Source organism: Meleagris gallopavo, chromosome Z (assembly GCF_905368555.1).
Source record: "Meleagris gallopavo chromosome Z, MGAL_WU_HG_1.1, whole genome shotgun sequence".
In the NCBI taxonomy this organism is placed as follows: domain Eukaryota; kingdom Metazoa; phylum Chordata; class Aves; order Galliformes; family Phasianidae; genus Meleagris; species Meleagris gallopavo.
In genome coordinates, this window is record NC_139435.1 from 47,638,178 (window position 1) to 47,781,144 (window position 142,967).

At 41.5% G+C, this 142,967-nt stretch overlaps 6 protein-coding genes across 7 annotated transcripts; 4 read left to right on the top strand and 2 right to left on the bottom strand.

Moving 5' to 3' along the window:
* Positions 1-3,232: 3,232 nt before the first annotated feature.
* Positions 3,233-4,318, bottom strand: LOC146542263 (uncharacterized). The gene has a single exon (XM_085213208.1). The coding sequence runs from the start codon at positions 4,235-4,237 to the stop codon at positions 3,248-3,250; it is 990 nt and encodes a 329-aa protein (XP_085069334.1). The 5' UTR covers positions 4,238-4,318; the 3' UTR covers positions 3,233-3,247.
* Positions 4,319-24,250: 19,932 nt separating this feature from the next.
* RASA1 (RAS p21 protein activator 1) lies at positions 24,251-83,751 on the top strand. Its single transcript, XM_085212506.1, has 25 exons — positions 24,251-24,942; positions 39,799-39,948; positions 43,627-43,762; positions 44,521-44,591; positions 46,962-47,079; positions 48,066-48,097; positions 49,773-49,825; positions 50,491-50,641; positions 54,012-54,090; positions 56,705-56,825; positions 59,533-59,689; positions 62,032-62,119; positions 64,630-64,707; positions 66,518-66,675; positions 66,956-67,032; positions 70,669-70,841; positions 71,040-71,199; positions 71,387-71,529; positions 72,311-72,426; positions 73,516-73,602; positions 76,319-76,386; positions 78,887-78,975; positions 79,841-79,918; positions 81,094-81,228; positions 82,886-83,751. The coding sequence occupies exons 1-25, from the start codon at positions 24,563-24,565 to the stop codon at positions 82,967-82,969; spliced, it is 2,982 nt and encodes a 993-aa protein (XP_085068632.1). The 5' UTR covers positions 24,251-24,562; the 3' UTR covers positions 82,970-83,751.
* Positions 83,752-85,688: 1,937 nt separating this feature from the next.
* On the bottom strand, positions 85,689-94,851 carry CCNH (cyclin H). 2 transcript variants are annotated; one of them, XM_085212507.1, is made up of 9 exons: positions 94,594-94,851; positions 94,375-94,497; positions 93,362-93,435; positions 92,883-93,093; positions 92,450-92,613; positions 90,540-90,610; positions 88,684-88,795; positions 87,769-87,829; positions 85,689-86,502 (listed from the first exon to the last, which is right to left on the bottom strand). In XM_085212507.1, exons 1-9 carry the CDS (start codon positions 94,708-94,710, stop codon positions 86,467-86,469), a joined length of 969 nt encoding a protein of 322 aa, XP_085068633.1. In that variant the 5' UTR covers positions 94,711-94,851; the 3' UTR covers positions 85,689-86,466. The 2 variants fall into 2 exon arrangements, with proteins under 2 accessions (XP_085068633.1, XP_085068634.1); XM_085212508.1 differs by having other exon boundaries at positions 94,274-94,497; positions 94,594-94,757.
* Positions 94,852-109,004: 14,153 nt separating this feature from the next.
* LOC109364942 (E3 ubiquitin-protein ligase PHF7-like) lies at positions 109,005-112,303 on the top strand. The gene is made up of 10 exons (XM_085213192.1): positions 109,005-109,056; positions 109,328-109,419; positions 109,507-109,608; positions 109,869-109,993; positions 110,186-110,348; positions 110,443-110,549; positions 110,771-110,884; positions 111,037-111,155; positions 111,321-111,381; positions 111,655-112,303. The coding sequence occupies exons 1-10, from the start codon at positions 109,005-109,007 to the stop codon at positions 112,073-112,075; spliced, it is 1,356 nt and encodes a 451-aa protein (XP_085069318.1). The 3' UTR covers positions 112,076-112,303.
* Positions 112,304-118,310: 6,007 nt separating this feature from the next.
* LOC146542264 (E3 ubiquitin-protein ligase PHF7-like) lies at positions 118,311-121,381 on the top strand. Its single transcript, XM_085213228.1, has 9 exons — positions 118,311-118,362; positions 118,634-118,725; positions 118,813-118,914; positions 119,175-119,299; positions 119,492-119,654; positions 119,749-119,855; positions 120,077-120,190; positions 120,343-120,461; positions 120,627-121,381. The coding sequence occupies exons 1-9, from the start codon at positions 118,311-118,313 to the stop codon at positions 121,379-121,381; spliced, it is 1,629 nt and encodes a 542-aa protein (XP_085069354.1).
* A 6,235-nt stretch (positions 121,382-127,616) lies between these two features.
* On the top strand, positions 127,617-130,686 carry LOC146542265 (E3 ubiquitin-protein ligase PHF7-like). The gene is made up of 9 exons (XM_085213227.1): positions 127,617-127,668; positions 127,940-128,031; positions 128,119-128,220; positions 128,481-128,605; positions 128,798-128,960; positions 129,055-129,161; positions 129,383-129,496; positions 129,649-129,767; positions 129,932-130,686. Exons 1-9 carry the CDS (start codon positions 127,617-127,619, stop codon positions 130,684-130,686), a joined length of 1,629 nt encoding a protein of 542 aa, XP_085069353.1.
* Positions 130,687-142,967: the final 12,281 nt, after the last annotated feature.

The following is a 142,967-nucleotide window of genomic DNA, read 5'->3' on the forward strand; positions in this document are numbered from 1 at the left end:
TCTAAATAAGAGAAACTGAGATTTGAAGCTGTGGAATGCATCTTCATTTATTAATGGCGCTTTACCTTGAATGGTGATCTGATACACTGTTTGTTTCACAATAAAAGGGAATTATCATTTCAGTGTTAATAGTGTGCCTAAGGGTCCATTGCCTTCTGCAGTCTTCAAAAAGTTACTTCAGAAACTGAATTCCTTTCTCCTTCTTTGAATTTAATTATCAAAGAGCAGGTGCACAGTTAGGTAAAATGTTAATTACTATCTGCCAGAAAAAGCTTTTCAATATGTAAAAAAAAAGTTTACAGTACAACTGTTCTTAAGAAAGAGCAACATACTTCCAAGCCCCAGAAATCTGGAAGATTTTTTTCACATCTAAAGAACTTGATCTTATCTCAAGCTTCTAGGCTTAGTTGCAGAATCCCTGTCCCAAAGATGTAAATTGAGTGAAGGCTCATGGGACATTACTCACTAATAGCTGAGGCTCAACTCATACTTCTTTTCCTTGTAGGGTTATAACATTTAAAATAGTAACTAACTGCCCTTTCATGCTTTCAAAAATTTCCTCATGTAAAGTTGTCTTGCACAGAAACTACATTAGTCTATCCACACAAAATTTGAAAAGAATGTAATGACAAAGGGAAAGCCTTTAACTTTTCTTTACTGAAATATCTGCACAGGTTTTAAGTAAAAGAGAAGATAAGAATCAAATGTTAAGCAGTTGATATAGGTAAGAAAACTTGAAACACTTTCCTAGAAGAGGAAATTATGCAGCTGATTGGAAGGCTGGATGACAAATTATACAAAGAAAGGACTCAAAATCTGAATTAGTTGTCTGTTGAACTACATTGGAGGTTTTACATATACAAAGACAGCTCAGACAATGAAAACACAACAAGAGAAGGAACACCAGAGGACATGCAAAGTCAGATACAACTATCTTTCTTATCACTATTAGTTCCTTTCAGTGTCAGTAATACTGTAGCAATAGTTAAACCTGAAATTGCCCTACTTGATTTACCCAACAGATTTATATTGCATTATTGCTAAAGGCAACTGTCTGCCTTTGTCAAACCAGTGAGCAGAAAGTGACACTGATTATGTAACTTTAATAAGCCTGATAACAGTACTGAAAAGCAATGAACAAAATTCTAAAATAACTTACAGAACATCACATTTTGCTTCAAAATTTTATTTTTTCATTTTCTCCAGAGATGGCAATGGAATGTGAAATGAGAGAAATGTGAAACAAACAAAAAGACTGATGCAGATAGTTCACATGGTAAGCAAGCCACAAAAAGAGCAACGTGATGGAAATCATATTCTGAGACAGACTCTTAATAACTCAGATACTCTGAATTACTTTTCAAAAGGAAGTGGTTTTTTCTGTGGCGGGGAGAAGGGGGGGGTTGGAATAGGATGTCAACTGTCACATGACATTTCACTATATTTGCATTTAGAGCCTTATAGAAATCACTTATTATTGTCAAAATAGTATTAAATATACTTTATCCATTCCTCAAAACTGCCATAATGGGATTGAGAGAACACAAACTTACATTTGTGTCCTGCTAACACAATCTGTTTTTCAGTATTTCCTGTCAACAGTGGGACTAGTACAGTATTGAAGAACTAAATAGAGGACTGTTCTGGAATCAGAATGGAAGTGAGATGCAGTGCACAGATAGACATGAACTGTTATGCAAGATCATTCAAGATGCACTGGTAATCATCTTGCTTGTCCAGACTTCTGTGTCTTTGCTAACATCAACCAGAAATATGATAACTGGGGGTGTGGACTTTTCCTTCATCCATCCATTTGCCTTTCTCATTCCTTCCCAAATCCTCCTCACTTAAATCCTAACTGTAATCCTCTTTCAGCATATTCCCTTCCTTATCTACAATTAGCACTGAAAATAAAATGATAAAGTTCTGACTTTAAAGTGGAAGTGCCAAATTCCTGTGATGAGACCTGATTCTTCTCTCTGAGAATTGATTTATTTAAATAGAAGCAGGATAAACAGAAATGGCAATGAGACAGAATTTACTTTTTTTTTAGTGGAACTTCTAACGTAGCAGCTTTCAAAGCTTAGAGATCATAATGCAAAGCTTTCAGGGGAGGCTTGCTGAAGTCTATTGCATATAGATTGATGACACCAAGCTGGGTTGTGGGCGAGGCTGAGGGACAGCTAGAAGGAAGGGATGCCATACAGAGGGACCTGGGCAGGCTTGAGATGTGAGCTGCTGCCAACTTCATGAAGGCCAATAAAGCTGAACATGAGGTCTTGCACTGGATCAGGGCAATCCCAAGCACAGATACAGGCTGGGTGGAGAATGACTTGTGAACAGCCCTGAGGAGAAGGATTTGAGAGTGTTGGTTGATGAAAAACTCAATGTGAGCCAGCAGTGTGAGCTTGCAGTCCAGAAGGCCAACCATATCCTAGGTTGCATCAAGAGAAGTGTGACCAACAGGTTGAGGGAGGTGATTCTGTTCCTCTGCTCTCATGAGATTCCATCTGGAGTACTGTGTCCAGTTCTGGGCCCCCCAACATAAGAAGGACATCAAGCTGTTAAAGTGGGTCCAGAAGAGGGCCACAAAGATTATCAGAGGGCAGGAGAACCTCTTCTGTGAGGAAAGACTGAGAGAGCTGGGGCTTTTCAGCCTGGAGAAGACTCCAGGAAACCTAACAGTGGCTTTCCAGTACCTGAAGGGGGCCTACAGGAAAGCTAGGGGGAAAATTTTATAACATAATGCAGTGACAAGATAGAATCATAGAATCATAGAACAGCTTGGATTGCAGAAGGACTTAAAGACTATTCAGTCCAGCCACAACCTAACCATACTACCCTAACTCTAACAACCCTCCACTAAATCACGTCCCTGGGCACCACATCCACATGGATTTTAAACACATCCAGGGATGGTGACTCAACCCCCTCCCTGGAGAACCTATTCCAGTGCTTAAAAACCCTTTCTGTGAAGAAGCTTTTCCTGATAACCAAATTAACCCTCCACCAGCACAACGTGAGGACATCTCCTCTCATCCTGTCACCTGTAACCAGTGAAAAGAGACCAATCCTGCTTTTGTTGCAATCATTTTTCAGGTATTTGAAGAGAGCAATAAAAGTGCTGAAAGCAGTGGCCCCCGTGGTGGGCGTGGACGTGAAGGGCGAACGGTCTAGAAAGACGGACACTGGGAACAACACGTGCTGCTACGTTTTAAGCTTTTATTGGAAATGCAGGTAAGCCCCGCTAGAAGCGCCGGGGGCGCCGCCTCTTGCAGGGCGGAGGAGCGCGCTGGGCGCTGCCGGCCCTCCTCTTCGTGGGGCGCCGGGGCCCCCCAGCCGAGCGCTTCCCGCCCCGGCCGCGAGCGGAGGGGCCGCGGCTGCGGCGCTGCTCGGAGGGACCGGCTGCCTCGGGATCCGGCTCCTCGGCAGGACCTGTGCCGAGGGCCCCGCTGGACGTGCCGGGGAGCTCCTCCGCGTCGGGATCCGCGGAGCTGCCGGAGGGCACGGCGCTGGGAGCGACGGTGTCTTGCGGGGAGGCGGCGGGAGCGGACGGGGCCGCGGGGCCGTCCTGCTGCTCCTGGGCAGCGCTGGGATCTTCGATGCCCAGCAGCCTCCGGGCCTCCTGGCCGCACCGGCTCTCGACGGTTGCGATGAGGCCGTCGATGAGCGGTGCGGAGACGGGTCCCAGGGCGTGCTCTGTGCACGCCACCAGGACGTCCCTGTCCGGCCCCACCTGGCACAGGAATGCCACGATCATGCTCTTGAGCCAGCTGATCTTCCACCAGCGCAGCTCCCCGTTGCGGCGCAACTCCTGCTCCAGCCAGGGCAGCACCGGGTCGAGGATGTCCCGTCGCCCCCTGAAAAGTGCCGCCCACTCCTCCAGCAGGAGGCCGCCCACTCTCTCCGGCTCCGCGTCCGTGGGCTCGGGGGACAGTGGTGGAAGGGGTGCGAGAAGGTCCTCGTCGGTGTCAGGGACCGTGGCAGTGGTGGTGCCGAAGCCGACGGGCACCGGCACTGCGGGCGGGGAGACGATGCAGTCCACGTACTGATTGTCTCCCCGCACAGAGACCCGGATGGTCTGCATGGCCGTCCTGCACAGCGGGCAGCTGTCCCTCAGCCTCGCCCACCGCTGGATGCAGCCAAGGCAGAAGGTGTGATTGCAGGGAATCACACAGGCCGTGTCCTGCCGCACATCGCGGCAGACAGGACACGACCACGCCTCCTCTGCAGCCATGGTCTTCTCGCTGCAGGGGCCGGGAGAACCGAGGATGACGAGTTGTTCTCCTTCAAGGCAGCTGCAGAGGTGGTGTCTCGCCCTGCAAGAGGAAGGGAGGTCACGGTCACTGGCTGTCCCAGGGTGTGGAAGTCCTCCGCAGCCCCCTCTGCAGCAGAAAGCCCTCCCAAGCCCATGAGTGGGCCGTCTCGTGCTCCCCGCTGGCACAGGGCCAGGCTCCCCACGGCTGCCCTGAGGGACCCAGGTGTCCCCGCACCACTCACCTCCGCTGCTGCGGGTGCGCTCAGTGGGGTCCCGGCTGCCTGCACTGGGCAGGGCCGGGGAAACGGAGCGATACTGCGGGGTCAGGCACTGAGATGCTGCGAGCAGCCCCAGGCACGACCCGGCACAGCACAGCCAAAACCTTGCTCGACCTCCAAGCCTCGCAGAACTGCTCAGCACGGTCCAGGAACGAGCCAGACTGAGCCAGGCTCTGCCGGCACCCCACTATGAGCAGTGAGGGCAAAGCTGTCACAATCCGTCACCCGGTGATGTCACAGCCTGTTGCTCGGGGACATCATAGACTCATCTGAGTTGGAAAAGACCATAGGCTCCCAACTGTAATCTAGCAGTTCCAAGTAAACTACTAGACTATGTCCCCAAGGAGCACATCTACATGTGCTTTAAATTCCTTCAGGGATGGGGACTCAGCTACTTCCCCATGCAGCCTGTTTCCATGCTTCACAAGCTTCTTAGTAAATAAATTTTTCGTAACATCCAACCCAAACCTTTCTGGTGTATCTTGATGATCTGTTGCTCGGGGGCATCACCATGGGCTGTCCGCCCCCACAGCACCCACCCTGTTTCAGATATTTCCTCCTTTTCCTGTTCCTGATTTGCTGTGCCTTCCCCTTCATTCCTGTCCACCTCTCCTGCTCGACATTTGACATTAATGCACAGGCCTTTCTTTTCCTCTGATTAAACCAACTCTAATTGTTCATGTATTTCCTAGGTAAGCAGCCCCAATTCCTTCATTCTGTCCTTGTAGGGCATATTAAAGATGGTGAAGGGCCTGGAGCATCTCCCCTGTGAAGAAAAGCTAAGTGAACTGGGTCTGTTTAGCCTTGAGAAAAGACGACTGAGAGGGGACCTGATCCAGGTTTATAAATATCTGAGGTGTGGCGGCTATAGTGGTGAGACCAGTCTCTTTTCAGTGGTACGTGGAGACAGGACGAGGGGAAACAGACATAAGCTGCAGCATAGGAAGTTTTGCACGAATGTGCGTAAGAACTTCTTCACGGTGAGGGTGACGGAGCACTGGAACAGGCTGCCCAGGGAGGTTGTGGAGTCTCCTTCTCTGGAGATATTCAAGTCTCGCCTGGACGCCTACCTGTGTGACCTGGTGTAGGGAACCTGCTTTGGCAGGGGGGTTGGTCTCGATGATCTCTGAAGGTCCCTTCCAACCCCTACAATTCTGTGATTCTGTGATTTTCCAAGTCCCTCACAAGTCTTCTTGCCCTTCCTTTGACCTGCTGCAGCATCTCAATATCCTTTCTGTACCAAGGTGCCCAAAACTGAATGCAGTACTTGAGGTGAGGCCTCACCAGTGCCAAGTACAGGGGCAGGATGACTTTCCTAGTCCTGCTCACCACACCATTCCTGATACAAGCCAGGATGCCACTGGCCTTCTTGGCCACCAGGGCACACTGCTGGCTCATATTCAGATGACTGTCCATCTGTGCACAAAGGTCCCTTTCCATCAAGCAGCTTTCCAGCCACTCCTCCCCAAGCTTGTAGGGTTGTGTGGGATTGCTGAGATCAAAATATAGGACCTGAATTTTGGCCTGGAAATGGCTTTAAACTCGAATAAGGTAGATTTAGATTAGGTATTAGTCAGAAATTCTTTACTGTGAGGGTGGTGAGACAATGGAACAGGTTTCCCAGAGAGATTGTAGATGTCCCCTCACTGGAAGCATTCAAGGCCAGGCAGGATGGGGCTTTGAGCAACCTGCTCTAGTGGGAGGTGTTCCTGCCTACAGCAGGGGGGTTGGAACCAGGTGATCTTAAAGGTTGCTTGCAACGCAAATCATTCCGTGATTCTATGATTTGGAGAAGGTAGGTCATGCATTCATTCCTTGTTTTTCAGACATGCAGTCAATTTTGTCTGAAGAATGATCACAGTACACTGACATTATTGAATAATTTTGTATGTTATAAAAGAATGCCTTAACCTCAAACTCAGATGCCAAAACAGACACTTATTATTGGTATTTTGAAACTAGATTTTTATAAGAACAGAGTTAATTCCATGCTTTTCCATGCTGAAGTGACATGAATGGAATTACGTTCTTCATTAATGATCAGAATGATGGGCAGCGTACCCTCATGAAGTTTGTAGATGACATAAAATGGGGAGGAGAGGTGGCTATACCAATGGATTGCATTGCCATTGAGGGGGACTTCAACATGCTGGAGAAATAGGCTGACCGAAACCTCATGGAGTTCAGCAAGCAGAAGGGCAGAGTCCCACACCTAGGAAGGAACAACTGGCATCAACACATGCTGAGGGCACCCCACTGGAAAGGAGCTCTGCAGAAAAATATTTGAGGGTTCTGGTAAACATCAAGTTAAGCACAAGTTGACAGTATGCCCTTGAGACAAAGTAGATCAATGACTTCCTAGGCCATGTTAGACAAAGTGTTCCTAGCAGTTGAGGGTGGCAATCTTGTCCCTCTACTTAGTAATAGTGAGGGCACATCTGGAGTACTGAGTCCTTCCATCCCAGAAGAGAGACATGGACATGCTGGAGTGAGTCTAGCAAAAGGTCACAAGATGATTAAGAGCCTGGAGTACCTCTCCAACGAGGAGCAGCTCAGATCTGGGACTCTTCACCCTGGAAAGGAGAATACCCAAAGAAGATCTTTTACCTATCTAAAATACTTTGTGCCAGGACCAGAGGTAGTGGGGTCTCCTCCTTGGAGATCTCCAAAAGCCGCCTGGATTTTTGGGCCTGAGCACACTGCTCTGTGTGTCTTTGCTGGAGCAGAAGCTGGGATGGATGGATGCAGAGGTTCCTTCCCACATCAAACTTTCTGTGATGATGTACCACATTTGCCCACCAAAAATAAACAGCTGCCAACCATATCTTTATCTCACATATGAAACTCCCTTCCTGCCTTCCTCCTTTCCTCCCATCCTCCCTTCCTTCCATCCTTCCGTCTCTCTCTTTCTGTCTTTTCCCCCTTCTCCTTTCAGGTCTCTCTATATAAAAATTACATTATTTTGCTTCCTCTTTTAAAATCTGCTGGTCTACTTGAAAGAAGGAAATATTTTAAATGAATAATTATGAATATATATTTAGGAATACAAGAAATTGCAGAATTGTTCTTGCAAGCAGAAGAGATATGTGCTTCTTAAATGCACTGCTTCATTTATTTTCATGCTAATTTTTACCTTTCAGCTTCAACTTCCAAAATAGCAAGAGAATGCTAAATTTTCTTTGTTTTCCACTAAAGTATATTGTCAATAAAAATTCCACATTTCACTCTCCAAATGTGAGAAAACTGTGGTTTTCTGTGGGAAAGCTCATACTTCAGTTGCATATTGTAAAGTAAAACTCAGGGTTAGAATGTATAGTTGAGAAAAAATGAATGCTATCCAAATCATAAAGAACTGAAAGGGGGAAAACAGAACACTTTTCCCTTCCTTTCTGAATTTCTTTAAAGAGCAAAAAGACAAGTCAAACCAAGCCCATTAAACACAAGGAGTGGAAAGAAAAAGCACTATCTTGTTTGATTAATAATCAAATGGTTATTTTAAGAGAGTTATGTCTAAGCAAACGTCACTCGTTTCCAGACCACAAGATCTTACTGGAGTAATGAACCAGCAGATAATGTCAACAATCCAGCATTGTAGTAAATGTGAAATGTAAACAAATATAAGTGTAAAAGTTACAGTCATTAGGTAAAATTGTTACCTCTAACATGAATAACATCACAACTGAACATACAAAACAGGAAATCTGTCGTGAATACAAAGAACACTGAGTAACTCAGGACACAGTTCTAACTGTTCATCAAATGATAAACATAAACTGCTAGGACTTTCAACGAATCATAATGATTTTGTTTATTGTAAAAATAGTTGATAAATGAAAGCTATGTATAGCATCTTCGAGATACTGAGTTTTACTGAGAATTACCAAAGAAACAAACTAGCACTAACATAGTAGCTTCAGTGATGGCTTCCTCTAAAACTGTCGATGAGTATTGTGAGATAATGTTTTGTCAAGACATGCCAGAAGATCAGCAGAAAGTATCTTAAAGCAAATACCTTTATACAAACTTCTGACAGTCATGCTGTCTTCCAAACAAGAAAGAATCATGTGCCTCATCCATTCTGTGAGGTTGTACTTAATGGGGCATGCGAAAGATTGTGCTGAGTAACCAACAGAGTTTGAGTTTGTGGTTTTGGACGGGGCCAAGCAGTACCACACAAGCAGAAACAGGTTGTTCAGAGCTTACTCAGGTATTTCTCTTTGGCATCTCTGTTTTGCATGGGAGATAGTTTCCTCAGCAGAGTTTCACCATTGTAAAAATTCAAAAACTCTTCAACCAAGAAAGAAGGGAGCTTTTCTGAAACCAATTATTAGTAGCCATGATCTATAGATCCTCTTCCTTTGGTGAAGCCTGACAGAGCATGCCTAAAAATATCTTTCAGGTATCTGTCAATCTATTAAATAATTTCAGCAAACTTATTCATTTAAATTTCACACTGAATAAACAAGAAAATATGTTTATTTTGTAAAACAAGGCTTATGTGTTAACTGCCAGAGTGAGAAAAGACTATTTGTATTAATCAAGCAACATACTATAAAATCACTTTTGTGTGTGTGTGTGAGTGTGTTTGTTAGGAGTGTATGATTTAAAGCAGTTTATCTGATCTCCTTTTCATCAGTTACCTCACTTTTATGTACTTTTCCACTCCCTGTGCTCAAACAGGGCTCAAAATGCCTTTATTGTTAATTCTCTTCAAATATTCCTTTGCTAATCTGCAAACCCAGATTTAAAATTCCTAGCATCATTATAAAAATACATGATGAATAGATGCTTAACTCATTTCTTCCGAAGTGGATAGTAAGATTAATAGGATTTGAATATTCTTCAAATTATTTTCTCCAAAATTTCAGGACATTAGGACTTCTTTCCTTTCCAGATATGTCTAAAATTATTATTACTCAAGTCTTCTCACACCTCGATTTTTGCAAATCTAACCTGTCTTTAGATGCATATTTGGACAGACATTACCGTTGTGTTTCAGCGCAGAAAATTTGTGTTTTCACACAAACTGTGATATTGGTTGGCTTTGCTGTTGTTGTTGTTGTTTGTATGTTCATTTGTAGTTTAGATGCACCTTTACCCAGAAAATGAAATATATCCAGATTTGTGCTGGGGGGAATGCAGAAGCACAGTAGGAGAGCAACTGTGTTCCACTGGTTTATTCTACTTCTTTCAAGTAGAGGATAACAAGTCTTCTGCGTTTTAATAGAGTCTCCATTGGTGGCACACAGAAGAGGTCTGACTGTTTGGAGAAACAGCCATTAGATGCAGCAACTCCCAGCAATGTTTGATTAAAACTCAGACAGTTCTTCCTCAGATCAGATTAATTAGTTCAGGTAAGGAGTTCTGACAGTCAAATAAAGAAAACGTGAAATATATAGTAAGGCATCCCCTAATTCCTCAGTTTATCCCACTCACTCTGAAATGTATAAATCACAATGGATGTATGGATATACTAACATCTTAACTATAAAGACTACACATATATAGATTTTGCAGCCAAAAAAGAAGAAACTGAAGGAAAAATTGTGATTGTTTGTGTTTTGTGGTTTTTTGTTTTTTTTTTTTTTTTTTAAGACAAAATTTGGGGCAATTTGAATCCCTGTGCTCACAACCTTCTCTTCTTTTATTTCTATGTAGATGTAAAACAATTTGATGTGTGCAAAACATTAATAGCACAATAGCTAGTAATTTGTATGTTCAAAAAATCAGCTATGTAATTGTACATTCAGAGGATATTAACAATAGTATATCATACATTAACTGTGACTGCAAGCCAAATTATATGCAGCTTTCACTATAACAAGTGGAAAAAACAAGAAGTAGATGAAACATCATTTGAAGAGACAATTTTGAGAAATGTTATGTAAGGCTGACACTATAATGCAATTTTTATTATTACTGAATAGAAAGGTTGGACATGTCTCCTAAAATACACAGAGGTTCTCACATGTTGCTTAACTCTGAATCAGAATGACAGTCTTGCTCTTTCAAATTCTCTACAAAGGAAACTTCAATAAGAACAAGTTTGGGACTGGTCAAAATCTTTTGTTCTGATAACATAGTGTATTTTCTGTGCAATAAAGAAATAAAAGGCAAATCAAATTACTTCAAATCAATGTGTACTTTTTTTTTTTTTTTTTCCAAAGGGACCAGGATCTTCAATAATCAAATCCAGAATGAGACAGTAACTAACCTCAGTTAGAGAGCACAAATACATGAAAATGCTCTTGAAAGCTTTTTAAATGGTTCCATACTGACCATTTTGTTTAATTCTGATATTCCACTGAAATAAATCTTTTAAAATGAGATGTATGTAGAGGAACAATTATAGCAGACTTTGCAGCTTTTCCTATTTAAATAGGTGGTAAGGGTCAACCTCTCATCTCACCTGCATTTCTTAATCAGTTTCAGAGAATCATAGAATCCTTGAATGTTTGGGTTGCAAAAAACCTTAAAGCCCACTCAGTTTCAACCTCCTGTTGTGGGCAGATTGCCCCCTACCAGATGAGGCTGCCCAGGGCCCCATCCAATCTGATCTTGAATGCTTCCAACTATTGGGGTATCCTCAGCTTCTCTGGGCAGCTCCCTCTGAGTAAATGATTTCTTCCTAGTGCACAATCTAAATCTCCCTTCTTTTAGTTTAAAATCATTTTGTTTTATCCTATCACTATTAGACTGCGTAAAAAGCCAGACTTCCTCCTGCTTATAAGCTCCCTTTAAACACTGAAAGTACTCATCTTCAATTTCTTTCTTCAATTTCTTTCTATTTCTTTCAATTTCTAGAAAGAGATTCTAAGAAAAATTTGCTAAGAAAATTACACCTTAAAAATACTGAGATGGTTTAGAAATCTGTTTAAATGGAAACATCTGTGGGTTTCCCACATTGAGAATATGAATTGAGATGTTTTCTCACTTCTGATTTGATGTTATCCCATATGAGTTTCTTCTATTGTTAGCACAATCTTTATCTTGTTTCTTTAACACTGACTGAATGGTGAATATGCAAACTGTGATGACATTCAAAACTCACATAAATAGGTAAGATAAACTGTACACTCTGTTTTGTCTAGGTTTATATAAGGTAATATTTGTATTAGCCAAAATAAAATAAAATAAACAGTATTTGAAAAAAAAACAACTTGGGAACTGGGCTTGTTCAGGCTGGAGAAAGGAGGGCTCAGGAAACACCTCATTTCAGCCTTCCAGTTCTCAAAGAGAGCTCATAAACAGGAGGGAAATCAACTTTTTACACAACCAGATTATGACAGGACAAGGATTAAACTAAATGAGGGAAGATTTAGATTAGATGTCAGGGAAATTTTTCACAGAGAGTGTGGTGAGGCCCCAGCACAGACCACCCAGAGAAGCTGTGGATACCCCCCCCCCCGACGGTGCTCGAGGCCAGACTGGATAGGCCCCTGGGCAGCCTCACCTGGAGCCTCATCTGGTGGCTGGTAACCCTGCCCACATCTGGGGGACTGGAACGAGATGATCTCTAGGGATTGTCCCAACACAAGCCATTCTATGATTCTACAGCATATTTTGTATTAACATCTTGGAAATATTATATATAGTATCATATGAATTATTTTTCTATCATTATGTCGTTTACACAACAAATTCTAAATTACAGAGACCAAATTATCTTAACTTTATGAATCGCAAAATATTTTTTTGACAATGAATTTACATCCTGTCCCTGTGAGAGTCTTGTGGAATTACATGTAGACTGAGAAGTGAACACTGCTTTTTGCATGTCTTCTGTATTTAGAAGAACTTGTAGAAAACATATGAACAGGCAGCCTTTGTGCATTATTTGAATCAGCTCCTTTGCACACCTAATGAGCTATACTAAACGCATTGTGCATGAACCTTAAGCATAGCAATTGTGTCAATTTTGTCTACAGACTCAGCACTATACCAGATACTTCAGGCCAAATAAAATCTATTCAATTTTATTACAGGCTGCATGAAATTACTCTAATTGTCTATTTTTCCATCTCACAATGAAAGAGACTGCAGATGTCAGATATATCATTATAGTCAATTATGCTATTAATTGAAGCAAAATCTTACAGCATTACCATGCTGTAAAATCTTCAATCTTTTTTTCTTTATTTTCCTCTCCTTTTGTTTTTTTCAACTGATGGTCTTGATGTAGCTGGGGAAGTATTTAAAAATATAAGAATTCATGAAAGCTTTAAATCCTAGCTGGAGCAGTTCAAGCAAACAGCTGTTATTTGCTGAGAGTCACTGATTCCACATGCAAGAAATTTCCTCTAAAGTATACATAAATATCATGTATCTCACAATGACTGCTTCTACCACATGCTGGGAAATATATGACTGAATCTTATCAGTGATCTATTTGTTCTGTAATTGCAAATTAAATTCTAAAAACATTATAAAAAGCATCTTACTGATGACCTTCATAAATTTTAATGCAGGTAACATGAGATGACAAGCAACCATGATTCATTTATTGATTCAAAATAATTATTGCGTGCTAGCCTTCAGTCCCTAACCATTGCTGCTATGAAGCTCTAAGCAATCTGACAAGGACATATCTACTTCTGTTTCTTTTGGAGTAGAGTTGTATGTAGCTATTATAGACGTAGTTTTCTGTTGTGAGGTTTTTAACAACTTCTAATTGTCCTCCAGATATGTTCATGCAATTAACAGAACCCACGGCCAGTTTATAATCCTCAAAGTCCATCTGTACTAAGGTGTACATCTTCAATGCATTCTGATCACTATTATGTTTCATTTGCGTTATTTCAGATTAGTCAACAAAAAAAAAAAAAAGAAATTTCCAAGCATTTCATCTATTTGTTGTAATTGAAGAAGTATTGTTACAGAGTTTTGCTTTGAACATGAATGTTGATGGCATGTTGAAATTCCAGGAGGGCGTATTCTCCCTAGTGAATAATACAGGCAGGCTGGTAACAATGGACAAGGAAAAGGCTAAGATATTCAACAACTTTTTTTGCCTCAGTATTCACTAGCAATTGCTCTACACACAGAACTCTAGCAGATGGTTTGGAAGATGGAATTGTGGGAATGATGCCCCTCACAATGTAAGTCAAGATCAGGCTCATGACTGCCTGAGGAATCAGAGCATCCGTAAGTCTACAGATCCTGATGAAATGCACCCAAGAGTCCTGAGGGAATTGGCTGATATAGTAGCTAAGCCACTCTTGATGATATTTGGGAAGTCATGGAGGTCAGGTGAAGTCCTTGGTGACTGGAAAAAAAGGCAAATTGGACCCATTTTTAAGAAAAATGGAAAGTATGACCAAGGGGATTCCTGACCTATCAGCCTCACATTTGTGCTGGGGAGGTTAATGGGGAAGATCCTCTTGGAAGCAATGCTAAGGTACATGGAAGAGAGGGAGGTGATATAGGATAATCACACTGACTTCACCGGGAACAGATCCTGCCTGACCAACCTTGTCATGATGTAACTGCATGAGTGAACAAGGGAAGAGCCTCTGATGTCATCTGTCTGGACTTCAGAAGGATACTTGACATGGTATCCTGCAGCATCCTTCTCTCCAAATTGGAAAGATATGAATTTGATGGGTGGACTATTTGATGCAAGAGGAACTGGTTGTGAGATTGTACCTAGAGAGTGTTGATCAATGGCTCAGTGTCCAGATGGAGATGGATGACAAGTGGTGTCCCTCAGGGATCTGTACTGGAATTGGTGCTCTTTAACATCTCCATCAACGACATCAACAGTGGAATCAACCCTCAGTGAGTTTTTAGATTACACCAAGCAGTGTGGTGCAATCAACATGCCTGATGGATTGGATGGCATTTAGAGACCTAGACAGGCTGAAGAGTGGGCCTAGGAGAACCACATGAGATTAATTCAATCCAAGTACAAGGTCATGCACTTGGTTTTCATGGCAATCCCCACTAACAGCACAAGTTGGGGTCTGAAAAAAGCACAGCCCTGCCAAAAATGATCTTGGGATACTGGTAGATGGCAAGATGGATATAAGCCAGTAATACCTGCCTTGAATTATAAGTGCATGCTTAGACCGTCATAGTTTCTGGAAAGCAATGGAAAAAATTTTGCAGAGCTGAAAAGATGCTCAAGAATATGTCTGGGTGCCTAGTTTGAAAAAGGAGCATAACATTTCATATGTTTTCCCAGGGATATATGCTGCTGGGCATTTATTTTCAAGAAAGTTTTCTTAGAGTTAGCATGTCTACATAAGTGAGCACAACAGATCACAGTGACTGTAGCAGAATCTCACTGAGGAAAATGGACAGTGACCAGGAGGACCACAAGTTCTCTCCCATTTCCTTTATACCAAGAAAGTTATCTAGTTCAGCTCTTTCCTCGATCTGCCCCTATTCTGCACTTGGCTTACAACCAAATAGCCTACATGTAGTTCAGAACTACAGGAATAATTCTTATTCTGTATTTTCCCCAGGGAGTATTTAGGGAAGGAAAGAAAAGAAGAGATGGTCATGATGGGGGAAGACATAAGAGGAACAGGAACACACAACAACGCTTAGTTGCTGTTAACCTTCTTGTCAGCACCTTATTTTCATGAGGGCATTATAACACAATTCATCTGAGACCTTGCTTCTCTACTGCCATTGTACCAACCCCAAATATGTAACATTTTCTGTACCTGATATCTAGGATTTGGTTTCAGTATTTTCCTAGTACAATCCATAATCTTAGCTCAGCCGAAGTCTAGCTAAAATAGTATATCTGCTAGCTATGCTGATATTAAAAGTATAAAACTTAAAAGTAGAATACTGCTAAGCTCTGGCATACAGAAAGAGATGTCACAGTGGACATTTCTGTTGTTCAGGTGCTCTATTCCTTGGGCAGTAGTGTTGATACCAATAGGTGGATGGGCTGGTTAGGACACTGAAGTGGTTGGAAGGGTGAGAAAGCAGAACAGGAAAGCAACTGCAGAATTACTAGAAAGTTTGGCGCAGATGCAACTAAACAAATTTATTTCAATGCAAATTACTTTTCATTCCCACAAGAATAAAGCTTATGGAGTAAAATCTAGTTACAGAAATGTGAGTTATACTTAAGTTGAAACACAGTATCGTGTGCACTGCTGTGAATCTCTCATATATGCAAGCCCATGATTTTTAAATTAGCATATAACTCGAGGCATGAAATTGCCAGACGCTGAAAGACAGTTATGGGTAGGAGGTAGAAGTAGGAGGTGGTTGGTATACACAATGCCTCTACTCATACACAAAACTAACAAGCACAGATGTTAAGAAGCACCCTTTGTTAGTGAGAGAGGACAACTTTGTTTTCTTGTGGAGGCAAAATATGACCTAATCTGTCACTAGAAAGAGGTTTCTTTCTACAGGGAAAAACAGATTTAAATGAAGGAGCGATAGGTTCAAAATCCTACAGACATGCACCATTAAAGATACACTCCCACCGTCATCTCTAACTCCAGTATGAAGTTAACTTCAATCTTAGAAGATCTGCCAATCTAACTTTTTTCTTTTTGGAGCTGCTGACTGTTGTTGTGTATGAATACAGCCACAAGATCTTTGTTCCCCAGAGAGAAAACAGCTTCTGTTCTACTGCAGCTGTTTCAAATAGGCTGCAGCTTTTTTCACAAGACCCATATCAGAGACACAGTGAGTGTCCACTGCAAGCTTTCTTGCCCATCTGACCATCAAAAGCAGAGCTACTTTTAGCTCATAGCATTCTTTCAGTTTCAAGCTCCTCTTCTCAGAAAGCCTCTCAAAATCTAACCTTAACTGTATCTAGATCATTTGCTTCCTCTTTTTTTTTTGAAGAATATTAAACTGTTTTCTGTCTTAGTTTTATAGAATATGGGGCATTTTGTCATATACATTGTGTTCATTTTATGCATCATCTGAATGTGCTTATTCCTTGTGTCAAGGGGGTTCTTGGTATTAAAACTCCTCCTAACACTGCAAATGCTCCTTAGTTTAAAGAGAAGAATTCTAACATATAGCCTCCCCTAATTTTCCATTTATGGTTCTAGTCCCCGCTCTTGTTGTAAATTCAATGCATATATTGCATTTTATAGTGGTAAAGTTTTCAGAATAGAGACAGATCTTTCTATCTTCCTGTTCTATCCTCTGACATATTTCTCTAAGCATTTGCACATTTCACATTTCTACATACACACAGATAGAGAAACCTGTGTATAATTTTTAATTACAAGGATATGAATATAACTCAACTGTACTACATCAGTGAAAGTTGCAAAGATACTCATGGGAATATCAGAAGCAGTAAATGAATTACACAACAGCACATTCTAGCAAAATGTTAGGAAAAATATGATCAGTGTACAAAGTTACTACTAAATGTCAAATGTAATTAATATTGTTTATAATGAACTGCTGCTAAAATAATTACTATTAGGTAGCAGTTGCCATACCTCAGATATATATTGAGCATTACATCTTCCTAATCATCAAGAATATCATGATGAAGCATATATATTAGACTTCTACTCTTCTCAAAGTGATAAGTTTCACAGTGATTTCAGTATTGCCATTGTCAGGTACCTGACTTAAAATCAAACAGAACAATGGGATTACAGCTATTAATATATTTTTCAATACTTACAGCATTTGGTCAAAAATTTATTGAAATCCATTAGAGTAACTAATGTGTAATTATATTTATGCTACTCTGGAACAAATTCTAGCATTATATATACTCTGCAGTTAGTTTAGGCTATATATATTCTGGAATGAACACAGACCATATATTCTCTAGAATAGAAATGCACACTAAATTCATAGACTAGAGTTTCTGACTGTGAAATTTATTTGAAAGTCATTAATAGAAATGAAAACGGCTTAAATCGCTTTTCTGCAAACAAATATTATCATAAGCAATATATGGAATAGCAACAGAAGGAGAAATAAATGGGTTATTTAAAAAGTACACAATTGAATTAATGTGTTATAAAGCTGGGAAGATTAAGAGGCTGGGGAATTACCTAACACAGACTTAGCAGCATTTCACTTAGCAACTTCTGCTATTAATATGCCATGTCTTAGTTAAGTGTAACTACCTTCATGTATCCTACAACAAAAATAGCTAAGGATTGGTTTTGGCACAGTGGATTTTAACATCTCTTCTGTCTACTTCAGAAAGATTTCACAAATGAGAAGCATAGTGTAGGACGGGAGACATACGGGAACTAATCTGTAGGCAGATGAATAGGACACCTGAACTATCCCAGTGTAATACTTGAAGGAACTTGTTTCACAGCAATATATACATACCCATAAGGAAACAGGAATCTCCATGCACAGAATAGATACTTTAGATGTGTAAATGTGACCTGAGACCTCTTACCAATTTTGCAAATATATTTTTCATGGCTCACATGCAAATTTTGGTTTTTGTACAGTCAGTAGACATACACATAAATTCTGTTGGCATCATGAGAGCAGCCATTTTATTAATGATTCCTGGTTTCATGCAGACCTGATGTACATGAAATTAGATTTAGCCGTACAATGGCCATTCGTATATGCTACGTATATTATTGTTTGTGAAGACCTTCTTTTAAAAATATCAGGCCAACGGTGCTGATTTCAATGTTTTTTTTTGTAACTGGAAATTGAACTGAAAATTTGGAATTGAAAGATAAATTATTTTCAATGTTATTATTTTATATGCTTTTCTATATAAACAGTTTGAAAATACCAATATATGGCTACTTATTAGCTATATTAAAGCTACATCTAGAAATAGATATCATTTTCTACAGTTGATGCAGATTATAAGGCTGATGAGTAATATATATATATTTTAAAATTATTTTTACAGATGTATATAATCCAATTTCCATAAAAACCTATTAGCTGTGTTTGACAGAAATGTCCTTTAATTAAATACAGGATATAGGTAGGTGACTTACATTAAGCTGTTGCAATTAACAGTCATAAACTGAGAAATTGGGCTACTGAAATTAATATAAAAGATATATTTCTCTATACTGCCATGTTTCTTTCACAGTTTCAAAGTGAAAGAAGGAAAAATTACCCCAGCCTGAAATGAAAGGCTGTCCCCCATGCAATGGCTGGGATTATCCTGCATTGGTTACATAACAGTTCTGAGAGAGGAAGTTCTGTAGGCATTATGAGTGCAATCACATTTTCCTGTTTGTTCATTCTTATCAGACTTTTTTCCTTTCTCCCGCTCCTGTAAAAGCACCTACACAAACATCCAAGAGACACCTAAACAGCTGCAAAAATACAAAGATGTTTCTCAACATGTAAATTTTTGTTCTATCAACAGTCAGAGATACTCTGCATAAGCCCACAGTCATTCATTACTGAGAGCTTTTATAGATACCATAATTAATGGAGTAGAGAAAATCATGAAATGCAAAATATTTTCATATTCAAAATGGGAAAAAAATTGTTCGTCCTTTGTAACTCTCTTATAGGAAAAGTCACTATTTAATAAATCAGCTTCTGAAAACAAGGACACTTTCATGCTTAATTAAAAATTAACTGGTGGGTAAGTTTATAAATTGAATTGTTAAATACCTCAGGAGAGAAATGCCTCTGTGTGAAGGCATAAATACAAATACAGGCAAATAGAAATGCACAGATCTTTCCCATTTAAAAATATGCAGCACTGTGGAGTTAAAGAACTGTGATGTAAGGGTCACAGACCATTGAAACAGCACTCATTCTCGTACTACTCGAGTTAAGGTGATATTTTGCCATAGTCTTTCAGGGACATAAAATGTAGTGCTCTGGAAAGAGAATAATGCTACTTCTGCTTAAGTAACTTGTACCTAAAAGAAGAGAGCCAATCTATCAGACAGGATCTTGATTAGAAAACAAGGTATATATGAAAAATCACATCTGGAAAATCACAAGCAAATCTTTGAAGCTAATAAAATGCATTCTTTAGTTTTTGTTGTTTTCTAGTTTGTTACTAACTCTTGCAACAAAATCTCCATTGGAAAAACAGACTATTTTCATAACTGGTCTATTTTATGGGCCCCACATTAGTTTACACTTGCAGTTGCTGCTCTAATTTTCAGGTAGAACATGGATGGGGACAGTTACAACTTCTATGCTTCTACCTCAAAAGAAAACTTCTTATTGATTCCTATGTATTAAGATGGCACGCCACTACTTCTCTGACTGCAACTTAACTCTTTATCAATATTTTACCTAAAGCACACTCCAAGTTTATAGACGGCAACTTTCTAACAATAGCCTATCATGTGAATGCCAAATACATGTGCAGTTACTGATCAGCCTCATCAGATGTCAATAAATTAAAACACTTCCAAGTTTGTACTGACCCAAGGCTGTGTAAGACACAATACAGTGCTTTGAGAACAAGCCAGCAGGGTTGCAATTTGGCTGCGCTCCATCTGGATTGAACAGTCTGAGCTGTCAACCCTTTTGCTTTCATCAAAATATTTTGATACATGCAAGCAGTCACTGAAAGGTAACAATTGCAACCAGAACACCTAAACAAAAGAACCAGCAAAACGTTCATTATATGTGCTTATTTTTAGTATGTTTACTGCAGGAAGTGCATGTGGAGTGAATCAATTTCAACTTAGCAGGTACAGTAAATCTGAAATCATAGAATCATTGAATCACAGAATGCTTTCTGTTGGAATGGAACTTAAGAGCCCACCCAGTTCCAACCCTCTGCCATGGATGCAGTTGCCACCCCTCGGATGAGGCTGCCCGGTGCCCCATCCAACCTGGGTTTGAACACCTCCAGGGATGGGGCACCCATCTCCACTGGGCAGCTGTGCCAGGGCCTCACCAGTCTCTGAGTAAAGAATTTCCTCCTAACATGTAGCCAAAATCTCCCCTCTGTTAGTTTAAACCCATTCCCCCTTGTCCTATCACTATCTGCCCACGTAAAAAAGTTTGTTTACTTCCTGTTTATACTCTTTCCTCCAAGTACTGGAAGGCCGCAGTAAGATCTCCCCAGAGCCTTCTCTCCAGGCTGAAAAAGGTCAAATCCTTCAACCGTTCTTCATAAGAGAGGTGCTCTAGCCCTCTGATCATCTTCGTGGCCGTCTTCTGGACCCGCTCCAACAACTCTACATCTTTCTTGCACTGGGGGCCCCAGGCCTGGATGCAGTACTCCAGATGGGGCCTCAGAAGGGCAGAGAAGAGGCATACAAAGCCCACCAATTTACCACAAAATGACAAGTGGTCTAAGGCTAGAAATCTTATAAACAGAAAAATACAGTCTGGGCATTTTGAGAATTCATTGTTAATGTGGGAATTAACAATGTAGGATAAAGACATATACTGGTATCAGTGTGTTACACACAAAACAAATGGATTTAAAGAAATTAACAATGAAACAACTGCTCCCTGGTTAAATTATGAAATTCTGCATAACATTTAAAATGTATGACACAGAAATTTTACATTTTCCAAAGCTAATTCTCAAAAAAATTGCAACAGATTCTGAGAAAATTCTGTCAATTAAAAACAGTAGAGAAAATATTTCCATCTATGTTCATGAGCAGGTTGACTGGGTAGAAATATGCTACACTCAGATTAGCAAGGACAAGATTTGCCTGAAGACTTCAAGCCTCACTGTTCTAACATAAGGTTTAAGATTCAGAATCATGTCATGCTGATGCTGATTATCAATTTGTGATATCAATTTCTTCCTGAAAACAAAAAGATTTGCTGTGTGCAAAGGACTCATAAAAAAAGGGACTTGAAATACCACACTACTTACAACATCAAAAACATGAAATACGCGAAGTTAGGGAAAAAGAAGAAGCAAACTTATTTCTCAGATGCAGCCTGAAGTAGAGTGAGAGAAGCAAAAAACTTATATATATAATGTTGCTGTTCTAAAATTGAGGAGAGAAAGTGAAAAATTACAGACAAGCACACAAAACCTTTTAAAGTTGTTTTGGAACATAGGCAAAATTAAAAAAAAAAAAAAAATCCCTACAAAGAAAGATGCTGATTCTTAAGATAGGACAACTTAAACTTTTTTCAGGGGATTATAGTTCTGAGTTATGCTTAATTCATCTGAACTACTTAAACACTTACATGCTTAAACACTATACATGCAAATTATATGAGAACAAAGTTAGCAGGGACAAAAGACTGGAAGACTTTGCAGTTTGAGGGAGATCATTTCCCAAGTGACAAAAATGGTGTTCCAAATCAATAATAATCTGGAAGTCATGAAACAAAAATAGCATATGAAAACAAAGGGAAATAATTTTAAAATAGGTTTATTGTTGAAATCTACTCAGAGATTTGATACAAACGAAATATTCATGCATAAGAATACAGAAGTTTCTAATTTGAACCATGAAAATGGAAGAGTTGATGGACTCAAACATATAGATAGTGATGATTACCTTTTAGTTTTGTTTTAGAATAACACCTTTAGAAAGGTGGAAATAACCTATAGCAGAAGACAGAAGTAGGTTTTGCGCCAAACTGAGGAGTAAAAGAGAAAGTTATGCAGAACTTACATCAGTGATTCAAGTAACATCTACTCCATAAGTAGCAGCTCAGTGAAATACTGGATCATTCACTTTATGCTGCCTTTCAACCCAATAAGCATTAATGCTTAACAGTTTTCAATTTCTTTTTTTTTTTTTAAAGCTAGTTAATTCTTTGTCACCTGTCTGTAAAATAACAACTTTACTGATGAAGAAAGTGTAACCTTGTAGAAATTATTTACCCAAGGCTATGCAACAAATAGGGAATGAAAACTTCTGAGTTTTTAATCATATATTCAGCTGACTGGAACATGCCACCATTGTCACCATCTCTATGGTGCATACTATCATATAAGTCCCAATTGCGTGTGCTTTTCAAAGGAGGTTTGGTAGTACTGTCAGGGGGATACCACCAATAAGGAATGGCAGCATTATCATATGCAACAGTGTGTAAGAGTCAGTTTTGGCTTTCCTTCCGACTGCTCTTTAAATTAGAACAGAAAATCCCTATTATTGAAATTCTAATATTTCAATAGTAGACCGAGATTCAGAGACATTATACCCGAAAGCCATCAAAGAACAAAACTGCCTGTATTCTCAGATTTGCCATCCTGCAAACCTGCACTGGGCCATATGCAAACATACTCCTCAGAAAACCTAGCCCAGCATCACACACAGTGGGGATGAAGAAGGAACTACACTACAATATTTTATCTAAGCTTTTGTAAAAGCAGAACCATAAATGCACAAGTATTAAGGAAAGTGTTGTTACACTTGTTCTTCACTCAAACATACTCCTTTAAATAAAGCCCCATCAAAGCCTGGAATTCATCTTGAAAGCCTTTAAAAAAGAGGAAACACAAGGGGTGTGTGTTACCTGGGACAGACGACTTTGCTGGCAAAGTGGAAAGAAGCAGTGTCCCAGGGGCAGGGATGCAACAACTTGGCCGACCTCACAAGAAATTCCCTTTCTGTGGAATCCTTGCCACATTTAGAACTGCTCTCCCCAGATGAAATCTCTTGAAGGAGTGCTGCAGTTACATTACTCCAGTCCTGCAGGAAATTCCTAGCACAGATGCCTTGGTCTCCATTCTCATATACACATGCTGTCGCCTTTTAAGGCACCTAGAAAAGCTTGCTTCCTCAAGGCAATCTTATAAATATTTACATTGCAGCTCTATGTTTAGGAACATCACTTTTACAACAAGACCGTGCTAAAATCGTTTAATTTAAAAACCTGTAAGGAAAAGCAAACAGCAGTAAACAGAAGCCCACGGAGCCAGTGGGTGCAAGACAACTTGGAGTTACATATACGATCGAAACATGGCAATGCAGAAATCAAGACTGTAAGAGATGACTGCTGAGACTGTAATTTCCTTAACAGAACAGCAGGGTATGAATGTGCTGCGATTCTGTGAGCTGAGGGACACAGCCTGTGTCTGCTCTGACGCCAGGCACCAGCCCAGCACAGTCCCACGGGTATTCGCAGTGCTGCAGGTTCTGGAAGCAGATTCTGCCTTCGGAAGGCAAGATACGAAGGTTCATTTCGATAGATAAAAGGAGGCTAGCTGCAGGGCGGTGGAAGCGGGAGTAGGAGTTTGTTTTAGTGGCCTCGGGAGAAATTCACTTAATTCTTTTGGTAACACAAGGCTTTGAAAACCTGAATGTTTAGATGCCTTCTGAGAACTTTTGAGAGGCCTGCAAGTGTCAACGTGCTGTTATTTGCCAGCTCTTTTACCACTGAGAAAAAAGAAAAAAAAAAAGAAGATAACAAGAAACAAAAGTATCTCCACGGTATATTGCCCGGTAAGCCTGTTGACCACGAGGTGCTTTCCTACTCGCTCAGCCTGACGCTCACGCAGCAGAGCCACGCGCGGTGCTGCGAGAGCCTCGCTAACGGTGAAACACGCAGCACGAGCTCAGCACGCTCCGAGCGCGTCCCCTCGGCCCCCTGCGTGCCCCGCGCCACCTGCCACTTTTCCTCGCTTTTATCTCCTAAAGCTTTTTCGACTTTTTTCCTTCAAAAGGAAGGTCGGCCGCCGGTCGCTCGAACCGCCGCCCCATCGCACCGCATCAGCGCGGGGCGGGCCGCAGGGCCGCTCCTAAACCGCATTTTCCTCTCCCACGCGGCGCCGACGTTCCCCCTGCTTCACACACCCCGCTCCGCGCACGCGCCCGTAAGGAGGAGGCGGGGCGGAGGGGCGCATGCGCGACCCGTCCCACACTGTCCCCTTCTAATTCCCCTCCCCCCCCACTCGCGGGCACACGGGGGCGGGGAGAGCGCGCGGGGCGGCGGAGCCGCTCCCCTGGCGGCCGGCGGGGCCGAGGCAGCCGCGCTGGGGCCCTGCGGAGCCGCCGTGAGCGCGCAGCCCCCGCCCAGCCGGGTATTGTTCGCGCTCGTCTGCGCCGGGAGAGTTTTGCCCTCGTCCCGGCTCCGCTCCCCGCCGGGGCGGGGCGGGCCGGGGCCCCTTTGTCGCCACCTCCCCGGCGTGCGGCGGCGGGCGGGCGAGCGGCGGAGGGGAGGGGGGCCGAGGCTCAACATGATGGCGGCCGAGGCCGGGGCCGAGGACGGCGGTTCGGTCTCCTCGGCCGGGACGGCGGCCGCCACCGAGCCGGGGCACTGCCGCGGCAAAGCGCCGGGGCCGCAGGGCCCCTTCCCGCCCGGCTCCGGATCCGGCGGGGACAGCCCGGGCGCTGGCCCGGCTCTGTGCTCGGCTCTGGGGCTGCTGGCGCTCGGCTCGGCCGGAGCCCCGCCGCCTCCCTGCGAGCCGGGCACCGCCGCCTTCCCCCCGCTGCCGCCTCCGCCGCCCCTGCCTCCGGCCGGCGGGCTGGCGGCCGTGGATGAGGGCGACTCGCTGGACGGGCCGGAGTACGAGGAGGAGGAGGTGGCCATCCCGCTGAACGCGCCCCCCACCAACCAGTAAGTACCGCGCCCCTCCGCCGCACCGCGCGGCCCCCCCCCCCCGGTTCCGCTGCCGGAGCGCAGGAAGAGCGCGGCTCCGCGCAGCGCCGCGTGTCCGTGCGGCGGGGGGAGGCCGGGGGAGCCTCCCGGAGCGCCTCGGGACCGCGTCGGTAACTTTGTAACAGGCGGAGACCTCGCCGTGGTGCGAAGCGCTGCTTTCCTCGTGTCATCCTTCTGCATTCCGTTGTTTATAACTTAAAAAAAAAAAAAATAAAGCCAACAACAAAGCTTTTCTTATATCGTACAGGAACATCACGGAGGTTGCACACACGTGTTTGCCTTCGTGGAGCAGGGAGTATGAGGTTTGCTCACTCTGGAACGCGGGTTTAGAATGAGTAGAATTCTTCTTCTGCTTTAAAATAGTGGGCGGGCTGTTGTTATAGAATAGTCCTGACTTTGCTGCTCAGCCTGTTTAATACAAGGCTGTTTTTAGTTTGTCCATACGTAGACAGGAGGCACAAGTTGAAGAAGAAAATCCTGCAAACCTCCTGTTGGATTTCATTCTCTTATCTCTCTGATAAGCTGAATGGAAGTCCTGCGGTGCTGGTAACAGAACTTTGCAATCCAAACAGAGCAGTTCTCAATTTATATTGTGTAAAAAATATAGGATGAGATAATGCTGTGTGGAGTCTGTGTAATTAATGACTACTCCATGCACAGCCTTTGGATTGAAGTGTAGGAAGCCTGCAGTTTTGTGTGAAGGACAGCAAGCCCTGTATTAGTACAGAAAACAGTTCTGTGAGGGGGTGCCTTGTTATTTAAAAAATGAAGTTGCTTCAAAAGCTCCATTGGGTGCACCAAATTGTGTCTGGAAATGTGTTGTTCCTGGAGTTTCACAAGAGTAGTAGATAACGTTAGGATTCAAGGTACTGAAACAGTTGGACTGGATGATCGTAGTGGGCTTTTCCTACCTAATTGAGCCTGTGATTCTGTGAAACCACGAGGCTGAGCAGATATTTTCAAGGCATGGATCAGAAGGACAACCTGAAAGCCCGTCTGAATTTGGATTCTTTGTTGCATTCTTTCCTAATTCCACTGTCAAAGACTTCTACACTATTCATATATTTCCGTGGTTTAAGAAGCCATTGAAGTGATCAGGAGGACATAAAAGTGTACTATTATGGATCCTTTCTCTCACTTTGATAGTCTTCTGAGTAATCTCCTGATTCCTTGACTTTCTGTGGAAGTTTGCTAACTTAAGACCTTGTTTTGTGCAGAAAGCGTTTGAACAGTCTTTGACTGGCATCACTAATGAGCTGGAAATACGATCAGGCAGTTCTGAAAAGGATCAGGAGGGAAACAGAGGCACACAAATGTGAAACTGCTTCTTCAGAATTGTCTTGTCAAATCACTGGAATGGACAATTCTCTGCTTTGGGTTTTCTCTCTGGAAGATCAGGCTACTTTTTTTTTTCCCATTAGACCCAGTTATTTTAGAGAAAAAGCGCAGTCTTTTTTTGGAAGTGTCTTTAGGAAATGGGGTGATGGATTATAAATGACCACCTGTTTGGTCCTAAATACCTTAGGACATCCACAGATAGGAGTGGAATTTGCTGTCAGAGCATTGTCCTGTGACTCAAGTGCTGGAGCAATGTCTGTCTTCAAGAGTTTTGACAAGTGTGTGCTGAAGGGAAGGCTGCGCAGGCCCCAGATTGCTCTGGTTAACAGTACCTTACTCAGACAAAAGGGAGACGGAAATCTTTGCGAAACCAGAGCGTAACTCTGACTTGAGCTTTCTTTTCTTGAAGAATCCTTCATTAAAAAAAATCCAAGAAATGAAGAATTTCGGAAAATTTATACATACCTCCTATCTCCATGTTCTTAACAGCTTTTTCTTTGTCACATAACCCTTGGTGTGTGACTTTTCAATAAAAAATTGATTGAATAGAACCGCGTTCTCATTCATCTCATCTACGGTGTCAGTTTTCATCGTTTGTATTTAAGTCATTCAAATTGGCCATATGCTGATAGTAAATCGCATCCTCTCAATCCTGCTGTTTTATTTTGGAAGGGTCCTTTCTTTCTAGACGTACCATCTGCTTCTATGGAATTAAACTCCTGATTTATTACCAAAACAAAGATCAATATTATCTATAATCTTATACAGGAAAAGGTCCACTATAAGTCTTTAGGAACAATGATTTAATTTATAGTTAAGATTAAATTTGTCCAGTTGGATATGATTACAAAACTGCTGTTCCATTTGTTTAAATGTGACTGCCAGCTCCACCCTTTCCCACTTCCTCCTAATTCATTCAGTTTTTATGGGAGGCATACATGATCGGCTTGATGGATAATTCTGTGACTTTGTTTTGTTTCTTTGTCTTATTTGCTTATAAATAATGTATGCACCTCAGAAAACTGAAAGTGCTCTTCTCTCTTGGCTTTGCTTTATTTGACATTATCTCTTGTACAAGAATGAAAAGAGTTTTTATTTCACAACAGTAAAACTCACTGGGCTTCTTTGCCTTCCCTTGGCATGCATCACATTTCAGGATTTACTGAATTGCTGGTTAGTGACTCTATACAAAATAATCTAGTAAAAGCTGCTGCTGGTAATTCCTAGTTTGTACTGCAGTCTGAAGTTGGACTTTTATGCATGAAACAAAGCTTTCTGTAAAAACTTAAGCACAACTTTATAACCTTTTCATTTGCTGATTTGCATTGCAAATTAAAAAAAGTAAATCTGAGTGAATTCTCAGATTACAAGTTTGTGACCATAGAGGTGTTATAAATGACACGCTTTTTTGTATGAGTAAGTTTCTAAGCACCATGTACATGACATGCAGATTTTCACAGTAGCAAACTATGAAGAGATGAGAAGTAAAACAAATGCAAATTCTGCACTTCCCATCAGGATACTGTAAATACAGTTTGCTTGGAGCAGTCAGGATACGTTCATCTTTGATAGCGAGCACCTAATAAATACGCTTAATTTCTTCTTTTCTTTTCCATGTGCTAAGGAAAAGGGGAACGTGTCTTCTCTTAATATGTTTTCCTGGATTTTCTAGCATTAGAAGGACATTGTCAGCATGTAACAGGTTCTCTGTCACCAAAAATTCAAAATTTCCAGGTAGTGTTGATACTCATCTTCTCTGATACTCAGCAAAGTTGACTCAGGACTTGTCTGTTCAGCATGCATGTGTAGTTTTCCATTACTCTGGAGTGTAGCAAAGGCATATTTATGTTGTAGTATAATACTGGGTGGGAAGCACAGGATGCTAAGGAATTCTGTGTTGTTTTGTTCTTGGTTTTTCTCATCTGCCAAGTGTAACTGACAGGTTGATGGAGGTCTGAAGTGTTGTAAGGGATTGATCTTCAAAATTAGTGAATGCTACCTAATTTAGTAACTAACCAGCGATATATTAAATAGGTTAGATGTTTGGATATTAGACTAAAAATGTTACTTGGCAGGATTATTTGGGATGTCTTTGTTCTATTAAGGCAGCAGAAGCAGTTACTAGGTATTTCATTAAAATTTGCAGTTTCATATGGTGTTTTTTAAACAATGATTAGCAGTTTTAAATGGAAATCAGTTGAAATTGAAAGCTAACAACGTTACAAAATGAAACAGGCTGTCAAAATGCTATCTGGTTTAAAAAAAAAAAAAAAAAAGCTTACCCAAAGCGGATATATTTTTAGTCACTGTTCAAGCAATATAATAGTGAGATAAAGCTGAAAATAGGGAGATGCATAGGGAAACAGTATACGAGCAAACATTGCGGGAAATAATATTTTTATGTCCAAATGTAGAGTGAATTCCAGGTTCTTCAGGTAAGTCCATCAAAGGTGGCAAGTCCGGAGTTGTACAATGTCTGTTTATTTGGGTAACTAATACGAAAAGAACGTGGTTTTGGATTTTTTTTTTTCCAGAATACTGGTTGAGGATCATTTTCCATGCCAATGGATAAATTTGTTGCTGTGAAAACTAAGGGGAAATAATGTTGGCATATTTAGTTAGATTCTGTAAAAATATTAAAAATTAGATGGGATATAACTTGATTTTAGTGTATTAGGTTCCATTGCTGTTTAATGTTAATGTAGTTAGCAGCTGGATTTCCTTCTTTCAAAAAAAAAAAAAAATGTTTTTACCTTCTATGGGGAGCAGGAATTGATAATTATCTGAAGTGGCCAATTAGTGTACTGAATTGGTCAATTACAAAATTGGCTTGAAGAAGTCTAGTTTTAGTTATGGATAAATATGTGGTATAAGAAATGCTGTCTTAATCATGGTTAAGAGCAGCAGAGCAAAACTGCATGTAGCCATACGAAAGAAACAAAGCAGTAAGTAAACTGATGTGATAGATATGTATACAAAAGGAAGCTTTAGATGAGGAGAAACAACAATAGAACAGCATTTGATGCTGGTTTGATGAGGAATTTTCAGTATTTCTAGCTAATATGAGATGGCGTTGCTTCATCTGCACATCAAATGTTGTCTTTATTTTGTTTGAATTTTGTCATATATCAATTTCCAGAATATTAGTGTGAGACTGACTTTGTCTCTGGCCTGTCCTATTGAGATATACAACGCTATACCATATTCCTTCACCTTTTCTTGTTTTAATGTTTTGTAGAGGGGCAGTGGGGAGAAGCACAAATTTACCAGCATGGGTTCGGGTCTCTTCAAATGTGGATTCTGTCCATTGTTTCCATACTCCTGCATTAGTTTTTCACTTCATCCTGTATCTTTCTTCTTCCTTTAATGAAACTAAACCAAGAAATCTTGGAATTTATCTCACTAGTAAATTTCATAGGAGCCATCATGTTTTAATGTGGTCCCCATGCTTCATAGCAGTGTCCCAGTGGAATAATTCTGTCTTCCTCTGCCTTTCTTCAAATTATGCTCAGCACAATGAAATGTTAGTGTCATTCAAATGCTTGTCAGGTTCCCTCTCACGTTTTATATGTGTGCAGACAGCCTTTACTATGCTTTACCTTTATATAAAAAGTCTGCTCTTTCCATCTAGAATGGAAGAAAAGTTTGTTTTCACTTGATTCTTTCTTTTTGTTGTGTTTTCTGTTGAAGGCGATGGATAGTGGTCAGCATGGATTTCTGAGGGGAATATTGAACTTAACCAACCAGATTGCTTTCTACAGTGAGATCCTTGGCTTCGTGCGTGCTGGAGAGTTAGTGAATATTGTTGACCTCATCTTTAGTACAGCTTTTATCACTGTCTCTTGTAGTATATAGCAAATAAGTTAACAGCACACAGGTTAGGAAAGTGGAAGTGTGGTGGGTTGAAAAGCCAACTTAAAAGTTGGGCTGCAGGGGCTTGGTGGTCAGTGACATGAAATGAAGTTGGAGGCAGGTGTTCCCCAGATTGTACCCTTGAGCCCATACTGCTAACATGGTTATTGACTGCAGTGATGGGACAGAGTGCACCCTCGGAAAGTTCACAAACAATGACAAAACCAAAAGGTTGAAGTAGCTGGTGGCTGAGGTAAAGTGGTGTGGAATCAACTGAAGTTCAGCAGAGGAAATGCAGAACTGTCCTTTACAAGGGGTAGCACCAGTACGTGCAGGGGAGTGACTGGGTGGAAAGCAGCTCTTCACAGCTGCATCAGGATCAAGTAGTTCTGACAGACAAGCAAAAAAGAGTGGCAAAAAAAGGGTTATCAGTGATGTCTCAGGTGACATTACAAGGACCACTGTCCGTGGATCTGGGGAGGTAGTCTTCCCCTCTGTTCAGTGTTGCTGAGGCACATCTCAGGTGTTGTGCTGGACTCCCCGTAGAAGGGAGAGACAGACTTGTAGGAATAAGTTCAGTGTGGGACCATCAAAATAAGGGCTTGGACTGTTTTGCTTGGAGAATAGACTCAAGAGGATCTTATCCATTTTACACATGATGGGAAGGAGCAAAGATAAGACAGCCAAGCTCTCGTCCTTGCTCCCTACTGATAGGACAGGAGGATGTAGGAAAAAATTTAAAAACTTGAAATTACACTTGAATACAGAAAAAAACCCCAACATTTATTTGTTTAACTTTGTGGTAGTCAGAATGCTCAACAGGCTGCCATTAGGGATTATGAAGTCTCTATTCTTGAAAATGCTTGTAACCAAGTCCAGCATAGGATCACCAAGGTAATGGTTTGGATTGTTTTGCCTGGAGAAGAGGCTAAAGGGGATCTTGCTCATCTTGTAAGTGATGGGAGGGAGCTAAGATAAGAGAGCAAAGCTCTTCTGCTTGCTACCTAGTGACAAGAAAGGAGGTAGGAAAAAAAAATTAAGAACTTGAAATTACACTTGAATACAGAAAGCAAGTTTGTTTTGTTTGTTTAACTTTGGTGTTAATCAAAATACTGCCACAGGCTGCCTTAGAGATCATTAAGTCTGTCCTTGAAGATGCGTGTAACCTGACTTTGGCTCTGAGCAGCCTGCTATATCTGCTTGAAGAACTGGGTGGAAGGACAGTCAGGCAATCCCCAGTAGTCATTTCATAACGATGGTCTGAATGATTCTATGATTCTATGTAAATGTGCTGATTATATAGTTGAAGATGACTGCTATAAGACCTCTTTGCTCAAAGTACTCTGGAATCACCTCAGTGACATTAGCTAATAGCAAAGGCTTTAAAGTACAAGAAATCCTTAGGAAAATAAATAGAGCATTTCAATATTTTTTATGTTGACAAATCTAATTTCTACTGTAAAAGCTCAGGAATTTGCTTTTTAAATAAATTCTAGGATAGTTAATAGTGCTGTTTAATTATGTAATCTGCTTGTCATACATAACTTTTCCTTTTAAGTCATCTTTTTATTACTTTAATAGGTGTACTTTAAAAGTTGTATAGGAACCACTGTTGGTAAATGAACATGAAAGCTCTAGGCACATTTTACAGGAGGAAGAGGACAAGGGCAGAGTGACCATAGGGGACAGGCAGAGATGAAGCACTGTAGGTGACTGCAGCCCCCATTGCCTGTTTTCATCTGCTGTTCAGTGAGAGGAGGTAGAAGTGGTTGCGTAGGAGGAAGGTCTGTTTAGCTTGCTCTTAGTTCTCATTGCCCCAGTCTGTTAGCAGTAGGCAATAAATTGTATTAATCTTCCTATGTTGAGGCTGTTTTACATGTGATGGTAATTAGGTGAGTGATCTCTCTGTTCGTGTCTCAACCCATGAGCATCTTTTTCATTTCATTTGCTCCAGCTGTGGAGTACAAGAGCAGCATTGTGATGAGGAGCTGCCTCACCACCATTAATGGAACCACCAGTAGTAATCAAGTGCCCCTTCCTCCCCGCCCTTCCCCCAAAAAAGTGATTCCTCATCTTCAAGTTTCAATTTGTTTGTTTTTTTTTCTTCAGGGTTTTCATTTTTGTTGAATTGAAACAGTAGCACTCGACCATCTTCAAGTGATAGCTGTTTTTATTTGTTTCTAAGTATAAACTTTCCTTGCATTGGAATATACATGCTAATGTAGAGGTATTCTAGTTGCATGTATTTGAAGAAGATGATTTTGCAACTACATGGGGGTATTTGCAATGCCATGATTTTCTGTTAAAGATTACTGCCATTGCCCCAGCAGGGGTGTTTATATTATTTCTCTCATCCTTAGCTACTTGGAGATACTTGCACAGGGATTCCTTTTGTGAACTTCCCCTTTAGAGTACACTGCTTTCTTTCCTGAAGTAGTTTCAAGAAGCCATGGGGGTTTAGTCAGTCTTTGATAATCAGCTCAAGAATCATATAATTTTGTGAGGCTTTAAGGTTTTTTTTTTCTTTTCCTATTCTGGTCTATTATTTTGTATTTGGTCTATTATTGTTTTAAGTCCACCTGTTTCCTGTAAAATTAAGCATATATATAAATGCTGACCCACATGTAGTACACACACAAAAGGATATTCTGTCTGTGGCTTGCTGGGTTTTGTATGCTTATTTTATATATGAACTGCATCAGCCCTTTTGTGTATGAAATTTAAGAACAAAAGTAAATCAGTTCATTTTCTACATCTCCCTCTGTTAATGAATAACAGCGGAGGCCTTACAGGATTCATATTTGGATGTTTTGTTAATCTGGAACACTGTGATTTACAAACATTAACTTGTTCAAACCACAGCTATTTCTCAGTACCTTTTCCCTAGACCCTTTCTTTGAGAGATTTTTTTGTTGCTATTTTTACTGTTTCAAAGATATACATGGGAAATACCTTAATTCTTCCAAAACATCACAAAGTCTCTGCAGTAATTGTTCTGTAATTCAATTTTAGAAGCAGGTTCTGTTTTGTCTTAGCCCTACACACAGTTTTATTGATGTTATACTGTTAGGGTCAGTGTTTAAATGAATTGTATGCAATTGAGTATATTCTCTTGTTATTTCTATTGTGTGCGGGAAGCATTGGACATCTTTTACTTTATGCATTGTTCCTAGCTTGAAAGTCTAAAGCTGTCAGGATTTTCTCCTTAGAGCAACAATTCTCTATGGGCAAGAAGCAAGGAAACATTCTAGCATGCAAGACAAGAATGAAGCACAGAACAAAAAGCTCTGCTTGGTTCCTATGGGCGCTAACCCAGAGTTGTACCACTGACTGAAAGGTGAAAGCCAAGGTTTGGCACTAAAAAGCAGAAATTTCTGTTTCAGTTAGTGATGATTGAGCAAAGCTGGCATAGCTGGCAGAAAATAAAAAGACAAGGAGAATGTCCAGGATGGGATGCAGGAGAGGGTAAGGTGCAGGGAGTAGGAAAGTTAAGGAGCTAATGATGCATTTCATGGAGTTATCAGAAGAAAAGATTGTTATTATCCCAGAAATTAATCAGTTGTTGTCAAAGAGTATCTTTTGATTTGCATACCAATATTGACATTGTCTTGTGGTAGCACTGCTCTTAGTTTAAATAGAAAAAGGCCTTTCTTTGACCAGAAGGCATTAGTGGAAGTGTGTGAAGATGAGTAACTTTTAAAAATGAGAAACTACTTGCTAAAAACTGTATTGAGTTCCTGAATTCACATCTGAACTGACATTTTACTAAGAAAACACGAGTTGTTTTTCACTGTCTTTAGCTGTATTTCATTAGTTTATAGGTTGCTTTTGCAAAAAGGAAATAGCAGTCAGTGTTCTTCTTAGTGAATAGGTACTAGGTAGAGTTGGAAATACTCCTTTGCTTGCATTGTGTACTGTTATGCTGCTGTCACATCTCTGTTCTAATAATAGTATGCTGTTCATAAGCTGTTTATCCCTAAAGTACTCAAACTTATAGAACCTCACTTGTCTTAATGAAGTTGTTTAAATTATTGCCTTTTGAATGTAAGCTTACCTCATTTTTTTCAGCCTTGATTGGTCTTTGTACTAAGATGTACTGAGATTTTTGCTGGGGTTGTTTTTTCCCAAGTCCATAGTTGGTATATCTTCTGCTGGAAGTGTTTTAGTGGTTTTTGGGGGTATGTGCAAGTCCTAGCATGGGGCTGATGTCTGTTGCTTGGTTCCTAGTCTTCAATTGCAGCATGGCTCTGGTTTCTATCAAGTGTTTCTAAGGAGGTTTGGAACAGTAAAAGGATATAAGCAGTTTTATTCTTCATCAGGTTTTCTTGCATTCTGCCTCTGTGTACAGAAATGTATGAGTATGTGAAAGGGATTAACAACCCTTACTTAACCTACAGTAGTACTGAACATTCCAATTTCATCCATACTGAACAAAGAACACCTGTGTAGCTTCAGATTAGTTTCTTCTCCTTCCAGTATTTTGCAGATACAACCAGTGTAGCAAATGATCCATGTTTGTAGAGCTTTCTCAGTCAGGAAGTTTTTTTGTATTGCTGAGAACTGCGAAGACCCTGTCAAAAAACTGCTGACTATGGAGTGATAGACTTAGCAAGACAGAATTAGTCATTTATAAAGATCCAAGTGAAACTGCTTAATCTTTGCAAATAGAATACATAAAGAAAGTAGTGCAGCTTTACATAGAATGCAGCTTTATGAATCTGACAGATGGAGGATAAGGTGTTAAGAGGTAGCATCGGGATGAAAATGGTAGCACTATGAATGTGCTTCAAACTGAGAACTGGCAAATCTGAAAGGAGACAAACAGTGGATTTGAGTGTCAGGTCTGCCATTGTTTATTACCAAGAATGGAAAGTTTGAGAGGGAATGGCTGGTCTTAATAGAATGATAAGAAACAGGAGCACAGGATATCTTGTTGGTTTTGATTTTGTGTGTCCATGAGACTACTCAAGACTGCTGTGGCATTTGAAGCTTTTTTTTTGAAGGATTTTCCTAGTCTAAGGTAATCATACCTTTGCTCTCTTTTGCTTTATGAAGAGAGCATAGCTCATGTGGTCTCTGGAGTTGATAAAGAAAGTTTGTAGTGTGTTTAAAAAAAAAAAAAAAAAAGTACTAAACCATTGACTTTGTGCTGTTAAGGGAGCTCTGACCACATCTCTTAGAAATTCTGTTTCTTTTGGATTTTATTGTAGCAGCAAGGTGTGCGGCTACGATGAGCTTTGAGTGAAGTGGATACAGCATTTGATGATGGATTTTTCCTCTGTACTGTAATATGTTTCTAAGTAGTAGAAGGGAGATCTCCAGCTATTATCTGTATCCTCATTTCTACTAAGTTGCGAAAATTTTTTGCACTTTTGCACTCCTTTAGTGCTTTTTCCTGCTTTGCCCTCTTCCTGGTCTTCATTGTCTCCAAGTTAAAACTGCTGCATGCTGCAACAGCAAGATGCTTGAATAGAACAACAAATCCGCATTTGCTTTTCTTGCACTTAAAAAGGAAACATGCAAATAAAAGTACTCGTTTGAACAATGTCACATGCTTCCACACACAGTAGCAGCTGCCTCCTTCCAGATGGCAACTCCACCATCTGCTTTGCAGCCTGTCTCTTGTATAGAGTTAGTAGCATGTCTGTGGGGCCAGAAGTCCTGTAACTGTACCACGAGCTTCTTTAGAGATATTATGTGATCACATTTCTGCTTTGGCTAGGTTTGATGGGACAGATATGGCTGGGTGTCTGCTGCCCTGCTTCTTCTGTGCTATGTGGAGAACCACTGGGCTCCTCTTCTGCAGACCAGAGTACCAGTGCTGGCTCCTCTGCTGTGGCTGCACTGCCAGCAGCATTCTCCCGGGTCGCTGCATGGTGCTTGTGTCTTCATAGAAGCTGCTTGTGATGATGCAGTGTTTTCTTTGTTTGCTTGCAGTAACTAAGATTATGGTACTTAGGGTTAAAGTTTTGAATATTCTGCTTCTGATTTAAACTAACAGATGGAAGCATTTTCTTGCACAGCATCAGATTAGTTTCTGAAACCAGGAAGTCTGTAATTGATACTCTCTTAAAATTAAAAGGTCATGGTGTGAGTAATAAGTTTGCTACAGCAGTGCCTAAAGAGCTGGTCATGGAAACAACAACTGAGATTATGATCCAAAGCTGGTAAGATATTCTGTAGTTGAATTGTTCCATAACCTTCTGTGGCAAGGCTACCTAAGTTTTTTCATACCTTACAACATCTGAAGTATTGTCAAATCACTGCTGTTCGATACAGTGTTGTTTAATAATGTTAACTAAAACACCAAGAAAAGCATATTATTAACATTTAAATATCTAGAAAGCTAATGTTAAAAATAAGTGTTCCTGGGTAAGATTAGACAAGAAAACAGAAGTGACTGGCAATGATAGGAGTCTTGCCTTTGGCAATGATAAAGGATATGCATCCAAATAGCAGTGAGTTACTGTTCTGAGTGCACAAGCAGTAAGAGTCTCAACCAGTGGAGCAGCTCTGCACAGTTGTTTGCATTTGACACCCTCCTATCCAAACCTTAGTTTCTTTAATGAATCTTGTAGTGCACTGTAGGTAGAACTCAGTTTTACTCCTGTGAACAGGCTGTGTTTCTTCTAGTTACATGTACATTACGCTAGGTTGAACATGTTGAAGTTGTGACAGATAGATTTGCTAGTTCTGCAGAGTCTCCAAAGAGGCAAGGGTATGTTTCAGTAGTGCATTTTGGAGAAACTGAACTCAAGCTTCCTGGAGATACTTGATGAGGAAGAAAGTCAGAGGGCCTGGCCTGGCCTGTCTGTACTCTTTATTCTCTGATGAAACTGCAATGAGTAGGACAGGTTCCACAGTTTGAGTTGTTTGTTGTATTTTTTTTTTTTTTTTTTTCAGATAGCATTGTGTGTTGGGTGGATGTTCCTTTATAACACAGTAAATTATGATATTTTTCACTACTATGAATTTGTACTCGGCACACTAGTTAGTGTTGTAAGAAAAATTGATCTGTGGATGTATTTCAAAGCAAAAAAAAAAAAAAACAAAAAAAACCCAAGCCCACAACAAAACCAACCTATGGCTTAGCAAGCGTTTTTTAAGAAAGATAATACCACTAGATATATACAAAAGCACTTGATATCCTTAAATCAGAACAAGTATGACAATATTGTTAAACGTTTTTTTACTCATGTTTATTATTAAACGATGTGAAGGCAATGATGAAAGTTTGCAGAGTACCTCTTCATTGAGATCAAGTGATAGCTTAATTAAGTTAAAGATGCGCTTTTAAAAACATAATCTATCAGCACTCTACCATGCTATCTTGCTTGAATAAAGTGTTTTGTTAGTGATGAAACTTCAGTCTCTGAAAAAATGCAGTTGCTTCCCAGCAAGCATTTTGCTTACTGTCATGGTATCATAGAAGCTTGTACTTCAGTCTGTATCCTGTTTTCTGAAGATGTGTGCTATCTGTAGAGGCTTCCTGAGGATATCACTTGAGCTGTTTTCTGTTATCACTGCTGTGTATAGACTGCTCTACTGCCGCTTGTGCATTCATTACCTTCAGTTGTAAGTTAAATGCAGGGCAATAGCTGCGAAAGTGTCCTCTTTGTTCTGAGCTTCTGGTCTTAATGTGTTAGCATCCAGGTTAGTATTGACCATTATTGTGAGAAATCTCAAAAGGTGAGCACTTAATTGGCGAGTAATCACGCTTTTTTTATCTAGTATATTTGTTGTGTTCTTCCTATTTGCACTGTTGTATTATTAACATTATCCGGATTATGAAAATGTGCCTTTAAGTTTGGCATCAAAGGTAATGCGTCTCTCAATGAAGCTACGATTATTTTTCTTAAGTGGGTGATAAGTGGGAACAAATAAAAGCTGAGTGAGCTCATTGTTAGTTTAAAATAGACTTCATGGAATGTTGGATTCAAATAATTTCTTGATGAGGAAAGTTTCTTGGGTCTCCTGGAAGCTCATTCCTTTCAGAAAGCCAGTCTGTCCAGAAAAGCGAAGCCAGGTTGTGGAATGCTTGTAATTAACAGGATTTAAGCCACACTGTGCCCACTGACAAGCAGAATATTTTGTCCTAGGTAGTTTGAAACAGACGATCCTGATTTAGTTCAGTTCCACAGAGGGCTCTCAGAGGAAGCAGTGCCATCCACTTGTGTGCAGGCTGTTTGTAAGCCGGCAGTTCCTGCCAGCAAGGCCGTGCAGTTCTGGAATGCGGTGAGCAAGGCACCAGCTTTACAGCCTGGTTGGCCTGCTGGAGCCTCAGCTGCTGCGCGGGCGTGCAGACAATGTGGCGTTTTTTCTGGTTTAGCTTGTTTTCCTCAGGATGAGGAAGAGAAGCAATGGAGACCTATACCAGCAAAAATACAGCTTTGCCAGGGCAAACAGTATCTGCACAGGTGCTGCTGCTCCTGCAGTATGTGATGCTTATCTGCAGAATCCGACTGATCTTCTTTCTGATAAAAGCTGCCCCAAGGAAAATTTCTGCTTTTGCTTCCATTTCGTAAAATAAATGTTTCTGGCTAGATTTCATCAGGAATCCAACTGTTCAATTTTTTTTTCTTTATAGGTACTTTCCACATCTGTTCCAAAATTCATTTTTTATAACTCTTACCTGGTCGTCTGGCAGAATCAAGTGGCTGGTCTGAAGTACTAAATGATTTAGTTACTGTGTAACTGTGGCAATATGGAAACTGGTGTTTCCCTGAGTGTAGAAATCAAAGTCTGAATCTAAGCATCATTAGTTGATGGATGCAGACCTAATGAATTACTACATTATATAGCTCTAGAACATACTGCAACCTTCAAATGGGCTTAAATATATTTCCTTGATTAGCACATGAGAACACTACTTTTTTTTATTCTAATTGCTCTCTCCTTTTCTTTTTATTTTCCCGTGTGTGTGTGTATATATGTAAACCCAATATTGGATCATTTAGGATAGAGAGTTCTGGTGGGAGCTATATAAATCAAAGAACTGAAGTACAGCTGATTAATACTTCACTGTTAGCTGTCTTATCTTATCCCTATAAACTGAAATGGTCTTTTGTCATATTTTATGGTCCGAATTTGCTGTGCATCTGCACTAGTTTGTGACTGTTGCGGCATGAATCGTGATTTAGGAAAAACTATTCTGGGACTGGACAGTGGTTTGGTTACTACTGTCACTCCTATCTGATGCAGGCTTTGCTGGATTATTGGTGTGTGTGGGATGAGAACAGGTACTTTGCATCTGCAGCCTGAAATGAAGCCTAGGCTTCATTTTTATATTAAAATGCATGTGATTCTGTGATTCTGTGTGATCTCTGATTCTGTTCAAAACAAGCAAATCAGGGAGGAGGAAAAAAATGACATATATAGCCTCTGCCTCTTGAGTTCATTCAGAATGCGAGTTATCTGGCAAAACAGGTTATCTAAAATCTGTGCTGTCTTGGAAGCACTTGGAGTAAATTAAGAGGTCACACACATAAGTATGTAATATTTTTTTTAAATGAGATTGCAGTTACATCAGTTCTGAGAGCTTTCTTTGCCTTTGCAAGTCTATTTTACAAGAATAAACAGAAACTTTAAGTTCTAAGGACGCATATTGTTGTGCTTTTCTTACAGGTGGTATCATGGAAAGCTTGACAGAACAATTGCAGAAGAACGTCTTCGACAGGCAGGAAAACCTGGAAGTTACCTTATTCGAGAAAGTGATCGGAGACCAGGTTCATTCGTGCTTTCCTTTCTTAGTAAAACAAATGTCAATCACTTCAGGTGAGAACAAAATGTTTTCTTTTAAATTACTGTAATCTGTTTATTCTTGTCATATGGTTCTCTTATGCCAACAGATAAGCACTGCATTATAGTAGAATATTTTTGACTTTTTATTTTATGGTATACTTTTTAACTTGTGCTCAGTTATTCTTAAGTATACTACTTAGGAATCCTTTTGCAAGAAGCCCAGCATCAGAAGAGAGACACTTGTTTTAAGCTGGTGTGGATAGACTTAAAGTAACATGCAGATCATGTTAGCCACGAAGATGGTTTTGGATCTGGTCTTCAGTTGTCATTTTAGTTCACAGGGCATTCTTAAGTGCTAAAGTACTAACAAATCTGATTGTCTCCTTAAATTGTAGGAATAAAATAAGTGAAGAGATTATGTATTTAATAAGGGTTTGCTAGAAACAATTTGCAGGCTGTGTTAGAATTAATTGTTCCAAAAACAAATAGGCCTTTATCTGAACTCTAACTAGGATTATTTCAGCATTAGCAAGCTGTGTATGTATGTTAATGAACATACGTTCATTTATTCTTCAGTGTAAGTGAGTTGTGTGCTTAGAAAAGCTTGAATGTTAGTTAACAAATCAAGTGTTGGATTGCAGTGTTCATTTTCACCAAACAGGACAGCAAATAAGAAAAATGTAGGCCAAATAGCAAGTTTCTTTGAAAACAGAAGAAACCTTTGACAGGAGAACAATTAATAGAAGCAACAAATGCAAGCTAAATTCTTTTACTCATAATTATGATACCATCATAAAAACTACTATGTGTGTGACTTACAAATGTAGGGAGTTTTTGAATGCATCTGCTGTGTGATGAAATGTAGTTCATAGGTCCTTATGTAGCACTGACACAAGCTCATAACTCTCTTAAATGCAGATAGTGTACCACACGTATAGTATGTCAAGTTTGCATCTTGTCATCTGAACTAGCGATTTTTGGCTTCTCAGGCTATACAGATAACAATTTAGGAGCAGGCTCTTGCCTAACAATAGGAGAAAATTGTAGTATACTAATGGTGTCTTCCTACTATTGTTCTAGAGTCCTGCACTATTAACTTATTATTGAAGCCAACCTCATCCACTTGAATATTGGCATTGCAGGTTGAAAATTGTCTTTAACAATTTCCAATTCCATAAAGAAAGTTCCATTAAGAACTTAAATAATCTTTCATTCCAAGATCCCTAAAACACACACAAAAAAAATGACTATCTGAAGCAAATTAATTTGTTTGTTGATACTGTGCTTCAGAGATTGGTTATATTATTTAAGATTTTATTTATTTGCTGAATGTGTGTTTTCCTTTGTTATGAGAAAGACAAGTACTGCACTCAGAAATATTGTCAAACTGAAGACAAGTACTGTACCCAAAATATTGTCTTTAAGTATTTTCAAGCAAATATGGGGTTGAATCTCCTGCGTCTCACAGAACAGAAGTGCTCTTTCCATCAGGGTTTGACGTTCGCCAATTATAGTCTACTAGTAATGGATAAACCTTCATTGCTAAATAGTCTTCCTCTGTTTTTTTCCTATTGATTTCCGCGGTAAAAGTAAAATGTCAGCATCAGGTGAAAATGCTTTTTGCACCATACAATTAATGGATAGCATATCAATCTGTTGAAATCATTTTTTCACAGAAGTGTTGGTGAGTTACTGAGTGATACCGCATATTATGGGAGGAAATATTTATGTTTCAGTCTTTCCTATTGGATTTTGTGTGATTACAGAAGGCTTCCTATAGTGTTTGGCTCTGTGTTTTGAAGACAGATATAATTATGCTTGAATTGGTAATCTGAAACACAACATTTTGATTAGAACCTAATCTGTTTAATAACTTCACAAGGAATCTGGCAGAAAATACGCTAAAATATCTAGCCTAAATCATTAGTTATATTCTTATAGCACTGAAAGTAGAGTCAAATATGCTTAAAAAACAACTTGATTTCTGAAGATTCATCTGTATTTATGCTTTATGCTGATGTGTGGAAGAAATCATTTAGTTCAAAGAGCTGACTAAGTAGAAAGATTTGTAGTGTGTGAAAATAGTGACCTGTTTAAAAAAAAAAAAAAAAAAAAAAAGGAAATAAAAATTTCCAAAAGCAATTGCAGATGAGCAGTGTACTCGTTTTGGATGAGGGATAAGTTTTTTGGCAGTGGAATTGATTTTTGTTTTTGAATTGCTTCCAAAGCTAGAAAAGAGAATAAAAAGTTAAGTAGAGCACTTCTATTGTAACTTACTATGAAATATACTAAAGATAATTTGTTTCCATTATGAAAGCTGCAAGGAGAATTAGTGTTAGCTCTTAGATTTTATTTTTCTTACCAAGCAAAATATGCTCAGTTTGGTAATAATTTGTTTCTCAATTTCTTGACTTTATTACTCATATTTTTATCAAATGATCAATAGTAGTATGTATTCTTAGACTTAAATTTGTAGGAGTGTACATAAGATTTTAAAAACAACTGACACTCTGCAACCAGAATTCAAGAGAAAAGTAGGAATATTTTTTTTCTACTTATGATGCAGTTCATTTGAAAGCTCAGCTGCAGATTTAATTTAAACAAAACAAAAACCAGACAATGACGTTTTATAGTTGTACCAGAAATAATGGTGTTTGTATCAATGAGTATTTATTTATTCTCACTGTGTAACTTAACGAGCTGCTCGGTCTCTGTGCCACTGTCTTCTCCCATCTCCCAGTTACTTTCCAGGTAACAGTGTAAGGATGAGTGGGCTATTCTCTAGACTGCTGTCTGGTCTCTGCACTGCTGGAAAAATTCAGGTCTACCTGATGCCATTGATTTAAATACTTGAGATTTTTTTTCTTCTGATAGTCTGGTCCAAACTGCTGTTTGTTTCATGTTAAGTCCTTTCTTAGTTTTACATATGAGTCTTGAGCATAACAGGAATGCTTTTAATGCTGTTAACCTTTTTACCTATATCAGTTAGTTCTGACTCCTTTTAGGATTTGTATTGAATAGCAGTGAGAATACAGATTATGATTTCCATTTTTGATATGACAGTGTTTTCAGGAATGTCCATCTTAACAAAAACAGACCCCTTAAAGATAAGCAAACAGTTCTGTAAGAATTTTGTTGTGTTAAACAACTGCAGAGGTTTTCTTTGCTCTTTCCTGAAGTTGTTTAGTACCTATGCTAAAAGTTAAGAAATCGCTTTGAAATGAAGAATAAGTAGATATTTCAATTTTTCCAAGATTTACTATTTGACAGGAAAGTGACTAATTTTTGAAGTTTGTTCAACTTTCAGCATTCTGTAATCAAGTAGATTCATTTGTTGTTAATATAATTCAATACTTTGTGTGTCCTGCACGATGCACGTAGTAATGTTGTTGCGTATACTAAAGCACTATGTCAGTTTTCCAGGACATTGTTAAATACATTTATTTTCTGTTTCTTTAGTTTCAGTAAGTTGTATTTTTATGCTTCCTTTGCAGTCTTGAAGAATTTGTTTTCTCTGATACTTACCAGTAATTTTTGACAAATACCCGTTAATTGTTTTGCGTATCTGTTTGTAGAGATCTTGTAATATTATATTTTACTAATATAGTAGTCACTCTGCTTCAAAGCCTTTTCTTAAAAGAAAAAAAGTAGGAAAAAACCATTTGTAGACAAGAAGTTTTCTATGTCAAACTTCCTTCTTTTAATTAACAGAATTATCGCCATGTGTGGAGACTATTACATTGGTGGACGTCGCTTTGCTTCACTCTCAGACCTAATTGGTTATTACAGTCATGTGTCCTGTTTATTGAAGGGGGAAAAGTTATTATTTCCAGTAGCACCTCCAGAGGTAAGTTGTAACATTTTCATAGTGATATTTTTAAGAGCCATTGGTTTAAATGCCATTAGTCAGTACTCCTGCATTTCTTTGAAAAGCTCTCCCTAATTCCACATATACTTGGCTGTATGATAAGTATAAGGAATATATAAGTGCATTCATACTGATGCAAAACAATGATTAAAAAGGTGTCTTTATTGAAAATCTGCAGTGAGAAAACTCATTATTACATATTGCTGGTATCTCTGAAAGTAGCATTGACGTCAGTAAACAAGTATGCAGTAGTCATCTACTAACGTAGGTAACTTCTTGGTTTGTGATATCTTGTGTATCTAACAGATTTCTAAATAATCATCTTGTAGATAACAAAGGATTCTGAAAGTGAGGCTTCTTTCAAGTGCTCAATTTTTTAGCAGTTATTAAAACCATGCAAACTATGTCTCTAAACAAAGATGTTTCTGATAGATAAACTTCTGTAAGTTTCTGTAAGTGAAGAAAGTCTAGAACTACACTTTACATAGAAATTACCCTATCGTAATGTATTTTGAAGATTCCAGTGTCACCTGTCGTGCTTCAAAGACAAATGAAATGAGAGCTTTAGTAGCCAGCTGTATTAATTGTGGTTTTTGTAGTGGTTTTGAGCTTTGAAAATTTTACATTGCTTGGAGGGATGTAAGTGACTGTTACAGGTTCTTTTCTTAAGACACTCTGAAGTGCTAGGGAGAGAAATACTGAAAAAGTTTTATCTTTGTTTTCATTTTAAATTGTAGCCTGTGGAGGACAGGAGGAGAGTTAGAGCAATTCTGCCTTACACCAAAGTGCCAGAAACAGATGAAATAAGGTATGTTTTAATAATAAGAAGTTGTGAATCTCTCAGAGTATTTATAAATACTAGTGATTTAAGATGTATATTCACGTGCAAGATGAATAAGACTTTTTTTCCAGACACGTCTTAGATTTAACACATGGTTAGATTAAAGAACGTGTTTTTTTGTTGTTGGGATAAGTATTTGAGGACAAATCAGTCCTGATTGCTGGGGACAGAATGTGAATATTGACTACTCATAAATTTAAGAATAGCATATTTAGTGCCTTTTTTGAAATAAGAAGATGGAGCAGTGTTAAAAACAAGCGAACAAAAACCCTTGTTCTTTAATGTTACAGAATATACTTTGTAGAAACTGTTAGTTGCTAAGGTCTAAATCATTGTCTGTCTTTAGCATGGTGGAAGAATTATTCCCGCTTCCCATCTAATTTCTCTTCCCCCTTCAAAAATTCTGTATTGAATGAATGATATTTAAATGTATAATTTCTGGTGATCTTAATGTTGTACTTATTTGTTACACTGTTACTCATTTCCTTTCTAGCAGCAGTAGTATCTCTGTTATTTCTTCGGGGTTGCCTGTATGCTGTGATTCTTTTGCATTTTTATGTGCTACATAAGAAGGAAACAGAACCAACAGTTCACATCCAAGAGCATATGCTAGTTACTTGGAATTAATACTTTTTTTCTTGATATTTCATATATATATATAAATATATATATATTATATATATTTTATTGGAAAAGCAGGAGGGTTTGAAAGAGTTTTCTAATCTCATGTTGGTTTGACAAGTTGATTTAATATTCCACTTAAATTGAGAATTGGCTTGGTTTTGGGAATATTGACCTAAGGTAGTGTTGGTCTTGATGATCTTTGCAGATCCCTTCAAATTGGACTACGCTAATTTCTAAAAATACAGAAAAAAGTATATCCTTTATTTCCTTGATATCCTCATTAAGATCAAATTGTATCCCAAAGCCTTGCAGTGCAATCCAGTCTCTTTAAAGAATTTTGAGAATTTTCTTCATTGAGGTGATTATTTCCTAAAAGGAGGAGGAGAAGTTGATAGGAATTGTGATTGCTTATTGTAAGTGAGACTTCCTACTACCTGCAAAAATAAAAATATCAGTGGAGTCCAAGAAGTACCTTACTGCATGTACCAACTCACAGGAGAAAAGCATTTCATTACTTTGCTATAATAGTACAAATCTTAGAAAATCATACATTTTCTCCCTCTTGTAAGATACAAAAGAAATGCAGAGTTCTGTGCTAGGCTTTTGAGACATGCTTGGTTAAAATAGTTCTGTTCCTGGCACACTGCAACCAAATTTCTCAGTTTATTCTAGATCAAATTAACACACACTTGAAGGTACTACTTGACTGAATCATAATTCAAAATTTTGTAAATATTAACCGTGGTACTAGAGTTCTAAGTATTGCAGGGTTGTTTTCATCCTGTCCTCCATGCATTAACTTACTGAGTAGTTCTTTGCAATAGAGCTGATGCAATCAATGTACTGGAAATCACTCATTTTTAAAATTTGGGTCCATTACAATCTGAATTAATTCCCTGTTTTGTTAGGATTTTTTTTTGCTTGTTTTCTTTGTGCTGTTCAAAGACACTTCTGTTAGCTTATCACAAATGAGATACATTTTCTATGAAATTTGCTGTATAAATTTGGGCTGGGTTTGTAGTTAATGAATGAGCTTCAGTGTCTCATTGATACTTCCTGTACCTCTGATTCAACATCTAACTTAACTAGGAAGTCCTGTTGTGCTGCTGTGAAATGGTCTCCTATGACCTTAATTTGTAGTAACACTGAACTTAGCCCATCCTTCCAGTAAAAAGCTTCCTTGAGCATCTCAATGCTATTTATTTATGTTTTTCTTATAGCTAATTGCATGGATGTTCCAGTAACTATTCTGTACTCTCGTTTTTGTATATGAAAACATAAATAACTGGTACGCCACAGACTTTCATTATATGAGATTAGATCTATTAAACAGTATGAGGGAGTAAGGATGTTATTTTCATATAGGCTATTAATGGCATATTTGATTGTTTTCACGTTCTTTGTTTGATAAAAGAAAAATGTTTCTATCTTCTAATACTGTTGTGGTATTACTTCTGTTCTGTGCATGCTTAACACACTTCCAAGCTGATAGAATTCAAGTATGCATTGGATTTTGAATGTAAATCAAAGTATAAGTATTCATATATGATAGCTGTGAGAGAAATACATGTATGCATGCTTGGGATATCAATTGATATATTTTCACATGCCGCTTATCTCAAATGTTTTGCTGAAATAATGCTCAATAATTCTTTGTCTTGAAGTTTTTATTATGAGTCGGTTTTTAACTTTATTCTTACTGTAACTCTTCAGTTTCCTTAAAGGAGACATGTTTATTGTCCATAATGAATTAGAAGATGGCTGGATGTGGGTTACAAACCTTCGGACAGATGAACAAGGTCTTATTGTGGAAGATTTGGTAGAGGAAGTGGTAAGTAATTTTATATTCAAGTCTCTTAAAAAAAATTATATTTGTACACATATATGGTGAATGTAAATTGGTAAAACACTGGAATGGATCTAAACCAGTGACAGTGCTTCATTTCTAGTTATGTGCTTTTCTAAGCCTAGTAATTGAATCTGACTGTTTTAAAATAGTGTAACAGACCTGTAAGCCTGATTCAGTATTAAAAAAGCTCTTATTCACGTATTGCCCAAAGAAATTTAAATGAATGGTACTGCAGATTTACTAAGCAGTTTCCTAAACTTATCTGTCTTGATAAACAATCTGAGAGTTATTTATCTACATTTGGGTTTTGTTTCCTATTCACAGTCTAAACAGAATGTAATTTTGCATTGTAGTAGGTGGGTAATTTTTAAGGATAATACACAAAATACCAGTGTATTAATTATACCTAGACAGGTAGAGCTCTAGAAGTTAACCAGATGACATGCAGATAATTGAGTTACTGCAAGGGAAAAGAGGGTTTAAAGGATGTTTTAAATAATAAAAAATAAGAGCTTTTTTTTTTTTAACCTCAGCACTGCTTTGGAGTCCTGATAAAGTTTTCTTGTGTAGTCTAAGTATTTTTGCTAATAGCATAATTACTTGCAGTTGCTTTTCAGAGATCCATGTTATAATGTGGCAGCAGTACTAGAATATTAAACTGCAGTCTTCTGTATTCTTGATTAAGTTAACCTGAGGAAAGCTGAGTTTTAAAATTTGTCACCCTTAAAGAAGGAGACTTGAAACATTACAGAAAAGATTATCTCAAAAAACATATTTTGGCTGAATTTCCATTCAGAGAATGAAGAGAAAAACTCATTTTCCTAGAACTGCAGTTAGCCGTTTTAGTTCAGAAGTATCCTAGAGTCCTTATTATTTTTTTTTTTTCAGAAGGTCTTAACTTACCAAGTTTATTTTCTGAACTAACCTGTAGTGTTTTCATGCACTTAATATGTCAATTTTCTCATTAGGGAAGAGAAGAAGATCCACATGAAGGCAAAATGTAAGGATTTTTTGTTTTGTTTTATTAAAATATAAAGTATAAACTTCAGCTATGAGATTTCCTGGCTTTTGTAAGGGTGAACAGAAGATGCTTATTTTTTGCCTTAGAATTTTTTTCTGTTTCCATGCTGAAGATGCATGGAAAATGGACATTAAAGTCTTGTAATAGTGATGTCTATTGGTAATGGGTTAGAATCTTCAATGTATGATGATGTTCAGCCAAAATACGCACAGTGGAGCAAAGGCAGCGTTTGCCTTAGAGAGAGCCTTATTCAGAACTGCTCAGCTGCAGATGCTGGAGGCAGAACAAAGTACCAGTAGAAGAATGATAGTGTAATAATTGCATCTTACCTTTATTATCTCCATGTAGTAATTCTTAAAGGTGAAAACTGAAGGCTGTGTGATAATTGTGCCCTTCAGTATTTGAAAATTTTTTTGGAGTGGATGCATTGCAGGCTTAATTCTGTAGTGATACAGCAAACTGCTGATAGTTACACTGTTTCTGTTTTCAGTAGTACAGACAAAAGCAAATTTCAGAAAATCTCTAGGCTTGGCTGTGTTGTCTGTCCTGCATTTGCTTGTGGTAACTGCAACTGCTGCTTCCTGTCTCTCTTGCCCTCTTTGCAGCCTCCAACAGGGTGATGGCTGAATAAGGCATTTCTTGTTATCTTAATTGGCAAAAGAACATCACGGATACTTATTTTGCTTACTCTTTCCTAATGTTCTGCTAGTCAGTTTGGCAGCAGGAGCATTCAAAAATACAGGAACATATATTTATTTATTAAGAAATCTGTAATAAATGCTTGGAGGTTGACTCTGTCTACAAATATCTGCAGTACTCAGAGGAATTCTGGGGAGACAGCATTGCTTCAAATATTCCAGTAGCAAGAAAACATCCTCTAAATCTTTTACAGAAAAAAAGATTTAGAAATAGAGCTCATTTTTAATGCATAAGAGAGCCTTCTGCTCTATACCTTGCCCAATGTAAATGCAATGAACTGTAGCCATATTTTTAGATTTCCTTTACAGGGTAGAATGAGATCTTAAGTTGTAGCATGTAGCATGCGATGTGCTGAACCTAAACTGTAATGTCAGTTTGTTGATTGCTGGTATCAGGCTGAGACTAGACAGGCTCCTGAAATTTCTTGGGACATTGCTCTGACACAGCGCTCTGCAGAACATAAAAGATTCTACATTAAAGCAGTTTTTATTCAGAAAAACCTAGTTTTTATTTCCATAGCTTCTGGGCAAAATCAGTTTGTTTTTTTTTTTTTTGGTTTTTTTTTTTTAACTGTTTATCCTCCTTATTTTTGCCCTGGATTTCATGATTTGGGAAATTCCTGTATAGGATTAACTTTGCATAGTGCTTATCAAGTTAGCTACCCTTTCAGTGTTGTTTGTTTGTTTTTTATTTTTAAATCTCTAAATGTGGTCAGATTTGAACATCAACTCCATGTGTTGGACATTTTTTTCTTGAAAATAACTTAGATGCCTGTTGATCTTACCTTTTTCATGCTGTTGGTGTAATAGTAGCATTGAGTAGCATAATCTTATCTCATCTGTTATGCATTAGGTCTTTTAAAATAAAGATCAATTCATAGGTGCCAGAGCCTTGGATGTCACCACAACGAAAAAAGAGATCTTGCTTTCTAATTTTTCTCTTCATCTTTGTTAAGATGGTTCCATGGGAAGATCTCCAAACAAGAGGCTTACAATTTGCTGATGACAGGTACTTGTATTTCTGACGTAGTGGTAGTTAAGTAGCACGAAGTCATTGTATGTGTTGTGTGACAAAATCTGTGGGTTTTCATGTGTGAGTATACGATTGTCTTTGATCAAACTCTGCGACTGTTACTGCAGTACAATACTACACTGGAAGAAAACTGTTAAGGCTGACTATTAAATATATTTAAATTCTTAAGTACAGTTAATTTAATAATCTGCATTGAAATAATGAAATACTTTTTGATTAATACATGAATTAAAAAAATATCAGGTTTTCTCAGGAGAAAATATTGTTTTAGACCAAAAGAAAATATAATAATAAAGGGTTTTCATATCTTTTCAAAGAGGAAATACTGAAATGAGAACATAAAGATTTCTGACCATTCCGGTAAAATAGTATACTTCAAACATAAGAAGAAAAATGAATTTTTGAGAACAAATTATGAAACTTTTTAATGGTATTATGTAAGTAGGTTGCCACCTACAGCTAAACAGTTTTGCATTAACATCTGATTTGGGATCACTCTTGGAACTTAGCTCATCAACTTTGTATCTCTTTTAAGTGGACAATTCTTTCTGGTTTGTACTGAAGTCCATGAGATTTATAAGTAATACTTATTTAAAAAAAAAAAAAAAAAAGCGTTAAATAACACTGTCAAATCTTTTCAGTTGGCCAGGTGTGCAGTTTTCTTGTGAGGCCTTCAGATAATACACCCGGTGATTATTCACTTTATTTTCGGACCAGTGAAAATATTCAACGATTTAAAATATGTCCAACAGCAAACAATCAGTTTATGATGGGAGGCAGATATTATAACAGGTAGGTTATTGTGGTAAGAAGAATTGTGTCTATTCTGTGTTCGTGTAAGATGTCTATATCTTATTCCTGATAGTTGTTAACTGGTATAAGACTTTATTTTTCTTAACAGCATTCTAAATATTTTGCCTAGCTATCCTAATAGTTAAAACCAATAAAGTTTTTGAGGACTGTGCATGGATTTTGTTTTTTTATTTATTTTGAAGTGCTCTTCTGCAAACTAGTTTCTTCGGTCTATAAATTGTAGATCATATGGGTCATGGAGGTGTAATAGAGAGAATGCTGTGTTGTCTTGGAAGCTGCTGTTTGTAATAGGAGTTCTTCATTTGAAAGAGGAATATAAAGATTTTAGTTTTGTCTGAGATATTCCACAGGAATTTCAAAGTGTGAGTAAGAGAAATGGATATTTACAGGGAAGGGAAAAAATATTTTCATTGTTGGAAAAAAGTTACTAAATTGCAGTGTAATAAGTAAGTGATACTTTGGTAGGAATTGCAAATGAGACTGTTTAGAATGAGGAAACTTGGAGTGCATTTATTTTGCCAATGATATAATAATACAATAATTTATAAAAAAAAGAAACAATGAGATATATATCTCATTTTCTTTGAAGAAGCTGTCAATCCATCACTGATAATCATACTTGAAGAGTTTTTGTAGATGCAAGACTTCTCAGTGATAAAAGCTCACTGCAGAATAACCAGTTGGTTTTTTAGCTATGTGCTTGAAGGTCCCAGTACATAGTATTATATATGGTGTACACAGTGGGAGAAGATCACAAATTGCTCATTTAATTGCCTCGGTACATTTTCTAGGAGCAACTGACAAGATCAGTTCTTAGTGGCTGTATTGAGTTTGGCTAGTTATATTCTTACCACCAGCCATATGGGGGATTTTTAATGAAATGTTGATATACTCCATTGTTTAGGCTGGTACTGAGTGGTGCTTGTACAGTGTTGTTTTCCAGAGACCTACACTGACCAAACAGATACGCTAAGGAGTAGAAATAGGAAGGGGTGTTTGGTCTTCCAAGGTAGTTGGTCAGAGTTTGGCCATCATTCTGCTTGTAATGAATGATTTGCCTTTGCATCACTGAACCTTCCTCTCCATTTGCATCTTCTCTCCCTGCTTCACTCTTCACTTACTGAACTGTCTTTATCTTGATTCATGAGTTTTCTCGCATTCTGTCCTGTTTTTCTGAGGGTAGAAAGTGAGATGGCACTCTTAGGTGTCCAACTGTGAGCTGGATTCTACCCTCTGCCGTCCTTTTAACATCTCTCTCTTCATTCTCCTCTTTATCTTTTATTGCTGAACATGACATCATTTGGTATGGAATATCCCTTTAGTCAGGTTGGCTCAGCTGTCCTGGCTGTGCCCTCTCCCAGCATCTTGCCCATTTCTTGCCCATTTGGTAGAGGGGTGGGTAGAGTTGGAAACAAGAGGTAGAGCTTGAATGCTGAAACTATTGTTCAGTAATAGCAAAAACAAATACTGCATTACTAGCACAGCGTTGTAGTCACAAATCCAAAACAAAATACTGTTAAGGCTGCATTGAAGAAAAGTAACTGTATCCAAGCCTGACCTAGCACTGTGGTGATTTTGCTGTGTTGGTGATGTTGCTGTGTGTCAAGAACTCTCATTTGTAAAATTAGCAGTTACCAGCATGGAGCAACACTATCTTAGATGTGTCTGATTTGATCTTCTCTCTGAAACTGAGCAAGGTAAGGTTGGTTAGTTGTTGGTGTGCCATGTCGGGGTGCTGTAGGCTTCTACAAAATTGCAAACTCTGAGTCTCTGCTTGTATGTTCCAGAGAGCTAAGTTTGCTCTATCCTTGAGAAGGCCTAGGGGGATTTTACTTGAGTGCATCAGTACCTGATCAGGGGGAGCTGAGAAGACAGATCCAGGCTCTTACTGATGCTTTATAGCAGCAGGACAAGGGGCAGTGAGCACAAAATGACATACAGGAAACTCCATTTAAATGTAAGGCAAGCTTCTTTCACTGATAGAGTGACTGAACACTGAAGCACATTGCCCAGAATGTTGGACAAACTGCTGACCAGGGTCTGAAGCAATCTGCCTTAGTTGACCTTGCTTTAAACTAGGTGGGCTGGACCAGGTAATCTCCAGAAGTGCCTTCCACATTCAGCAGGCCTGTGGAAAACTTTCATAAATGTTCAGTTTTTGTGGTTTTGTTTATTTTAAATGATGTCAGTGTTTGTTTAATTTTAGAAAATGTGGTAGGAGATAAGTATCAGGCCATTCCTTCTGTCCTTTCCACCTATCTTCTTTACTAAATTCAACCTGCATGGCAGAACCTTTTTTTTATTAAAAAAAAAAAAAAAAAGCTGTTGAAATTAAGGGTTTTTGTTACTTGTGATTCTGTTGCAAAGAAGATCAGAAATGCTGACTCGACATTTTTAGAGTGAATTTGAGATTTAATTTCAGCAATGAGATAATCTGAAAATTGATTAGTTAATTGGAAATTATTTTTGTTTCCAGTTGATGAGTTAGTCTGTATTGTCAAAGACCAAATGTTATGAATCAAATATGTTTCATTCTTTTTCTTTACACTTTAACAATGTGTAGAGTGTTGTTGCTTATTCCTGCTTTCTGGATTCTTCATGATTTGAAATGTCAGCAATTGAGATAACTCAATTTCCCCTTAAGCATTAAAAAATAAAAAGATACTGCTCATGATGATGAGATACTGTTAAAATTGTCCAAGAAGCTAAGACCTGAGGAACAAGCTCTCGTGCAAAGCATTTTAAAATGTCTACTGTAATGCAATATTAAAATCTATCTTTACAATTGAATATCAAACCAAGTTTAATAATGATGTTGCTTATTTATATTCCCCTTATTTCTACTTACTTAATTCTTGTTTTTTCCAGGTTGCTGTTTTATATTTGAGTGTTTCATCTGTATTCGTGTGATACACAAATACAGCGTAAATTTCACTAACTGCAAAAATAAGTTAAAGCCACTCTTACCTTGGATTTCAGTTTGTATTTGTCATTATTTCCCTCCTAAGCCTTCCAACTTGTCTAAATCTGATAATGAAAGTACAATTTTCAGCCTGTTTGCAGAGCTGGTGATGCGCATGCACTATTTGAATATGGAAGAAACATTGGCATGTTAAGGAACAAAATAAAGTATTCTTCAGAGTTTCAGTGTAGTATTGGTATTCATAACATATTAATATGATTTATTGTATTAGTAAATTCTCGTTGCTACAAATGAGACTTTTAATATTTAATACCAATTTTAAAAACTGTAAGAATTTTTTTTTGTTATTTGAATGGAAAAGCAAATTCTTTCATAGGAAAAGCTAACAAGTTTAATGTTAAAATCCTTTTTTTCTTGTTGAAACAGTATTGCTGACATCATTGACCACTATAGAAAAGAACAAATTGTTGAAGGATATTACCTTAAAGATCCTGTTCCAATGCAGGTAAGATTTCATTTCTCAGCATTTGCTGAAGATCTGATCATCATCAAATCTATTTATAATATAAGAATGTGTGTTTCTTTTGTTTTATCTTTATATGCATTCACTTACCTAAAGTTGTCTTGTAGTCAACAGAAAATATGATATGATGTGCTTGTACCCTGAAGTGTTCATCCTCTGTTCTGTGACCCCAGCTTTGGTCCATGGCTGAACAATGCTGTGCCTTAATTTTGTGGGGAAACCATAATACTCTCCAATCTATAGTGTCTGGCGTTCTTCTCCCAGAGGAAACATTACAATTGCAGGACTTATTCAGGAGTACTCTTGCCCTTTCACAGAAGGTCATTCTATCCCACAGTTCTCCCTAAGTCAGCTCACTAAGTTAAGCATGTTAAAACCATTTATTTCTCCTCATACCATTCCTTCTTATCACTACTCTATTGTGACTTATTCCAGTGCAAGCTCACCTGTCCTGAATATCATGGACCAGAACAGCCAATACATTAGTATAAATGGTATCATGATATGATATAAAATACTTTTTTACTTAAATAGTTAAATAAAATAATTAACAGAAATGTCCTTGATATTCTATGATTCTGTAAATGGGTGGTAAGGCCCTGGCACAGCTGCCCAAAGAAGCTGTTAGAGCCCCATCCCTGGAGGCATTCAGGATCAGGTTGGATGGGGCCCTGGGCAGCCCATCTACTGGGGAGCAACCCTATCCATGGCAGGGAGCTGGAATTGGGTGGGCTTTAAGGTCCCTTCCACCGTAAGCCATTGTATGTTGATTCTGTGATAACGTGCCATTTTTTGTGGTAGGGTGGCTCTAGTGAGCAGCCAAGCACCTGCAGAGCTGCCTGTTTATTCCCTTATCCCATGTAATGGGAGAGAGACTAGGAAGAGCACAACTTAAGAAAGAAAAACTCCTGGGTTGAGAGAAGTTTTTAGTAAAGAACAGAAAAAAAATACATAGTTCCTGTAAGGCAATCACTCACCACTTCCTTCAAGCAGACTGTTGCCCAGCTGGTATCTGAGCAACAGTTGGTCCAGAACACAAACAACAACTCCAGTTTTAATATTATTGAGGTGTTAGATGGCATTCAGTGCCCCTTCAGTTTGTTCAGGCCTGTTGTTTTAGCTGTGTCCATGCCCAGCTTCTTTTCCTTTCCCAGGCATCTCACTTTGAGATGAGTGACAGAGACTCCTTTGGTTCTGTGCAAACACTGCTTAGCAGTAGACAAAACCCTGGTGTGTTATCAACACTGTTTTGGGAAAATAATCTTCTGTTTACTAGTGATAAATAGCAGCACATACAACTTCCATGCATACCAATCTTTCCTGTATTGTTGATTGTCTTGTGGCACTGATGCTCCCCAACTGTTTGCTTGCTTTGGACTGTGGCATAAATTGTTAATAATCTTAGCTTTTCATATACATTTACAGTTCCTTTACTGATTTTTTTTTTCCTGTTAATTTTTTTTACTATAATTTTCCATGAGACTTATGAGACATATACTTTATATGCTTTTAAATTATTCATGTTTGTGACTTTACTTTGTTTAAAAAGTGACCAGTTATGATTTTTTAGGTTTTGCTCTGTGTGGCCTTTGTTTCCCTAATATATTAGTCTATGTTCTATAAAAAAAAAAAAGTTTAGAAGTCATGCTTACAGTTAGTGTGGGTGTGATGGACTTCCTATGTTAATGGGAAGGTTGCTATTCTTGCATAGTTACAGAGATCTTAAGGTCATAAACATCTTGACGTTGTTTCCATTGTGGGTCCTGCAATTCCTGTTAGTATTACCAAAGTATTTTTCACCTTGCCTTTATTGCTTTGTTCAAAATTACAATTCTTACATAGCTAGGAGGAAAAGTAAAATATTTAATGTCTAGCCAGTTCTCATATAATTTTTCATCTCAGCACTGTTCTCACTGCTTGACAGTCCAGTTTTTCTTTTATCTTACTGCTAAAGACCTTTTACTGATCAGATTACTAGGTAAGGTTAAATTTGGCTTGGCTAACTGAAGGGGCACTGAATGTCTTTGGGCCATTTCCATTTGCTACTTGACTTTACAAGTCTTACAGCTTTGTGTGATTTATCCTTTTTCTGTTTCATCTTCTGCTGTCTTCTGTTACAGTTCTACCCAGTTAGAACATATGAATTTCAATGATATTAAAAAGGAAGTATGCAACACTGTGAGCATGTTAATTTTAATTGTGATCTGCCCCACTCCTGTAGCTTCAGAGTAAATTTCTCTTATTACTCTGTCTGAAAACCTTCGGTAGAAATAGGTGTAATTTTCAAGACTTTCACAGCTTTTACAGAAGTTGCTGCGACAGATGCTGCTTTCTATTTAATATTAAAAAGGCATAGGTGGCGCTTTGTAAATGTTGGTCTGTATTGAAGACTTCTTTGATAATTCCGTAGAAAATAGTTAATGCATTTCTAGCCAGGGTATTGTATTAAAATTTGATGTATTTTAATAAAGCAATGTAATACACAATACTAAAGAGTTTGTTAGTAAGATAATCTTGGTTGCAGCACTCATAGCATGTGATTTTTTTTTTTTGGTAGCAATTTCTGAACTTCAAAATATGTTTTCTTCTTTTCTAGCACCAAGAGCAAGTGTTTAATGATACACTGGATGGAAAAGAAATCTACAATACAATTCGTCGCAAAACTAAGGATGCTTTTTATAAAAATATTGTCAAAAAAGGCTATCTTTTGAAAAAAAGTGAGTTTTACTTACAATTTTTTTGTGGAACAAACATGGATGCGTGTTTAATAACTTCTTATATAAAACTGGTACTCGAAAGGACAAAATAGAAGCGAGCAGGATGGAGAAAATGTGTAAAGAGTATGAAAAAGTCTATTTCCTAAGTAGTATTTGAAAAGCACAATAACCAAAACTACATGCAGCATAAAGGTGATTGGCAGGTTTTTCAGGAAAAAATATGGAGTACATTACAACTGTCAGGAATGTTTGTCATGAATAGATTTCAAGCACATTAAATGTGCATTTTGAGAAAAAAAAAATGCATTTTATTTGAAGCTCATATTTTTGCAGACAGATTAGATTGAAGCTAGAAGGTTATAAATCCGAGCATTGAAGATGAGAGCTGTTTTATTGTTCCAGACTAGATTGCCTATTTTAAATTAAAAAAATATTTTTTTTATCTTTAAGATACATAGGGACTGTTTTTAGAGCCGTAACCATGGTAGCATTAACCATAATGTATAATGAGTACATTAAAAGTTAATGGCTTGACTCACATTATTATATCTCTGAAGAATTCAACAAAAATTGCACTTTGATCAGAACAGTGCCACACAGCACACAAGCTTGGGACAGTGAGGCTGGAGAGCCACTGAGGGAGTCTTTAAAGTTCGAGACAACTAATCCCTTTAAAAGTTTTTCAATTATACTTTATTTTCATTACTGTTGATTTTAAAAAAAGAAAAACTGTTAACAGTGTGTTTTTAAGACGTAAGGAAGTCCATAGCTAAAAGGATAAATTCAGATAGTAATGTAGATAGCAAGCAAAAAAAAAAATGAGAAGAAAGGTATGATTTTAAATATAGCCAAATATAAAAGAGAAAAAAGAAATCCACAAAGCCACAGAATTTCTGGACAGAAGGAAAGTATTTCTTCTATTAAGAAAACTAATTCTCAGAGCTGTACAGGGGTGGGCTGGAGTGAAGAATCAGAGGAGAATTAAGTGAAAACCTTTTAGCTGAGAGAGAATGAAATACTTGAAAATGCGAACAGGAGTTCTGTGTAGATGTAGAGACATGCCCTTAGCCACATATGGAACAAATATAATCTCTTTGCCACCTAGTGGACAGTGTAATAACTGGATGGTAGGGTCATGTTTTCAAAACCATACTGCTACTGTGCTGGATTTATCATATTCAAACCATAAAGATAAGTCTGCATTTTTTTTCTAAAGCATACTGTGACTTACATATGAATTAGTTCCAGAAAGATCTTATCAATTGGAGGTCAGAAATTAATTTCTTTGGAACAAGTGAAAATAGCCATATTAGTGGATATAAGTGTATGATTCTGATTCAGATATATAATGTACTCCCATTTCTGCTCTTCAATCATACTTTTTTTAAGTTGCTTTGATGCTCCTGCTGCAAATTGTTCAGAGTTCAGGAGTAGCTCTCTCTTTCTAGAGTCTATTTCCTAATTAAAAGTTATTGTAATAAATAGGATCAGAGAATCAGGACATAAACTGATAACTATACAGATACGGAGTCTTTCTAATCATACGAACACAGTGTCCCAGTAGCTCATATGCACTTGCTTTAATCTTGCTGAAATTAAGATGTTTAAAGAACTTACTGCAACTGTATGTAAATCTGTGATGATGGTCTGGATTGAGCTATGTGTTGCATAAAATTGAGTATGCGTGCTGATATTCTGCCTTGTGTGATTGTCATGTTCTGCTCGTAAGGGGAAGGATCTGATGACCAAATTCACGAATGCCCCTGGTTAGATTAAGGTAAAATGATGCATAGAGGTCTGCATGCAATTATCAGTTTTCATGATAACCTACATGCTACAATTGTCCCCAAAATACTGGCGAACAACTTCCCAATATACTGACAGTCCAATACTTAGAATCTATCTTAAATTGTCCTGCTAAACTACATGATATTAAGGAACCAAAATAATCTTAGTACTTAACAACTTTGACTTAACAACTATATGAGATACAGCTTTTAAGAAACAGAAATAGATCTAATGATTACTTCATAATTTTATGAGAGAAAAAGAATGAAAAGAAAAAACTGAGGAAAACAGAGAAGGAATGAGAGTCAGGAAAAATTGACAAGAACAAGATGGGTCACCGGACTACTTAAAAGGTCTGTTTCAAAGAGTTCTGGTGTCAGCCTGCTGTGCTGGAGAAGGGATGGGGGGATATTGTGTGCACTTGTCCAGAGATTGTAGTCTTGAACCAGCAAACAGTAATGATGACCACCAACAATACGAAGATGATGACCCTTTGGGGTCCCTCTCAGATGTCTTTTGATGCCTGCTAGGTTTGCAGGTGCTTTGTCCCAAGATTGTAAACAAGCAAGTTTGCCAAAATAAAACTGTAAAAAACAAGTTTATAGCTAAAATTTATTGTGGGAAGGAGGCCAGTTTGTCAGAGAAGGACTTATCCCACCAGAGGACAGTATATCATACTTGCTGATATCAGCTTTTGACTGGGTGCCATTGCAACGTGAATCGAGTACATCCCATAAGGTCAGAAGGTGTTTTTTGTTGGTCTTTCACAGTGATTAGCTATGTCATTGTAATAGTGGTTAGCTAAATGTCCTTCTATTTGACACCTGACAAAAACAAACTGCTCTGTTTTGTTATTTGACTTTACAAAATTGATATTTTCTTTAAAACAATCATAACTTCTGGCTTTACTTTTCTACAGGTAAAGGAAAAAGATGGAAAAACTTGTACTTTATATTAGAGGGAAATGATGCCCAGCTTATTTATTTTGAAAGTGAAAAGCGAGCCACAAAACCCAAAGGACTAATAGACCTTAGTGTGTGTTCTGTCTATGGAGTACATGACAGCTTGTTTGGCAGGTAGGATGCTGGTTCATAATTCTCATATGTGCAGCATACGAGACTTGACTGTTAGTTTGAGACATGTACAATGCAAATCCAGTTTGCTGCCAGTGAGCTGGCTTGTACTGATTGCAACTGTTCATTCATACTCAGTTGGTAGTAACTGTTCCTAAACAAATTGTAATCAACGATTTTAGTATTTTAAGTTAAAGCTTTTTTTATGAAATAAGGTGTGGCAATGATTCAAACTTTTGCGTTATTGTTTTTGGATATTGAGCATAATAATTGTTCCATGTTTTGTGATTGATACATGAAAAATGATGAACTAATGCTGAGGGTTTAACCAGTTAGAACCAAGAATTGATAAGATCAAGGATTTTATCAATTCCGAAATATTTGTCTACCTTTGATAGATATTTGAAAGCTAATTTGGTTAGGCAGAGTTTATAAGTAGTTTTCTATTTAAGATGAGTATTTTTATTAGAGCTATATATTCAGAGACCATTTTTGCATTAAGTCTTATTTTATTGTAATATTTTTCATCAAACTGTACCAATTACAAGGCATGTGATTGCTAACAAAGAAATTGAGAATACTCTTTCTGATATTACTTGTTGTTAGCAGGAAAGAAGTTACATTTTTGTTTATTGATAGTTTATAATTCCACCAATTTGTACTTAATGCCATATAAGAGCAGTGTGAATACCTTCTACTGGAAGTTTCAGATAGAAAAACACATAAGTAGAAATTCTGGTTATCCCATATCTAATTCAAGTGATTTGTAGCTAACAATACTATTAAAAAAAACCAACAACAATAAAAAAACTGTCATATTAGATGTGTAAAACTACTGGTGTTTCTTAAACCACAAATATTTGGTTGTCTTATTCCAATAATTTTTTGGATCTTCTCAAAAATTCTGAAAATCCATGGAACTAACCATAATAAATAAACACTATTGAAATTTTCTGTATGTAAGTTAACAATTTTGAAGGAAGCTTTGGTGTACGTTTGTACACTGTAAAGAAGGAACAGTTTGTTTAATGACTACCTCTTAAGAAGTCCCGTGCTGTGAAATTGGGCAGTAAGTAGTTCTGAATGTGGGTAGGAAAAAATGCATGGTTGCATCAACTGTAGGAAGCTAATAGTGAGGAACTATATAAAGTTCCTCCTGTACTTTAAGTAGCTGCTACTTGAAGAAGGAAAAAAATAAAACAAGAAAAACAATCCCAAACTGTTTTTGCCCTTTTCTCAGAAGTATAGTGAAGCTTGTAGTTTTGCTTGTTTCTTTGAGGGTAGTGATGTAAATAGCCCTAGTTCTGTGTTACTTCCTGCTCTCCCTCATCCTGTGGCTGGACACATTCGCCAGGCAGTGAAATGGATGGAGAACAGAAGGCTGAAATTCTGCTGGAAAGGAAATGAGATTGTGTAATGCAGTGATTGGGACAGCTAAGTTTTCTTCAACATAAACTGGAAGGTTGTGAATGAAGCTTGTAATTTAACACTTGGTAGTGTTTTTGACAAATGGATGGTGGTATACAAAATGGCCAAGATACCATAATTCCATGTAAAGGTTTAGAGATATGTATCAGATGATTGGTGTGTGACCCAATAAACGTTTTACTGGTCATGAGACCTGTAGGGGATTTCTTATGATAGTATTTCCTAAAATCCTGAAAGAACAAATCCTTAATGTGTCTTTAATTGCTTGGGATCTAATGCTGAACCTTTGCTTGTTTTTAAGTTTGTGGGAATAGATCTTAGTGGCAAGTCTTTCATGTTCCAAGGTGATTACTTATTGCCTCGACTGTAAGTCCGTATGCTCTTATATATATAACTTATATATATAAAATATAAAAATATATTCTAACATTCTAGAAGTCTCTTACTGCTCAGAAACAAAATAGCTGTGCTATAATTTTCTTAAAAGTAACATGTTCAAGCAAAAATGCAATCTTGAAATATATGAGAATATTTTTTGATAGTCTTTCCTGTCTATTTTGTGTTCAATATTCCCTTCACAAAATCAACAGAAAACTCTTAGTTTAGTGTAAATTTTGGCACACTGGGACTAGAATTGTTTAGTTGAAAGGAACCGTCAGAGATCCTGGAGACTGACCACCTCAGGTCTAACCAGAAGTTAAAGCACATTACTGAGGGCATTGTCCAAATGCTTCTTAAACACTGACAGGCATGGGGCATCCACCAGCTCTGTAGGACGCCTGTGCCTGAGAGTGTCTGACCACTCTCACGGTATAAGGAAATTATTCCTAATGTCCAGTCTGAGATTAATAAGTGAAGGTATTTGTAAATATTACGAAGATTAATAAAACTTTTTTGTTGTTCTGTTTATCTTTAAGGCCAAACTGTTTTCAGATAGTAGTTCAGCACTTTAGTGAAGAGCATTACATCTTTTACTTTGCAGGCGAAACTCCAGAACAAGCACAGGTGAGAGCTTTTGTTGGTAAATATAATTTTTAAAGTGATTTATTATTTTTTGTTGGCATTGTAGTGTTCAGCAATACTATCCTTCTTCAGTAGGAAGCAAATGTACCATAAATGAGATAGTGGTTAAGCTTATACCAGCAAGTGTTATGATACAGTAGTAGGAGATCTAGGAGGGAAAAACTATTGTTGGGAATCCAGTGCCTATATTACTTGTACTTGGGGATTTTTACTTTGGACAAGTTCCGGTTCTGTGGAATGAACTCAGGTTATATTCTTTTGTACATTTTGTAGAACGCAACTTCTGGCATAATTCAGTACAGAAAAATAATTCGCTCTCCAACACTTCTCCTTCAAGAGTATTTTCCTGATGTGAAATAAAACAGTAGCACATCTATGTGTGCCCAATGACCAAATTAGAAGGAATGACTATCTTCCACAGTTTTTCCTGTTCCTGAATCAGTAATTTTTCATAGTTTTGGGCCCTCATTGTGCACGAGGAGTGATGTGATTGTAAAGAGCTTAGTGCTCTAAAATCCTCTTTACCAGCAGGAGAGTGCAAGTTGAGGCAATGCTTTCATTTATTAAGGTTACAATTCTGAAATATACATGTTGCATCAGAAGTTAGGCTTTCCATTTGGTTTAATTTGAATTAAAGCTTTTTAAAGTAGTACTTATAGTAGGCAGTATACATTCAATATTTTTATAGTGCTGTATACACAGGAAAGAACAGATTTTCTTGTTGAACTGTCAAAAGTTTATGGAAGTCCCTGGGATAACTTCTGAATATTGCACTGATGTTTATCACACAGCTGTCAGTGTATCATCTCTGAGATGCAGCATGCAGTCATTGAGAGTATATCCATTAATTTCTACAATCATGAACATGTAGGTTCATTTTTGTCATGTCCAGTGTTGTGTGAGTTCTAGAAATTAAAAGAATGTGTAGAAAGCAAAACATTGTGCCATGTTCCCCGAGTGGTTTGATTTAATCTACTTTTGATTTTGATTGATCTAACACCCTGTTCGCTGTATTCTTTACAAAGTACAGTTCTGTTAATAATGCAGTCTTAGTTCATGCGCGTTGGTTCTCATTTAGATCTGTTCTGAGAAGATCACGATTTTTTTTTTAACAGTCAAATACTTTATAGAGGACTAATTTTTTTTATATATTAAGGAAAAAAATTATTCTTTCATAGTGCAAATAGATATCGAAGCAGCCATCTTATGGAATGGGTCACATGTTGTGCACTAAGTGTAATTGAATGTACAAGAATGGCGCTATTTGTGCATTGTTCTCACTGCTGTCAGTTTTAGCATTTAAGAAGATAGGTTTTCCTGTAATGATTGAGTTTAGGGATGCACTGTGCATCTACAAAACATTTACTAGTACACTGTATTTAGGAAGTCTTTGGCTCTCTTATTGCTGCTACTTTAGAATAAAGGAACAAGCCACTAAAACTCTGTGCTACACACATGGAAGCTTTTCCTTCTGTAGAAGGCTTAGAAAGTTGAAGCCTGACTCAAAGTAGTTTAGCTAAGAATGGCTGTGGTAGATGATGCTCCTGTATTGTTTTTTAATATGTGGAACATACAGTGAAGAAGAAGATTCAAACAATATTGTGGGGTTTTTTAATGATGCTGTTAAATTATACTTCGAGGATAATTGGTGGCAGATCTTTGAGATAGACTTCAAAATGCAACTGATTAAAACTTACATTTTGAGCTTTGCAGCAGCAATGGAGAATATGATGGCTGTGGGACAGAAACAAGAGAAAGCAGCTGTACCTTTTCTCCTATCTTCTAAAACTAAGACTCCCATACAAAGCTCTTATATTAGGAACTTCAGCTTTTTCAGAGGTGGTCTGGTGAGGTGATGGTGCCTCTTAGCAGCTTATTTGTATAATAATGAATAAAAAGCACAAATTTTCTTCAGATTGCTCCTAGATGACCTATTCATTTTCTTTAATAAAGTGGAATCCATCCATCCATTCTACTACATAAGGCTATGAGAAGACAAAAGGAGGATGTAGGATATCCTTCTTTTCAGTGTTTTTCTGATAATGCTGTTTAGTTTACATTGGAATTATATGCACTATTATGACAGGAATAGAGATGTAATTGGAGGAAAAAAACAGCATAGTTTGTCTTGTTAATTTATTTTTTCAGAAGTAAGCAGGATTTGCTTCATTTTATATGCCATTTGCAATTTAATGTGATATTACTAGACTTGAAATTTGTTAAAGGTTGCACTGTCTGTGTATACCCAATTAACAAGATTTGATATTTCCAAAAAAAGACATTGCTTCTGATTTGCAAATCCTTAATTTTTATTTACTTATTGAAGATAAGAATTTTACTTTATTATTCAAATTTAGATATCTGGAGTGGCATAAAAATTGAACCTGAGGAATGCTTCAGATATTTAATGTACCCTTTAAGATGTCTACTCTACTGCAAGAAGCTGTATCTGACTTTGCCTTATTATACTGTTCTGCATTCTTTTCTTTCAGGACTGGATGAAAGCTCTGCAGATGTTTTGCAGTTTAAGAAAAACCAGTCCAGGAACATCAAACAAACGTCTACGCCAGGTAAAGCTGTACAGATGTTAAAGGGTTTTGCTTTGTTGGCGTTAAAGTTTTATGTTGTGCAGATACGTTGACAAATGTATTTTCCTTTCAATAGTAAATTCTGCACGTTCTTACTTCACTTTCTGGAGTTATGCAGAACCAGAATGATTTCAGTTTTGTTAGCTGTATGCAGAAAGAACAGTGTTTTTATGCAATCTGTAGATACCGTGCTAGGTACTAATTTCAGATGTTATGTGGCTGTGATAGTCAGCTTTTTATCTGTTTAACTTAATATTTTACATTATGTGAGGGACCTAAACAAACAAACAAAAAAACAGACTTCACATCATCTTTTGTGAGATGTAAAAAAAATGTTTGTTCAAATACTGTTGTTCCTCATTTTTTAGTAACCAGTGTGTGCTGAGCCATGCTGTTGGCTTAAAATTTCTTGGCCTCTTGAAAGTGCTGCTTTGACCAGAATTGGCACAGAGGTTGGAGGACTGATGGTCAGTTATGACCAAGTCTATAATGGTTGTAAAGTAACATATGTACTTCAGGAATCCCTGATAATTCTGAACGTTGGGAATAGTGAAAGTAATTACTGTGGAAAAAGAAACACATTTTCCAGGACACACAGAATTATTCTGTAATTAGCATTAAAGAAGATTAAATGCTTCTGAAGAAAATAACTATGTTAAGTGAATCAGTGGGTGAAATTGGAGGCTTTCAAGCTGCAGAAGCTAGGCAAGAAGGGTGGCATTTTAAACTAATTCTGTCCCTCAAAAAACAATGTTTTTCTGCATAAAGGTGAAGAACAGAAGAAAAGTGAAAAATATAAATATGAATCATCAAGACAGGAAAAAAACAAACTCCTCCATTTGTATTACAGAAATTGTATCAGGAACCAGAGTTTGAGAAACATACTTCATCAGTTACTTTGTGTTGAGCACTTGCAAAGTGTGATGGAAAGTAAAGCCTTGCTAGTGCTTATAATAATGACTTTGATGGCTTGGTCAGTCTTCTGAGGGAATATACAAACACTCATGAATTCTTACAGTTTTTAACCGTCCTTCAAAGCTTGTATTGCTGAATATTTGTCTTTGAATGAAATGTTGTCTGAATTAAATGTGGTAATTCCTGTTCTTACTATATTTATTTGGCAACAGCTGATAACAGTACATGTTGGATTAAGCTATGAATTTCACATTATTTAGAATTTTGTGGAAAAGTAGATCAAAATGTCTTCCTTCATATAAGTAAGATTTTAGAAGGTTCACTTCTCATTTTTTGGAAATGTGGGGTTACTAATTGCTTGAGTAGTCTTGAGAGTCCATATTACGGACCAAGTTGTTTTCATTTTAGGAGGAAAACTGGTTATAATGTGTTGCACAATAGAATTCTGTGTGATCTGTTTGGAAAGCAGAGGTTAAGCCATTCTGCTTGGAATCATCTGTGATTTTTACTCAAGATGCCAGGTTTTGGTTTCTGTAAAATTTTCTATGTGTAGAAAAGTTAGCATTTACAAATCCTAATGTTTGTTAGAGATAAGTTAAATAAAAACCATCACCACTAACAAAAATAAATAGGTTACATTAAAAATACGGTGCCAGAGATTTGTTTTCAGTAGTTGATACTGCTCGTATTTTGTCACTGGTGCTTGTTAAAATATTGATCCATTATGTCTGTTCTGTGTCCTTTCCATTAGGAAGTAACGGTTTGTAATCACTACTCGTAAGTTAACATAAAGCCTCCACATAGAGAAAAAAATATTCATGTTTTTAATGATTCTGTTCCAGAAAAAAAAGGAGTAATTTCTTTTTTTTTTTTCCAGGTCAGCAGTCTTATTTTGCATGTGGAAGAAGCTCATACGCTCCCAGTAAAGCATTTTACTAATCCATACTGTAACATCTACCTGAACAGTGTTCAGGTAGCAAAAACACATATCAGGGAAGGGCAGAACCCTGTGTGGTCAGAAGAATTTGTTTTTGAGTAAGTCTTACTCTTCTCAAGTTCTGCTAAGATGCTTTGCATTTAAGATTATTAACGGTCTCCTATTTTGCATGTGCTTTTAAAAGTACTGTGTGTGTGGTTAATGACCAGCAGCTTTTTAGCCATTAAATGTGTGAGCAGATTTTCTGTAGCAGCTAAATGTCTTTGGTAATGTGTGTCTTTGTTGTAAATGAGAATTCAGGTTTGAAAAGAATTTAGATTAAGGTTAAATGCCAGCCAACTGTAAGTATTAATTGAGGCTTTCTGTCTTTTCTCCTAGTGATCTTTCATCTGATATTAATAGATTTGAGATAAGTCTTAGTAACAAAACAAAGAAAAGTAAAGATCCAGATATATGTAAGTATTTTTCTGTAAAAGTTGCATATGTATTGCAGCAGTTGATTATGTCTGCAGTTTTCATGCTCTTGTGAAACATTATCACAAGAGAATTAAGTGTATTATTATATCTACCACACTTGTATGTTTTAGATGTCTGTTAATGGTTTTGCATTCATGTTTTTACAATAAGAACTTGCATGGTTTTTATTACTGAGATACACAGAAATCCAGTCATAAGTATCTCCTGGCTTTCCTAGATGTTCTTTAGAATCACTGTTATGTGATGCAGTGTCTGTGCTTACAAAAAGGGAAGATCAAAAGAGAATCTGTCAGTAATAGTCTGCTCGGTTTTACTATCTCACTGAGTTAACTTATTTGATCTGTTTTAAGTATGCATGTATGGAATTCCTTGTTAATATTTTTGTTGTGTTTACTGGGAACGAAGTAAAGGAGCAAATGTATTACATCGTTTAAAAATGAATCAAAAATACCCTGAGAGTCTCTGGAATTTGCCATTTTCTTTGTTTCACATCATCTCCATTCTTTCTTTGCATGACTTCTAGGCTTAAACCTGAAGTTACCTCAGTATCATTTCAGGAAAGAATCCATATGTTCTTCCACTCTTTACAGGAATTCACAAGATTTTTTTTTTTCTTCCTGTTAACTAGACAGCTGCATCTTCAGTAGTTGATTTGTTTCTGTGTATGTCAGCAAGTTAGTAGCAAGCTAGTACGGCAACATCAGCTTTCTAGGAAGAAAGGACTCATTTTGAAAAGCATGGCTTCTGAGCTCTTCTACATTAAAATATATATATATATATTATATATATATTATGATCAATTCCCTTCACACAAATAACATATTTCAAACTTCTTTTCCTAGTAAAACTATCAAAACTATCATTTGCTGTTTTGCTTCTGTAAGAGCTTCAGCCCCTACCCTCTTCGTTTGTTGCCTGCAGTGCAGCACTACCCCACCCACCCTCAGTTTGTTCCAAGAATTTTTCTTTTCTATTGTGTTCAGACCTGCCTGCTTTAAAGCCTGGCAGAGTACTTAGAGTCTATTGCAGTTGTTTCAGTTTGCATATATTGTGTTATTAGCCTGTTATCTATGTCTCTGGGTTAATTTTGTGATTTTTTCAGAGAAGAGATTTATAGGGAAATTGTGACCAAAGTAGAATTACTACTCAGATTGAGTGCTCTTGCAGAACTCAATTCCAGATTCCAGAATGCAGTTCCAAAACTTTGTCCTTCCTCTGACTAGAAAAATTCTCGTATAATAGGAGGAAAAAATATGTCCCTCTGACAGACAGAATGCCTTTAATCATGGTTCATGTTCTTGCACTCTTCTTATATTTACTTGAGTAGAAAAGTCACTATCTGGCTACCCCACTGGTTCGATCAGTAAAGGAACCATTGCAATGGTAATTCATGAATTGAATGTCTTAATTTTTTTCAAATCGTTTTTGTCATTTCCTTCTTTGTCCAGATTAAGGAGATTATGTTGGCTTTGGATGCATCCAGCTGCTGGAAGGTGATAGAAAGTTTAGTTAGGGGTAGAGCTACTTGGCTTCCCTCACAGCATAACTCAACAGTAATTTAATTTGGGGATAAGGATTAGACAAAGTCAAGTTGAATTAGTATGCATCTCTGCCCTATTATAAATGGAAATAAATGAGCAGTACCAGATTTTATCTAACAGACCAGGATGTATTGTCTGAATAACGCCTGAACTCTCCAAAAGCAAGAAAATTAATTTCTTCCACAAATATTTTGCTTCCCAGCTGCAATTGCTAAATGTGGATTGCCCTGAAATGGGAACCATGTGACTCTAGTACTGTGCTTCTTCTCCATTATTTGGTTAAGTCAGCTTTCCTGCTTGTTGCTTCTGCTGTAGTAAGCAGATTGAAGGCCCTGTAATACGTATGAATCTGTTTTTGTTTCTTCCACCATTTCTTTCATTTTAAATACTAAGATAAGAGCATGAAGGCTGCTTTTCAGTATTTTAAAATGTTTCATGAATTCCCAGGTTTTTGACTTGGATGCTTGTCTGTTAAAAGTAATCAATAATTATTGTAATACTCCCATCTTGTAAAAAATTTGAGTATTTTAACTAAGGAGTTTAGTATCATTTCTGCTCAAACCTTTTCTTTTTGTTTCTCTACCAAAGAGGAACTAAATAACTTGTACAAGGATTTATTTGCATAAGTATATATTAATGTCTTAAAAACAAACATGAAAAAAAATACAATGAAGTCCTAATACTTAGACTTCGTTTGCTGCTTCTGAAAACTGGGATGCTCAAGTTTGATTAGACAACTGAAGCAATCAGTCTGCCAGGGCAGTACTACGCAGTATTGAACTGTAGTGGAAGTTCTGGCTTGGTTTAGCATTGCAATAGTTGGTTAATTTCATTTAGTTAATGGAGGAAAAACTAAGTATCTTTTATAAAGGAGGAGGTCAGCACTTGCAGGCATGTCTGTAAAACATGGTATTAGCCTTTGTTTTTCTTCTCAGCGTGGTTCTTATTTGCAGAAGTGCCACAGGTTGGTTTTGAAGCTGATAGTTTAGGGTATGCAGTTGCAGCCAGGTGGAAAAAAAGTCTCTGTGGTGCCACAGAATTGGCAAATGTATGCTGGGAAGTTATGTTTGCTCTGGCAGGCTAGAGGCTCCTCTGTTTTTCAGGCAATATTGCAATTACAAAATACTACTGTAGCCACTGGAAAAAATAAATCAATTATTCTAGAACCTGTATTTCACTGTCCCTATCAGTTTGCCAATGTATGACACATGCCATACGTTTGCAGCCAAAGGAACCAAATACATTGCTTAGCTGCAGTATATAAGATTTGATGGGAAGAAATATTCTTGGAAAGTTGATTGATGGGATTATGGTCCCATTCACACTGTTAATAAGTAAAAGATGAAGAATTATTTTTTCAACTACTTAACTGACGTGAATGCATTATCTTACAGGAGTTTATAAGCTCCAAACAGCATGAAATAGGCAACTGGTGTGCCCTGAAGTGAGCATTATGAATGTGATGCTATTCTATTTGGGTATCAGGTAATTACCTGATAACATTGCAATAGTGGAGCAACAGAAAGTCTGTGAGAACTGCTGACAATTTCTGGAAGACTGTATAGACTTTGCAGTAATGGCATTAAAAATAAAAAAAAAAAAATTGGAGTATTGTAATTTCAGCAGTGTCACTGTAATAAAAGTAAAAAGAAAGTGGTGAGGAAGCAGGCCTTATGATGATATCAGCCCACTGTTAAAAATAAAAAATCACAGTGAATTCTAAATACTTCATCTGCTTTTATTTTTGATTGCTGCCGGGAATTGCAAGGTAGCACTTAATTTATCTGCTGCTTGGGTATTACAAAGGAAACAATATCAGTATCTGTGTGGCATTCTTGAATGCATGTTTATGCATTACTCAGAGACTGCTTTGTGTTTCCACTTCACAGGAATATTCTAAACCAGTGAATAGAGAGCCTGCTAACTTATTGACGGCAAAAATCTTGATTGCTGTTATTAATATCCTTATTGAAGCAAGATGGCATGTGATGAAAATAGTTATTTTATTTGATATGAACAATTTGATATATTTTGCTGGAGGTGAATTAATTTAATAATGCTTTTTTCCTGAAGTATTTATGCGCTGCCAATTAAGCCGATTACAAAAAGGACATGCAACAGATGAGTGGTTTCAACTCAGTTCCCATGTACCATTAAAGGGTATTGAGCCAGGATCTCTGCGTGTTCGAGCACGATATTCTATGGAGAAGATCATGCCAGAAGAGGAATACAGTGAGTTTAAAGAGGTATAAAAATGTTTAACTTTCCTTAGTTCACCTGTCAAAACTTACTTTGTTGTTTGAGACGAATTTTGAAAACAGTGCTTGACACAATTTAATTATATTTATAGTGACATCTATTTTACTATAGATGTATGACACCAGTTTCTACTGAATAGTTAACATAAATTTCTGAATTTTTTAAGTTCTTTCTTTTTCTTTCAGCTTGTACTCCAGAAAGAACTTCATGTAGTCTATGCCTTATCACATGTTTGCGGACAGGACAGAACACTGTTGGCTGGCATTTTACTGAAGATTTTTCTTCATGAAAAGCTTGAGTCCTTGTTGTTACGAACACTAAATGACAGGGAAATAAGCATGGAAGGTATTGTACTACTTACACTGAAGTTTACTGAAACTGTGGGCAGGTAGGGAGGAGAGGGCTGTGCTGTCTTATTTTTTGTTGGTTTTATTTACAACATAGAGTTGTATGCAGCAGGTTTTTTTTCTCTGCTCTTTATTGTCTGCCTTTCTCAACCTTTTAATTCACTCTTTTTTTTTTCTTCTTTCAGATGAAGCTACTACTTTGTTTCGTGCTACCACTTTAGCAAGTACACTTATGGAGCAGTATATGAAAGCCACAGCAACACGTTTTGTTCACCATGCACTGAAAGACTCTATATTAAAGATAATGGAGAGCAAGCAGTCCTGTGAGGTGATACCTTGAACTATGTTTTTGAACATCTTGGTTTGTTGAGACAGTTATCTACTGGCTGTTACATTTTATGCTTGGATTAAATGTTATCTTTAGAGATATTCATTTATCTCTCAGAACAAAGCTTCATTTATGTGATTAATATAGGATCTGAATTCATTTTTTTTTCTAGTGTTGCCATGAGCAATATTGATACTAGCGATTTTGAAGTGCTAAACTTTTAAATTCACAACTTTCAATTTAGATATTTATTCTGTAGCTAACATAACTTGTTCTGCAGCAGTTACTGAGCAGCGTGACCTGAATAACTTCTAGTAAGCTCAAGATGTCACACAGGTCAATTTCTGAACTTTAGTTCTGATTTTAAACTCCCTGATACTGCTTATTGATCTGCTGATTTTTGGGGGGAGGCTTCAGAGTAGGACTGGGGGTGGAGGGGATTATTTATTTATTTATTTAATTTAAATTATTCTCCTAACTTCTGTATTTTCTTGCAACTTCATTGTGGAAAGGATGGGGGTCCTCAGAATTTTGAATTAAAAAGATGTGAAAGGGTCATGCGAATGGACAGTGTGGAATGTCTTAAATATTAAAGGCCTAATGTACTAGAACCACTGCTGCTTCTGATTTCCTGTGTAGCTGTTGAAGCAGATGTGGGAGTCTGAGATTTCTACTGTAGAATAATTTTTAATTTTCTTTGAAGAAGTCTTCATTGTGTTGTTTCATTATGAAACTGTGTCGTTCTGGTAGGAGTGGAAACCTAATCATCTTCTCTTTTTAGTTGAATCCTTCAAAACTAGAAAAGAATGAAGATGTAAACACTAATTTGGCACATCTACTCAGTATACTTTCAGAGCTGGTGGAGAAAATATTCATGGCCGCAGAAATACTGCCTCCGTAAGTTGGCACTTTTCTGATCTGTATTTGGAAATTCCTGCCTATGTGATTTATATTGCACCTTAAAATGGTATTTTTATGGGTTCATGTTCTGCTAATCAATCACAAGACTGTTCAGAGTTGGTAGGGTTTTCAGGATAAATTGTACAGTGGTATATAGAAGGATTTAAAACCAACATTTTCAGGTATAAATAGTCCCTTTTTACAAAAGCTTTTGTAAAGGGAAAGAAGCATAAAAATAATCAATGAAAGAGCGTAGAAAACAATTTTAAGTAAATTACAAGTTCTTATAATTCCTCTTCTGGGGAAGAGACACAGAATTATTAACAGTATATTAAAAATATAAGCAGAGTATTGGTGTGATGTGCTGTGATTATTTCTATCAAGGAAGTGCAGAGGCTAATTTTTTTCCTTTTTTTTTTTTTTAAGTGCCAATGCAATCTCCGTTCCTATTAGATTTGAACCATCAAATAAGAACTTGATAGTACTAACAGTTCTTTTCATTTGCTTTCAAAGTAAACTCTTTAAATTGTAGATAACATAAATGTTTGTTTTCAGGTAGTGCTGGCAAGGTTAAAAGGTGTGTCCCTTTTAATTTATGTGATGCAGTTCTCAACACATAAAAAGTGCCACAGTTAGTATTGGAGAGGAGAAATTCTGTAGTTACTCAGACACTTAACCATTAAAATGTAACCCTTATTTATGGAAACAAAAGTTGCTACTGAGTTAAAAAGAGCAAAAGTGAAAAATATATCAAAACATCAAGTTTGTACCTTTTTTTTCATAAACATAGGTTTTTAAAAAACATAAAACATTAAATGCACATCTAATGTTACCTACATGAATAGAATTATTGAAAACGTTTTCCGAGTTTATAAATCTACTTTTTAATGAACAATTATAAATTGAGTTTTTATGAATTTATTAACTTAAATTTAAATTAAGAATTTTTAAATGTCTAAGTAGTAGAGTTGGAATTGATAACATTTCTGTAGCAAGTAGGCAGTTGGATAGGATCCTTTCTGACTAGATTTTTTTATTCTCTAAGTCTTACGTGATGAGTAATCAGCTATGCTACCACTCTTACAGGACATTGAGGTATATTTATGGGTGCTTGCAGAAGTCTGTTCAAAACAAGTGGCCTGCTAATACAACCATGAGAACCAGAGTTGTTAGGTAAGTTATGTGTCACTGTGTTGAAAGTAATCTTTTAAAGTCTTATCTGTAACAAGCTTCAGTGTGCTTAATCTATTTTACTCTGTGACAAAACTTTATAATACTTATATAGATAATGACATTGAAAGTAGTTATGATACTGAGGCATGATATCCCAATTAAGGATTATGAGCGTGCAAGATTCACATTCCTAGACCTTTGCAGAATAAGATGGTATAGTACAGAGGTCAGGATGGCTTTACTTAATAGTTTTAACTTCAAATTTACTTGCATTGTGTTAAGTTTTACAACTTAAATAATGATTCCTATTTTCATGTTGGGAAGGGGGGGAGGGGAGGAAGAAAACTTCTCTCAAAGCAATATTTAGCCTTTGTAATACCTGTAGAAAGTAGCGTCTTCTGGAGATCGTGATCCTGTCATATGCCACCTGAGAAGACATTATTCAGCTACACTTATGTAAGCATATGTTGATTACTGGAGAAAACCTACACAGGTTAGGGTCACTGCCCCTTAAAATGCAGAACCAGCATGGTGTGAAATCTTCTCATAAAGGTAATCCAGCTGTCATTAGGCTTCACTGAGGTACTGTCTGTATTGCAGTATTTAGTTTTCTGCATCAGAGAGAGCTCCCAGTTGCTGGTGCTGCATGATCTGATGCCAATTGCTCTTATTAACAGTTTCGGTTTCTGAAACCATGTAATTCTATACTGTATAAGTATCCCTTCATTTCTCTGTTCCAGCCTTGCCACATTGGAACATATCCAACCTGACTCCTCTGAAGTTACACTAAGTTCAAAAACTCCATCTGTATTCATAATCCAAAGCAATATATAAGTCCTTCCTCTAACTACCTATTGCCAGTCCAAAAAAAGATGTGATCTTGATAGTCTGTTCCTAAATGTTAGTGTTTGAGGTTATGGGCAAATCCCATCCTGCATTTTCCTCCCTTCCCCAGTATTTGGCAATCATGATTTGCTGAGGTTAGATTTCCCTCCAGTTGGGGATTTTCAGAAGATTTATCTTTTGGCCCCTTTTTTTTTTTTTTAATCATTTTGACACTAATAGCTGTGGCTTACAGAATTGCGGGTACTGTGGTAGCTAGGGCTTTGCCTTCAAATCAGGGCTGCTCTATTAGGAGAGCCCCTCTTATTCTGAAGGGCTAACATATTGCAGGGCTGTAGAGAAGACTGCAAGGAAAATGACATCTTCCTCTTCTTACTCAGCTCCAGAGAACCATGTAGCTTTCCTTAGGTGAATGCAGCTTACATTTAAGTTTCCCAGAGGCCTTCAGTAAATGCTGTAACTTTTGAATCTCTTTTTCTTGTGACCTTAGTCTTCACAAGTGGATAGCTGCAACTTCTCACTAGAATATTGCAGCCTTTTGTGAAGAAAACTGTTTTATAAGACTAATTTTTAAATGTCTGAGTAGTTTACCAGCTACCTCATTCAGAAAACGTTGCCATTTCTACCTGATTTCCAAAACTCCATGTCAGTATTCATTATTACATTGTCCATTATTTCAAAACTCCACATCAGACTCATTATTAATACAGGGTGAAAGAGTAGGAACCCCAAGTCTTCTGTATTAGCAGGATTCATACCTCACAGGTCTTCAGTGTTAGACACTTAGGAGAGATTGGTCTGTATTCCATGATTTCCAGATTGCATACTTCCTCTTATCTTTATGTTCACACCACAGACAATTTTTTTTTTTTTTTGCTCCACTGATGTTCAGGACTGTTGTTTTACCAGCCCATAATTTGTAGTTCTTGGAGGAAAAAGAAACTTCCTTACAAGTGTGTATTAGAATTCAGATGTCTTGGACGTATGGAAGATATGTTAACCTTACCAATAATCCATGCCTCATTTCCAAGTAATCTGAGAGTTAGTCACTCTGTACTGAACAGCAAGCAAGGCTGTGTGACATCCCCTTCCCTTCCTTGTCAGTTGGGTTTTGTTATTGTTACAGTGAAAAACAGTCTGCTGGTCAAAGCAAAATGAAGCATGATGTAAATCACTTTAGCTGGTCTTTATGTAACTTCCTTTTACAGCAGTTAGTAAGAATTAAGGTTGACATGAGGTAGATGTTTTTTTACTTCTGCTTTTGAAGAAAATTAGATTTTTCTCATCATAGTTGAAAGTTGCTTTGAGTATATCTTGAATGATACTTTTCTTCAGCTTTCTAAGTGGCAGCAATTAGTTCTGGGAGGAACATAGCAAATCCCGTGCTATTCTTCTACTACAGCATACTGTCATCAGGATTCGGATCTGCTTAAGCTGATCAGAAGCTGTGTTGCTGCCAAAAGAGAGTTTCCCTTCTGCCCTTGCACTCCTGCAACACTTACATTGGTTGGGGGAGTCAAAGGCTGCATGATTATGCCTACTGTAGAAAACCTCTGGATGGTAGAGGACCAGGGACTTATTCTTTCTGAAGCCAGTGTGGTCTTAGTTTCATAGTGACTTTACAGTCAAGTTCTTCCCAGTTGGTTTCAGCAACCCACCTTAATTGGGAAATCAGTATGCCTCCTCTTCCAGTTTTTATGATAGTTGAAGTCATACCAAGACATTCCTAATTAACAACCATATTCACAAAGTGCAGGCTGATTTGTTGTTGTTTGTCTCAAAAAGATTTCCACGTTAACTTGAACTGTTCAAGATTACACAATTTTACGTTAATATTACTATTAAACAAAATACAAATTTCTTTCAATTTCAGTGGCTTTGTTTTTCTCCGACTGATTTGTCCCGCTATCCTGAACCCAAGGATGTTTAATATCATCTCAGGTGACTATATGCTTCAGATCAATTTCATCTGTTGTATACTAATAGACATTATTTTACTTTAGTGTCTAACATAGCAAATTAGGAAGTTTTTGAAGTGTCCAAACTCATGTAATCCACATCACTTCATGTCTTCCCCTAAAGTGGTAAGCATGTGCTTTTCACCCTCAAAGATTAGATGTTTTTTATCTCCAGTGTCTTGTTTTAAACTCCAGAAGAATGTGTTGTTGCATTTAATAACACGTTGTGAAGCCTAGCGAAGTGCAGTATATTCTAGAAATGTGGAGAAATTAAACGTGTGATCATCAGGTTTCACTTTGAATACCATGCCACAGCGAACTCCATGGCTGAACTTCATGATATGTTTTATGTGAACAAGATCTATAGAGTTCACAGATGTATAGAGTCTGTCCAGGAGCTATGCAAGATCTACAGAGTCTATACTCAGCTGTGGCGAGGCTGCACTTGAGTACTGTGTTCAGTTTTGAGTCCCTCACTACAAGAAAAGACATGGAGGCCCTGGAGCGTGTCCAGAGAAGGGCAACGAAACTGGTGAAGGGTCTGGAGCACAAGTCTTACGGGGAACAGCTGAGGAAGCTGGGATTGTTTAGTCTGAAAAAGAGGAGGCTCAGAGGTGACCTTACCTAAAGGGAGTTTGTGGAGAGGTGGGGTTTGGCCTCTTCTCCCATGTAACTAATAACAGGACTAGAGGAAATGGCTTCAAGTTGCAGTAGGAGAGATTCAGGCTGGATATTAGGAAACAGTTCTTCTCAGAGAGGGTGGTCAGGCACTGGAATGGGCTGCCCAGGGAGGTGGTGGAGACACTGACCCTGGAGGTGTTCAAGAACCATGTAGATGTTGGACTGAGGAACACTGTTTAGTGGGAAATGTTGACGATAGGTAGATGGTTGGACTGGATGATCTTGGAGACTTTTTCCAACCTTGCTAATTCTATGATTCCGTGATTCTTTGGAAGTGTGTCTGCAGAGCCTGGAATACCTGTGGGCCCTTAATTATTCAAGAGTAATTTTCTGGTTTGAATCTGCTGCTTAGATAGCTGCCAAACACTGTAGAAGAAGCCATGGCTCTTCTTCCTTCCCTGATTTTACTAGTAAGACGCTGATTTGGAAATAAGAGGAAATCAGAAATTGGATACAGGAAAGCTTTCTTTCCAATTTTTCAGACAATGTAGCATGTTTTCTCTTTTACACTCTAAGATACACTAAATAAAAAGGGCTCTATCAAACAGAGTATCAAAATGGGTAACCCCTTTTAAGCTTGTCTTGAAGTCCTGTGCATATGTTCAGCTAATTTACTACTGCTAAGGTAAACTCAGACATAGCTACAGGATTTAGAGCTGCTGGGAGGAAAGAAAAAAAAGTGCTGGGGGAGACTTCTTCTTTGGGAGCAAGTCTTCCACCATAAGTCAACTTCTCATAATGAGAAAAAATCCTGAAGGCTGGGTGTAGAGCTACAGTTCAGTTTCAGCAGCGAGTCATATACCCTCTGTAACTATCCTGAAAGAATCTATGCTCCAAATAGACTGGAGTTGTTTGAAATAATATACGTGTTTACACTGGTTCAACGGACTTGATGTTCTGGATTGCAAGGTACGAAGGTTACCCAGCACTTTTTCTTCAAAGAATTGCAATATAGTACTAGATACTATCAACAGCTGGCATTAGTTGCTCAGTGAGGGGCTCAGTCTAAACTCCAGCTACGCAAGAGAATAACAGAACTTATTTTCAGTGAATTGCTGTATTAATAAGTAAGAGGGCAGGAAGACAGAAGATGGAGGTAGACACAAACAGTATGTACTGTACTTACAGAGAATTAGACAATTTTGAATTTATATGCCAAATCTGAAAAAATTAAAACTGGCTTTTGACCAGGCTGCTTCCTGTAATGTGGGAGAAACAGAGATGCACCTGGTTCTGTCACTTCCTAAAAAAGGAAGTTTTAGCTGACTGTGGTGTTGATGTAAAGTGTTAAGTGCAATATTGAGTACAGCAGGTAAATGTAATTTCATGGAAATATAAGCTAGAATAGCATGCCGTGTTTATTCTATATTCCTGGTACTAGTAACTTAAAGTATAACTTGTGTGATGCTTAAGAGACTGCTTAGATAGGTGTACACAAATAAGGAAAAGTGTGAACTCTTTTTTTATATTTTAACAAGTAATCCTCCTTTCTGCAGAACTATTTCATATTACTGAAAATGGTTCTCATTTCATGTAACTCATATTAAAGTTTGTTTGGCATACTACTTCAGTATAAAAATAGTAAAGGAAATCCACATGTTCACATTTATTTTTGTGGACATAATTACTTGAGCATTGTAAGTTTTACCTCACCAGGTGGCATTTTCCACATACTGCTCTGTTATAAAATTCAAAGCATTTAATTCTATTAAAAACGCAAGCTGCAGAAGAGGTTTACTTTCTTTTGGCTGGTGTTGGTTCTGTATGCAATAGCCAGTAACTATACTTTGTATTCCTATCAGATTCTCCTTCCCCCACTGCTGCAAGAACACTGACGCTGGTCGCCAAGTCTGTGCAGAACTTAGCAAATCTGGTGGAATTTGGAGCTAAGGTGAATATTACACACACGCGCACACACACGCAGAACAACTAGGATTGTGTTGCTGCCATTTCCTTATGCGGAGCTTGTCACCTGACATGTTTATCCTCATCAACATGGAGGCCTAGTTCTTGAAGTGTTTTCTGTCTTTGTTTGGAACTGAACAGGGTACTGACCTGAAGTAGAGCAGTAGTAGTCTTGGGAAGAGAAGGCATACTGTTTTGGGAGAAAGTGATCTAGAAACCTGTCTTAATGTGTGATGCCTCTACATACTGATGCTATGATAACACAGGAAACTCAGCAGACATCTCTATATATAATAATTCATCTTCAAATAGAGACGAGTCAAGACTTAAACTCTGAGGTTCGTGTAGAGCAGGAGCATCCAACCTTTTGGTTTGCCAGGTCTGCTTAGTTTTGGGAAAAAAAAAAAACAAAACTTGTCTTCACAGGCTCACACACATATAGGTAGGCTGGAACATTACTGGCAGTCACTGCATTTCACTCGCCAAATGGCACAACTGTACGTATCGTATAATGCACTCGGGTTTTGATCTGACTGAATGCTGTGGGCACAAGAGGCAGTTAGCATTGCACTGTGCCCTCTCTTCCACTATGTTCTGTTGTCACACATGCAGTCCGTGCTCAAGCTACGCTCAGGAAAATATTGCTAAAAATCACACTTTTAAAATTTACAGTCTTGTAAATTTACAATCATTTTTGATTCTACTTTTTGAAAATAGTATTTGTTTATTGAGGCTAGTGTTGGAAGAACATGCATATTTCAGAAACTTTAGATTGCATGCCAGTATGCATTTTTATGAATACATTTAATGAATGTATGAATAATTTAATGAAGACTTTTAAAAATTACTAGGAGCCATATATGGAAGGGGTAAATCCATTCATCAAGAGCAACAAACACCGCATGATCATGTTCTTAGATGAACTTGGGGTAAGTGATTAAAAAATTCTTCATTAGAAGTTACATGCCACACCATAAATGAATATTTCTTTACCCTTTTTGTGGACTAGCTCAAAAACATATCAGCTCCTACATGAGTTTTAATGCTTGTTACTGAATAAAATTTGTCTTCTGCATCTTTAAAACCTGCAGATCAGTGTCCTGTCACACAAAAGTTAAACCATCAAATGTCATTAGATTTTATTCATTTAGCACCTCTATAGAAGTGAGAGGATTATAAACTTTGGCCAAAACCTTTAAAAAAGTATCTTAAACCAAAAAAATCCTGTGTATAATCTGTTACATAGCTTTTACCGAAGATTTAAATTTCTTTTCAAAAAATATGCTGCATTTCAGTTACCATTTCCAGATGTCTATGCTAGCACACTAGATATTGCAGTCTCGAACAAGAACTGCTGTATTATTGTGAACTCTGTTTTGTGTATGATAGCTGTAATAGGAATTAGAAGCTCATGGTAGGAGATCTTTTAAAACAAATATTTATTTTATAAATGAAGATGAAGGATATGTGCCTACCCTCCCGAACTGTTTAATTTAAAGTGACTTAAAGGATGTCCTAGAATGTTTTGATAAGATTCAAAAATAAACTTTTCTGGCACTCAGGTAGGTTGCCGTACATCACCTCTTCTGATTCAACTTTAGTTACTGTATGAAATGATGGGTCAGTTTTCTTTAAATGAGTTTGTATGAAGTCTGAACAACTGGCTTGAGAATAATGGTGGGATTAATCTGTTTTAATTACAGTGTTACTGTTTTCTGATACGTTTAACAAGTCTCTAACTTGATATTACAGGCTTTGCTCTATTTTTGCTGCTGATGTCCTTTTATTTAAATTGAAAAGGGCACTTAATAGATGGATTCTCTCCTTGTTTACTGGGAGCTTGAGTCTTCATCCTGAGTTTTCTTCACTTAGTGGTAGTGTAGCAACACAAGATTTTTTTTATTGATCTTCTAGCAAGAACAGAAATTGCTTAATATTGGAGAGGAAGAAATAGATAACATGGGTAGAAGAATTACACTTAACATGCCATACTACTTTGCAGTGTAGAACAATTGAACTGACAGATCTGTACAGCAATAGCGTAATTTCCTGTATATCCAAGTATTCAACTCCCTTAAGTCTACTCTCACTGCTTTTCTTGAAGAATGTCCCTGAGCTTCCAGACACTACAGAGCACTCTCGAACTGACTTATCTCGTGATCTGGCAGCCCTGCATGAGATCTGCGTGGCACACTCAGATGAACTTCGGACACTCAGTAATGAGAGAGGTGTAATGCAGGTAAGTTAGAAAGGTTAACAATCAAATCAGAGGTACATACAGCATATCTCAAGTTATTCTGCAATGTTGGGATTCTTTTTTAGTACTTCTGAAGACCATTATACCTATATATAAACATCTCAAAATGTGCTTATCACCGGGAGTTTATTAGCGATAAGGGCCAAACAGTCCATAGTTGTGAGCTGCTTCTTCATGCGAATAAAAACAAGGATGTTTTTTCACAGTTATGGTGATAGTTATTAATTTCTAGAGGAGAAATTTACTGGTCTTACTGTTTCCAGCTGGATGGTATTTGCTTTCCTTAGCTTTCTAATGCTGCCTTATTTCTGCTTCCCAGTTTTCTACTACATTGATAAACATGACAAACTTTTCTATCAAACCCACTATAAACTATTATTAGTCTGCCAGCTGTTAAGCAAGGCTACTATGAGCAGCTAAACCTACAGACTAATTTGTAACAAATAGCTTTATAAAACAAAAAGGAGCAACTTCAAATTACTTCTGTAGACTTCAGTAATACACCTCCTTTTGGTCTATTAATTACAGTGAACCTCAAGTAAGGATTTCTCCTTACTGCACAAGTAATGTTTAGTACATGGTGCTGTGCAGGAAATAGCCTTTTTTTTTAATAGCAGCTGCTACAGGTGAAATTTTGGAGATTGATAATTAATTCCACTGTTTCTAAATATTCTCTTGTAATTAACTACTTTTTAAAAAAAGTATTTTCAAGGCTTTAACTTAAACTCATAAATCTGTATGGCGGATTCTTCTGGAAGCAGATGAGCCCTTCTACTCAAATAATGTCAATTTCAGCAGCACATTTTTTTCCAAACTAGAGGAAAGAACTTGTTTGATGATTTTGCACAGCCTGACAACATGTTTTTATTCAACTTTATTACATTGGCAGGAAAAAACGCACAAGGAATTGAAATGATCTTTTTTAATAGCAGCAGCTCAAATCTAATCCAGGTTAATAAGGGCAATCCAGTAGTTCAGTAGTGAGAAAAAAATCTGTCATGTTAAAGCTCATAATTCAGTCACTGCAACTGGTACTCTTGATAAACAGCACAAGAACAATGGCAGGGCAGGCAAGGCAGCACAGAAGAAGCTTTCAGTACTAAATTCATATGCTTGTACAAATGAGTATTGTTTTGTTCACAAAGCCTCTCGTGGAATACTGTAAGTTTGGAAGAAAAAAAAATCAAAGTAGATCTTTAGAAAAATCTAATATACAAGATGATGAGAGATGCAGTTCTGTTTGTGTGATGCAAAAAATTAACTTTCTACATCAAAGGACAAATTTATCCTCATGGGTTTCTTCTATTAGCAAAATTCCCTTGCTTTTTTCCCCTTTTTTCCCATGATTCATGGTCAACCTATTTTTGTTAAAAAGAAGTTCTACTATAGTGGGGGGAAGAAAGAAAATAGTCTGAACATCCAACAGTATGTTGGCAGTACACTTTCTTAGCCTCTGTTAAACCATAAAGCAACAAGATCAGTGCACACAGTGATTAAATGTCACTGTGTTGTTTCCAAGTTCCTTTTTTGAAATAAATAATGTCTTATTAACCAGGGAATTGGAGCTGCTGAAAATGCATATCAAGACGTTTTTTCTAGTTGCTAATAATGTATTGTTGTACCAATTCTTCTTCTACAGCACGTTCTTAAGAAACTGTTGGCTATTACAGAACTGCTTCAACAAAAACAAAATCAGTATTCAGTGTCTAATAACATCAGGTAGCAGCCCTCTACCTGAATTCTGCATGGATCCAGCATGCCCAACATGGCAACTCACACCAGTATCACTTTTTTCTTGCTCTTGCCAAAAATAGCACACCCTGTCACATTCCCAGTGATGTGTGAACTATGCAAAAAGAAAACAAAGATTCTGTTGGTGAATGATTGTACCAGCAGCTTTTTAAGCTATCTGTGCAGGACGTTTGCACTTTTTTTCCACTTGGAAACAGTTTTCACAACCTCTGAGCCTTGGTGTACAGTTCACCTTCTGCAAAGAAAATGCTGTGACTGTGTCTTGAACTTTGAAAATTACTTTCAACACCTCTAATTGCCAAAGTTTTGCTGTCTTGTTGGAAAAAATATCAACTGACAAGGAAAGAAATGTTTTGTCTTGATGGCTACATATAACTGGATAACACTTCTTACTGTAATTTCTGACTGGTTACAATAATTATGACTTCTGACTGTTTCAACCACTTAAACTTATATTTACAGTTTCCAGAATTTGATGTTATGGTAGAAACAATCTTTACTGTACACTTTTATACCATGCTGTTTCTCTTGCTGGAATCATGTTGAAAGAGAATATGCAGAATGGATCTCATCAGCTTTATTTTTTGATGTGCCACTGATTCAGTCTGAAATAGTTCTTCCATCAAGGACTGTATATCCAGATAAATCACATGCTTTTGTAAAGTGTTTACAACAGTAAATAATTTGAATTCAGTAAATTTATTGATCACTGTATCAGACATGCATGCATTCATTAAACCATTTTATAAAATATGTATTGGTTGGTCTTTTGTGTACTGTAAGTCTACCGTGAATCTTATTTTTATACATGACAATTAAGTTTTAAAATAAATCAAGCTGCAGATCAACTCTATGAAAACTGACTAACTTTGGCTGATGTGGGATTTTTTTCCTCCTGCTTGCATACATGATTGTACTTTGCACTTTGAAGTGTACCCACTGTCTCTTTGGTTTTGTAGCATCACTTTAGTGTTTAGTATGAATCCACAGAACAGTACTACCATACTGGTATGCAGTATAATAGAAACTAGGAGTCTGAGTAATGGAGGGGAAAAATATTCAATGTACTCTGAGTGTGTTCAGAGTGTGTTTCTGCATTCCTCATTCACAGCAACTCTTGGGACTGATCTGATAAGGAGTAAAAGGATGCTGAGAGTCACTGGCAAGACTAATGAGATAATCACATAAATAACTCTTGTGTAATACAAATGCAGCTGTTAAGGTATTACACAGCATCTCCTATCTATTAAAATTTTTGCTTTTACTTTCATGATAATGTGTAAGGACTTCATCTGAGTCTCTGCAGTGATACTTCCCTACATGTTCTCATGTTTTCCAGCTGCCTGTCAGCCTTACCTCAGAGCAGGCACTCTTGACTGCCAGCATACAGCATGTGTGGGACAACTAGGGGATCAGGCCCAGCTAGCATGAGTTCATGAAAGGCAGGCTCTGCTTGCCAAACGTGATCACTGTCTATAGCTGAGTGACCCATCTGGTGAATAAGGGAAAGGCTGTTGATGTGGTCTTCCCAGACTTCAGCAAAGCCTTTGATGCTGTATCCCACAGTATTCTCCTGGAGAGGCTGACAACCTGTGGCTGTACACCCTGAGCCTCACACAGAACTGGCTGGTTGGGCCCAGAGGGCATGGTGAATGGAGTTAAATCCAGTTAGAGAGACTGGTCACAAGTGGTGCTTCTCAGGGATCAGAACTGGGGCCTGTCCTGTTTAAAATCTTTATTGATGACCTGAATGAGGGACTGAGCGCATCCTTAGTATGTTTGCAGATGACACCAAGTCAGAGTGGAGTAGGAAGTCCCTGTACAGCGACCTGGACAGGCTAGATTGATGGGCTGTGGCCAGCTCTGAGAGGTTCAACAAGACCAACTATCAGGTCCTGCACTCTGGTCACAACAACCCCTTGCAAAGCCACAGGCAGAGTGGCTGGAAAGCTGTAGAGTGGAGAAGAATCTGGGAGTGCTGAGATCCAGCTGAATGCAAGCCAGCAGTGCCCAGACAGCCAAAAAGGCCAGCAGCACCCTGGGTTGAATCAGAAATCGTAGCTATCAGGATTGTAGCTAGCACGATGTGATTGTTACCCATACTCAACATTGGTGAGGCTGCAACTCAAGTACTGTGTTCCTCAGTTTTGGCCCCTCACTACAAGAAAGAGGCTGAGGCAATGACTATGTCCAAGAAAGGGCAACAGAGCTGGCAAAGGGTCAAGAGCACAAACCTCAGAACATAGTAAGGTCTGGTCAAGCCCATTTTAAACTGCAGCTCATAGGAAAAAATGAAGTAACAATACTGTTTTCTTCACTACTAGGCTCTCCTGCTTATATAACACAGTGAGGTAATTAATTAAAATGCAGAAGTCATAGGGCCAGTTTATAACTTTTTTAATGCTCTGCTAGCAGGTTACAGCTAGTTCAGAACATATTAAGGATGGCCCAATAAAATGTGTTTCAGTTAAAATCACTCTTCCTTTAGATACTAGATGCTAGATACTGTGTAAATGGTGAAGCCTTCTGAGGTGAAGCTATGATAGGCTGAGCAGTCAAGGAAGAAAAGCAGCTTTGCCACTGTTACTGAAGGATGAATTGTTGAAAGCACAGTGTCCAGAGTAGGTCATTTTTAAGATATACTGCTAATACCCAGCCAAGCATAACACAGTAAAAAAATAAAACAACTCTGAAGAACAGATTTGCATCTGCTTATATTTAAATAATAATAATAATAATAATGATGAAAATAAGAAAAGCCCGAAGTTACATTTAGGTAAATGTATTAGAACACATGCAGTTCCCGAAAAAGCATATAAAAAGGAAGTAGTTTGCCTTTAATTTAGAAACAGTGTAACTACAGCAGAAGATCTTTTAAATTATTCTGCTAGGGTGTCCCAAACAAGGTTTGTCATAGCAACCTAGTCTGAGAGCATAGCTGCAGGAAGAGGAAATAGAGTAAGAGACAAGTCACAAAACCACAGACGCTACTTTTAGTATGATAATTTATGTGGCTGCAGCCCCTTAGTACACTTGAGAAGAGTTTCTCAAACACAAAAAAATGTTATGAGCAAAGTTATATTCTTCTAGCAGTTTCAGTAGCAAACCTGGGCAGAGGACAGCAGCACATCTTGCTCTCAAGTACTTAAGGATTTATTAGCAGTCTGTGTTGTGCATGTATTTAACCACTCTGCTAAATGCCAGAGTTGACATTAGGTACTGCTGTGCTGTAAGCTGATTCTTAAGTTGTATCGGAAGGTGCTGCTAAACCAAAACTTGAATACTTCTTACTGACCTCAGATGGTGAGAAGTTTTTAAATGGAGCTACAATTAACTAAAATCTGAAATAAATGTTTTATTGTGGAGAAATTAAAAAGCAATGTAATAAAATACCTCATCCTTCAGTCTACAGAACCTTCAATAAGCAGGTTCACGTGTGCCACAGAACAGTAAGCACGGGAATAGGCTTCACAAGTCTGCAAGGTCTTCATCAGTCCATTCTTCCTAAGGGAAGGAAAACAACAGTATCTTTATACAGTAAGGTGAACAAGCAGTACAGAACTGTGCACATGATAGTGCTGCATGTAGTAATAGTAATATCTTTTATATATGTTGCTTGAAGAGAGTTCAAGTAATACAACCAACTTCACATTGATCTCTACACTGTGCCTATTGCAAGTAAACGACTTAAACAATAATTTTAAGCTGATTTTAAAACACACGCTTTATCTTCCTGAGAGGGATGCCCACCTGCCAAAACACTGGTGCAAAAGAAGCACATTAATGATTGATGATACCCTTCTTGCATACTGACAACCACTAAGAAACACTGTCATTTTTAGCTAACGTGCAAGACCAAGCTCCAAGTAGAAATACAAATTTTTTCAAGTCCTACACCAAATGCATGCAGACAGCTCTGAAAATAATGCCATCATTTCTTTCCATGGAAACTACAAAATTTATAAAGAGCACACAATAATGCTTGATAGAAAAAATTCTGATGGCTTTGCCATCACTCAAGGGTCAGTAAGTATAGTGAGTGCACTTGCTTAGGGAGTTTCTGCTTCCTGCTTATGGGCGTTATCTAAAATGAATGCCTGTGTGTATAAGTGTGTGTATGTTGAATAAAACCTATAACCCTCTAAGTGCAGTTTGCTTGCATCTGCTCCTCAGACATCCCATCTCTCAGATCTAAATGTACCCTGAAAGAGCATCCAACAAGTTCTTTATCCGTCCAAAAATCCACCCTTCAAATCTGTATCTTTCCAATTTAGAAATAAGAATGAACTGTGGGATAATGTCACGCTTTCCAGAAGTGCAGGCAGAAGACATCAATTGCCCTTAATCTACTCATGACATCACTCCCATCACAGAAGGCCACTGGAATGGCCTACTCATCTGGAGTACCACACGTCCAGGCCTGGGGTCTTGAGCACAAGAAAGGCTGGAGCACCTCTCCTATGAAGACAGGCTGAGAGAGCTAGGCAAGTCCAGCCTAGAGAAAAGATGACAATGGGGAGACCTCATCATGGCTTTCCAGTACATTAAATTAGCTTATCATCATGAGGGAGGTAGACTTTAAGTGGTCTGGTAGTGATAGATAGTGATAGGTAGGACAAGAGGAAATGGTTCACAAATAAAAGAACTTGAAAAATATTCTGAGCAACTTTTTTAACAACACGAGAGTCAGAAGTTTGTCTCAACAATGTGCCAGTTTTGCCATTTATTACTGAGCGGAAAAGTAATTACTTGTACAATACATTAACTGACCTCATCCATTTTAGGCTTTTTTGAATTATATTCACCATCTTCATCAATTTTCCTCTTCTTCCTATGCTCCAAATAAGAAAAGACAAGAAGCTTTAATTACTTTTAGAGTTAGACTCATTATCTGGCTACAATATTTTAGTTTGTGAACAAGTTTGTCACATTAAAAAAAAAAAGCTATCAAAATTCAAAATAACAGCCTACTAGAAGTTCACTAAAATGGAAAGGGCAGATAGAAAATGTTAGCAAGTCCTTTACCTGCAACATCTGTTCAATCAATGAGTCTACAGATGGTATAGTATATCCAGGAGCTTGGCTTATGTAATTATTATATTGGAGTAGGAAAAAAAGGGACACTCACCCTATCCTGGGCTCGCAAAATGTACTCCAGTGGAGCAGATCTCCAGAAGAGATCCTTCCCCACTGGCAGTCAGCTCTTAAATGGGTCTAGGAGAGGTGGAGCCAGGCTCCACCCCTTCCTGCAGCACAGGTGAATTGCCTTCACCTGTGCTCCCATGCTGACTCACTGCTTGCCTCAGGTGATCAATCAGAGGTTCAGGCCGTGATTCAGCAGCCCCATACAAACATCATTCTTAAGAAAGCATAAACTCCTTACAGAATTCACATAATTCTGAAGACCATGATTCTCAAGACATGAGGTCATATTTAGAAGCCACTCAGGATTCCAGTTTTGTGTTAAAAAAATAAGCACCACTAGGGCCTGCAACGCAAATCAGCATAGAACATATTTAGCCATTGCTTAACTAGCCGAACCTGAGAATTTAACCGACACTCTTACGTTATGTTGACATGTTTTCATTTTCATTCACTGCAAGACCAGTGTTAAGTAATGTTTCCACAGCATTAAAAAAAAAAGAAAAAGAGGGATAACACATTAGTAGAGCAGTATCTACTTACACGTTAGCGTTAAGTGAAAGCTCTGGACTGTGACACTTCTCTAACTTCTGTTTTAGAGCTGCAACTTCTTCAGGTCTTGGAAGTTCGTACTTCTTTATAAGATTTTTCATGCCTGCAGTGGTAATAACATATCTCTAAGCAAATTACGTAACTCCTGTTTCACACAGTGAACTACACAAGGTCAGTATCAATCAGTAGTGTGGCTACTTTCATGGCTTATCCCTTGTATCTAAGCTTCAAATATTGTTTCATCTTCTTTCTCTCAAACTTCTTCTAGGTTTTGAAAATATTGTTACTTATTTTCTAAAACAGACTTCAACAAGCTATAAGGCAAGTATTACAACAGTTGAAACAGAAAGCTTTCCAATTAAAATCCTTGTATTTTTCAAAACAAGGGTTAAGTGTTCCAGGTACTGACTTCTCCAGCTCATGAAACATTTGCTTATGAAACTTTCCATCTAACAGAGCACTCCAACTTTGGAGAATCCAAGATTACATACATATGACTTGACTATCATCTTACTATAGTGGTTTAATTCTAAATAACATCAAGATACACCAAAAGCTCAGCACTGAGAACTACACTGAAACAGGTTGTCAGCATCACAGGTTTGGATTTCAAAGGAAATTACAGAATTCACATTGCTCTGCTAGCAAGTTTCAAAATAGGCAATTTTTGTATTCAGCACTGAACTTTATTCTTAAAAAAGTTTGTCTTGTAATTTTGATTTTCTTTCTCACAACTGCTACAGAGGAAACATGATCTCCTCTACCACCACTTCTATGTAAAAGAAATTATTTACAGACTTAGCAAAATGTTCTGCTTGTCATCCTGTGTTTGCAGAAGAGCAGCCTCTAGGATAAAGCTATCTTCCACAGCACTGCAAGTGAAAGTTATGTGATCCCAAAGTTCCCTCTGCATTTTACTAACAGAAGATTAAATGAGGGTTTTTTTTTGTTTTGTTTTGGTTTTTTTTTTTTGCTCAGCAAGAAGAGTGAGGGGAAAACACCTCAAGCTTTATAAATTTAAGTTGAATCACAGACCTTGGTGACTTGTATTCACTACTGAAATTGGCCTACTCAATGAGCTGGATTTGTATTTTTAAATACTAACACACTCTCATTATAAATACATGCATTAGCTTAGAATATTAAGAGAAGTGATTACGTAAGATTCCATACTCCAACCCTGTCATTCAATTAAAAAAGGTAATAATCAGTGCACCATACTTCCATTGTACTAACTAAACTAAACCATGCTACGACTCTCGGTGTTTTATATAATGTACTTCCTTTGTTGTTTTGCATAAGCAAACCTAAACACCTTTTGAACTACCTTTATCGCTACAAAATAAAGTGACTTATAAATCCTGGCAGATCACTTATCACTTAGCTAACAAGTCGCCCTCTAGTGGTAGAAGCAGTTATCTGCAGGCTTTTGTCAGAAGCTATACTCTCAAGTCAGTAAATGGAAAAAAGCTATTCACCCAAGACTTACACAAAAACATTACCTACTGCCCAAAACAGATTTCTCACTTTTGAAAGTAAATCAGTTGCTAACACTTAATTCATTACAACATACATGATTTGAGAATCATCAGGTTTTCATTTCATGTTTAACATCAAAGGTAACTCTGAATGTCTTTCCCCCCTGCATACATCAAGTAGGAAGTTCACTCTATTGCCAATTAATTTTAATTATCTTCTGAAAGCCTTGATGTGAAGAAAACCATTTAAAGCACACTTTTTTTCAAAATGCAAAAGCTTTAAGTGAAAAAGGTCTGGGGTTGGTTTTTTTTTTTTCCCTCTTCAGAGATACATTTTTTTCATATATACTTTTTAAAATATTTACTTACTTCTCATGCCATCCAGTATTTTGGTCAAGAATGTTCTGTTTTCTTTCAGCATAAAACACTCTGATAAATAACTGCAAAACAAAACAAAAGAAAAAACTCTTAAAATAAAGTGCTGTAATAATTTGCAACAGCTAGCATTACTTAATAAATTGCATTATTTGTAATTTCTATCTGCTAAAGCTATATAATTCGATTTGATGAAAATACTTCCGTTGCACAAGTGCTATAAAGCGATAAAAAAGCGAGTTGTTCACTTTCAGCATTATTCTTCTACTAAGAACTTGAAAAAAGTATTTCCTAACCCCACAAAGAACTAAACTCAATAAGGCTTTATTTACAGATAAGTCAACTTAAGACTCTATGAAGTATCACACTACTATTGCACTATACACAGTATGACTACTGGCAAAGCAGATGCTACAGAAGAGCACTCTTCGTGCAGATCAACTGACAGGAAAGCTTGCAAGATGAAACTGCTCCCTCTGGCAGTGAGCTTGACCACTGCCAGACCAGACCACTGAAAACAAATCCCAAGCGCTCACTCTATGTGTCTATGAGTCTATGAGTCTACGTGCACCGTCCTCTCAGATTCAAACTTCCTTTTAGTAAGAAACACAACGCAGCAGAGGAACACTATCACAGAAGTATTTATCACATTCCAGTGTTAAAGAAAAAAGGAATTTAAGTTTCCTTAGAAGTGTACTTAAGTAATGAGACAATACTGAACATATTCTACATGGCTTCTGAGTAAAAACATGAAATTTGGAGTTATTTCACTTTTAGCTTTAGTATTTGCTTTCTCATTTGTGCTTCCAAACTTTAAAGCAAAATAAAACAAGCAAAAAATTAAGACGCACACATCACCTTGCAAAAACCACAAAATACATGAGCAGCAATCCTTGCCAGCATCACTTTTTTTTTTCCTTGCTGGGAAACAAAATTTGTACATAAAATTCAAGGCTTGGTCTGTGCAAAATTAGATTTATTCAACTCTATCAGTTGCAACTCTCAGCTTTCTGATGCACCAGCCACCATGAAGACAGTAACTGTTGCAAGCTGAGACCTGTCCAGTTTATAACACCTACTCTTCTGCAACTTTAAATGCATTTCTGTGCTTAACCCATAGCTGTAGCCACTATTTGCCAGAGCACAGTTGCAGTTTTTTTCTTAAGTTGTAACTCCTTGAATACAAACACTGACACTGTTGGAGGAAGAGATTTTCAAACTTCTGAAACTCCATCCTAACCTTAACCTGTCGTTTGTACAAGGTAGGTGGAAAATAAGCTATTTAAACAGAATTATTTTAGTTTATTATCAGCCCTTGTGACTGCAGCAGTTGCACTCTTGATGCTAAACACTCAAATGGAGTATCACATGGTTATAAAAGTCCAAAAACAATCAATGTAGTTGTATTTCTAAAGAAAAAAGGTCACTTGAGTCCTCAAGCAAAATAAATTATGTCTTTCAGCAACAGTATCAAAGCATTTCATCATAGCTTTGCAAGTAGTAGACAGACCATTCAGAACAGTGCCTTAACATTAGCCTATTTCCAGGGAAATTCAAAGCTCAAGTACATCACTTATAGTTTCTGCATTCCTATCAGCCATCAGTTCAGAATAGTATTATTTACCCCACAGCCTTAGACATCTCAGAAATCTTAAAAGCCTTATTTTTTTTTCTTTCAATGATTCTTTATGCATTTCATACTCTCACTTCTTATTGTATTTCCAGCTTCTCTACTTTAGTCTTCAGGATTAAAAAATTATCATTACTGCTTTAGTTTTGAAGCACACTTAAAGAATGTAGCAGATTGTTAACTATGAAATAAATATATATTTCTATTAGCCAAGAAGTCTAGAGCAGTTTTAAAGAAGACACAAACAAAAATTCCAAAGAAAATGAAAGACTACCTTTCTATATTAATTCCTGCTCTTGAAGCACTAGATACTATAGCAGCAAGAGCTATCTGTGAGGGAGTGAAGAGGAGATATGCATCTGTCAGAGCCACTCGATTGAGGAAATCATCAGCTGTTCTCCTTAAAACTTCAGGGTTTTCCAGCAATGGGTACCGAGTCTAGGAAATATTTAGGAAAGTTAAGCAGCTATTCCTGTTACAGTCTGTGAGCTCAACACACAAAATTCAACAATTTTCTGTAAAGCAGAAGTGTGACAAGCCATCTCATTCCAAAAATTTAAAAGACCACAACAAGACACATCTCCTTTCAGATATTTTCTGCCTGTCACTTTAGAATCTACACCTTTATGAGCACAGAAACAAAAGCATAAAATCCATATTTGTATTACATTAAAATATAAAGTACATAGCAGATAAAATAGCATTACCTTCAAATCAATTAGAATTCCCTCAAATGGCCTGTATGGATTGTGTACAATAAGATGGAAGTTCAACTGCTGAATTAGCAGTAGTTCATATTCCAGTATCTGTTCAAGAGCTTTTTCTTGCCCAAGAGGGCTTTCTCGAAGGTTACCAACAAACTGTGTGCTGGACACATTAAATTCATCTACTTTACAGGCTAAAAATGCACACGTTAGCCTTGAGTAGTTTGGGGGAAAGAAAAAAAAGCAAACAATTAATAAATGCAGCATTCAATCTTTTATCAAAAGTTCTGTGCAGATTTATTATTTTAAATTTTTTTTTGAAGTACTATGTTAAGAATATAATAAACTTTTTCAAGTAAAAACAGTAAGTGATGACACTTTTTGCATTTAAGGTCTCCAATTTCCTATTTTTTTTATATCTCAACAAATAAAGTAATACTTCTATTGTTCTGATTGGTACTCACAATATGTTGAAAACTCACATTATTATCCGAGGATGATACTCCATCACTGAGTTATTGAGATAAAAACGTTTGAAATACATGCAAGCCGTTCCCTTAATTTTTAAAAAGAGAAGAGTTAAATGCAGAAGTAAAAGTGGATTAAGAAACAATAATAATAAAAATAATAAAACAGAGAAACTCTGAATGTGTACTATTAGCATACAAGATACACAAGCACACTAAAATTCACAGAATGCCATGTCATTCAAAGTCTAATTAATGTATGCATGCAAAACCCCTAAAAATAGTTTTATGCTATTTTTAGATGTTTATTCAAGAATATAATGTGCAAACAGTCTAGAATACCTTCATTACAATCTCAAAGTGAAATACTTCAGTCCGTCAGTGCCAATTTTCCAAGTTAATGTGAGCTCCATCAGCACAGATAAAGTATTTCCAGCCTCTTACTAGCGAAGCTTTACTCAGCACGTGTACCTTATGGAGCCCAATTCTCAACTGTAAGGATGGGCTTCACAGCATGTAACAGAACCTACTGTTTGACAAGGCCAAAATACATACAGACAAGATGCTCATCGTTTTTGTTATTCATCACAGCAACCAAGAAGAGGGACTACTGGGGGGGGGATGCTTCTGACAAGCTGACAAGTGAAGCACAATTCAATTCCCTTCAGCTGTAAGTCCTCCTTCCTCCCTCTCAATGCACTCAAGTCACTGAACATCTCACTTTTATGAGGGGGAAATTTTTCTGAGAGGGTGGCGAGGCCCTGGCACAGCTGCACCAGGAGCTGCTCAGGACCAGGATGGACGGGGCCTTGTGCAGCCTGAGCTGGGGAGGCAGTCCTACCCACAGCGGGAGGGGGGGGGGGCTGGATGCACTCTGAGAGCCCTTCCAAACCAAACCAAACCAAACCAAACCGGAAGCAGGCCCACCGAGCTCAACTCCTGCAGGACCGCTAAGGAAACACGCTTTTCCCAGACGACGGAGCCGTGAGGAAGCAGTGAACGCCTCGCGACGGAACGCTTCTGCTTACCACCACAGACCGCGGCATGGCAGGCTTGAAGACGGCACAGAAATCCAGCAGCCTCTTCTCGTAGTACTTGCATATCGCCAGCTCCTCGTGGGCCTCCAGCAGGAAAGAGTCACCCTGCTGTACCTGGGGGAAAGACGCCGATCTGATGAGCCCCGGCCCGGAGCCGCCCCTCTCTCCCGGCGGCCCCGCAGAGGCGGCCCAGCCCGCCCCGCGCCGCACCTTCCCGCCGGCAACCGCTTTGCTGCGAAATTTTCGGTTGGCATCGGCCCGGCTCCGCGCCAGATCCTCCTCGCTTCGGAAGGTCCAGTACCGCCGCTGCGTGCTGCTGTAGAACATGGTTTCCCCGCCGCCAGCCGGCTGCGACGGGCAGATCAAACCGAAGCGCACACCGCGGAGCGCTCGGTGAGAGCCGTAGTGCGGAACCGCGCCGCACCCAGCATGGCGGCACTGGGGGCGGGGAAAGATGGAGGCGGGGGCTGGGCGGGCCGTGCGGGCCGCTGTCAGCGTGTAAGGATGAGGGCGGGCTGCCCGGGCGTCGGCTGGTTAAAGGAAACCGAGGGGTAAGCGTGGGGAGAAAACCAACTGGCTGCAGATCCGGAACACCAAAAAAAAAAAAAAAAAAAAAAAAAAAAAAAAAAAAAAAGTGGAAATATTAATCCGCTGCTGGATCTTTCCGCAAAACGAAATGCGAACTTCAAGAAGTGAGGGAATTGGGGTCCGGTCTGAAGCGAGTGCAGCTTGAAATACGTGCAGCTATAGGAAAAGTCAGAAATGAGTAATCTGCTTTTTCTTTTGATAATCACATACTTAGAGGACTTGCTGCTGCTGTGGTCGGACTTACGTTTCCATTTATTTGTTAATAAAACCACAAAATCACAGAATATCCCCAGTTGGAAGGGACACACAGGGATCACCATGCACAGCCCTGGGCTCCACATAGCACCACCGAAACACCAGCTCTATGTCTGAGTTCTGTCTTAACACCACTTGAGCTGCAGCAGCTCGGGGCCGTCCCCACTGCCCTGTGCCATGCCCCTGAGCCCGTTCCATGCCCACCGTCCTCTGGTGCAGACCCTTTCCCTGACCCCCAGCTGCCCCTCCTATGACACAGCTCCGTGCCGTTCCCTCGGGACCTGTCGCTGCCACAGAGAGCAGAGCTCAGCGCTGATTCTCTTCTCCTGATGCAGCTTCCTGATTCCTTCTTTCAGGCTTCTTAAAACTGCTGGGAAGTATGCTAGAATGCTGTTTCGAATGCGTTTCAGTTTCATTTTCATCAATGTAGCTATGAAACCATGTAATCTATCAGCATCAAATAGTGATACGTGTAGGGGGGAAAAAGTAAGGAATCGTTTACATTATGCCAAATGAAATCAATCTTTAGGATTTTTCAATGAAATATTTCAGAAGAAATGATGCTCTAGTGGTTCTTCTTTGTTCTATATAATGCCAGGATTGGTGTCATTATTGCTAAATTGTATCCTGTAAGTTGATGCATATTCTCCATTAATATCCCTATGAAGGTGATTTAACAACTTGTCATGTTAGCTAGTCCTACCACTTTGCAAATTGTATGGTTCTATCTGGTGTTTTACATATATTCCTGATCCCAAAAGGACATGGAGGTGCTGGTTGATGGAAAAATGATCTGGCAGTGTGTGCTTCCAACAGTAACCTGGGCTGCATCAGCAGAGGGATAACCAGCAGGGAGAGAGGGGGATTATCTCTTTTTTCTCTGCCCTCATGAGTAGGAGTACTGGAGTACTACATCCAGGCCTGAGGTCTCCAGTTCAGCAAAGATGTGAAACTGTTGAGGCAGGTCCAGAGGAGGCACTAGGATGTTCAGAGGACTGGAGAACTCCTCCTCTGAAAAAAGGTTGAGGAAGTTGGGATTGTTTAGCTTGGAGAAGAAAAGGCTCTGCGGAGACCTCCTTCTGGCTTTCCAGTACTTAATAGGAGCGTACATGCAGGAGTAGAACCGACTTTTTACATGAGTAGATAGTGAGAGGACAAGGAGGAATAGCTTTATACTAAAAGAAGGGAGATTTAGGTTAGATTTTAGGAGGAAATTCTTTATTTAGTGGTGAGGCCCATCTTTATTAGGGTGGTGAGGCCCAGGCATGGTGTGTCCAGATAAGCTGTGAGTGCCCCATCTCTGGAGGTGTTCAAGGGCAGATTGGATGGGCTCCTGGACAGCCTGATCTTGGCCGAGGGTGGTGAAACTAGGTAGGCTTTTCTGTGATTTTCTGTCAATCCTTTCTTATATTATTCAAAAGGCATAGGTAATGTCATGAGTAATATACAAAACCATGATCTCTTAGGACATCTAAAGGCAACCAAGGAGGACCAAAAAGCACCACATGCACCACATAAGAGAGGAATTCATAAGCCCTAGTTGTTTGCCCTGTAAATTCTACTGTTGAAGCATTAAGTATTCATAAAAACTTTAAACTTCATTGTCTGTTGTTGTGTCCTTAAAGAAAAAAAAACAAAACCAAAACCAAAACAAAACAAAAACCATAAAACAACATGTGGAGGGGTGAGAATAGTTATTACAAGCATATTGCACACAGATGAGTTGTAAGATTTATTTTGAAAATATTCAAAGTACTTGTATGGAAATCATTACAATAATTGCAAGTGTGGATCTTCTGATAAATATTTTTGAGTAGCTGTGTCCACAGGGAAAGCTCCTTATTCATTTTTTTTTTACAAAATACATCACTATTTTGAATTAAATCATTAGAATGAGTTTTTAAACATCATTCTAGACAAAGCCCCTTATTACAATAATGTAAGAAAAAGACTGTGTCATCCACAAGCCAGAGAAGATTATGTTGTTTCTTTTCCTTGTTCAAGCCATAACCAAATCTATACCACCTCTAGAAGGGATGTTTTTGCCAGTTTTCATGAAGGAAATAATAGTATTTTCTGTAGTGCAATGAAGTTTACCTGGAATTAGGAACTATGACTACCATTTTTCTTGATCTACTGTCTTACATGGGCCATGTCATTTATCTTCAGTTTTCCCATACTTCTGTTAAAGCTAAGGGAAATTAGCCTTGTATTTGTTGCTTATTTTTAGTCACCATAAATTTAAAGTGCTATTCAGTGGCCTCTGAATGTTAAAGAATTATGTTGATTCCTTAAAGGAGATATAAATTGAATTTAATATTCAGTATTTTCACTATAAACCAAAGATAGGAAACATGCAGTGTATGTATTCTAAAACTCTGCAACAGCTCAGAGGAGCTGTATTTCATCAAATAGTAAAGGAAAAAATATTTTGGATTATGCAAATGTTGAAAAAAACAAAACAAGTCTGCGGTAAAATGGTAAAATTATTTCCCTAGGTTTTAAAAACTGGAATTCTGTGAAGCTACTGCCAAGGAAAATTGTCTTCAGATAGAAATATTTTCAGATTGTTGTTGCCAGTTGTATTTTCCTCATTTCAAGTTCTTTACAGGTCCCTAGCAATTTAGAATCAAATGTTTCCATTTCCATTAAAATCAACGGCACCACTCCTAGTGATTTCAAAGAGAGAGAATTCATTTTTCCCGTGATTCCACTGACTCTGAGGATAGTTAATTTCCTTTTAAGCCTAACCTCAAATATTAACATTTGTTATTTAGCCTAGAATGTGATGATGATTTATTCACAGAAAGAAACATTTATTCTTGTGTTCTTGGAGAGGATTAATAGCCTGAAAGGGGAAAAAAACAATAAGTTTATTACTATATTATTTTAATATTCACCATAGTTATTGCAACTGCAAATTTGTCTGTAGTGTTGAAATCAATGTTTCAAATACTATGTTTTAGTCCTCAGTCTATTGAATAAATGAATATAATATCATGGTGACTTCTATTTCACTTTACAGCCCTTGACTATTGATTGTCTTACTACTGAAATACTAGTTAAAACTAGATTCTCTCCTTTGTTGCTTTTGCTATGTATTACTTTACTTTTTGTTTCATCTTACTCATGATGCTGGTGAGATTTTTTCTGGAGTGCTAGTCTGTCTTTGTAAAATGTACTAGTCATTCAAATAAGTTATAAATGGTGCATGCACATAGCTATAAGTCATTTAATTTGAATATGCCTTATATAAAAATTAGAATTCTTGGGAAAAACTCAAATATTAAGTAAGAGAAAAGGGGCCAGAAACAATAGTTAGGAATCCCTGACCCTCACATTTTTTTTTTTTAATCTCAAAGAAAGCTATTTGCATTTTATAATGTACAGCTTAAAATGAACACTAACTGTATGGTCTCCAGAAAATCAGAAATCATGGGAGTGAAAATGAAATATGCTAAGGCATAGCTGTTTGTTTATTCTTCAAGTAAGGGCATCACATTATTTTAGTAGTGAGAATTGAAACCCCTCTTGGCAATGAGAGTTATATATTGCTTTTGAAACACAGAACAACTTTTGAAGTCTGTGGAAGATTTGCCTAAGGGCCAAGAGCCAAAGCTGGCTTTTGTGTAGGAGAGTAGTTGCTATTTTGTCCCTTTCTTCAGTGACATGTCCTGAATTATTCATTGAGTAAGTGCTACTGCTTCCATCCCGTGTTTCTTGCTTTTCCATTTCTGTTCCCCCTCATAACCTTGCCTTGATGTTCTTGACCTTGCATTTCAGTTTCTTCAGAACTCCTTTATTCCCACCTAATTCCACCATCTCAGATGCATATAATTAAATTATTGATGCTGGTGTTGAATAATCATCACAGGATTTCTAAACTGAAACTGAGGAGAAACTGAGGATTTGGACCTTCGCATTATTCACTGCAACTGTCTTCATATTTGGTAAGCACCATTGTGGCATGTTGGCATTATTTATTTGGAGCCAAATGTGTTTGAAATGCTGTTTAAAAAGGGGAACTCTTAAGCACTGTAGAATAAAAAATATCCTGAACGCTACATGAACAGGACAAGAAGGATACTTCCAGTCAACAGGATGTGTGTCGGACACATTATCATCAGTGATTTTCCTTTTTTTGGCCTTTCGAACACTGTCTAGGTTTTATGAACATGGACAACCAAGATGGCGTCAGTAATTTTGTGTTTAGTTAGCACAGGCAAATATCACTTATAGATAAATCTGTGCACACAAGGGTCAGGTCTGAACCTGATTGTTACTAGAATGTACTGTTCATGGGCTTTGATTCACTTTAATTCAAGGGGAAAAGGTGTGCTGTAAAGATAATGTTTGATGCTAACTCCCCTAAATTCTGATTTTGTTTCTGAAATCTTACTTCAAATTGTTACATCATTGCACTGGATTTTAGATGTAATTGGAAAGGACAGAGACAGCCTGCTCTCACTACGAATCTGGGTACAGCCTGCAGAGACCCAAAAAATCTTTTTCCTGTCCTAGGGCATAAAATCACTGAAAATTAAAGTGACTTCATGTAATTTTGTAAAATTGGTATTCTAAATTCTAGGAAAGCCAACTTCCAGCTCTTCAGTTAGTCAACAAAACCCCCTGGGAAATGGGCAGTCATCATCAAATTGTCATCAAGGGCAAGATGGCAGAGCAGAACTTGTGGATCTTTAAGAAGCCTTCCTCAGTCACCAAACCACTTTCAATAGTGTTTGAAAAGTCATGGGAGTCAGATGAAGTCCCTGGTGACCAGGAAAAGGTTAGAAAGAATGACCCAGGGAACTTCTGATCTGATCTGTCTCTGTGTCAGGGAAGGCCATAGAACAGATCCTCCTGGAAGCTAAGGCTCATGGAAGACAGGAAGGTGATACAAGACAACCAGCATGGCTTTACCAAGGGCAAGTCCTGTTTGACCAATCTAGGGGTCTTTCACAGTGGTGTAACTGCATCAGTGGACAAGAGAAGAGCCACTGATTTCATCTATCTGGATTTCAGTAACACCTTTGATATGGTCCCCCATAACAACCTTCTCTCTAAATTGGAAAGATCTGGGTTTGATGGGTGGACCATTCAATGAACAAAGAACTGGTTGCAAGATCATACTCAGGGGGTAGCGATCAATGGGTCAGTGTGCAGGTGGACATAGTACAAGGGAAAATGGTTTGGAACTAAAGGAAAAGAAATTTAAATTGGATTTAAGAGGGAATTTTTTCACAGAGAGGGTGGTGAGGTGCTGGCACAAACTGCACAGTGAGGCTGTGCATGTCCCATTTATGGAGATGTTGAAGGCTAGGCGAGATCGGGCCTTGTGCAATCTGTTCTAGTACTTGATTCAGTGGTTTGCAACCCTGCCAAGTCAGAGGACATTAGAACTAAATGATCTTTGAGGTCCCTTCTAATCTGATCCATTCTATGATTCTATGAAGACCAGTGATGAGTGATGGCCCTCAGAGGTCCATACTGGGACCAATGCTTTTTAATATCTATATCAATGATAGTGACAATGGAATTGAATGCACCCTCAGAAAGTTTGTGAATGACTGCAAGCTGTTTGATGTGGTTGACACATCCAGGGGATGGGATGCCATCCAGTGAGACTTAGGCAGGCTCGAGTACTAGGCCCAGGAGAACCTCATAATATTCAACAAATCCAAGTGTAAGGTCTTTCACCTTGGTTGCGGCAACCTCCACCATCAATACAAGCTAGGAGATGAAATGACTGAGTACAGCCTTGCCAAAAAGGGCTTTGGGGATACTGGTGTGTGGTGAGCTGGACACAAGCCAACAATATGCCCTCACAGCCCGGAAAGCCAAACATATCCTGGAGTGCCTCTAAAGAAGTACAGCCAGCAAGGCAAGGGAGGTAATCCTGCCCCTCTACTCTGCACTGGTGAGTTTGGCGTACTGTATCCAGATGTGGAGTCCTCAGCACAGGAGAAATGTTGTCATCTTGGAGCGCATCCAGAGGAAGTCCACAGAAATGATCCAAGGGGTGGGAACACCTCCCCTGTGAGGACAAGCTGAGAGATCTGGGGCTGTTCAGCCTGGAGAAGAGAAAGCTCTGGTGGTGACTTGAGAGTGGGCTTTTAGTATCCAAAGGGGACCTATAAGACAGAAGGGAACGGACTCTTTAGCAGGGTCATTTGTGATAGGACAAAAGGAAACGTTTTCAAATTTAGAGAGGGGAAATTTAGATTGGCTATAAGGACCAAAAATACTTTTTATAATAAAGAACAGATTGTCTGGAGACATTGTGGATGTCCCATTCCTAGTGACAATCAATGTCAGGCTGTACCAGGCTCTGAGCAACCTGATCCATCTGTAGACATGCCTGTTCATAGCAGAACAGTTGGATTTAAAAGTCCCTTCCAATTCAAATGATTCTACTATTCTATTATTCTGCTATTCTCCTCTACGTGCTAGTATTTGACTGCTATGAAAATTTCTTTTTTCCTATGAAGGAATGCTACTTTTGCAGTGTGTTTGAGACAAAGTGGACTGAGAGACTAGATGGAGAATTCAAAAATCACCTTCAGCACTAAACCAGGCACCTCTTTAGACATTTAGTGATAGGACTCTATAAATAGTCTGATGATTAGACTTGATGAAGTTAAAGATCTTTTCCAATCTAGATAATTCCACGATTCAGTGATTTTACAGTCATGACAGAGACATGGCCACTAGCAGATTAGTTGTTTGTATTTGTAACATTTATTATATTTATTCATTTTACAGTTTCTTATAACCTATATAGTCTACATGGTAAGTGGGAATTGCATCATTTTTATCCACAGCCAAGCTCACAAATGAAAATAAACTTTGAAATTAAAATTAAAAAGTGTGTTGTGTTTGTTTGTTTGTTTGTTTTGATTTGTTTGATTTTTTTTTGAAATCTATTTAGAAGCCTTTACTGAGAGACAAATTATGGTCATCCTGATCAGATTGGATCCCTGTTTACAACAACTAACCATTTTTTCTGCTATTTTTGAAATGCACTGTGTTACTCACTTATTAGGATTGTTCCCATCTTCCTTATTCTCTTGGATTTTTTTTTTCCCCACCATTTTTTTTTGTTTAAAGGAGGATGTTTAAGCAAGGAACAATGGAGATTAAATGCCTGTCTTTCCACAACACTCTTTCTTTCTAAATAAGGCACTTACCAGCCAGTTGTCCTTTTTTTTTTTTTTTTTTTTTTTTTTTTTTTCCCCTTTAAAGATGAAGACAGGAATACAAAATAAAAGATTTGTCAGTCTCAGAACAATGAAATTTGGAGGCTGATTCACTCCCATCAACTCACAGTCTTCCAACTAGTTGGATCAAATAATTCCTTCCGTTCTCCAACTTTGCTACAACAGTGTTTTAACTGGGATATTCAATATTTGTTTTGCTCACAGGACCTTAGGAAAGAATTCTGCCCTAAGCAATGCAAAGTCTCACAGGTTACTGCCACACATCATATCCATGGCAATTTAGGGTGCCATGATCTACACTATTCTAGGAGTTGTTCTTTGCTGAAGTTAATGGAATTTATTTATTTATTTATTTATTTATTTATTTATTGCTGAGTTCATTGCAGGTGGTTTAAAATGTTTTTTTGTTTGTTAGTTTGTTTCTTAACTCTTTTATTAGATTTGGCAAGAAAAACATTTTCTTCTTTATTGTGTATAAGATTAAGCTGAAATGAAAGAACTGGATCACCGTTAAGCTTAAATGCCTTTAAATAACCATAACAGAAAGTAATATGAGGGAGGCTGGTAAATGCTTCTAGACCTTCATTGCAAAGATATAAAGAAAACGAATGGAGGAGTTGTGAAATAAATGCTCTAAAACTGTTGGGCAAATCAGATGACATGAAACCTCATGTACTGTTCTGACATGTTAGCTGAAATATGCCACTGTCATGAGAACATGGAAGGTTACAAGAAACTGTGTGGGTCTTCCGTCTTGCTACACGAAACTAACTTCCAGGCTTATAGGTTTCTTGAGTTGTATGCAGTGAGAGAGTACCTCATGTCTTGAACTGCCTTTGCACATCTTGAAATTTCACTACGTTGCCTCGTGAGATATATGGGGGCAAACAGAGCAGAGGGCTGTGGCAGACCCTGTTATGCTTTGAGAATCCTTAAACTGCAGTAAATATATTGGAATAGATTCTCCTCAAACTGGACTTTTCATAGGAAAGAAATCGTTATCATTCTCAACAGACTGAATGTGAACAATTATATATTAGAGGTATAAATGTTTCACAAGAGGAAGTATGATTTTCTTTTGGCCCTGTAGAAGGATTACCTATAAGTCTAAATGCCTTTGAATTGCTAAAACATTCTAAAAACCATGAACTCTGATATTCTAAGTGTTTGGTCAGAAGGGTATTCGGTTTAAAGGGATTTTGAGAAAATTCTGTGAAAGTGCAAAATACAGTTCTGTAGAGTCATTTGCACAAATACAAGATGCAAATTGTCTGGAAAGGTAGTTATTCCTTGCTTCTTAATTATCCCTTTGAAAACCTGAGTATGAACCGATGTCATGATGCTGCAAACTGGTAGTCATTCTGAATATTATTATTCTGTGCTACCTAGCACATGTAAGGCTGGAGCAGTTCCTAGTCTGAGGCTTTTCCAAACAGAAAAATACAATACCAAGCAAAACAAAACAAAAGCATGGTCCACTAAGAAAGAAAGAAACAAGCAAAGAAGTGAAAATTCTGATAGTCTGTCTGAGACATGGATGATCTAAAGCAAAGAGAACAGAAGTTCAGGGAGAGAAATGTCATTGATGGAAAAACTTGTATGTTTGTAGAGGACAGGAGAACAGACTGAAACAGGAAAGGACACAGTTCAGATGTTAGCAGAAATATAGGATTGCTGTAGAAATACTTACTGATTATCTGTCAGAAATGCCACGGTTAAGAGGTGATTTTCCCTTGGCCAGTCAGGTATGTGCTAAACACTTAAAATTTCCTTCCTTCCTATACTACTTGCCATGTAAACTGATGTCATACGCTAGCATTTTGTCTGTACAGCAGAGATACAATGTTTTACTAAGATCAGAGTTTATGAATATTTTTGTTCACATTTTACATACATACACTATATTAATGGCGTATTCTTGATTTTAATGTAGTAATTAGATAAGTTACATGATTGGAATATACTGCACATATCCATTCATAGGTAGAACACTTTTCATTTGAGTGAGATAATCATAGTCATTTAATTCCATGAAATATGCTAGGCTCTGATTATTCTAGGGTGCTTAATGAAGCACCAAAATACATTTTCAAACATAATTCAAGCTTGGATTATGTCAGATTGTAATTCAAGAATCATTATTTACTTTCTTATGGACTTTCTTATGGACTTTCTATTTTTGAACTACTTTTGAAATGATGCATCTCGAAATATCATCAAAATATACCTAATTCAGAAATGCAAAAGTGAACATGTAATAATAACATTTGGCTATAAAACAGGATGACAGACACTTCATGCTTAAAATTAGAGTTCTTTAATGTGTATGCCAAAGGAGAAGGTTGGATCTAATAAAACTTCTGCTATAATCTGGGCATGAAAGGACTCCCTGTTTCAAAGGTTAGCTATGGAAAATGTAAAACATGTTATCTTTTCCTGTACATAAACAAGTTGAACTTAAGCAGAGCATTCCTTTAAAATGTTAGGAGAGATGTTGATGGAATACACAGCATGTCATTCACATCTGTAATTCAAAACACTGGGTAGAAAATGAGCTGATAGATTCTCCTGATGTTAGGAGACAATTGCATATTAACTCCAGACATTTAGTATATAGCTTTGGGGAAAATATTGGAGGTATCATACTGAAGCCACTCCCCTCAACAGTAAAGGAATATGACCCATTTTTTTGTGTGAGAGAACTTGATCAGGAAAACAAGTTGTGCCTCATCTCAATTATGCATCAGAAGCTGTCCTCATTTTCCTTTAAAGAAAACTTATGTTTTTTAGACAAAGGCTAGAAATGTCATGATTTTTTGTAAATACATTTACAACAGCACAACATTATCAATGGTGCAAGTGTAAATCACTTTGACACTAGTGCAAAGCAGTAAAAGGAAAATGATGACAGAGAACTCATATGGTTGATGACCTTTTCATTCTCATATCAATGGGCTGTTCTTTTATCTGATTGCATTGTTTTTCAATCTTCTGCTAGCTACATTATTTTCAACAAACTGAAGTATAGAACTCTATTGAGTTTGTTCTCATTCCATAGTACTTTTAAAATATTTTTTTTTCCTGAAAAGTGAACATCAAATGCAACAATAAAAGATGTGGAGATGAATTTATGCTTGGAAGAGCCACTCTGAACTCATTTTTCCTTCAGTGCTTTCAGGCTGTTATCTCCAAAATTAATCTGAAATATTTTTCTGCTTGTTAGGTACTGTGTTTCAGTTATACCAGCTGTGAGTTGTTGACATTACTAGAAGTCATAAGCACAGAGCAAATACAGATGCTCCTCAACTGAAGTTCCTTTTTTTTTTAAAGTAAAAAGTCATTGCTATTCTAAGTTTTGCCCATGGATATATTCCAAACTTTACTCTTCCTCCCATTATGGAATGAATTCAGTAAGTAAAGCAGAACAATGGCAAAAAAACTGATTTTCATCCCCTCATTTGAATTAAATCTATAGTCAAGACTGTGACAAAAAAAAATATAGTCAAAGCTGCTGTATATTGACCATCCCATTAGCGATTCAAATCAGACAAGTTCGAACAGTTTAGCTGTTCAGATGTTTTCTAAAAGACTACAGTGTGTAAGAATTAGATGGATAAAAAGAGGCAGACAGATCACTAACCAATCTTGCCCTTGAGATCTAATTGTTCTTTATAAATACTGTTCAGTCACTGTACATACATAAAACACAGTATTAGAAAGTAGAACAGTGTCAGTGCTTGTTACCAGGGGTGACTGTAAAATTATGCCACAAAGACGCTTGGTCTCTGAATGCTGAGAGCATCTTCGTTGTCTGTAGGTGTTATTTGCTACTCATTACATGCCATTATGAACTGATATTTATTCACTGAATTATTATATCATTCATGTGCAGTGCTTGCTGAAATCACAAAGTAAAAAAACGCCGAAATGCAGGCGTCTTCCTTAGCTGTTATAGAGGTCAGAGAAATAGGATATCTGTACTGTGGATCCTATGGAATATTACTACAGGCACTACCTAAAATCTCCAATTAACTTCTACTGTCTACATGTATCCATTCAGAAATTCTGATTCTTATGGTGTTATTCTGTGTTCATTTCACTCCTCTTTCTGTCAGTCCTTGAAATAGTGCTCTAGGTGTGGGTGAGCGGAGTGGGTTACATCCCACTGTAACAACAGAACAAGTCCAAGACATCCTCATGAAACTGAACGTATGTAAGTCCATGAGGCCACATGATATCCGTACTAGGGTTCTGAGAGAGATGGCTGATGTGGGTGCCTAGCCAATCTCCATCATATTTGAAAAATCATGGCTGTGAAATCACCAGGGTAAAATCCCCCAGTGACTGGGAAAAAAGGAAAAGTTACTCCCATTTTTAAGAAAGGGAGAAAGGAAGACCCAGGGAACTACAGGCCGGGGAGCCTCACTCGTGTGCCTGGGAAGATCATGGACCAGATCTTCCCGGTTACCATGTTAATGCACATAGGAGACAAAGAGGTAATCCAACACAGGCAGCATGGCTTCACCACAGAAGATTGTGCCTGACTATTTTGGTGGCCTTCTGTGATAGAGTGACGGCAGTCAGTGCATGGGAAGGATGATGGATGTCATCTTCCTGGACCTCTGCAAAGCCTTTCACATGGTCCCTCACCACATCCTTCTTTCTAAATTGGAGAGGTATGGTTTTTAAAGATGGACTGTTGAATGGATAAAAAACTGGTTGGCTGGTCGCAGCCACAGGGTTGCAATTAACAGTTCAATGTCTGAGCGGAAGCCAAACACAAGTGATGTCCCTGAAGAGTTGGTCATGGGGCCAGTGCTCTTCCCCATTTTTATCAATGACACACACAGTGGTATTGAGTGCACTCTCAGCAAGTGAGCAGTGCAGTCAACACACTGGAAGGAAGGAAAGACATCCAAAGGGACCTGGACACACTGGAGAAGTGGATCCATGTGAATCACATGAAGTTCAACAAGGCCAAATGCAAGGTGTTGCACTTGGGCCAGGGCAATCCAAGGATCTCCTAGAGAGCAGCCCTGCAGAGAAGGACATGGGGTTCCTGGTAGACGAGAAGCTGGACATGAGCTGCAGTGTGCATTTACAGTGCAGCAGTCTATTATCTGTGAAAATTAATGGAGAACAGGAAAGATGCCGGGAGACTGAAGAATAGCCAATGTCATTACAATCTCTGAAAAGGTCAGGAAGAAGGATAAAGGAAAATATAGGCCAGTCAGACAAACATCCATCCCTGGGAAAGTGTTGGAACAACATATTGGGAAATCATCACAAAGCAGGAAGGGAAAAAAATAAAAAAAAAAAACTACCGAACAAACAAACAACAAGGGTTATCCAGAGTAGCAAACTTGCAATTACCACGAAAAAATCATGCTTCACTACCGTGATAGTCTTCGTAGATGTCATGAGTGGCTGCGTAGGTGTCTTAGTAATCTACTTTAATGCTGATTCTGATAGACGTTTTGAATCACAGGATCCTGGGATGGCTTGGGTTGGAAGGGACATTACATTCTATCTGAAGTTCCAAACTCCTGCAGTGTGTTGGTTGCCACCCACTAGATCAGGCTGCCCGAAGCCCTATCCAGTGAGACCTTGAGCGTCTCCACGGAGGGCGGCTCTCTAGTCGCGGGGGCTCCCCCATCAGCGTTGGCCTGACTTTCACGGAGAAGCTGACTCTCATGGTCAGGCTGGATGAGCAGGGATGCTCCAGTGTGACTCCAGGACTGCAGCCCTGGACAAGGAACAGCTCCTCTCCTGTCCCTGGATGCTGGCCATTGCCAGCAGGTCAAAGAAAGCAAACCTCACAATTTTCTCTGACTCGTTTTATACGCAGGCTTGAAAGGAATCGTGGCCTGCCTATGCCACTTTGCCTCTGGGAACCGTATAAGGGTTGAAGCTTAGATGTGTGAAGACTTGGACAGGAAAGCATCATAAAACCCACCCAACCCCAAGTGCCTGCTGTGGGAGCGCTGCCAGCCAGCAGGCCAGGTTGGAGCAGGGCCCTGTCCAACCCGGCCTGGAGCGCCTGCAGGGATGCGCACCCGCAGCTTCTCTGGGCAGCTGTGCCAGGGCCTCACAGCCCTCTGAGTGAGGAATTCCCTCTCGCAGTTCACCGGATCTCCTCTTTTCTCAGCTCAAAACCTTGTCCTGCCACCATCAGACCGTGGAAAGTCACTCAGAACACACACTAGAAATGCTGGCTGTGCTGTTGACGCGCAGACCCTTTATTAGACTCTGCTGCGATGTCCAAGCACGGGCACGGCACAAAAGGCCTGAGGGAGGCCATCCTTGCTCCCTGCTGATGGCAGCACCGGGCTCCTCGCCCTGCGCTGCCACAGGAGCCGCCGCCCTCCCGCATGGGTGCCGCGCCCTCAGCCCTCAGTGAGGGGGCGACCGTGATGTCACCGTGATGTCACAGTGGTGGCCATTGTGACCCGCGGGGCCGGGAGCAGAGCAAAGGCTGCCGGGCTGGGGCTGTGCTCATTGCGGCCTGGTGAGGCGCGGAGAGAGGAGGGACTCTCTTGACTCTCTTGTTTCTTGCCGTCAATGCCGATGATGTCTGAACAGAAGGAGGAGGCCCCCAACTCTGGGGAGCCAGGTGAGAGCCCCGTGTCCCTGCGTGCGGCTCCCCACTGCCGGGCAGAGAGCAGCTGGGGGTCTGCCTGCGGCTGGAAGGGGTGGAAGGGGCGGGCAGGGGCTCTCCAGCGCCGCGGGCAGGCAGGGCCCCTCTGCTCCTTGGCCAGGGGGCGAGCTTGGGCTCTGGCTGCCCGCTGGTGCTGCTGGGCCTCTGCAATGCCCTCCACCCCCTCCAGCCCTGACTCCGCCAGGTGCTCACCACTGCTCACGGTTGCTCTCTCCTTCCTCTCCAGTGTGCGTGCTGTGCCGCCGGGCACAGGTCAACCCGGACATCTGCGGGCGGACATTTGCCAACGGTGGGCTCTGTGCCCACGAATTCTGCTTGGTGAGTTCCCTCAAGGGCTAGGGCTCCTGCCAGGGACGTTCCCTTCCTTGCTGGCCTCACGAGATCCCGCTCTTTTCTCTCCTACAGTTCTTTGCCGATGGCCTTTTGGAGTGGAGATGCCCAATGGGGGGAATTTTTGGCTTCTCCATTGGTGCCGTCCAGCGCACCATCCAGCTGGCAGACCAGAAGGTGAGGACCTGAACGGAACGGGGAGCTTGGTGCCGGCAGAGGCTCGCACCAAAGTTTTGCCTGGGCTTATGGAAAGCGATCGTGGCCCTTCCAACCGGCTCCGGGACAAAGTCCCACCACAGCAGACGAGCCTCATCTGCCAGGCCGCTCCGCAGAGTGTGAGGCAGCGGTGCCCACACCCTGCGCCCTGCCTGGAGAAGTGGGGCCAGGCGCGGAGGCCCCGAGCCCACCGCTGACGGGAACCGCTCTGCTCATTTCAGCACTGCTTTGTCTGCGGCGGGAGGGGAGCTACCATCAGCTGCGCGGAGACAGGCTGTGAGCGCAGCTTCCATCTGCCCTGCACCGAGGACGGGCAGTGCATCACCCAATACTTTGGGCAGCACAGGTAAGGGCTGTCAGCAGCAGCCAAGCTGCCGTTCCTCCCTGTCCCTCCCAGGGAGGAACCCGCAGCGACACCTCCCAGCATCCTGCCAGAGCCAGAGCCAGAGCCAGAGCCCAGGCCTGGCGCTCTTTCCTGGTCCTCTGCGCTCCTCACAGCACTTCTCACCACGCCCGTCCCTTCTGTCCTCCTGCGCAGGTCCTTCTGCTGGGAGCATCGCCCTCAGCAGGCAGCGGAGGCAGCTCCGTCGCAGAACACCATCTGCGTCATCTGCCTGGAGCCCGTGGGGGACAGCACGTCCTACCACACCATGGTGTGCCCCGTGTGCAAACAGGCCTGGTTCCACCGGGCCTGCATCAGGGTAGGAGTCCTCCCCTCGCCCCGTGGGCACGGCTGGTGCTCAGCAGCAGCCAGCCCCGCTCACGCTCATGCTCACGCTTGTGCTTCTCCTGCAGAAACACGCCCTGCACGCTGCCACCATGCGTTTCTTCTGCCCCGTCTGCGGAGGCAAAAGGCGATTCCGATCCCAAATGACCACGCTGGGGATCCAAATTCCAATCAGGTTGGTGTCCTTCTGCCCGGCTCTGCAGACGCTCAGGCACAGGTGCTGTGCCTGCCCACGAACTGCCCCGGCAGGCCCAGCCCCTTGCCATCCTGCAAGCATCGGTCTCAGCTTCACGGAGCAGCTGGGAATGAGCTCAAGGAGGATGAACGGGGGTGCCCTGGATCTGCCTCACGCCTGGGGCACCGGGGACTCATCTCATTCCCTCTCTTCTCTGGCAGGAGACCATCTTGGTGGGACGACGCAGCATACCAGTCGCTGCGAGAAAGGCACAGGCGCTGCGATGCCAGCATGTGCCTTTACCGAGGAGGCAGGGAGAGGGCAGAGGAAAAGGGGTGAGTGACCTCCGCAGTCCTCTGGGACTCTGCGTGGGATCTCAGCCTCACCATAGGCTGGGGGGAGCAAGGGCTGAGCACCAGAGCTGTGCCGGCTGCTCCCTGCCTTGGCTTCTTTTGTCCTCACAGCCACAACCTGTTTGCTTCCGCAGGCTCTGGCAGCTGCTGCTCTGCAGGTCCTGTGGCTCAGAAGGCACGCACTGGTGCTGCTCCTTCTGGGCCATGCGCGGAAACGGCTGGGAGTGCGACACCTGCGCTGGTGCGGGCACCGGTAAGAGGCAAAGAGCCGTGTGCCGCGGGACTGGGGCCAGGCAAGGCCTGGCAGCGGGTGCTCAGGGCGGCCTTGCCACGGTCTCTCTGCCCCAGGAAGGATGGCAGCCTGTCCTGCCGTGGGGATGCATGTTCATCCTGCTGACCTTCTTGTCTCTCCTTACAGCCTCCCGCCCCAACTCTGATCCTGCCAGCCCCAGCACTTCCAGCCCAATGGTACAGGGGCCATCCCACAGCTTTCCGGCGCCTGAAAACACCAGTTCTGGCCCCACCAGCCAGGCAGCAACGGGCCCATCCTGCAGCTCCCAGCTGCCTGAGCTCAGCGTGCAGCCCAGAGTGCCTGCAACAGAGCAGAGGGCAACCCACCCAAGCCCATCTGAGGAGCAGGACACCCCTCAGCAGCGCCGAGGACGTGGTGGGAGGAGACGGGCACCAGCTGCAGGTGCTGAGACCGGTGCCCAGAGCCCCAGCAGACGGGGGACCGCGCGGTCCTCCAGAACCTCCTCGGCACCTGCTCCCACACAGCGTGCCAGGCAGCGGGGGACCGGCCGCACAAGAAGCCGCTCCCCGCTGCAAGGTCGGGCCTCAGGCTCCCACAGTCAGCCCCGAAGGCGTCATGCTGGGAGCCATACAACAGCCCAAGGTGCTCCACGCAGCACCCGCACCTCGGCCACACCAGCAGCACCGAGGTCCTCGAGGGCTTCCCCTCTGCCTGCACGCACCAGACAATCCAGGCAACGAGGGCGGGCCCGCACTCGAAGCCGATCCCCAGTGGGGCGTCGCGCTTCAACTTCCCGCAGCCGGCCCCGACGAGACCGTGGCAGCCGGTCCAGGCAGCGGGGGCCAGCCCGGGCACGAAGCCGCTCCCGGGCAAACCATCAGGGAAGGCGTCCCCACAGCCAGTCCCGAAGACGGCGCTGATGCAGCCGCGTTCCATCCCTACGTGACGGCTGTGGTCCCAAGCGGCAAAGAAAATCAACCTTGAAAAGAGTCCACCTATGCTGCCTTCATCCTTCGGTGGACCAGCCCAGACACAAAGCCACTCCCGGTTCCAGCATCAGAGAAGACATCCCCACAACCAGTCCCAAAGACAGCGCGGAATCAGCCATGTCCCATCCTGGCGTGATGGTTGTGGTTCCAAGTGGCAAAAAAAATAAACCTTAAATATACTTCCCACATGTTGGCTTCAGTCTTCCCTGCTTGTCCTGTGGTGGGCAGTGTTAGGAGCTGAGACCATGGGGTTCTCTTCTCCCCAGCACCTTCCCAGATGGTTGCCGTGGAGTTATCTTTACATCTATCTGTGTCCGTGACGGGGGACAGCATGCCCGCAGGCCCAACGGCCTGGAAAAAAAGGGGCGGGGACGGGGGCGGATCGACGGTTTATAGGCCAGTTCAGCCCGTTTCTGTGACTAACGGGCACGGGGGACCCACAGACCCACATCCTGGGAAAGGGGAAACGGGAGAAGGGTAGGGAGATGGGAGATGGGCCTAAGAACAAAACGGCAGCGGCGATCTGAGGAGGAAAGTCCATTTCCTAAATATGGTATTGGAGTGCAAGATAACACAATCTAATACTTCACATAATCCTTGACTGCCGAGGTTAGCTGCCTCAGAGCCGTCCCGGACGGAATCGCAGCGACTCATTGCAGGGTACAGGGGGGTTTTGGTCAGTTCCTTTACCAGGGGAACCCCGTCATGGGCGGAATCAAACTCTCAAACCCACGTAAGGTTATAAGAGCAGATACGTTTATTTCTGCGCTGCGCCACAGGCCGGGTGCAAGGGGCATCGCTCCTCCTGGCTTGCACGCCAGAGAGTGGTGATACATTTATAAGCCAAGCCATACATATTCAACAGTATCACCCAAGACCCATTGACATATTCATTACTTTTCCGGGAATTCATTTACATACTGCCCCCTCCCCAGGGCATGCACATTAGCTTCCATTGGACGAAGGCTCAACGTCCTCCTCCCCATTCAGTGGTCGTTCCGGAATGAAGTCAGACGGCTTCCTCGCCATGTCCTTCCAACCTTTGTCCCAGTTCTTGAGCTCTTCTCCCGCCCTGCATGCCTCAGCAATTTCTTATCCTGCTTATCTTCCCTTTCCATTGCTTCCTTAGGGGCCCCTTTCTACTGACTTGAGAAGGCTCCCTTTTTTAGAATATGCTTGGGTCAGCAAATAAATCCCCCGTGAGTAAGCAAAAGGTTAAACTAAACCATAGATTCCTCTAAGCACTAGACTCCCCTAAGCAATAAATTCCCCTTGAGTTAGCAAAAGGTTAAACTAAGCGATGCTATTTGTGACTTCCTTTTGAGTTAGCAAAACCAAGCGATGTTACGGACCCCTTACATCTTGTATTCTTCAGCTTACTATCTCACCTGAGCCAACAGAGCAGCCCAACAGTTCTCGTGAGAGTGGCTGATGTGGTGTCAGCATTGCCAGGGCAGTGGAACTGCGTCCACGCCCCTTGCCGTAGGAGAAGCTTATGGGAGGGCCTCAGTGCATGGCTGCCCGCCAGGTGCAGTGAGGAGAAGGCAGCACATGCACAGCAGCCACAGCATACTGCAGCAGCAGGTGTGGTAGCTTGTGCAGGACGGCACAGAAGTACTGTCCCTCCTAGCTCCGGAGACCAGCTTACCTACTGGCAGTCTCCGAGACCACAGATTTACCACGGTCTCCACCAGGCAACGAGTGTTCCCCTCAAAGACTGTGGCGACCCAGATGGAGGCCCTGCCCAAGAATGTGGCTGTTCAGCCCTCCGGCTGCAGGGCGTGCCTGAGCCTGCTGATGCTGGGGAGGGCGGCAGGAACTCCACCTGTGTGAGGGGTGAGCAGGTGGAAGATCTGCTCAGCATGGTGGCAGAGCTCAAGGAGGAGGTGCAGAGGTTAAGGACCATCAGGGAGCGAGAGCAAGAGATTGACTGGTGGAGTAACTCCCAGGCATGCCAGAGAGGAACGCGCCAGGGAGACACCCCCCAGAAAGTGGGGGATGGACCCCATGTCCTGTCACTATCGGGCAGAGAGCGGGGTCCTGAGAGGCGGGGAGAACTGGAAGAAGACAGTCCCAGCTCGGCGTCGTGGGCGAGGCACTGTAAATATAAGGGGAGGTGAGCGGGGAGGCCCGGGAAGGGGGAGGCCTAAGACAGTGCCAAGGGAGAGGCGGTCGACTCTGAGTCTCCAGGCTGCCTCTGCTAAGACAGACAGAAGGGTTATTGTTGTTGGTGATTCCCTCCTCATGGGAACGGAAGGCCCCATATGCACACCGGACCCGACTCACAGGGAGGTGTGCCGCCTCCCTGGGACCCAGGTCCAGGACACAACTAGAAAACTCCCTGATCTGGTTCATCCCTCTGATTGCTACCCATTAGTGACAGGTCAGGCAGGCAGCCATGAAGAAGCTCACAGAAGCCTGCAAACTGCCAAAAAAGACTTCAGGGCTGTCGGGCTGTTGGTTGAGGGAGTGGGAGCACAACTGATAACTGCTTCTATCCTTTCTGGGGCGGTGAGGGACACGGAGTGTCCAGGTAACGGATAAGCGGCTGAGAGGCTGGTGCCGCCACAGGAACTTTGGGCTTTTCGACCATGGGGCGATTTACTTGCACCCGGTCTAATGGCTGCAGGCCTGTGTCATTTGTCTCTAAGAAGGAAATGGACCCTAGCCCAAGAGCTAGCGGGGCTCATTGAGGGGGCTTGCAACTAGGTAGGAAGCGGGAAGGGGATGCAGTGAGGCTCGCTAGGGTAGAGCAAGTAGTCTGGGGTTTTATACTAGCTCCGATGGGGGAAGAGAGCCAAGTGCAGCGGGACAAAGGAACACTTAGGATTGCTGTCACGCCAGGAGGCTGTGGGGAAAAACCTCCAAACTGTCCCGTAGGATGCTGTAGGATCTTCTGGGAACTCCACAGGGGAGGTAATTTTGCCGACTCCTCGTCCAAAACCTTCTCATGTCCCTCTAGGAAGCTGTGGGGGAGAACTTCAGATTTCTTTTGGAGGTTTGCGGGAGGGCCCCTCTAGAAAGGCAGTGTGCCAGAAAGCCCAACTGAAGTGCCTTTCCACCAATGCACGCAGCATGGGAAATAAGCAGGAGGAGCTGGAAGCCATGATGTGCTTGGAAAATAACGGTCTGGTTGCTATCAGGGAAACGTGGTGGGACCAATCTCACAACTGGCGTACTGTGATTCAGGGCTACAGGCTCTTCAGAAGGGATATACAGGGTGTGTTTGTGTGCGTGCGTGCGTGTGTGTGCGTGCATTGTCCTCTACGTTAGGAAGTGGACAGATTGCGAAGAGCTGTGTCTGAGTAACAGCCATGACCAGGCTGAGAGCTGTCATGGAGTTATCTCTAGATCTGTGTCTGTGACGGGGGCTGCAGGCCCCAAAAAAGGGGGGAGAGGATAAAAAATGAAGTGTTGAACGTTTACAGTCGGTCGGCCCGGCCCGGCCCCATGACTAATGAGGCAGCAGACTTGCGGGCAAGGGTAGGGAGATCGTAGATGGGTCTAACAGAGGAAAAAACCAGAGCAACAGCAACGACCTGAGGAAGAACGTTAGTTTGCTAAATCCAGTACAATCAAACACAATGAGAGTGTCCAAAGCCGACGCCTTACGCTATAGACTGCAGAGGGAACCACGTGCTTCTCTGCTGCAAAACGGAGAGAATCCACGAGAGGGAGAGAGGCCGGTGTCCTGCCAGGAGCTCCACCTTTCTTGCTCTGCGCGATCAGTCCTCTGGGGAATGCCACTCCTCCCCTCCCCTCCCTTCCGCTCCCCTCCCCTCCCCTCCGAGAACCAAAATGCCCCAAAGAGGCAGTCCACAGAACCAGAACGTGAACTCTTTAACGCCCACTGCTTTCCACGATGTTATGGTGTGGGATACCGACAAGAAAAATCACAAAACCACCACAGGAGCTTGGGGGTGAAAATCAGGGATCGGTCCAGCAAAGGGCATCGAGTGGTTGGGGTCTGCTACAAGCCGCCTGATCAGGGGGAGCCTGTTGACGAGGCCTTCTTGCGTCAGCTGGATGGGGTGTCGCGCTCGTGGGCTCTTGTCCTGAAGGGGGATTTCAGCCACCCGGATGTGAAAAGTGAAAGTGTTGTTTCTGCACTGAACACTGAAAAGGGCAATCGATCTAGAGAATTAAGCTGTAACATATCCTTAGAAACAGCTGATGTGGAACGTAAGAATACCATATACCTATTAGTAACATATTTTAGAAACATAGTTACCAAATTACCTAACAAATTCTTTCTCACAAAGCTGCAATAGATTTTAGATGTTCTAAACAATGTGGGTACAGTATTCTGAACTAGGAAACGTATTGTAAGGTTGTTCCTTAGACCGGCAGAAGCGAAATACATGTAACAAACTTTCGAGGAGTCAGGGCCTTTACACAAAGCAGAACTGTCCCACTTTGTGGGAATGTTAGGATGACATAGGCAGGCTCCAAGATACTCCCCTCTATCCTCTTTCCGAGCTTCTCTCTATGCAAGCAAGGACAGACGAATGACCAGACCAATGACCCAGTGTAAAAGGGGTACAAATGTTAGGGGGGTAATTAAACAATTAAGAGGCTATGTTTATGCTTATGCTGTAAAACAGACACCCAAAAGTTACGACCAAATGTTTGGTAAGAAAGCAATTGTTAGAAGGCAATTAACCAATTAAGATATTTGTGTTTGGGCAGCAAAGATTTGTGTTTACTTGGTGTTTGTATGATTAGTGAAGCATTGCGAAAGAGTACGAACCTGCAGTACTCAGCCAATGAGGAACCAGGGGAGAAAGAGATAAGCGTCGGGCAGTAGGGGATAAAGATGTAGCACTGTTTTCTCCTGCTTGCAGGAGGCCCGCCATTGCAATCGCAAATAAAATCTGCTTTATCAGAGAGACCGTCCTAGAAAATTATTTGGATATTTCCAACACGCATATCTGCCGGGATAGCAGCACGATGGGTGGCAGACAATCCAGGAGATTCCTGGAGTCTGCTGAGGATTATTTCCTCCTCCAGGTACTAGACGGACCGACCCGAGGTGAAGCCCTACTGGACCCGGTGCTCACCAGTGCAGAGGTGATAGACGTTTTGAATCACAGGATCCTGGGATGGCTTGGGTTGGAAGGGACATTACATTCTATCTGAAGTTCCAAACTCCTGCAGTGTGTTGGTTGCCACCCACTAGATCAGGCTGCCCGAAGCCCTATCCAGTGAGACCTTGAGCGTCTCCACGGAGGGCGGCTCTCTAGTCGCGGGGGCTCCCCCATCAGCGTTGGCCTGACTTTCACGGAGAAGCTGACTCTCATGGTCAGGCTGGATGAGCAGGGATGCTCCAGTGTGACTCCAGGACTGCAGCCCTGGACAAGGAACAGCTCCTCTCCTGTCCCTGGATGCTGGCCATTGCCAGCAGGTCAAAGAAAGCAAACCTCACAATTTTCTCTGACTCGTTTTATACGCAGGCTTGAAAGGAATCGTGGCCTGCCTATGCCACTTTGCCTCTGGGAACCGTATAAGGGTTGAAGCTTAGATGTGTGAAGACTTGGACAGGAAAGCATCATAAAACCCACCCAACCCCAAGTGCCTGCTGTGGGAGCGCTGCCAGCCAGCAGGCCAGGTTGGAGCAGGGCCCTGTCCAACCCGGCCTGGAGCGCCTGCAGGGATGCGCACCCGCAGCTTCTCTGGGCAGCTGTGCCAGGGCCTCACAGCCCTCTGAGTGAGGAATTCCCTCTCGCAGTTCACCGGATCTCCTCTTTTCTCAGCTCAAAACCTTGTCCTGCCACCATCAGACCGTGGAAAGTCACTCAGAACACACACTAGAAATGCTGGCTGTGCTGTTGACGCGCAGACCCTTTATTAGACTCTGCTGCGATGTCCAAGCACGGGCACGGCACAAAAGGCCTGAGGGAGGCCATCCTTGCTCCCTGCTGATGGCAGCACCGGGCTCCTCGCCCTGCGCTGCCACAGGAGCCGCCGCCCTCCCGCATGGGTGCCGCGCCCTCAGCCCTCAGTGAGGGGGCGACCGTGATGTCACCGTGATGTCACAGTGGTGGCCATTGTGACCCGCGGGGCCGGGAGCAGAGCAAAGGCTGCCGGGCTGGGGCTGTGCTCATTGCGGCCTGGTGAGGCGCGAAGAGAGGAGGGACTCTCTTGACTCTCTTGTTTCTTGCCGTCAATGCCGATGATGTCTGAACAGAAGGAGGAGGCCCCCAACTCTGGGGAGCCAGGTGAGAGCCCCGTGTCCCTGCGTGCGGCTCCCCACTGCCGGGCAGAGAGCAGCTGGGGGTCTGCCTGCGGCTGGAAGGGGTGGAAGGGGCGGGCAGGGGCTCTCCAGCGCCGCGGGCAGGCAGGGCCCCTCTGCTCCTTGGCCAGGGGGCGAGCTTGGGCTCTGGCTGCCCGCTGGTGCTGCTGGGCCTCTGCAATGCCCTCCACCCCCTCCAGCCCTGACTCCGCCAGGTGCTCACCACTGCTCACGGTTGCTCTCTCCTTCCTCTCCAGTGTGCGTGCTGTGCCGCCGGGCACAGGTCAACCCGGACATCTGCGGGCGGACATTTGCCAACGGTGGGCTCTGTGCCCACGAATTCTGCTTGGTGAGTTCCCTCAAGGGCTAGGGCTCCTGCCAGGGACGTTCCCTTCCTTGCTGGCCTCACGAGATCCCGCTCTTTTCTCTCCTACAGTTCTTTGCCGATGGCCTTTTGGAGTGGAGATGCCCAATGGGGGGAATTTTTGGCTTCTCCATTGGTGCCGTCCAGCGCACCATCCAGCTGGCAGACCAGAAGGTGAGGACCTGAACGGAACGGGGAGCTTGGTGCCGGCAGAGGCTCGCACCAAAGTTTTGCCTGGGCTTATGGAAAGCGATCGTGGCCCTTCCAACCGGCTCCGGGACAAAGTCCCACCACAGCAGACGAGCCTCATCTGCCAGGCCGCTCCGCAGAGTGTGAGGCAGCGGTGCCCACACCCTGCGCCCTGCCTGGAGAAGTGGGGCCAGGCGCGGAGGCCCCGAGCCCACCGCTGACGGGAACCGCTCTGCTCTTTTCAGCACTGCTTTGTCTGCGGCGGGAGGGGAGCTACCATCAGCTGCGCGGAGACAGGCTGTGAGCGCAGCTTCCATCTGCCCTGCACCGAGGACGGGCAGTGCATCACCCAATACTTTGGGCAGCACAGGTAAGGGCTGTCAGCAGCAGCCAAGCTGCCGTTCCTCCCTGTCCCTCCCAGGGAGGAACCCGCAGCGACACCTCCCAGCATCCTGCCAGAGCCAGAGCCAGAGCCAGAGCCCAGGCCTGGCGCTCTTTCCTGGTCCTCTGCGCTCCTCACAGCACTTCTCACCACGCCCGTCCCTTCTGTCCTCCTGCGCAGGTCCTTCTGCTGGGAGCATCGCCCTCAGCAGGCAGCGGAGGCAGCTCCGTCGCAGAACACCATCTGCGTCATCTGCCTGGAGCCCGTGGGGGACAGCACGTCCTACCACACCATGGTGTGCCCCGTGTGCAAACAGGCCTGGTTCCACCGGGCCTGCATCAGGGTAGGAGTCCTCCCCTCGCCCCGTGGGCACGGCTGGTGCTCAGCAGCAGCCAGCCCCGCTCACGCTCATGCTCACGCTTGTGCTTCTCCTGCAGAAACACGCCCTGCACGCTGCCACCATGCGTTTCTTCTGCCCCGTCTGCGGAGGCAAAAGGCGATTCCGATCCCAAATGACCACGCTGGGGATCCAAATTCCAATCAGGTTGGTGTCCTTCTGCCCGGCTCTGCAGACGCTCAGGCACAGGTGCTGTGCCTGCCCACGAACTGCCCCGGCAGGCCCAGCCCCTTGCCATCCTGCAAGCATCGGTCTCAGCTTCACGGAGCAGCTGGGAATGAGCTCAAGGAGGATGAACGGGGGTGCCCTGGATCTGCCTCACGCCTGGGGCACCGGGGACTCATCTCATTCCCTCTCTTCTCTGGCAGGAGACCATCTTGGTGGGACGACGCAGCATACCAGTCGCTGCGAGAAAGGCACAGGCGCTGCGATGCCAGCATGTGCCTTTACCGAGGAGGCAGGGAGAGGGCAGAGGAAAAGGGGTGAGTGACCTCCGCAGTCCTCTGGGACTCTGCGTGGGATCTCAGCCTCACCATAGGCTGGGGGGAGCAAGGGCTGAGCACCAGAGCTGTGCCGGCTGCTCCCTGCCTTGGCTTCTTTTGTCCTCACAGCCACAACCTGTTTGCTTCCGCAGGCTCTGGCAGCTGCTGCTCTGCAGGTCCTGTGGCTCAGAAGGCACGCACTGGTGCTGCTCCTTCTGGGCCATGCGCGGAAACGGCTGGGAGTGCGACACCTGCGCTGGTGCGGGCACCGGTAAGAGGCAAAGAGCCGTGTGCCGCGGGACTGGGGCCAGGCAAGGCCTGGCAGCGGGTGCTCAGGGCGGCCTTGCCACGGTCTCTCTGCCCCAGGAAGGATGGCAGCCTGTCCTGCCGTGGGGATGCATGTTCATCCTGCTGACCTTCTTGTCTCTCCTTACAGCCTCCCGCCCCAACTCTGATCCTGCCAGCCCCAGCACTTCCAGCCCAATGGTACAGGGGCCATCCCACAGCTTTCCGGCGCCTGAAAACACCAGTTCTGGCCCCACCAGCCAGGCAGCAACGGGCCCATCCTGCAGCTCCCAGCTGCCCGAGCTCAGCGTGCAGCCCAGAGTGCCTGCAACAGAGCAGAGGGCAACCCACCCAAGCCCATCTGAGGAGCAGGACACCCCTCAGCAGCGCCGAGGACGTGGTGGGAGGAGACGGGCACCAGCTGCAGGTGCTGAGACCGGTGCCCAGAGCCCCAGCAGACGGGGGACCGCGCGGTCCTCCAGAACCTCCTCGGCACCTGCTCCCACACAGCGTGCCAGGCAGCGGGGGACCGGCCGCACAAGAAGCCGCTCCCCGCTGCAAGGTCGGGCCTCAGGCTCCCACAGTCAGCCCCGAAGGCGTCATGCTGGGAGCCATACAACAGCCCAAGGTGCTCCACGCAGCACCCGCACCTCGGCCACACCAGCAGCACCGAGGTCCTCGAGGGCTTCCCCTCTGCCTGCACGCACCAGACAATCCAGGCAACGAGGGCGGGCCCGCACTCGAAGCCGATCCCCAGTGGGGCGTCGCGCTTCAACTTCCCGCAGCCGGCCCCGACGAGACCGTGGCAGCCGGTCCAGGCAGCGGGGGCCAGCCCGGGCACGAAGCCGCTCCCGGGCAAACCATCAGGGAAGGCGTCCCCACAGCCAGTCCCGAAGACGGCGCTGATGCAGCCGCGTTCCATCCCTACGTGACGGCTGTGGTCCCAAGCGGCAAAGAAAATCAACCTTGAAAAGAGTCCACCTATGCTGCCTTCATCCTTCGGTGGACCAGCCCAGACACAAAGCCACTCCCGGTTCCAGCATCAGAGAAGACATCCCCACAACCAGTCCCAAAGACAGCGCGGAATCAGCCATGTCCCATCCTGGCGTCATGGTTGTGGTTCCAAGTGGCAAAAAAAATAAACCTTAAATATACTTCCCACATGTTGGCTTCAGTCTTCCCTGCTTGTCCTGTGGTGGGCAGTGTTAGGAGCTGAGACCATGGGGTTCTCTTCTCCCCAGCACCTTCCCAGATGGTTGCCGTGGAGTTATCTTTACATCTATCTGTGTCCGTGACGGGGGACAGCATGCCCGCAGGCCCAACGGCCTGGAAAAAAAGGGGCGGGGACGGGGGCGGATCGACGGTTTATAGGCCAGTTCAGCCCGTTTCTGTGACTAACGGGCACGGGGGACCCACAGACCCACATCCTGGGAAAGGGGAAACGGGAGAAGGGTAGGGAGATGGGAGATGGGCCTAAGAACAAAACGGCAGCGGCGATCTGAGGAGGAAAGTCCATTTCCTAAATATGGTATTGGAGTGCAAGATAACACAATCTAATACTTCACATAATCCTTGACTGCCGAGGTTAGCTGCCTCAGAGCCGTCCCGGACGGAATCGCAGCGACTCATTGCAGGGTACAGGGGGGTTTTGGTCAGTTCCTTTACCAGGGGAACCCCGTCATGGGCGGAATCAAACTCTCAAACCCACGTAAGGTTATAAGAGCAGATACGTTTATTTCTGCGCTGCGCCACAGGCCGGGTGCAAGGGGCATCGCTCCTCCTGGCTTGCACGCCAGAGAGTGGTGATACATTTATAAGCCAAGCCATACATATTCAACAGTATCACCCAAGACCCATTGACATATTCATTACTTTTCCGGGAATTCATTTACATACTGCCCCCTCCCCAGGGCATGCACATTAGCTTCCATTGGACGAAGGCTCAACGTCCTCCTCCCCATTCAGTGGTCGTTCCGGAATGAAGTCAGACGGCTTCCTCGCCATGTCCTTCCAACCTTTGTCCCAGTTCTTGAGCTCTTCTCCCGCCCTGCATACCTCAGCAATTTCTTATCCTGCTTATCTTCCCTTTCCATTGCTTCCTTAGGGGCCCCTTTCTACTGACTTGAGAAGGCTCCCTTTTTTAGAATATGCTTGGGTCAGCAAATAAATCCCCCGTGAGTAAGCAAAAGGTTAAACTAAACCATAGATTCCTCTAAGCACTAGACTCCCCTAAGCAATAAATTCCCCTTGAGTTAGCAAAAGGTTAAACTAAGCGATGCTATTTGTGACTTCCTTTTGAGTTAGCAAAACCAAGCGATGTTACGGACCCCTTACATCTTGTATTCTTCAGCTTACTATCTCACCTGAGCCAACAGAGCAGCCCAACAGTTCTCGTGAGAGTGGCTGATGTGGTGTCAGCATTGCCAGGGCAGTGGAACTGCGTCCACGCCCCTTGCCGTAGGAGAAGCTTATGGGAGGGCCTCAGTGCATGGCTGCCCGCCAGGTGCAGTGAGGAGAAGGCAGCACATGCGCAGCAGCCACAGCATACTGCAGCAGCAGGTGTGGTAGCTTGTGCAGGACGGCACAGAAGTACTGTCCCTCCTAGCTCCGGAGACCAGCTTACCTACTGGCAGTCTCCGAGACCACAGATTTACCACGGTCTCCACCAGGCAACGAGTGTTCCCCTCAAAGACTGTGGCGACCCAGATGGAGGCCCTGCCCAAGAATGTGGCTGTTCAGCCCTCCGGCTGCAGGGCGTGCCTGAGCCTGCTGATGCTGGGGAGGGCGGCAGGAACTCCACCTGTGTGAGGGGTGAGCAGGTGGAAGATCTGCTCAGCATGGTGGCAGAGCTCAAGGAGGAGGTGCAGAGGTTAAGGACCATCAGGGAGCGAGAGCAAGAGATTGACTGGTGGAGTAACTCCCAGGCATGCCAGAGAGGAACGCGCCAGGGAGACACCCCCCAGAAAGTGGGGGATGGACCCCATGTCCTGTCACTATCGGGCAGAGAGCGGGGTCCTGAGAGGCGGGGAGAACTGGAAGAAGACAGTCCCAGCTCGGCGTCGTGGGCGAGGCACTGTAAATATAAGGGGAGGTGAGCGGGGAGGCCCGGGAAGGGGGAGGCCTAAGACAGTGCCAAGGGAGAGGCGGTCGACTCTGAGTCTCCAGGCTGCCTCTGCTAAGACAGACAGAAGGGTTATTGTTGTTGGTGATTCCCTCCTCATGGGAACGGAAGGCCCCATATGCACACCGGACCCGACTCACAGGGAGGTGTGCCGCCTCCCTGGGACCCAGGTCCAGGACACAACTAGAAAACTCCCTGATCTGGTTCATCCCTCTGATTGCTACCCATTAGTGACAGGTCAGGCAGGCAGCCATGAAGAAGCTCACAGAAGCCTGCAAACTGCCAAAAAAGACTTCAGGGCTGTCGGGCTGTTGGTTGAGGGAGTGGGAGCACAACTGATAACTGCTTCTATCCTTTCTGGGGCGGTGAGGGACACGGAGTGTCCAGGTAACGGATAAGCGGCTGAGAGGCTGGTGCCGCCACAGGAACTTTGGGCTTTTCGACCATGGGGCGATTTACTTGCACCCGGTCTAATGGCTGCAGGCCTGTGTCATTTGTCTCTAAGAAGGAAATGGACCCTAGCCCAAGAGCTAGCGGGGCTCATTGAGGGGGCTTGCAACTAGGTAGGAAGCGGGAAGGGGATGCAGTGAGGCTCGCTAGGGTAGAGCAAGTAGTCTGGGGTTTTATACTAGCTCCGATGGGGGAAGAGAGCCAAGTGCAGCGGGACAAAGGAACACTTAGGATTGCTGTCACGCCAGGAGGCTGTGGGGAAAAACCTCCAAACTGTCCCGTAGGATGCTGTAGGATTTTCTGGGAACTCCACAGGGGAGGTAATTTTGCCGACTCCTCGTCCAAAACCTTCTCATGTCCCTCTAGGAAGCTGTGGGGGAGAACTTCAGATTTCTTTTGGAGGTTTGCGGGAGGGCCCCTCTAGAAAGGCAGTGTGCCAGAAAGCCCAACTGAAGTGCCTTTCCACCAATGCACGCAGCATGGGAAATAAGCAGGAGGAGCTGGAAGCCATGATGTGCTTGGAAAATAACGGTCTGGTTGCTATCAGGGAAACGTGGTGGGACCAATCTCACAACTGGCGTACTGTGATTCAGGGCTACAGGCTCTTCAGAAGGGATATACAGGGTGTGTTTGTGTGCGTGCGTGCGTGTGTGTGCGTGCATTGTCCTCTACGTTAGGAAGTGGACAGATTGCGAAGAGCTGTGTCTGAGTAACAGCCATGACCAGGCTGAGAGCTGTCATGGAGTTATCTCTAGATCTGTGTCTGTGACGGGGGCTGCAGGCCCCAAAAAAGGGGGGAGAGGATAAAAAATGAAGTGTTGAACGTTTACAGTCGGTCGGCCCGGCCCGGCCCCATGACTAATGAGGCAGCAGACTTGCGGGCAAGGGTAGGGAGATCGTAGATGGGTCTAACAGAGGAAAAAACCAGAGCAACAGCAACGACCTGAGGAAGAACGTTAGTTTGCTAAATCCAGTACAATCAAACACAATGAGAGTGTCCAAAGCCGACGCCTTACGCTATAGACTGCAGAGGGAACCACGTGCTTCTCTGCTGCAAAACGGAGAGAATCCACGAGAGGGAGAGAGGCCGGTGTCCTGCCAGGAGCTCCACCTTTCTTGCTCTGCGCGATCAGTCCTCTGGGGAATGCCACTCCTCCCCTCCCCTCCCTTCCGCTCCCCTCCCCTCCCCTCCGAGAACCAAAATGCCCCAAAGAGGCAGTCCACAGAACCAGAACGTGAACTCTTTAACGCCCACTGCTTTCCACGATGTTATGGTGTGGGATACCGACAAGAAAAATCACAAAACCACCACAGGAGCTTGGGGGTGAAAATCAGGGATCGGTCCAGCAAAGGGCATCGAGTGGTTGGGGTCTGCTACAAGCCGCCTGATCAGGGGGAGCCTGTTGACGAGGCCTTCTTGCGTCAGCTGGATGGGGTGTCGCGCTCGTGGGCTCTTGTCCTGAAGGGGGATTTCAGCCACCCGGATGTGAAAAGTGAAAGTGTTGTTTCTGCACTGAACACTGAAAAGGGCAATCGATCTAGAGAATTAAGCTGTAACATATCCTTAGAAACAGCTGATGTGGAACGTAAGAATACCATATACCTATTAGTAACATATTTTAGAAACATAGTTACCAAATTACCTAACAAATTCTTTCTCACAAAGCTGCAATAGATTTTAGATGTTCTAAACAATGTGGGTACAGTATTCTGAACTAGGAAACGTATTGTAAGGTTGTTCCTTAGACCGGCAGAAGCGAAATACATGTAACAAACTTTCGAGGAGTCAGGGCCTTTACACAAAGCAGAACTGTCCCACTTTGTGGGAATGTTAGGATGACATAGGCAGGCTCCAAGATACTCCCCTCTATCCTCTTTCCGAGCTTCTCTCTATGCAAGCAAGGACAGACGAATGACCAGACCAATGACCCAGTGTAAAAGGGGTACAAATGTTAGGGGGGTAATTAAACAATTAAGAGGCTATGTTTATGCTTATGCTGTAAAACAGACACCCAAAAGTTACGACCAAATGTTTGGTAAGAAAGCAATTGTTAGAAGGCAATTAACCAATTAAGATATTTGTGTTTGGGCAGCAAAGATTTGTGTTTACTTGGTGTTTGTATGATTAGTGAAGCATTGCGAAAGAGTACGAACCTGCAGTACTCAGCCAATGAGGAACCAGGGGAGAAAGAGATAAGCGTCGGGCAGTAGGGGATAAAGATGTAGCACTGTTTTCTCCTGCTTGCAGGAGGCCCGCCATTGCAATCGCAAATAAAATCTGCTTTATCAGAGAGACCGTCCTAGAAAATTATTTGGATATTTCCAACACGCATATCTGCCGGGATAGCAGCACGATGGGTGGCAGACAATCCAGGAGATTCCTGGAGTCTGCTGAGGATTATTTCCTCCTCCAGGTACTAGACGGACCGACCCGAGGTGAAGCCCTACTGGACCCGGTGCTCACCAGTGCAGAGGTGATAGACGTTTTGAATCACAGGATCCTGGGATGGCTTGGGTTGGAAGGGACATTACATTCTATCTGAAGTTCCAAACTCCTGCAGTGTGTTGGTTGCCACCCACTAGATCAGGCTGCCCGAAGCCCTATCCAGTGAGACCTTGAGCGTCTCCACGGAGGGCGGCTCTCTAGTCGCGGGGGCTCCCCCATCAGCGTTGGCCTGACTTTCACGGAGAAGCTGACTCTCATGGTCAGGCTGGATGAGCAGGGATGCTCCAGTGTGACTCCAGGACTGCAGCCCTGGACAAGGAACAGCTCCTCTCCTGTCCCTGGATGCTGGCCATTGCCAGCAGGTCAAAGAAAGCAAACCTCACAATTTTCTCTGACTCGTTTTATACGCAGGCTTGAAAGGAATCGTGGCCTGCCTATGCCACTTTGCCTCTGGGAACCGTATAAGGGTTGAAGCTTAGATGTGTGAAGACTTGGACAGGAAAGCATCATAAAACCCACCCAACCCCAAGTGCCTGCTGTGGGAGCGCTGCCAGCCAGCAGGCCAGGTTGGAGCAGGGCCCTGTCCAACCCGGCCTGGAGCGCCTGCAGGGATGCGCACCCGCAGCTTCTCTGGGCAGCTGTGCCAGGGCCTCACAGCCCTCTGAGTGAGGAATTCCCTCTCGCAGTTCACCGGATCTCCTCTTTTCTCAGCTCAAAACCTTGTCCTGCCACCATCAGACCGTGGAAAGTCACTCAGAACACACACTAGAAATGCTGGCTGTGCTGTTGACGCGCAGACCCTTTATTAGACTCTGCTGCGATGTCCAAGCACGGGCACGGCACAAAAGGCCTGAGGGAGGCCATCCTTGCTCCCTGCTGATGGCAGCACCGGGCTCCTCGCCCTGCGCTGCCACAGGAGCCGCCGCCCTCCCGCATGGGTGCCGCGCCCTCAGCCCTCAGTGAGGGGGCGACCGTGATGTCACCGTGATGTCACAGTGGTGGCCATTGTGACCCGCGGGGCCGGGAGCAGAGCAAAGGCTGCCGGGCTGGGGCTGTGCTCATTGCGGCCTGGTGAGGCGCGGAGAGAGGAGGGACTCTCTTGACTCTCTTGTTTCTTGCCGTCAATGCCGATGATGTCTGAACAGAAGGAGGAGGCCCCCAACTCTGGGGAGCCAGGTGAGAGCCCCGTGTCCCTGCGTGCGGCTCCCCACTGCCGGGCAGAGAGCAGCTGGGGGTCTGCCTGCGGCTGGAAGGGGTGGAAGGGGCGGGCAGGGGCTCTCCAGCGCCGCGGGCAGGCAGGGCCCCTCTGCTCCTTGGCCAGGGGGCGAGCTTGGGCTCTGGCTGCCCGCTGGTGCTGCTGGGCCTCTGCAATGCCCTCCACCCCCTCCAGCCCTGACTCCGCCAGGTGCTCACCACTGCTCACGGTTGCTCTCTCCTTCCTCTCCAGTGTGCGTGCTGTGCCGCCGGGCACAGGTCAACCCGGACATCTGCGGGCGGACATTTGCCAACGGTGGGCTCTGTGCCCACGAATTCTGCTTGGTGAGTTCCCTCAAGGGCTAGGGCTCCTGCCAGGGACGTTCCCTTCCTTGCTGGCCTCACGAGATCCCGCTCTTTTCTCTCCTACAGTTCTTTGCCGATGGCCTTTTGGAGTGGAGATGCCCAATGGGGGGAATTTTTGGCTTCTCCATTGGTGCCGTCCAGCGCACCATCCAGCTGGCAGACCAGAAGGTGAGGACCTGAACGGAACGGGGAGCTTGGTGCCGGCAGAGGCTCGCACCAAAGTTTTGCCTGGGCTTATGGAAAGCGATCGTGGCCCTTCCAACCGGCTCCGGGACAAAGTCCCACCACAGCAGACGAGCCTCATCTGCCAGGCCGCTCCGCAGAGTGTGAGGCAGCGGTGCCCACACCCTGCGCCCTGCCTGGAGAAGTGGGGCCAGGCGCGGAGGCCCCGAGCCCACCGCTGACGGGAACCGCTCTGCTCTTTTCAGCACTGCTTTGTCTGCGGCGGGAGGGGAGCTACCATCAGCTGCGCGGAGACAGGCTGTGAGCGCAGCTTCCATCTGCCCTGCACCGAGGACGGGCAGTGCATCACCCAATACTTTGGGCAGCACAGGTAAGGGCTGTCAGCAGCAGCCAAGCTGCCGTTCCTCCCTGTCCCTCCCAGGGAGGAACCCGCAGCGACACCTCCCAGCATCCTGCCAGAGCCAGAGCCAGAGCCAGAGCCCAGGCCTGGCGCTCTTTCCTGGTCCTCTGCGCTCCTCACAGCACTTCTCACCACGCCCGTCCCTTCTGTCCTCCTGCGCAGGTCCTTCTGCTGGGAGCATCGCCCTCAGCAGGCAGCGGAGGCAGCTCCGTCGCAGAACACCATCTGCGTCATCTGCCTGGAGCCCGTGGGGGACAGCACGTCCTACCACACCATGGTGTGCCCCGTGTGCAAACAGGCCTGGTTCCACCGGGCCTGCATCAGGGTAGGAGTCCTCCCCTCGCCCCGTGGGCACGGCTGGTGCTCAGCAGCAGCCAGCCCCGCTCACGCTCATGCTCACGCTTGTGCTTCTCCTGCAGAAACACGCCCTGCACGCTGCCACCATGCGTTTCTTCTGCCCCGTCTGCGGAGGCAAAAGGCGATTCCGATCCCAAATGACCACGCTGGGGATCCAAATTCCAATCAGGTTGGTGTCCTTCTGCCCGGCTCTGCAGACGCTCAGGCACAGGTGCTGTGCCTGCCCACGAACTGCCCCGGCAGGCCCAGCCCCTTGCCATCCTGCAAGCATCGGTCTCAGCTTCACGGAGCAGCTGGGAATGAGCTCAAGGAGGATGAACGGGGGTGCCCTGGATCTGCCTCACGCCTGGGGCACCGGGGACTCATCTCATTCCCTCTCTTCTCTGGCAGGAGACCATCTTGGTGGGACGACGCAGCATACCAGTCGCTGCGAGAAAGGCACAGGCGCTGCGATGCCAGCATGTGCCTTTACCGAGGAGGCAGGGAGAGGGCAGAGGAAAAGGGGTGAGTGACCTCCGCAGTCCTCTGGGACTCTGCGTGGGATCTCAGCCTCACCATAGGCTGGGGGGAGCAAGGGCTGAGCACCAGAGCTGTGCCGGCTGCTCCCTGCCTTGGCTTGTTTTGTCCTCACAGCCACAACCTGTTTGCTTCCGCAGGCTCTGGCAGCTGCTGCTCTGCAGGTCCTGTGGCTCAGAAGGCACGCACTGGTGCTGCTCCTTCTGGGCCATGCGCGGAAACGGCTGGGAGTGCGACACCTGCGCTGGTGCGGGCACCGGTAAGAGGCAAAGAGCCGTGTGCGCGGGACTGGGGCCAGGCAAGGCCTGGCAGCGGGTGCTCAGGGCGGCCTTGCCACGGTCTCTCTGCCCCAGGAAGGATGGCAGCCTGTCCTGCCGTGGGGATGCATGTTCATCCTGCTGACCTTCTTGTCTCTCCTTACAGCCTCCCGCCCCAACTCTGATCCTGCCAGCCCCAGCACTTCCAGCCCAATGGTACAGGGGCCATCCCACAGCTTTCCGGCGCCTGAAAACACCAGTTCTGGCCCCACCAGCCAGGCAGCAACGGGCCCATCCTGCAGCTCCCAGCTGCCCGAGCTCAGCGTGCAGCCCAGAGTGCCTGCAACAGAGCAGAGGGCAACCCACCCAAGCCCATCTGAGGAGCAGGACACCCCTCAGCAGCGCCGAGGACGTGGTGGGAGGAGACGGGCACCAGCTGCAGGTGCTGAGACCGGTGCCCAGAGCCCCAGCAGACGGGGGACCGCGCGGTCCTCCAGAACCTCCTCGGCACCTGCTCCCACACAGCGTGCCAGGCAGCGGGGGACCGGCCGCACAAGAAGCCGCTCCCCGCTGCAAGGTCGGGCCTCAGGCTCCCACAGTCAGCCCCGAAGGCGTCATGCTGGGAGCCATACAACAGCCCAAGGTGCTCCACGCAGCACCCGCACCTCGGCCACACCAGCAGCACCGAGGTCCTCGAGGGCTTCCCCTCTGCCTGCACGCACCAGACAATCCAGGCAACGAGGGCGGGCCCGCACTCGAAGCCGATCCCCAGTGGGGCGTCGCGCTTCAACTTCCCGCAGCCGGCCCCGACGAGACCGTGGCAGCCGGTCCAGGCAGCGGGGGCCAGCCCGGGCACGAAGCCGCTCCCGGGCAAACCATCAGGGAAGGCGTCCCCACAGCCAGTCCCGAAGACGGCGCTGATGCCGCCGCGTCCCATCCCCACGTGACGGCTGTGGTCCCAAGCGGCAAAGAAAATCAACCTTGAAAAGAGTCCACCTATGCTGCCTTCATCCTTCGGTGGACCAGCCCAGACACAAAGCCACTCCCGGTTCCAGCATCAGAGAAGACATCCCCACAACCAGTCCCAAAGACAGCGCGGAATCAGCCATGTCCCATCCTGGCGTCATGGTTGTGGTTCCAAGTGGCAAAAAAAATAAACCTTAAATATACTTCCCACATGTTGGCTCCAGTTTTCTCTGCTTGTCCTGTGGTGGGCAGTGTTAGGAGCTGAGACCATGGGGTTCTCTTCTCCCCAGCACCTTCCCAGATGGTTGCCGTGGAGTTATCTTTACATCTATCTGTGTCCGTGACGGGGGACAGCATGCCCGCAGGCCCAACGGCCTGGAAAAAAAGGGGCGGGGACGGGGGCGGATCGACGGTTTATAGGCCAGTTCAGCCCATTTCTGTGACTAACGGGCACAGGGGACCCACAGACCCACATCCTAGGAAAGGAAAAACGGGAGAAGGGTGGAAGGGTAGGGAGATCTGGGACGGGCCTCTAAGTGATTATTCTTTTGCATCATTGTCTCAAAGCTTACTGGGGAGAGAGATGAACAAGTCCAAGCAAGTCCTGGGCAAGGGTTGAGAAATCCTTTGTTTTGAGGGCGCTGATGGACAAGTTCTGGGCAAGGGTTGTGAAATCCTTTGAGGGATACAAATGGACCAGGCCATGGTCAGTGAGAGAAAGATAAGCTGCATCTTAATGGCCGTGTAGCAGTCTTTTGTGTGGGCTTATCTCGAGGAAGATGGCCATCTCAGGTGGTGCTGCACGTAAGTCTCACCCAAGCGCCCAGGAATGCCATGATGGCAGTAGAATAAGGATAAAATGGGGACCTACAATCATGAGGTAGAGTTTTCTTGCAAGAGATTCCTCATGAAGAGGTTTCTGCCATGAGAAGCCTCACAACCTGCCTCTCTCCCTCCTGGACTTGCTCTGCGCACCACCACGATGCTGAAGAAGAATAAAGGTGTCTGCCATCAGATTCCTCACCATGGAATTCCTGCATGCTGACGGACTCTCCTGGGCCTGCTGCCTGAGTCCTGCTGCTTCCTCCCGGATTGGCTCTGCGACTTCTTCCTGCCACCTGCTTGCTGCCCAAGGCCGGCCACGCTGCTGCTCTCCCCCCCACTGCTTTTGCCTCGGACCTTCGAAACGTTGAGCACCGGGACCGCTGCTGGATCCTGGTGGTGACTATCTCCGCTTTATGCAATTCTTGCTTCTTTCCTATCTTTTCTATCACCCTCCTTCCTTTCCCCGTCTCCCTGATTAGGATTTATAATAAACTGGTTGGACCAACATTTGAACCATTGTTTCTTAATCTCAAGCTGGGTATGCAGATATTGAAAGAATCTCATCTTCCTCTTATAAATTGGAGCAAGCCAGGGCCTAAGAACAAAACAGCAGCAGTGATCTGAGGAGGAAAGTCAGTTTCCTAAATATGATATATGAATGCAAGCCAGCATGTGTTGGTTTCATTCTTCAGTGCACCACCTCATTCTCTTGGTAACTGCTTTTTATCTGTTTGTATATTTCTATGTATTCTAATTTTTTAGGCCCTTTCCATTCTGAGGGAACACTGCAGGGCATTCATTCCATCAGTCATGTAGCTCTTCCCATTTTTTGCATGCTGCTGTTCGCTATTTGTGTGAATCCCATTCAAGAACTGTTTTCACTAAGATGCACATAGTGTTAGAAATAAATTACACAATTCAGACTGTAATCCTCAATCTAGTTTCATTGCTAGTTCCACTGGGGATTTGAGAAGCTGCCTAATGCCCTTGGTGAATGCTGCTGACAGGTGTGCAGCAGACACCAGAGAGAGAGAGGAGAGAAGCAGGCATTCAGTTTTACTCTGCATGAATGGGCTATTTTTCTCAGGCAGATAAAAGAAATGCAGACAAAAATTTACTGCCTCAGAGTAGCCCAGGAATGTGTGTCTGTCCATGCATCCTGTTGGTGCTTGGAGGGTCTATCACTTGCTGTGAGTACAGGGAAGTTTGCCTGACTTTGTCAGAGGTATCATCTTCTCTCTTCCTCTACGGAGAAATTGCTTTGCCATGTAGGTCAGCATCACAATGTAAATCTTAAGGAAAGATTTGGAGATGTCTGAACAAATCATGCTGTTGGGCCACCTGTGACTGTCTGATTCTTTTCTTCTCCTGCAGCTTGAGCAGAGCTGCCACCTTGATTATTATTATCTCTGTCAGACTCCTTTCCTTCCTGAAAAGAGGTAAAACTTTCCTATTTTGAAAGCCCAGCAGGGCAGGGTTGATCAGTCACATCCTGTGGGGCAGTGACAAATGTGTTTCTTTTTCAACTAACTTTTTAAACTGACATTACGATCTGAAAAATAAGCCCATCCTACCTGTCATCCTGAAAACAGATCCAAAATTCACAAGATTCTCTCTTCCAGAGTCCACAACACACAAGAGTAAGTTTGTGGTTTCTATTATCAGAGAAATTATTCAGCTTGGGATATCCAAATACTGCATGATATCCGTACATCAGATTCTCAACTAGTGTCAGGCTAACCACTAGCTCTTTATCTCATAGAATCATAGAATCTTTGAAGTTGGAAGGAACACTTAAAAGTCACCTAATCCAGATAACCTGCAACAATCAGGGTTACCAACAGCTGCATCAGGGTGCTCAGAGCTGCTTCTCCTGACTTTATCTGCATTTTGCTGGACAAACTTTTATCTGAACATGGGTTCCCATAAAGAGGTAATGGCAATAATGGAGTTCCTTTTGGTTTTAAAAGCTGCTCATCTACAGAAGACTGTTTTCTTTCAAACATACATGTTTTCACTATTTTCCTGGGAGTCATAGCTAAGAAAATTTGAGTAATCTTCACCATTTTCATACTTGCTTTTGTTTCGACACAGCTAGTACATTCTCTCTCTGCACAGCTTATAGAAGCACACTGACACAAAGCTGTATGTCAGTGTGTGAGTCCCTTATGTCCTGCTATTAAGTCCCTGCCTACTGTGACTAGCACTGTATCTATTCATATGATAAAAAGAAAGCTGAAGCCACTTATTTAATCTATTGCTTTACAGATGGTGCCTTTGTTATCTGGGACTGCTGTGGGGAAAAGAAACCTCACTGCACAAAAGCAATTGCAGGTTTTACATGTTTAACTAAACCAAACAAAAGCAAAAACAAGCAAACAAACGACACACACACACACGGCAACTAATCTGCAGCAAAGATAAAGAAGGTTCGAGGCAAAGTGGTGAGGTTGTTCTGGGTTCCTGGAAAGCTCTGATGACCGGACAGAGACAGCTCAGAGCATGAGATGGGATTGAGATGTGGAGGCTTGTCACCTGCTGTACTGCTGCAGGTCACCTCCAGCGTGATGCCAGAACTCTGGCTACATCTGATCCTGCTGAAAAAGCAGAGGTTTTCATCATGAGCACAGTGATGCTGCTTTCTCAAGCAGGCTAGCTCGACTTAGAAGAGAATCTTTAAGAAGTCAGGTTATTTGTTGAATGAATCACTGACTTGTTTGCTGTTTGCATGTACTTCAGAAACTGCTGATGGTTTCAGGCTCCCTCTTTTCCTCAGCAGAAATGAAATTCATTGATTATGGAGGTTTTTAATAGCATCATCCAAGCAAAAAACTTCAAGACTGTGTGTTAAATCAAGTCTTCGTGTTGGTTTGTACTGTGTTTTCTTACATTTGTATCCGTTTTCACCACTCTTCATGCAAGAAGGGGAAGAAGAATGTATTTTCTTTCCATTTTATCTTTCTGGAGCAGGTACTCTTGCTGTTCTCCAGACACAGACAAACCTTGTCTTAAATTGTCTTTTATTCTCAGTCACTATCTCTGTTAATCATCAATACCCTGCCTGTGAATTTAGCCTCAATTCTTTAAAGTACAGATGCTTCCTTGCATATTCCTGCTAGTAATGCCTTTTCTCATTTGATTTTTTTTTATACCTTTACTGTAGTCCATATCCATTTAAGTGAAGAGGAAGAGGAGTAGACACTTACTCACATGGGAATCCAGAAGTACTAGCTTTCTAGTAGAGGACTAAAATCAGGCTTGCTGTGTAGAATATCAAATAAGCCAAGTGATGATCATGGTATTTGTGAGGCTGCTGCTGATTTAGGACTAAAAAGCACTATGCTTCTCTGGATTCAGTCTTCCGTTCACTGGAATTTTACAATATTAGAGTAATAGTGAGCATTGAATCAGTGAGTGAAAACTAAGGAACAAAACAGAAAAAGTATCTGAGGAGTAGACAGACAGATATTTCTGAGCACCTTGTCAATATACAGCTGTGTAGTATGAATGACAGTGGGAAATACTGTCAGCCTGCTCTTGTATGCTGCACAGAAAATCATAAGGCAAGTTGCAAACTAGTTAAGCATCAAGGCTTGTTTAATTGCAATAAAAGCAGCATATTCCATCTACAACATAATGGACATTAAAGGACTATTACAGGTTCTCTAGGCTTCAGAATTTCTGATTAATATCATATGCATAAAACCACCAGCCCAGGATCTATGCTACATTTAACTATGCTTATTAAAATCTTATTTCAATCCTTGTTATTGTACTTTTGTTACTCTGCTTCACATCTTGTTGCTGCTGAATGTTTCTATGCTGTTAGTCCAGAGGAGTCAGTGGTGGCAAATGTTCCAGAAGTTTTAGTGGTCTAATATTAGGAGACTCACAGTTAAATAAATTATCTGTTGAAAGCAAGGAAAATGTGAGGCTTTTCAGAATAGTGCTTTTAGAAAACTAACATACTTCCTGTGTTTCTTTTGTCCATTGAGATCATCTTTGGGATTTTTCGTTTTTCTTAGCTAAGACCGTATATCACCCTGGGAAGTAGGGATAGGGTCATGTGCTGCAAATCATATATTAGCCAAAGTTAGCCAAAAGCTAACTTTTTGTCAAAAATATTTGGAGCTGAATAAATCTGCTTCTCAAAAGAGAGGAAAATTGTAATTGCCTAAGAAAAGATGATTTTGAACTCAAAAGAGCCAAATCTGCAAAGGTACTTGTTTACAGAGCCATACTGAGGTTTTGGCTAATGAGCTTTATTTTCACAGTTGGGACATGGTGACTCTGTGTCCCTAGGTGGTTGCAATGACTCATTTGACAGATGGTAACGGATGATGTCACCCAAAAATCAGGTTTTGTTTGGCATTTTGAGCATTAATTTTGAAAATAAATGTTTATTCCTATTTTTCTACGTCCTGTCATCCTAACTCTGAAGAACTTGAATCATATTTGACCATGCAACCTACCTGTTAGTTTTCATTCAATTTTTGGCCTGTTCTGGCAGATGGTCAGAGGCTCAAAGATATTTATTTCATATGTATACTGTAAGAAACTGGCAGCTACTCACAAAAAGGGACCTGAATCTAGCTGTGACAAAAGAGAGAGGGGAAGAACTTGGCTGTCTTCTTCTAGCTGGTAGCTGCAAGCAAAGGGCAAGGTGGGAAACAAAAGTCCAGATTAGTGCCCCAGGAGGGGCAAAGACAGTTACAGTTCAGCTTCTTCCTAAGACACCTCCTAAGAGACATCAGCCAGCTGGTCAGTCAGCATGCACGAGTTGACTGATCCATTAGCACATACACAGTCATGTCATATGGTATCAAGCACATCAAGCAGGGAATAGGAGAGGAAAGAGGATGGGCAGCAAGAAAAAGTAGGGGACATGGCACATGTCCTCAGAAAAAAATAATCTTAGTTTATTTACTGCTTAATTCCATGAACAAATTCTTTACCTCACCATCATGTGTCCAGTCTGGAGAACTTGGTCAGGAACATGAGAATGAACAGCTGAGGAGGAGCTGCTCTTCAGCCTGTAGTCCTGATGTGTTTTCCATTCCTCCTCCTTTCAGTGGCTAGTTATGTATAATATGGTCAGATATATAACAGATAAAAACTCAGCACTCAAAAAGTAGAAGTACTTTCTGACATGGTTTGGGATTGTTATTCTGAAAGGAACTACAGAATAACAGAATGGCAGAAGCCAACAACTTCTCTGAAAGACCCCATGAGTTTGATAGAGGATGGCTAAATCCACACTTCAAAATTCGTTACTGGCTTTAATCAGATTTACTCAGGCTTCTAAGTCTAATTATTTCAGTGATCTTTAAAAAAAGATCAGCCTTGCTTGCCAAGTAGATTTTCTGTATTTGAAACGTAAGTAATTATCATAAAAATTAGAGAGAGTATAGAAGTGATCTTCTGAAATTCAATAGAATATTGCTCTTTTAGTCTTTACATTTCAGCAGTACAAACTGAAGCCAGTAATCCCCATGATTTTGTGCATATACTTTGCTTTGATAGCATTACTTTGCAAAATGTTCAGTAAAGTTACATTTTTATCATTATTTCTTTTGTTAGTCAATCAGGAATAGCCAACATCTTTAGATGTCTCATTTTCCTTTTCTCTTTTAAGGAAACATTCATCTAAGCTCAGATCTTCAATCCATCTGCATTCACATTTCAGCAAGGTACTTAAGTCTGCTATTTTACTGATGTTTTGATAATTTTTTACACTGAGCAATGGGCCTAACTCCACTAAAAATGTTGACCCAGGATAGTACAGGAAAAGGCAAAAGGGCAAGAATCTTTTTGTCTTCAGGGTTTAGTTGTTGCCTTATATCAATAGCTTTTAAAGTCTTGCCTTTATATTTAATCAAACACCTTAGTAATTTTGTATATGAGGGAGCAGCAGAATATACCTAAACCATGCTCAGTATATAGTCTTTTAGTTACTTTATTGTGTTTTTATTAGTGTAAATCCTAATCTCATCGCCTTCTGATTTAATTAGCCTCTCTTTTTCTTGCTGTCTGTCACTGTGCTTCATTGAACATTTTTGTACATCTGTTGTACTGTTTGCAGTGGGATGAGGAGAGAAGGGCCAGCAAATATTAGCAGCTTATACGGGATCATCTAGTATCATGGTGTTTGTACAATTCTCATTGTAAAAAGTGGTGCATAGATGTGATGCTCTGAACCAGGAGGCACTGTGCTTTGGATGGAAACAGAAAAAAGGGATTTAATACCACAGGTATTTCCTTTGAAATAATGCTTCACCGCCTATTTCACTTGTATTATTGCCTGTTCTTCAGAAAAATGCATTTAAAATGGGTCATGTATGCTTTATGGGGAAGGTGCCTTATTGATAATATAAGAGAATAAAAAGAAAATATAAGAGAATATTCTGAGAATAAATTCTCAGAAGCATACATATTTTGTCAGACTAGCTGATTGCTATCAGATATGTGTACAGTGGTATGTAGCATGGGAAAGTCATTGTGAAAGAAAAAGTTGAGTGTTCTTTTCCTTTTTCTTTGAATGTACTGGGAGTAATTAGAATTTTGATGCAGGGGTGCCTTCTTTAATACCTCAGAGTTTATCTAGATGGGAACCTGCAGGACATGGTGAAGAAAATTGGATGGTAGAGAAGAGGCATTTGGAGGCTACTCAATGACTGGTGGAGAGAGGAGCCTGTCAGTTGATCTCTGTTCAGCTGCAGCATGGAAACTACCTGAACCACTGATTGATCACCTGAGGCAAGGACTGGGTTAGCCATGGGAGCACAGGTGAAGGCAATTCACCTGTGTGACCAGAAGGGGTAGAGCCTGGCCTCACTTAAGAGCTGACTACAACTGAGAAAGTATCTCTTTCTGGAGATCCCTTCTTTGTGGAGTCTTTCATTGTATGCCTGATTCTTTGAATGTGGGTGAACATTCCTTTTCTGTTTGTTTCTTTCCATTTCTCCATGATATTCTTCCTAACACCACGATTCTTTTTCCAGCTGTAGCAGCTGCAAAACCAAAAGCTGCTAAAACTCTACCTCTTTTCCAAGGACAGGGCTGAACTGCATCTATGGTGATTGCAATACATTCTCATCTCAACCATTTAGAAAGGTCTCCAAAGCTGGAGGAACTGTGAAACTCTCAGGTAGTCTGTTTCAATGCTTCCTCACCCTTAGTATTTGAATTTAGCTAATGCAAGTCACACTTGCTAAAACATGGAGATACTATTCCTCGATTTTCTTTAGCATCTCGTGTATCTGAAGGCTCTTGCCATGTCTTAAAGACTTAATTGTTCTTTCTCAGGATGAGACACACATGTGGCTGAGGATGATTTAGTCTACTTTCATGCTGAAGTTTTGTCTCCAGCTTTCCACCACCAATAGTGTCCTCCTCTCTCAAAGTCAACATATGGGAGTGATTTTATTCAAAAACTAAGCTTGAAGAGTGAAAGAACTGGTAGGCTGAAGAACCATACAAACTTTGCTGTCCTAACTGAGGTGTCGGAGCAACAGCCAAATGCAGGAACCACAGCAGTTTTCCCCTTCTGGCAGCAAGTATGATTTATTTCAGCTTGAACTGGCCAGGGAGTCAATACTGTGGTAAAAGGGTAGTGTATAGGAGCAACATCCCATGTTTCATGAAGGTTATTAAATTCACACACATTAAGATTAGTTGGGAGGGCTCATATCTGAACATCAAGAGAAGGAGAGAACTAGAAACGGGAAAATCCCTCATGGCCGCACAGGAAGAGAAACAATGGCAGTGCCTGGATGTGTGCCACATCTTAAGTTTTCTCTATTGGTCTGCAGGTGATTTCTCCTCAACTACATTTATTTTTCCCGTGGTCATGATATAGTTTTCATCAGGTCCTAATCTAACTCCCTCCTGCTTTCACTCCAATTTGTTAAGGTTATTTTGAATTCTAAGCCTGTCTCCAATCAAACAGCAGCCAGTCCCTCAATTATCTGTTGTCTGAGGATTTATTAGGCATATCCTATAATGCCATTTTGTGGTTCTATGATTAGTAAAATTCATAATAAAATTTTAATTAAAATTATTTTTATTTAAAATAAAAAATTAATAAAATTAACAATTCTGATAAAGACTAAAACATCAAATACTGATAGATCCAGACACAACTTGCAGAATCTCCCTGGTTTCATCTTCCTCACTTGACAGAAAAACACTGATAGCTATTTGCTAAGTACATTCTTTCAGACGTCAGTCCCCACCTTATGTTTAGCTGTGGTACCCATTACTTCTTTCTTGTGAGATTGTTAATGAAAATAGCTATCTTGCCCATTATACAGTAAGAAGGGATGAATTTCAGACTCAAAAGGATAAAGTACAAAGTGGAAAAAAAATCTTAAATCCATTGTCTTGTATAAAACACTTTTCTTAACACCACTTTCCAAGAAGAGAATTAATTTATTAAAAGGTGTTACTGACGTATATTGAACACAAGTGAAATGAATCTTCTGTACTGAGGATTAACCCAATGACCTCTTAATTGGAATGGGCAAAAGCGCACGCCTGATTAATGATGGCAGTTCTGTCAGTGAATGCTAACTCATTTTTGGTCATTTGTGTGGCTGTATTCTTTCATATACTTTCCACATGACTCTAAATATATTTCTGGCAGCACAGAATCTAAGCTGGATCTACATCCATGCTGTCCCATTCATTTCTTGGGAATTTCTCCTGTTTTGTATCAATCAAACTGACTGACACATTCTGTGTCCTGATGGAAACATAGTTTAATTCAGGTTCATTTCTGCTATACCTTAGTGGAGTAACTGCAGTTCAGGTATTGAGATTTTTACAAATACTTCTTAGTCTCCTTTAAAGCTGTGTGATAGTAAAATTGAAACTTGAAAATATATGCCACCATTACTATGAATGTGTTCCAAGAGCAATGAAAATAAACTATTTAAATTGTCAAAATTTCTGTGAAATCCTATTAGCATTTTTCTCTGCTACTCAGTAACTTTGCCTTTGAGAGATTAGGGAGAGATTTTTTTTTCCTCTTTGAATTATAAAATATGTTTTTAATTGAATAGCTCCCATTCTTCTTAGCAATTCATTCATCCCTATTTCATGAAAATTTCAAAGCCTGAAATATAAAACTGTATTTAGTTTATTCTTAGGGAAAAAGAAATGAGACATGATTTATTGCAGGGTTGTTATGGTAGGTTATGGTTGGACTTGATGATCTTTAAGGTCTTTTCCAACCTGAGTGATTCTATGATTCTAAATAAAACATCTGCAGATATATCCTAGTAAAACTGATGATCAGTTGCACTTGTTCCTGAATCTTACTTATTTAGAGATGATTTTGGGGGGTTCAGAATGATTGTTTTTGCCAAATTCCATTACATAATGTAAATAATGTTGATAGTTTTTTCTCTAAGACATATAAGATATTTAATGAATATCCAAATATGGCTATATGGATATGGAAATGTACATATGTAAGTCTGGAGTAGATACTACAGCCTGTTAGTTATCATCAAGAATAGCATGTAAATTTCTTGAAGAGAGGATATTTTGATGCTTACTTAAATAGTATTCTCTTAGAGAATATTTGAATAGTACTCTTTCCCAGCGATGAGCAAAAAGGAAATCTATTATATGAAGACATAATACCAATGTCTACTCCAGGTCAAAAGCCAAGCAAGCTTTTTCAGGGGAAACCAGGACAGTTCAGGGGAAAATTTGTTTTACTATTAAAATAATTGAAATGATATTTAAAAAAATATATATACCACACTTATAAAGTTAGCCTGCAAACCATTCCCAAGTAGTTGATTTAATACCAGCAAGTAGCTCAGCACCACCCCACTGCTCTCTGACTCCCTCTCCTAAAAAGGACAGCAAGAGAAAATGCATTGAAAAAATTGCTCGCAGGTTGAGGTAAGAACAAGGAGATCTCTCACTCAGTTACCATCATGGGCAAAATAGACTCATCTTAGATAGATTTATCATAGAATCATAGAATGGCCTGGGTTGAAAAAGACCAAAGTGATCATCTAGTTTCAACCCTCTTGCCATAGGTGGCGTTGCCAACCACTAGACCACACTGCCCAGAGCCACATTCAGCCTGAACTTGAATGCTTCCAGGGATGGGGCATCCACAACATCCTTGGGCAACTTATTCCAGTGTATCACGACCCTCTTTATGATGGATGGTAGCAAGGTTCTTCAAAATATCCAAGGGGGAAGTTCGCAGGGGGTGTAGGAGGGTATGTGCAGGTGAGGAGAGGTGAAGACATGTCTGGGAGCACTCCTGGGCACCCTGATAAACCCGAAGAACTGTCATTCATTAGCTGCTGGGTATCTCTGTCTTCCCTTTGGAAAGTTTTAGAATTATTGCAACAGAAGGGAAGAGGCTTTCAAAAAATACTGTTGGCTTAAAATGGCCATTACAACACTCCTGATTTATGTATCACACTATCTGGGATTGAGAAGGTGAAATCTATCAGATTAAATGGGGCATTTTCTCCTGTGCTGCTATAGAAAGCCCATAAACAAAGCTGACCAGAAAACAAGATACCATTTCAATCAGGGACCTGGCATAATCCAAATGAACACCCGTAAGGACTGAGAGAAGCCTTTCACTTCCTTTTGTAAGTTCAGGACCTCAGAGCTTCTGAATGAAAAATACCTCAAAATCAGATTACCAAGGGACTTTATTTCCATTTAGGAAGAGATTTAATTTTTAAAAAAATTTTTTTTTTCATTTTGTTTTATGAATATCCATTTAAGCCACAGAATGCTATTTTCTCATTTCCTCTAAAATAAAAGCTTGGCAATAACAGATGGGAATCAACTGTGGGATGAAATTGTCCCAGTGAGGAGTTAAAATTAGCAACTACATTTTCAGAGGAATTCACATTTTAAAATAACCTAAAAATCTAGGCTGTGCTTATGACAATAGGAGCTGAACTGTTGGGTATTGTGCTCTTCTGAAAATCTGGCACTCCTCTGCGGAGATCAAATTGGAACTGAATCTTTTTGAAAATTTAGGCTCATCAATTTGTGATGTGCTGAGCTCTTTTGAAAACAGAGATCTGTAAGTGCATCTTTCAGAGAGAAGTGTTACAAGGAGTGTCTGCACTAGACTGTGAATCACATTAAGTTTGTAAGGAATGCTTTCTCATTAGGGAACATTATTATTAAATATGGCACACCAAGGTATAGGGAGAGAAGGATGATTTAGGAAGCCAGAAAGCCTCGACCTTCCTTTCTTTTCCTTTGAGACTCTAAAATGACATGACATCCTTCCTTATTACCAGATGAAAGGATAGGAATATTCCCCCTTTCAGATTAGCGATTGATGTAAAATCTGTGTATTGAAAAATATCTGCCTGGTGGCGATCTCTTCTTACCAAACCATGGGGAGGTTTTGA

Excerpts from the sequence above, each read along its gene's own strand:
- LOC146542263 (XM_085213208.1), bottom strand. The coding sequence starts at position 4,237 with ATGGCTGCAGAGGAGGCGTGGTCGTGTCCTGTCTGCCGCGATGTGCGG.
- RASA1 (XM_085212506.1), top strand. The coding sequence starts at position 24,563 with ATGATGGCGGCCGAGGCCGGGGCCGAGGACGGCGGTTCGGTCTCCTCG. Across the intron at positions 50,642-54,011 it reads GGAGGCAGATATTATAACAG|TATTGCTGACATCATTGACC; the intron begins GTAGGTTATTGT and ends TTGTTGAAACAG. Across the intron at positions 67,033-70,668 it reads AAGTAAAGATCCAGATATAT|TATTTATGCGCTGCCAATTA; the intron begins GTAAGTATTTTT and ends TTTTTCCTGAAG.
- CCNH (XM_085212507.1), bottom strand. The coding sequence starts at position 94,710 with ATGTTCTACAGCAGCACGCAGCGGCGGTACTGGACCTTCCGAAGCGAG. Across the intron at positions 93,436-94,374 it reads CCATGCCGCGGTCTGTGGTG|GGAACGGCTTGCATGTATTT; the intron begins GTAAGCAGAAGC and ends TTAAAAATTAAG. Across the intron at positions 88,796-90,539 it reads AATACTGGATGGCATGAGAA|GCATGAAAAATCTTATAAAG; the intron begins GTAAGTAAATAT and ends TTACCACTGCAG.
- LOC109364942 (XM_085213192.1), top strand. The coding sequence starts at position 109,005 with ATGCCGATGATGTCTGAACAGAAGGAGGAGGCCCCCAACTCTGGGGAG. Across the intron at positions 109,420-109,506 it reads GTGCCCACGAATTCTGCTTG|TTCTTTGCCGATGGCCTTTT; the intron begins GTGAGTTCCCTC and ends TCTCTCCTACAG. Across the intron at positions 109,609-109,868 it reads TCCAGCTGGCAGACCAGAAG|CACTGCTTTGTCTGCGGCGG; the intron begins GTGAGGACCTGA and ends TGCTCATTTCAG.
- LOC146542264 (XM_085213228.1), top strand. The coding sequence starts at position 118,311 with ATGCCGATGATGTCTGAACAGAAGGAGGAGGCCCCCAACTCTGGGGAG. Across the intron at positions 118,726-118,812 it reads GTGCCCACGAATTCTGCTTG|TTCTTTGCCGATGGCCTTTT; the intron begins GTGAGTTCCCTC and ends TCTCTCCTACAG. Across the intron at positions 118,915-119,174 it reads TCCAGCTGGCAGACCAGAAG|CACTGCTTTGTCTGCGGCGG; the intron begins GTGAGGACCTGA and ends TGCTCTTTTCAG.
- LOC146542265 (XM_085213227.1), top strand. The coding sequence starts at position 127,617 with ATGCCGATGATGTCTGAACAGAAGGAGGAGGCCCCCAACTCTGGGGAG. Across the intron at positions 128,606-128,797 it reads CAATACTTTGGGCAGCACAG|GTCCTTCTGCTGGGAGCATC; the intron begins GTAAGGGCTGTC and ends CCTCCTGCGCAG. Across the intron at positions 128,961-129,054 it reads TCCACCGGGCCTGCATCAGG|AAACACGCCCTGCACGCTGC; the intron begins GTAGGAGTCCTC and ends CTTCTCCTGCAG.